Source organism: Cupressus sempervirens, chromosome 10 (genome assembly GCF_028749045.1).
Source record: "Cupressus sempervirens isolate cs-2001-9-10 chromosome 10, ASM2874904v1, whole genome shotgun sequence".
Lineage (NCBI taxonomy): Eukaryota > Viridiplantae > Streptophyta > Pinopsida > Cupressales > Cupressaceae > Cupressus > Cupressus sempervirens.
In genome coordinates this window covers 483894548-484038726 of record NC_143127.1, presented here as the reverse complement: position 1 = coordinate 484038726, position 144179 = coordinate 483894548, and the positions used below count along the sequence as shown (strand labels likewise).

At 36.9% G+C, this 144179-nt stretch overlaps 1 protein-coding gene across 3 annotated transcripts; it reads right to left on the bottom strand.

Moving 5' to 3' along the window:
* Window positions 1–40227: 40227 nt before the first annotated feature.
* On the bottom strand, window positions 40228–107108 carry EMB2739 (embryo defective 2739). 3 transcript variants are annotated; one of them, XM_089803115.1, is made up of 3 exons: window positions 102938–107106; window positions 44716–44893; window positions 40228–40746 (listed from the first exon to the last, which is right to left on the bottom strand). In XM_089803115.1, the coding sequence occupies exon 1, from the start codon at window positions 106493–106495 to the stop codon at window positions 103055–103057; it is 3441 nt and encodes a 1146-aa protein (XP_089659241.1). In that variant the 5' UTR covers window positions 106496–107106; the 3' UTR covers window positions 40228–40746; window positions 44716–44893; window positions 102938–103054. The 3 variants fall into 3 exon arrangements, with proteins under 3 accessions (XP_089659241.1, XP_089659240.1, XP_089659242.1); XM_089803114.1 differs by having other exon boundaries at window positions 44792–44893; XM_089803116.1 differs by lacking the exons at window positions 40228–40746; window positions 44716–44893 and having other exon boundaries at window positions 103544–103603; window positions 103699–107108.
* Between the last annotated feature and the right edge of the window lie 37071 nt (window positions 107109–144179).

Genomic DNA, 144179 nt, shown 5'->3' with positions numbered 1-144179 from the left:
CATGACACCCTTTTCATTTGAAAAGAATTGTTAGAGGACATCATATTATATTTCTCTTGGATACAGGTGCCTCACATAACTTCAAAAGATTATGATGGGTTACCAAGAGGAAGTTATAGATTGATGACATACTTGAGTTTGAGGTTAGGGTGGTAGGAGGTGAGAGATTGAGATGCGCAGGGAAGGTGTTAGGATTTTTGATTCATTTTGATGAATTCCTTGTTGAGGCAGATTTTTATGTGGTGGATTTAGATGGACTAGATACCATGTTGGGGAGATAGTGGTTAAAAACCATAGGTAGATATACGATTGATCACGAGAAGATGCAGTTGGAGTTTTTACAGGATAACCAACATGTGATCCTCAATGCTATGCTAGAGGGTGAACCCAGGTTGATTTCAACCCATAGGAGGGAGGCCATTATGAGGCATGATGACATGGAATGGGAAACACACTATTTTATTTCCTCCTTAGACTCAGGACAACAGCTTCATATTGACATTCACCCAGTGCTTCAAGAGGGTTTTTGAGGACATAGCTCTCAATATTCCCCTAGATAGAGGGTTTGAACATATCATAGAGTTAGAGGAGGGCACCAAACCCATCATCATGACACTGTATCATCAACCCAAGAATTATAAGGAGGAGATAGACAAGAGAATTAAGGAGCTTCTAGACATGGGACACATCAGGCCTAGCTCTAGTCCCTTTGCTTCTTTAGTTGTATTGGTAAAGAAGAAGGATGTATGCATGTGTATTGATTACCATGTTCTCAACAAGAGGACCATCAAGAATAGGTACCCAATCCCTCACATTGATGAGCTACTATATGAGTTACATGGAGCAGTTTACTTCTCAACGATAGATCTCAGATCGGGGTACCATCAGATACAAGTTTGTGAGGAGGATGTGCATAAGACAACCTTCCAATGTCACTATGGTCACTATGAGTTCTTGGTGATGCCATTTGGACCCACTAATGCACCAACTACATTACAGTTTTGCATGAACCACATTTTTAGGAAGTAGTTATGGAAGAACGTATTAGTATTTTTTGATGACATATTGATTTTCAGCATAACTTGGGAGGAGCACTTGTAACATCTAGATGAGGTACTCAGTATCATGGAGGATCACTTGTTGTTTTCTAAGGAATCCAAGTGTAAGTTTGGGTTGACCAAGATTCTTTAACTTGATCACGTAATTGGTGCAGATTGAGTGAAGGTACATCAAGAAAAGATTCAAACAATCCTAGATTGGCCACCACCAAGGAATGTATCAGACTTGAGAGGTTTCATGGATCTTTTCTCTTACTACAAGAGGTTTACTAGAAATCTCTCAAATAGTGGCTCCCCTCACTGACCTCACATAGAAAGTGGCTTTTAGATGGATAGTTGAGGTAGAGGAGACTTTTGATAGGCTCAAACGGGTGATGAGCACATGACCAATCTTGGCACTACCACATTTCTCTCGACCATTTGTTCTAAAGTGTGATGCTTTAGGGAGTGGTATTGGTGCAATGCTCATGCATGATAGGCATCTGATTTCTTATGAGAGAAGGAAGCTCAAGGATGGTGAGAGACTGTACTCCACTTATGATAAGGAGATGTTGGCTATTATGCATAGAGCTAAGTTCAAACAATACCTAGTGGGGGGGAAATTCGCAGTTAGGATAGATCACAATAGTTTGCGCTACTTCCTAGAACAAAAGGATCTTAATGAGAGACAACAAAAATGGGTCAGCAAGATTTAGGCCTATGATTTTGACATTGAGTACATCAAAGGTAAGAACAATGTAGTTGTTGATGCACTTTCTAAGAGGCCCTCAGTAGTGGAATGTTGCACTATGTCTGAGATTTCAGCAGATTGGAAGTCTCAGTTATTGGTTGACTATTCTAAGAATATTCAAGCGTGTTAGATTATGGATGGACAGCTTTAGGACAACAAGTATAAGGTAAAAGATGATGTGATTTTTCATAAGGATCATATTTATCTTGTAGTAGGATCTAAACTCAAAAGTAAGATTATGGAAACTCTACATGATGCACTATCAACAAGACACCAAGGATTCTTCAAAACCTATAGACATGTTAGGAAAAGATTCTCATGGAATGGCCTCAAGGATGATGTCCTCCAGCATGTTAGGGAGTGTCAAACTTGTCAACAAAAAAAGTTAGGGCATGATTTTCCAACTGGGTTATTATAGCCTCTCCCCATTCTGACACAGAAATGGGAGAGTATTTCCATGGATTTTATTATAGGGTTGCCTAGGGTACAGGGTAGGGATTCCATTTTTGTGGTGGTGGATAGGTTAACGAAGTTTTCTCACTTCTTCGCCATAGTAACAAATTAGTCAGCCTCTCAGGTAGTTGAGTCATTCTTTCAAGAGGATTTTTGCTTCCATGGTCTTCCTCACACTATTTTGAGCGACAGGTATAGCATGTTCCTTAGCACATTCTGGCAGGAATTGTTCAGATTGACAGGTAAAAAGTTGACAACAAGCACAAGTTATCACCCCCAGACTGATAGACGGATGGAAATAGTTAACAAATGGGTGGAAGGTTATTTTTGGAGCTATGTAGAAGGAAAATAGATAGCCTAGGTTAAGTGGTTGTACCTAGGAGAGTGTTATTACAACTCATCTTACCACATGTCCATTTAGATGTCTCTATTTTGTGATCTCTATGGCAGCAAGTCCCTATCATTCGTAGACCTAGCTTTGCAAGAAATCAAGGCATCTCTAGTAGGGGATTGGACATAGGATCAACAAGATATTCTCAAATCTCTTGAGAGAACATTCTATGGTCCCATAATTGACAAAAGATTTACACTTATCATCGTTGGACTGAGCAGTGTTTTAGAGTGGGTCTCAAAAACTTTAGCCCAATTTTTTTGGTCCATATCGCATTACTAGGAGGGTTGGTGAGGTCACCTATGAGCTAAATTTACCCAAGGACAACAAAATTCATAATGTGTTCCATGTTTCATGTCTCAAGGAAGTGATTGGCCAGCATACAGTACCCTCCATGGATTTTCCCCACTTGATGAGGAAGGGAAGCTTGTATTAGTTCCAGTAGAGGTGATAGAGATCAGAGAGAGAAAGTTGTGTAATAGGGCCATCAAGGAATATCTAATTTGTTGGAAGGATTTACCTTATGAGGATGCTACTTAGGAAAGCGAGTCTATCTTATAGCATCTGGCATTGAGATTTCTTAAGGGCAAGAAATCCCAGGAAGGGAGGACTGTAATGTCCCCTTCTCTGTGCTAGCCTTATTAGCACCTAGTTAGTCTTTCTTTCCATCCGGATAGGCTAATGACATATGATTTAGGATGCCAACTAGTCATAGGAGTTTGGGTTTCAGTTGAGGAGATTTGAATGGGAAATCCTAACCTTTGGTTTTAGTCACTTTATTTTATTGGATTGAAATATAAAGTACTTTATTACTTAAAGTCACTTTAGGAAAAAATGACTTAAGTGAATAAAAGACAAAATAGTCCTTTATCCCACATTGCTAAGATGTTTGTATCTCCCCACACTTCGAGGTTATTAAAGAAAGCTTTTTGCCTTGGGATTGGAAAAATGCATATATGTTATTTCTACAAATCATAAACGGTTGCTTAGATGGGACTGGATTTTCCAAAGGATGAAAACCCTTGAAGAAAAGTGTGAGACTAGACGTAAACCTAGTACCTCACAATTCATTAATAGATTGGAGTTCGATTTGGTATTTGGAGGTTAGGCAAGAATTTGGAATTACTAAATCACAAAAAGAGAATCTAGTCGATGGTGTTAGTTGCTACATAATATCATTTAGAAGACTGGATGACACTCAAAGAGGCAGGTATTCTCAAGCTAAAGATTTTGATAAAGTTTTATGTAAGTAAATATTTAGTCTCTTAGATTTGAAGTGTTAGTCTGCTTCTTATTTAGAGGAGTTCACAGCATAGTGTAACTCAAACAACTAGTGTGACACATCCTAGTAATGGATAACTTGCACGTGAATCCCACCACTTTTAGAGTTGGTTGAAGTGTAGTTTAATAGGACATTCATAGCATCACTTGATCTATAGAACCCATTGTAGTAATAAGGTGATTACCAGTCATATAAGAACAAGTCAGTGACTTGCAGAATTGCACACGAGATTGAGGAAGCCGACTTCACCATTCACAGGCCACGAGAAACTAGTAGGGTTGTAGTCGTATGAAATCTGGAAGATTTGAAGTGGAGTCTAGTTACAATAGGTTTAATGTAGGTTACACAGTGGTAGATGGCAACTTGGCAGAGTGTTTGGAAGTGAAGATGGGATGAGTTCTCATTGTATAATTAGACCTTCATACCGGCTCAGATTAGTAATCACAAGTATGTTCATTATTTGCTCCTTTTGCAATTTTGATTCTACATATCTGTTAATCTTTATAAGATTGGAACTCTATCACCAACATATTTCATGGTAATCATTGATCTAATGTCATGACTAAAAATGTTATCACCATTTTATGTGTTCAAGTTTTTGATTCAATGTTTACTTGAGTTTTCGGTATCATTGGTTAACATGTCCATTTCATAGCATTAGTTTCAATGAAACAATAAAGTGATGTTATAGTATTAATCTTTACTTAAGGATTTTGATTGCATGACAACTATTTGACGAAATTCCTGTTAGTACAACTTCAAGATTTCTGATCAAACCTAGCAAAGATCATTTCTTCACTCCACTTCTTGTCATTTTTTCATACATCAATTCACTCATCTTCTTTACTTCATATAATGATTAAACTACACATTATCTTGTTAATGACCAACTTATCAAATGCCTATTGTAATTTAATGATGCTAACTTCTCTTCTCAACAACTTGACTAGCTCACCTTGTTATCTCCTCCTTTCAAATCCTCTTCATCAATCAAATTATATGACACTCTACAATGTTAGTAAATGTCTCACCAATAGGTTTGACATCAATGACAACATAAAAATTGTTCCAATTGTAATTTCTAACATTAAACAACTGTTCTGATTAGGTAAAAATAGGTTTTGAAATGACCTGAAACTTTGTACATCAAATCAAAAGATATAACAATATAAGGCTCAAATACAATAGTGTGAGTCACCAAACAAATATAGGGAATAACCAACAAATTCCCACCACAACGGACATCAATCCTAAACAAGGGAGCTTAAGATTTAGATTTAGATTTAGAACATCCCTTGCAAGACCACAAATTCTTATCTAGAGGAGGGATGGAGTACTTAGATTTCTTTCCTTTTACCATTGTCCATCCATCCTCTAGCTTAGTTGTATCGTTCTGCCAATCCCCTAAAGAAATGAAGGAGTCCACATGGCAGACTAGAGAAGAAGTATCATCCAACAAAACACTCTCCCTAGGAGAGGCCAATTTGGGTGAACCCAAATCAAAAACATTCTGTACTGCAAGTCTAGAGACAACAACAAGTCCAGAGACAATAGACTAAAAAGGGTCAACATTGAGGACAATAGGACCAATAGTCTGGGAAGCAGGAATCTCCTCCAAAACAGGCTGATCCAAAACATCAGGAGTAGTATCCCCTAAAACATCATAAGCAATAGACCCTTTAGCAAATTGCTCCTGAACAGATGAAGATTTAGAAATAGTGTAATGCTTATCAGAAACACCCACCCACCAGGAAGGCATTCGCTTTGATCTTGCCTTATTAGAAGAACATCGAGCCACCACATGGCCAATCATGTGACATTTCTTGCATCGAAAGGGAAGACCTTCATAATCCAGGATCTGAGTCCAAATACCCCATGAAGAACCCAGGCAAATCTTCTTAGGGAGACCCTTAGAGACATCCATCTCAACTAGGATGCACACAAATTTCGAATGAAGAACATCAAAGGTTGTTGTATCCACAATCTGAAACTCCACAAGAGCCTCTCCAATAGATTCCAAAATAGAATCCAACCAAAGATGCATGGGAATATTCGGAAGCCTAACCCAAACAGGGATCTTATTGAAAGATTATGTAAGTGGGTCAAAATCCTTATGCCAAGGTTTGGCCATCAGGGGGAAGCATTCCTCCCAAGAGAAGTTGTAATCACACAAGATAGTCCTCCTATCTTCAGCATTTTCAAACTTGATAATAAAAAAACCTTTAGCAACAGGGTAAATCTGAGGATCTACAGATAAAATCAGCCTCCAAAACTTGGCAATCCAATCATGAAGGGCAAGAACGGAGGGCCAAAAACCCCTAAATTGGAAAATAGCAACATGGGAGGAAAAAAACCTCTAAAGTTTTGAAAATCTCATCTACTATATCAGAATCTAACAAAACCCGAATAGGTTTAGTCACACTCACAGGAGTAGCCTCACGTTGCTTTGAAGATCTTGAAGAATAATCAATACAAGGGACAGATCTATGAAGATCCGCCTCAAAAGTAGCAACATCCATGTACGTAGCAAGACCAGCAGACCTCGACCCCCTCCTAGCCCCAGACACACCAAGAACCCCTGAGGAAAACGTAACACTCACTGCAAGAGAAACACCTGCCCCAGCAAGAAACCCAACACTCACCATAAGAGAAGAACCAGACCCAGCAAGATGAGAGGGAAACACAACACCCCCCACTGCACCCTCCACAACCGGCACGACAACAGCATCCACGACCAAAGAGGAAACCATGATAGGAGCATTCACAGTTTGAAATTGCCCATGGGTGGGAACACGAGCAGGAGCGGGAGCCATTTAGAATCGTTAACTTGATGAGTTGTACTGTAACCAACATTAAACAACTGTTGGAATGTATGCAAGAAGAGATAACTGAGGTTGTTATGATTTATTGTGATAACACTAGTGTAATAAATATATCACAGAATCAGGTGAATCATGCAAAGACAAGAGATATATCAATCAAGCATCATTACTTAAGGGAGAAAGTACAATAGAAATAAGTGAAGCTTGAATACATGAAGTCTAAAGAGAAAATTGCTGACATAATTACTAAGTCATTGTGCAAGGATGCTTTTCAGTATCTAAGAGGTAAACTGGGGGTTCTACCCCTATCCAAAATTCACTAGGTAAAGATGCATGCTACATCAATTCATGGACAAACATAAATATCTTTGTGGATTTGATGCAAGAGTTCACACTTTTGGAACATTTTCAAAGTTGTGAAGATGATTGTGATGAAACTAATGTAAACTGTACATGCAAGGTACAAAGATAACTTCAAGGTTTTGTAAGTTTCACATTGGAACTTTTAATGACCTTTGACATTGTTGTCAAAGTGGGAGGAGATTCCAAGGAAATAATCTGTAAAAGAGGGAGAATATCAATAGCACAAAAGGGTAGAGAAACCATAGAAAAGAGAAATATATTGGTGAAGAGAATATGTAAGGGAGAATATGAGTAAAGAAGGAAATGACCCCAAGAGAGAAACACGATAAGTGAGAATTAAAGAATGCTATGCAAAGGAGGAACAATTATGAAAGAATCAAAGTGAAGTTGAACAAGAGATCATATCCTAAGGGGAAGAAATATTGATGAATATTATTCCTGAAGATACAAATTGAGTTAGAGAGAACCTGATGATGAAGACAAAAATTGAAAAGTTGTATTGTTGTCAATCCATACATTTGATTATCTTATGTAATGTAAAATCATATGTTATGTGTTTCCATCAATGCCAAAGGGGGAGATTGCTAGCCCTAACTAATAATCCTATAAAAGAGTCATATTAGTTGTTATGTTGTCATTGATATCAAGTCTTAGTTGATTAGACATTATGCTAACTCAGTAGAGTGTTATACCAATTTGATTGATGGAGAGGATTTGAAGAAACTATGTTGAAGACAAAGTCGATAAGTATGGTATTCAATGGGCACTTGAATGAGTTGGATAGTGATAATGTAATGTTGGTTTGATTGTTTTACAATCATGTAATATTGTAGTGTACTGTGTTATACATGCTACACTGAATGACAAGGTTAAAGAAGGAAAACAATATTCATCGAGTGACTATAGTGTTCATCGAACAATTGGCTAAACAAGTGAAAGTTCATTGTTACCCAAGTAAGTTTAGTATTGCCCGAGTGACATGTTAATTTCATCAAGTAATAGCATAAAGAACAATTTTGTAAAGATGGAATCTGAGGCCAACTTTTGATGAAAATAAAGAAAGTTTAAGAAGTTCAAAGCCACGAGTCAAAGTTTGTTACAAGATTAACGACTGGATGAATACAATGAAGATCTAATTATAGAAATTGAAGAAGGATAATGATGAGCACAAAGTCATCTAGAAGTTCTATTTTCTAAGTAGTTACATGCAATGAACTTGAGATCGACGATTATGATTAAACGACAATAATTTGAAGAGTTTGAAAGCATAGAGACTACTATTTAAGGAGTAGTTGAACTAGTTTTTTAACTGTTAATGTTGATGGTTGGATTTTGATCGAATGATAAGGAGATCAAAGTGTGAAGTTGTTAAAAAGAAAGAAGAGTGAGGTGAATCGAGCCAAGTGAAGGAGAAGGTTGAAGTAGAGTTATAGTGAAGGTGTGAATCAACTAAGTAAGAGGTCAATGGAAGGATATTAGAAAGAGAAAGCATAAAGGAGATATGATTAAGCAAGGTAGTTGTAAAACTAATAGAGCAATTTATATTACTATTTTCTAATCATTGTTGTAGAAGAAAAATCTCATTAACCGAATGGACCTAACAAGTCTATGAAATCCTATATGGTAACATCGATTAGTGATGTTTGTAATTCCTTGAAATCAGACCTTTCTTTGTACATGATCAAGGAGTAATAAAGTCTAGATGATCTTTTCGTGCAAATCCTCTAACAAGGTCATAGTAGCAATGTGAATGTAAACATTTAACAAGGTTGGCTCCTAGCAGGGCTCACTCCAGAAAAGTAAAATTTTTGGGTTGTTGGTCCCAAGTGATTTTTCCCTTTACAGGGTTTCCATGTTAACAATCTTGGTGTCAAATGTGTGATTGATTTTATATTGCAAGTTGATTTTTATGTTATTTACTTTTCACTGTAACTCGGTAACAACTAGGTTAATGGTTGGTAACAACTAAGTTATATTATTGATGTTTGGTAATAACAAATACAGTGAATGAAAATTTTTGAGTAATTGATTGTGTGAGTAAACTAAGAAGTTGAAAGAGAACATCTAGCATTTACTTATGATGTTTATGAAGTTTGTTTGGTATTAAAGTGTTTGAAGGGACTGTAGGATAACTGGACATAACTAATTCAACACACCACACCCCCCCCCCCCCAAAAAAAAAAATACTAATTAAGGAGGACCTTAAAAAACATTTATCATTTACAATATTTTTCATCAGTTACTACTAAGCATTAAAAGGTAAGGGTGGGGTCCTAATTGTAAGGTGTAGGAAATACCCAAATTATCCAACTTGTACAATTATACTTTGGAATGGTCCTAGTTAGTGACAAAATGCATTGTTGTTATCCAAGTTAATAATAGCATCCCTTTAATTTGAACACGTACACACCATTCTCTCTCTCTAGGCATCACTTGACATGCTCAACATTTGGCCAATGCCCTTGTACCATTTCAATATACATTCTTACATTCTCAATTGGCTACTATCAAAACTGTGAGGCCAATCTGTAAGCAAAACATCAAAAAAATGTAAGAATTTTTATTTTTTTAAATTCTCTTATTGGACTAATTACAAAATTTGAGAACAATGAAAGGAGACAAAAAACCATAATTTCATTTCAGAACCGTATGTGTGTCAAGCTTCTAAATTTCATCTTGATAAGACAAAAAAGTACCACTTTTTCTCATTTCTAGTGCTATAAGTAGGACTCAAAAGTGATCACTCACGCACAAGGGAATGAGAGATAAGATATAGATCTAATGCAATTGTAAGGCTTGAAAGAGAGATGCAATCCAAGAAAAGAAGATCTTTTATGATAGGCACATTTAACTATTAAATTCAAAGATGTGATGTAAGGCATACACAAGTAGATCTAGACACTAAATCAGATTCATAAAGAAATAAGTCTATAGGCCTAGATACATACAATATAAAACATGCATATAAAGGGAATCTAACACCAAAATTAAAATTAAAATGTAACTATTTTGTTTCACCAAAATGTAAAATAGGAAAAGATGAGGGCAATGTAACATATAATGTATTGAGTGAATTTCTTTCCCATTTAACAAACTGTACTTTAGGAAGGCAATAGTCTCAAGAGGTGACTCAAGCTCTAATTGGGGACAAGGTTTTTCCAATACTAAATAATGCAATTGAAATAAAATGAGAATTAATAAGTGATTAAATATATAATAGAGAAGTCAGTGAAAAGTGTTAAGCATACTGATACAAATTGATATTTAGCCAAAACTAATGTAGATGAAAATTAGAAGATAAAATGCACTTGCTCCTAAAATTTCAATAAAAAATGGTAGGGATGGGTTGAAACTCAACGATTCAACGTGTTCCCAACACTTTTGGAAGAAATTTTCATAGAATATGTGATTGTTCCTATATTGCCTAGATCTAATATTGTAGCTTTGTAGCATGTTCCTATACATAGGAAAAGGGAGAAAATCATTGGAAAAGGGGGTTTTCCTTGGTCAAACTCTTATTTAGGAATCAACCTTGATTTATGATAGAAATTGCATACTGGAAATAATATTTAAAGACAAATTGTTGATTTACTTTGCATAACCCTCATGAATGGATATAGAAAACACTCAAATTCATGAAGATGCTTGAATGAACATGGAATCTAAGGAGTTGACCTTGGAATGTGATGTAGAATCAAGGATGCCTTCACAAATGCATAGATCTATGATTGTCAGTCCAAGATCTAGAATGTAGATATGCTCGAGAACCGCATGTAAATGAGAGAGAAGGATGAATGAAAGGATCTTCTTGCTTTATTGAGAACATCATGGGAAATAATCTTGCATCAATTGAAGGAAATTGTCTCTGATTTACTAGATCTTGAAAAAATGGAGACTTACATAACTTCAATTGGATGTTTGCCTTCAAATCTTGAATCAAAATCCTCGATTGCATAAGTTGATTGCTTACTTGATTATAGATAGCTTGAACTTGTTTGGTCCATGCTAAAAGTGGGGAAATGAGGTCCTTTTATACTTTACTCCCTCTCTTTAGGATTCAAATTTGATCTAGGGACCACATTTGAAAACTTTAGAAGAAGACCCCAAGATCGAGCTTTGGGCTTTGAGAAAAATTTGGGATAGGTTGCCATTGACAATGTGTCCTTGGTAAACTAGGCTCAAATTTCACAAAAATATCAACGATAGTGAATATGTGTAGGAGAAGAAAAGTTAGGCCACTAGGATCGAGCACAATGGACATTTGAACCTTGAAATCGCCAAATTTTAAAGCATTCAATTATGGATGCTAATTTTTTAGGACAATAGATATGAATTGAGCCTTGACAAGCACTAAAAACTAAATCAATGCTTCCAACATAACATGATATATAACCTCAATTACTAGCACCAAAGGGTACAAAGGTGAAGCAATTAATACTATGCATTGAAAAGATTACTCGGTAAATCCTAACATCTCAATAACCCTAGGGATAGGGTCCACTACCAACTCATCATCCTCAAAATCAAAATCCTCAACAATCAAAGTGCTTATGAGTGTTCCTCCACCTACTCACCTCACCCTTCTTACTACAAGAGCACAAGCAATCCAAAGCAAGGTAGCAAAGCATCCCCTAAATGAAAGAGAAGAATTCCCTAACCAAGCATATTAGCCCATAATATATATGCAACAAACAACACATCCTCAAGTAGATACTTGGAGATGTTGATATCAACAATAAGACAAAGAAAAGTAGCATGGACAAAGTTTTTCATAAAATCACTCTTATTTAAAAAGAACCAAAAGCAATGCAAATAGAATTAATAATATAAACTTCCCAAAGGATATTGGTTACCCTTACCTAAATGGGCATAATACTTAAAGGATTAAAAGGCTTGAAGATAAAAAGCCATAGTTTGAGTGATTATTATCCTTACAACCAAATCCCATGCTCCAACACTTGTATACTATCATATTTTTATTGGAGCTAGGATGAAACAAAAAATCTCTCCTAGCATAAGGATATGTTTCAATCTTGTCATCAATCAAAGGCTACCATAAGTTAAAAGCCCATTTATTCAATTTCCAAAGAGAAGGGAAAAAACACTTGAACATACCAAAAAATAAATAATTTCTCACAATATAAAACGTTCATCATCCACCACTTGGGATGAGTGTGACTTGACAAATATTTGCCGAAGTATTCCCTCATTAGGCACATGGGAGGAGACACAAAAGCATAATCCACTAATGATGGCATCATAGTCTTGTCATACCCCAATAGTTTAAAAATCCACTTCTACTAGGCACCCAAGCCTCCAACAATTAATGATTTCAAAGTAGGAAAGGTATGCCCCAAAATAAGATATTTTTCATATCATGTTCTAATTTCATTACAATGCATGGAAAAATCAGCTATAATTGATTTTTTATTAAAGTTTAGAACAAGCATTTTATCTATATAAAGATAAGTGCTTATAGTTGATTTTTCTAATAATGCATCTTGGTGTTTTAAATCCATTGTGATTGGATTCTATAATTTTGAAGGAGAATTGTCTTAAGCTTGGAATGAGATTCATTTGACAACATTGTCATCTTAGAAGAGATTTAACATTTAGAGAAATCCTATTTATGAGATGGATAGTTTCAATTTGCATATAAATGAGCAGATGGAGCAAATAATATATGTTTGTGGTCGAGTTTTATATTAGCACTTTAATTGTTCTTCTATGTTTATCACGTTAGGTGTATGACACCAAATTTATCAAATGTATGCTATGATTTGAATATTAATACAATTGTGGACTATAATCATTAATTTATGGTTTGCATTCAATTCTTGTATGAGTCAAGACCAACCATGTATGTTTGTGTTGTCCATAAGATAAAAGGATATGCTAAGGAATAATTCACTTTCAATTAAAATGAATCCTTTGATTTATGTTAATTTTATGGATGAAATTGAGCCTAGAGTACGTCTCCCAATTGGCCTATCAGTTGAAAGGGTAATAATCTTGGATGTCGATGGTTTTATTTTGGGATGCAGAGTAAAGCAGTCTGTCACTCTCATTACGATCTTTGTGTCTCAAGAAAATAAGAATATGCAGACCAGCGTCTAATCCCTATCATGAAGGAAACTCTACCTTCTGCATGTGTGCCATGATGACTCTGTCGGAAAAACTTGCTTTAAGTCTTCTGTTTGTGTTGCCATGTTTGGTGCATTGACTTTGCATATCTTGACTATCGTTGCATTTCTATCACAACATCTAGAGTACATATGCATGTAGTATGACTTATTGATGATGCATTTTCATCGCTAAACACAAAAAATGAGTTTGTATTTTACCACTAATGTCTTAGATGAAAGCTTGATGCATCCAAATATATATGAGAAATACTTCTACTAGCACATAAAAGAGTGCAAAAAACTATCTGGGATTTCAATACATATTATACTCAGCAATTCCAGTACCATTTGACTAGATTGAATTTATTTGATCTGTAGCAATAATGAAATATACTTAACCGACTGTTATTTTATTTAGAATATCTTAGCTTGCTCTTAAGTGGCTAGCAATAATATGATATCATAACCTTGTTGTCGCTTTAGCAAATCATCAAGACATCGTCATGTGCTCTTTTTGTATTCAGATAGGTGCAGATGTACGAGCATATAATATGACGATGGAATAAGATCAAGAAATCCACTTTTTCTAACAGAACTTCAGAATGCAAGAAAAGTATTAGTTTCAACACTTGGTCAGATGCATCAATGGCTGGAAATTAACTTAACCAAAATCTTGCCATATGTTCAAGCCTTATCTGATGGTTCCCTAGTGTGGAAAAAATGAGCACAAGGGCATGTGCAGAAATCTAAGGTTGCGGACATAAACAACAGGCATCTTCAGTTATGTTTCACTCCTCTGGTTCCTACTAATATATTACAGAACTAATGAATCAATAACATCCTTATACAATTTGTGTTACCTTCAAATTGAATTTCCTTCAGTGCAGTAAGGAATTGCACCTTCTACAATTGAAATTTTTTGTCTCATAGAACTGCAAACACTGTAACCAAAACAACATAGCATAGGTTATATCAGACTTTAGGTATTAATTATAGATTTAGCTAGAGAAAAATAATCATTATTTACGGCTCATAGCTTCTTAAGTGATATGAGTACTACATTCCACATTTACTGAGAATATTTCGGTAGTTCACATTGAGAAAAGGTTCATAGTCAACGATTTGAAATAAATTGAAATCACAGCTTAAAAATAGGTAATGGATAAGAACGTCCAACAAAGAATAACAAAATTGCAAAGTTGTTTGGTATACAGACTTCTTCAATTATCCACAATCATCCTAACAATCTTCAAAGAGTCATCACAGAAGATACTGAAATCAGCGGTATTGGTGTCATTGTCCATCATATTTGATTGAGGATATAATATCTATCACGTCATGTATTTATTTATTGATGTTCAAATTTACTCAATAGATTATGTATACTACAATATCACTAAGGTCATGCTTAATATTATAGTAGTTTTACAAATTGAATAAATAAATGCGTTTTTCCAGAAAACTGTTGGAAGTGGCAATGCAGACAACTGGTCTGGATGGAGTCTTCTCCAATGGTCTAGTTTTTACAAACTTTACCAATAATCCATGCAAATCTCATTTTGCATGTGATTGGCAGATAGTTCTCCCCATACTCGAAAAACTTGGACTCATAATAACTCATGGGGCCAAAAAATTTGAAAACTGAGCAGGCCCATAAATTTTAATAACTACTGATTCTGGGAAAAAATAATCAATTTTGTTGAACATTTTATGTACATAATTTGAAAATATTCTTCAAATACACAAGTTACTAAATTTGTTGAGCATATTACTAATTTCCATCGTATAACCAAAAACAAGTTCAACTCTAAACTGAGATTCAGCTGCTTGTGATAGGGATATATTTTTTAGTTTAGGGATCGATAACCAGCCATGTCATATTTAGAAGTTGTCCCATCTAAAGAGGAGATTTATGGCAAGTTATGCAATAATCACAACTAAGAAGGCACACTCAATAGTTATATTTTGATTCCCATCACCCCCTCATTGCAATCAAGTCTTTTATTTGACCAAGTGGGGATTTCAGAGTGGAGACTGTTAGAAATGTTAGAGCTAACATAATATGATCAAACCATTGCTGCAGATTAAAAAACAGAGAAATTGATATTGAATAATTCAAGCGAAATGATCTGTATTACAACCTCATTGTCTTTTTAAACCTTTTGACTTTCCTGTGAATAATGAACTTCTAAGGAAAAGCAACTAACATTTATAATAACTACCATTAATTTATTTATTACTAACTATACTAACTAAAACTAACCTGTAAACGTAATATTCACCAATATTCTCCCCCTTATTACATTAATTTGAACAAGAGTGCAACATTGTAGGGGTTTTGAACTCAACCCTTCTAGAAATTATGATGACACCAATCATCCTTGCTCACCCAGGGAACACTGGACTAACTACATCAGTGGATCTCTTGACCATAAAACCTGCAACCATGCATGTTCCCAACCTCCATGAACAATGAGACTCATTTCCTCTAAAATTCCTTAATCTCCTTCGAGTGTGTGTAATGTCTCATCTAGTGTTGCACATAAGAAGCCTTTCCATTGGAAGTCCACATCTCCTCCGAGTGTATCTAACACCTCAAGTGTTGTGGAAACAATCCCTCTCCTACACAAATCACTTTGCATCTCCTCCAAGTGTGTTGTGGAGAAATTTCCTTTCTCTCCTACACAAATCACAAATCAAACATCTGCATGTGAGACCCCTTTCCTCTGAAATCCCGTATCTACTCCAAACATGTCGAAAGTCACCTAAAGTGTTCAAAATCATCAACCAAATATGAAAACACCAATTGCACCCACAAGAGATCTTGCCCCCATTGCTCCTTAAAGGAACACATATATGCCAAGCACCCTCTTTTCTTTAGGGATGCAAATAGGGTGTTCTTATGCAATAAATCAACCTTTAGCACAGAGTTTGTTCCAGATGATAAAAAGCCTCCTACCTTTGTTGCCTCCAATCTCCAATATCAAATCAGTAACCAGTTACAAAGCAGCTATAAATTTCAATAGCCATTTATGAGCTGCATATTGAACTCCTAAAGCATCTGCTAAAACCTAGATTGTTTGAGCCTGCTCTGGACATGTGTGTCCTTTAGTTTCTCAGTATGTTTGTTTCTTTCTGGAAGTCCCATATCGTAAAGTGCAATAGTACTATGGAAATCCAGTTGACCCATTATCGGCTTTCTATGTAAAACTACTTCCCATACAGCCGAAACCAGATCTTGAAGGTAGACTTTTTTAACGGGCAACAAACTCCTTGCCAAGATAAATGCTTAGCCCTTCAAACAGTTTTGGTTCTTGTTTTTGAACACGCACTTGGCCGCACTATGGTCCGCCATAGGTGTCATGAATATTATGAGTTATTTCAAATCTCTCTTTGCAAACTACGGCCCTCTTTGAGGCATGATATGATCCAATCTATATTCAGTATCTGTTTCCCTTTGATGATTGCCATCAGGAATTTCAGCAAATTTCTACAAGTACTATTGTAGTAGATGCAATTACATGGGTTACTCCATGCCTTATAGATAGTTGCACCAACAAGTTTTGGAAAATTGTTTAGACTTTCCTTCTGGATAGTATCAAGTTCATAACCATATGAAACCCACTTGCAAGTTAGAGTTGAAGGCCATGTCAATCTCTGCCATAGTTTGGAACCTGCAAGAATACTGGCAGAGCTTTGGGTACCTCTGAAAATGTTGAGTAGATGATGAGACGGTATTGGTTCAATCAATAAACATTTTCTTAAAACGTGAAAATGGGCATAACCTTTTCTGCAATTGCCAATACCCTTCAAGCCTCTTATCAAGAAACTGCAAGCCTGAGATATTCAATAAGCCAGCACTTATGGAATTGATAAAATATCAAACATTATATATCCATAATGTTATTTAGTATCTATGTTTTTACGGAAAGTACAGTGACAGATGCAAAGTTTGAACTGGGTCATGTACGACAACAATCTAAAATGCAGCAGAGGCTGCCTAGAGGCCTCTAATCATCCATATCAACTTGAGGCTCAGGCTCAACAAATCATCCTCCGAACTCTCGGCCTCTTCAAGGGTGAGAGCCGCGAGAGGAATACCAACCAACCCCGCATCAGAAGTATCTGCATCCTCATCAACCTATGAGGGCTCCTCTGGCTCTACATCCCATCATGCTGCAAGGCTCTCCTTGTACACACGTGTCTTGAGATCTTTAATGCGCAAGGCACAATGTACAGCCACTAGCTTCTCTGCTTTATCAGAAGTAAGTCTGTTCCTCTTAAGAGAGTGGATGAAGCTATAAGTAGACCAATTCCTCTCGGAAGCTGAAGAACTAGATACCTAAGATAGCATCATAACAATCAAATGACTAGTATGAGAATCAGAAAATTGAAATTGAAATACATGACTAAAAGACTAAAGTAAAAGTGAAATTGGAATTTCAAAGTGAAGAGTAAAGGTTTTGAAGTAGGAGAACATGAAACCTCGGATAGGAGACAAAGGACTAGTGTGGTAGTTGTTGATTTGGGTCCATGACAATTCCACCACAAAATAGGATCCTCTTGTGCCATTGTTTTTATGTCAGCCTTAGCTCTACCTGGATAGCCCTTAAGAGTAGCAAATTTGGTCCACTCAATGTGAACCTTCTCTATTGTCTCAATGTCATACATCTTATCAATGCACTTGAAGAATCCTTCCTTCACTTGAAATTCAAATTTTAAAATCAGCAAATTAACAAATTAAATATTTGTAAGTGCAAGTGTAAAAACTTCTAACTTTCAAGTGCAACTGTACTAAATTTTAAATTGATATTAGATTACCTCTTTATCATTCAGTGGTGTAACTCTTCCAAGCCTAGGCATGTACCACTTTGGATTCAATGCATAAGCAGCCATATGTAAGGGAGCGTTGAGGTTGTCCCATCTATGCTGAATAATAGGCCGCATGTCCTCAGTGTAAAATGCTAATCTCGGGTCCCTCTCCCACACAACTGCCCTCATCTAGCCAAACATAGCATGAATGCACTCGTACACCTCTCCAAGAGTAGCTGCATCCACATCCCCATATTTGATAACCTGGAAAACTAGAGTGATGAAAGAGACAACGTATTTTGCATCACTCCAAAATACATCACTCTTTACCATCTCCTTCACCCTCAACCCCTACTCCATCCTGGATCCATCCCACCTATTTCACTCATTCATCATAACCATGAGTTGCAATGGCTTCTGCAACTCAATCATTCTCTCCAAAAGAATGAAGTAGGATGCATATCGGGTCTCAACTGGTTTTAGGAACTCCTTCCTTGCAAAGCTCCTGAAAAAGGGCATGCAATGTGTGGTGATTGTAGATAAACATCTGCACATCTCTAGCATCGCTCACTACTCCCTTAATCCATGGAATCTTCCCCGTGTCTTTTAGTGCATTGTTCATGGCATGCACACAACATGGAGTCCACCAAATATGTCTGTAAGTTGTCTCAACAAGTCTCCCTCCAGCTTGGTGCCACATCTATCACTACTTGGACCACATTTTGTGGTCTTACCTCCTCAATAGCATCCCGAAGTATATGAAACTGAAAATCAGCATCCTTTCGATGCCCTAAACAATCAATAGCCTACGAAAAAATGGCCCCTCTGTGCATGTAATGATGATATTGATGAGTGGATGGTTCCTAATGTCCGTCCACCCATCCATATGTTGCAACCATACTCCTCCCAGACATGCCTCAAGTTCTCCTTCTCTAAAGCATTCTTGGTGTACTCTTTATCCAAGATTGTAGTCCACAATTTGTACTCACTTGATGGCACAAATGATGGTCCTCCTCCCCTTGCCACCAACTGCATCATCTCCTTATAATAAGGAGACCGTGTCACATGAAGCGGTATACCATTGAAAAAAAGAAATCTACCAATGCCCTCCTCTATCTCATCTCTCAAGCGAGCATTAAATAAATCAGCGATGGGGTCACTTTCAGATGACACCTTTCTTTTCCCCTTGTTGGATTGTGCTTCAACCATAGGACTAGATGTAGAAGAACGACCCGAGGCTGCCCCTACAAATGATGTAGTTGTAGGTCTCTGATGTGGTCTACCCCTAGGACTAGGAGTAGAATAATGCGGCTGCCCCTGCTCATAAGCCTGCTGAAGACTGTAAACCTATCGCCTGCCACTCAAGGCGGTAGGTACCTCAACTCCCAAGTCATCTAGAACACCCCAAAGATCGGTGAACTCAATTCTATAATGCAAATTTTGGACCCACACCTTTTCCTATCCAAAAGAGGAAATGTGCATTCACTCTAGTGATGCTCCCAAACCATTCTGTCTAACAAATGTTACATTTCCACTTCCTTGTACCACCACCTGTAGCTATTTGTGCAGTTATCCTTGTTGCAAAATGTCTGAGAGGAGATTTAGGGTCATAACTACCCCTAGCCCACTTTGCCTAAAGATTGGAGGGGCAATCTATAGCTGGGGAACCGGGTGGCCAATTATTTGTTGAATTTGAATCAGTTTCTTCATTCTCTTCATCATGCCCAAACTCAAGGTTAGCCTTCTTGGATGTTATCATTATGAGAATGGGCCTCTAAATCCATCTCATCGTCACTGTGATTTGACCCACTTGAGTCATGACTATGGGAGCTCATTTTGACACTGCATTTCACAACATGAAAAAAATATAAAATAAATATATGCTTTCAGCCTATGCCTTTCTTCAAAATCATAATTTTTTGAAGTAAAATTAAAGCAACAAAAATTTGAAAATGAAACAAGAAACATCTACTAAAATCTAGAAATGAAATTCAACTAAGAACAAAAGCTACAAACCAGAAACAAAAAAAAATGATCTTGACTTGCACAATAATTTTTTATATAAAAACCAACAAAAACCCTACCTTTTGTTTCACAAATCTCTTGAAAAAGCTGAAAAATCTTGTTTTTCCACTTCTTTCTCCTTATTACTCCTCTTTGCCTTCCACACACTCTCTTCACTCAAAAAATACCCTACTATGAGCTCTTAACTCTTCTTCTTGCTGCTGTTCCAAAAATTAGAAAACCATGAGATGAATAGTAATGAGAAAACACAAAGATTTAATGGGCTTTCAACCTCTAAATGGGCCGCACATACCCTAGGGTTAACAACAACAACAAAAAAATATAAAAAACATTTTAAAACAATTTTTCTTTTTGATGTCGTAAAGGGGGACAGTCGACCATCCCCTGCTTGGTCAAGGGACACATCCTCGTCACCAAGTCCCCAAACATGGACGTCCCCCTCCCGAAGGTGACATGGTGGAGCCGCTGGGTGCATCCTTGTCTCAAGTGTGGCACCCAACAACAGCGGGGACACGTCCCCATGTTACTATGATATTGTTGTAAGTGAGGGGGTGATGTCAAGGATAACAAGCCAATGAAATCAGAGTCAAAAGTATCTCAAGAGGGATAGTGATTAAAATAAGATAGCATCTCAAGTGTCCTCCCATTCAAGGGGCAAACATGTTTGCCCAAAAGAAAAAAGAAAGGGAAAGAAACAAATTGAAACCCCCTCTATTAGAAAGAATAAACTTTGATGGTGCAACAAGGGCTAATCCAATTGTCTCTAATGAAGGTTGTGTAATTAACGACAATGAAGGTAATATAAAGAGCACCACATCCAAGAAGCTCCCACAAGGTACAAACAATAAAATTGAACTTCTAACACTCTTACTTGGTTGTAATCTATGCATAATTAAAAATATCAAACATTCACATAGAAGGTAATTCCGTGATAGTTACAAGTACAGTTCCAGTTAATATCAACATTTTGTGAAATTTTATTACAATGATTTTGTCAAAAATGGAAATATCTTAACTCTGTTTTGCTTCAATGTTGTTATAGAGTGTTGTGAGGTTTTCACACCATCACCCCATTGCAAATGGGGACCCCTTTTTTTTGCTCAAAATTGTTAGGTCAGTTAGGTTTTGGCAATAAATTTGGTAGTTTAGAACTTTAAAAGACTGAGGGGTGATGCAAAAAAAACCAAGTGGTCAAGTTGTGATTTTAAAGTGGGATCATTGAAATTAAAGTCTGTTGGGATCATGTTATAATGGGTTGAGCGTAATAACCAAAGTGCATTTAATTTTTGGCTAGTCAATTAGTCTGAAATTTCATATAAAGGCATATTCCATACATAGGGGCCTTAAAATCCTTATAGAAATTAATTTTTTGCATTCAATTGGCTAAAATCCTAAGGAAAATCAATTTTTCTTTGTAAAAATACACAAAATCCAAACTGTACATGAATTTCACTTCATATTTTGATCAAAATCCAGAATGTACATGAATTTCCCTTTATATTTTGATCAAAATCCGAACTATACATGAATTTCCCTTCATACTTTGATCAAAATCTAGACTATACATGAATTTCCCTTCATATTTTGATAAAAATCTGAACTATACATGAATTTCCCTTCATATTTTGACCAAAATCTAGACTATACATGAATTTCCCTTCATATTTAGATCGAAATCCAGACTATGTAATGTCCCCATTTTTTGCAAGTTTGTGCGTTTGGCCAGGTCATATTGCGACCCTCATAAATTAACAAGGTAATTTGGGGGTCTCAGTGGTGAACTTGCAATTTTTAGTAAGTCTAATTTGGGTGGTTGCCATATTTGACAGTGCAGATGGTGGTGCATGCAGTTGGTCATCACCTGTAGTGGATTGGGCTATTAATTGCATGGGTTCCTATTTATTAATTATTTATTATAAGTTTCATTATTATAATAGCACTTCAGTATAATATGTTATAAAATGATGTTGTATTAGTAAAGCTTTTTAAGTGAAGTTGCATTTGGGAAATTTCGTGCCGATGGGGATTATAAATATGAGCTCACTTTGATGGAAAAGCATCCGCATATTTATTTGCTTTTGTTGATTTGGTGAGATTATCTGAGATTGTTGATTTTTGTGCCCTTGCTGAAGTATAAGGGTTCTAAAACTGAGAAGTGCTTTTTGGATCACTGTTGAGGTAAGGTGATTCAATTATATTTTGGTTATTATATCTTATCTGTCTTATGTATTGACTGTAGCTGGAAGACGGTGTTGTGTGGGATTTAATTTCATTTCAATTTGCGAATTGGGAAGAGTTTGTGGTGATTATTGGTGTGAGGATAATTCAGGAAATTGAATCACACATAATCCCTGCCTGTGGTGCAATTTTAATTGCTGCAATTAAGTATTCATAGCTGGGCAATTTAATAAATATCTGGGCGCCTTGTATCAGTGCATTGGTATCATTACTGCTTGCACATGTGGCATCTTCTGTATCTGATTTCAAACGCCTAAGTTACTGTTATTTCTGGGCGTAATTTTTTTGAAGAGGAGGGGGTATTTGCATCTATCTTTGGCGTGAGGAGGCCTGCAAATTTGGTATCACATTACCTTTGATTGAGCACCAAATTGATTCTGATTTAGGGTGTTGATTTGGCTGCATACTGAGCAGCACTACTACTGTAATGAGCTCCTGATTGGTGGCATGAGGGGTTGCTGAAAACTAGTGCCAATTACACAGGCATTTGGAGCTGGGACTGCCGAGCCTTATTGCTGGTATTCGTGAATGATTGTTGCACGTCTATGGTGCACACAGGGATCTCATTCAAGTCACCTTTCTGCAAATTAGTTGGTCGCTGGTATACACAGGTTCATGTTCGGTTATTTGTAAATATTCTTTGGCTTAATAAGATACAAGCTGTGATTGAAATTCCCAATCAGAAATAGTTTCATTGTTTCAGTAATGTTGCAGTAGTATGTTGCCCCACTTTTCATCTTGTACCCATTATGCAAAGTGGAAAATGATCTTGTGTCTCAATTAGGTTTAGGTATGTCTAAGTCTATTTCTTTTCCCAAGTGCAAAGTCTCTCCATTGGGTTTTCATCTTCCTTCTTCTCCCGCATTACATAATCGGGTGGGTTTCCCTTGTTGTCGTGATAGGATCCTTCCGATGGAGATTCTTGGGACATATCATGATCTTCACAAAGTCATTTCCAAGAACGAACTTGCTCAACAACTTATTATAGTTTGCATATAAAGAAAATGAAGTTTGCGGAAAACAGTTTTACCCCAGCGCACAGGTGCGGCGGTGCGGGGGGACGTCGAGATGAGTTTCGGGTGCGGGAAAAAAATAGCCTCAATTTGGGGACGGCAAGGGGACGGCGGGGGTGCGGCGGTGGGGGAGCGGAGGGGTGGTTGGTGGGCGGGGGAGGAGGAGGAGTGGGGGGAGGGGGTTGCATAGTATATATATAATATATATGACTGAAAATGCTAATTATGAAATGATACTTCAATATATTATATAACATTAACATACCAAATATAGTTGAATACAATGAATAGAGAAAATTGAAATGTGATTCACAAACCATAAGTTCAAACTTGAAACTTGAAACTTCATAACCATTACTAATGACCATTTAACAAATTAACTTAATTCAAGAAGCAAGATTCAAAATTCATTGTTCAAATATGATTCTATGAATATCATTCATCATAAATATGCTCATGATGACAATGAGCCGAATAGCATGAAACAGTGAAATAATAATAATGTATCATAGCCATATCAAAGTGAGTACCTAGGAAGCACCCCGCAAGCACCCGAGAAGCACCCAGGAAACACCCCGCGAGCACCCAGGAAGCACCCTGCGAGCACCTGAGAAGCACCCTACGAGCACCCGCACACCTGAGCACCCTGGAAGCACCCAAGCACTGCATCCCCCCCGGGTGCGCTAAGGTTTTGACCCGGGTGCGCGCGAAAAATCTAGCATTGGCTTCTCCTTGGCGGAGTTTCGAAATATGAAAGTGATTTTCCACAGAGGTCAACAAACAAGGTATACAAGCTAAAGCAAGGAAGAAATGAGTTGTTTTATGGATGGATTGTTCCTACATTGCAGTATTCTACCTTGGGAATCACTCAGAATTCATCATAATGATCAAAATAGCATCTGGAGGATAACTCTGAAGTAGCTTCTTCGTGGCGGGTTTTCGACCCAAGAAGTCAGTTTTCCGACAAAGGCTTTTGTAAGGGAGAAAAGCAAGTGGATTCCTTTTTCACTTTTGCAGCCCTTTTTAGATTTTCCGAAGCTTGGAGACCCATTGACTTAAACAGTTAAGTAAAAATAAAGATAAAGGCAGAAAAATAGAAGTTGTCTTCTCCTCAGCGGGTTTTCAACCTTGTGAAGTGATTTTCCGCATCTATTGAAAAATCACTTCTGCAAGCATGTTGGGCTCATAGATCAATCGTAGGATGCTTAAAAAGGATAATGGAAGCCATTTAATCACATTTGGGAAGGTATTTTGAGCAAAATTTGACTGAGCGGATTTTTCCCCACGAAGTACTCCGTTCTTAATTTTTTGCAACTTGGTGAAAAACGGGAAAGTAAGTCTATAATAAAGGAAAGTTACCATTGGGCCAACAAGAACAGTGAAAAGACATGGAAAAATCCGTTAGGAACCCCCGCATTTACTAATCTAACGGATTTATCCTTTAATTCACTCGTGTGGCACGGATCTTGAAGATTAATGGGTGGATTGGGATTGCTATATAGAGATGAACATAACAGATTTTCAAACTACCGCTTTCTTATTTGAACTATTATACTGTTGAATTGAATAGTGATTTCAGAATTCTCACAGTTGCAAAGCTCTACTCTCTGTGCTATTTTCAGTTTTAAGATTTTCAATTCATCTCTATCTCAGTTAAGATGGCAACAAGATTCGCTGGATTCGATGGATTGAATGGGATTAAGTCAACATTGCAGAATGTTATAGATACCTCACTCCGTTTCTTCGACATGTAAGATTTCCAAATAAGGTTGAAGACAAAGCTAATCCACCCAATAACAGAGAAACTCCGAGGAAGCGGGCTAGTGGAAGTAGCCGAGTTTCCAATGGCAATTCAAGCCCCTGAACTGATCAATGAATGTATTAACCATTACAATCTGGACGCTAAACAAATTTTGTTGCCGGATCATACAGTTTTGATCTCAATTGACCGGCAAACTGTAGTCAATTGCCTCCGGATTCCAGAGCGGGAAGAATTTTCCAAGTTGACCATAGGAGGAGCCATGTCCGAGTTCTCTTTGAAGAAGATGGTGTGGCAGAAGGAAATCATGAGGTCTTGGTTCCAAAAGCCATGGTAAGCTAAGAGTAAGGTTCTTAAGACCCTTTTTGGCACCGATCTCAAGCCTGAAATCGTGGACATTTTGGTTCTTTTGCATCAGTTGAAAGGTGAGGTAAAAGCACTTAATTTCGTAGAACAATATTTCTTTTTAGTGCAAACCATCTGTTTAGACACACATTATGTTGATTGGGCATATCAGGTAAGTGAACATCTATCCAAAGCTCTCAGTGCTGCAAAGTTCTACAATACCTTCTACATGTCTTCTTTCCTGATTTATATGTTGGCTTCTCTACAAGTGTGGCTCTACAATTGTGGCCGAACCTTCCCAGAATAGAGGATTTTCCTGATGATGTAAAAAGTTATGAATTTTATCCATGCTTGCAGTTACAGAATAGCTATGCAGAGTATGTCAGAGTTAATGACTCTTTTACAATAAGGATTTGCAGGGAACTACAAGGATGCTCGGAGAGGAGGTTAAGCCTAGAAGCGATGGCGGCCATTAGTCAGTTTGGTAGTTACTTTATTGAATTCTCATCCTTCTCGTATTTGCGTCTTGCAGCCTTCGACGGATTTCCTTTGAAGCTGCCCAGATACCCAAGTGACATGATCGTGCTCATAGAGATCGTGAGGCAAGCTATCCAAGTGAATGTGCTGAGCACTAGTTTAAGGAAGAAAGGGTATGAGTTCCTCATGAAGGTCAGGGCTTATAGTTGTGATTCTCGGTCTGATGCCAAAAACATGCTCAAGGCATTCGAGAATAAGTACAAATTGGAGGAATATGAGGTTGTGAGGCCCATGTTCGACCCAAATGGATATGCAAGAGAGGTGCTTTAAATCGGGAGTATGATCAAGCATGTCACCACTCTAGAGGATTATTGGGCAGATTGCAAGGATGAGTTGGAGAGCCGAGATCGTGCTTTCGCCAGACTCACTGTGGAACAAATAAAGACATATGGCATTGATCTCAATGTAGAAGGATTAGAGGATGATGGTCAAAATATGTATAGCAATACATATTTGACTAAATTAAGGGGGATTCCTATCAGTTTCGAGCCATATGTAGATGTGGAGGATAATTTTGATATCATGATGGCTAGGATTATCAAGAGAACCGGGAAATGGGTTGAGTGGACAACCAGAAAGAGCCAGAGTAAGGGTGCAGCCACTCAAGCTTCTCCAGCAGTTGCAACGTCAACTTCATCCTAGAGTGCTACACCAGGTGTGACCATAGCTTCCACTCAAGGGCCAGCTCAACCTGCAGGTGGAGGTGATCAACCCCCAGACAAGAATGTTCCTATAGCCCCAACATGTCATGAGAGTTCCTTGCCAATTATAGGAACCCAGACTGGCACTGAAGAGAAGAAAGTGGAAGAACAAAAGGATAGTGCTTCTACTCCAGCACCTTCCCCACATATTACTCCCGTTCCATCTCCTCACACTACCCCTGTTCCTTCAACGCATACCACTCCAATCCCATCCCCTCATCATAGCCTTGTGCCATCAGCAAGTGCTTCACTTTTGAGGCCAGGTAGTTCCCCCATACAGATAGTAGACCTAGGGGATGGAAAAAGTAGCAGTAGCGAGTCAACTGAATCAGATGAAGAGATGAAGACTCCGAAGATAGAGAAGGGCTAGGCTTCTTCTAGACTCATCTCAAAGGACTCAAAGAATCCTTTCTCTTCAGCTGCTGTAGCCACGACTCCAGTGAAGAAGAAAATGTTCAGCATTGAATCACTCGGAACAACTTCCAAGGTGATAGGAACTGACTCTTGGCTAGAAGATACTTTGGAAGGAAAAGAAAGAGAAAGGTTGAAAGTGTTTTTGTGAAAGACATTGTATCCCTCGTGGTTCATTCTGGGACTACATTGGCAAAGGTCAAGAAGCAAAAGACTTTGTTCATACTTGGGCAAGATCCAGAAATAGGGCACTTGACAATGGAAATAGCTAAGCCAAACAAAGGAGGGAGAATTGAAGATATGACGCCTGATGATTTTACTCTGCATTCGATTGATCTTGGAGAAGCCAAACATGATACAAAGGTTGGCTTACAGAAGGACAATTGGAGAGTCTCAAATTGTCAAAGATCAAGATGAAAGCAGAAATAGAAGAATTGAATAAATTCATCAGGCAACTAGTCACTCCACTAGCAACTATTTCTGGCATGTTTGTGACCCAAACTCCTAGTGCAACTGAAGTGGAAGCTCTCATTTCCCAGCTACAGGAAGATAGGCGTTATGGCCAAATTGGTAGAGAATGGATCGAGAGACTTAAATCAGAAGGAGTTTCTCTCATAGATCAAATTGGAAATGTTATCCTCAGACTGGAAACATAAAAGGATAACATATTGTCTAATAGTAATACTCTAGCCGGAGAAAGAGTCAAATGTGATGAATGCATCTCCCTTTTAAAGATGATCATCCAGATGAAAGCAAAGGAAGCAATCAAAGCAAAGATTCTAAAGAAAGGTAATGAGCCTTTGTTCGAATGGCTCCAAAGTATGCAGTTCAAGCTAGAGATGATCCAAGAAGCCAAGAAGGGACTCAAAGAAACAGAGAGTAAAATAAAGAAGACTCAAGATAGAGGATTTGAGCTTATGAGAGGGCTACACACTGATTCTCAGACCAGTGGTCAGGGAAAAGCTCTCATTGGAGTAGATGTAATGATGAGTAAATTCTCTACATTCCTAGATAATCTGTCCGGAGTAGCCTATAGTAGTCAAGACAGAATCGCAGAACTCCAAACACTCAATGGGTGGATACACGTGGCTGTAGAAGAGTTGTCGAGTCAGCTGAACGCTGTAAAGGAGTTGGCGCAGGAACACTCAAACTGACTTTTGAGATTCACTAATATACACGTGCCCAATCATGAGGAGCTGATCCCAATAATGGTTGTTGCCAAGTCACATAGAGCGAAAACAAAAAAGGGGAAGAAGCCTAAATGATTCATATTATGCCCTCTTTTCATTTTTATTTTGTAATTTTGTAATACGACAAACTGGCATCTTGCCATTTGTCATTTTTCAGAAGATGAACTGATTAAGCTTCCAATGTAACGATCATCTCAAAAACTCTATATGTATGAATTGAAAAGATTAGTAGAAAGTCGGCAAATTTTTGGTGTAAAGTACTTTTTGTTGCAGAGACAATCGAATGGTATTTTATGTCAATCATTTTCTATTCCAGTTAGTATTGTTTTTGGTTCATGTTTTCTCTTTTGTTTGCATTGGAACAAGGGAAGAATAGAGTTTTACCTCCCTTGTCTTGAGGCAATGGATGAATGTGATAAGTGTTGTTATAGTTCATTCAAAGAGGAAATCCTTCCAGCATTTCCAGTTTATTAGTCACAGTTCAGATTTGAATTAGCTTAGTTCAGCATTAGTTGATTGTGTGAATGAATTTGTGGATTCATAAGATGTGTGGATGCATAAATCTGTTTTAGTGTTGAGAAACTTTACTCTGCCTGAGTTAGATTTTATTTAGGTCTAGCTCAGTTATCCATCTACTGTTCTTGGGTTAAGAACATACCCCAAAGTAGTTTAAGAAAAAAACAAAATTCATTGCAAATCTATTTCAGGGAGCTGTACCTACCAATTCAAAGGAAAGCTAAAACATCCATAAGGAGCTTTCCAACTGTTTGTGATTAGATATTGTTCTGAATTGGGCATTAAAGAGTAATAAATTTAAAGAACAAATCTGTTTACCAACACAGTAGAAAGCATATTTTAAATATATATTAAGAGTTGCATGTAGGGTTTCAAAAACTATTACTATTAATGTTAGTGCACTAATTGGCAATTTAATATTCACTCTTCAAGTTTGCCCTGCAAGTTCAATAATTGTCTCTTAATCTGATAGAGTTAGCACTGTATAAGTGAAGTACACTAAGTATATATATATTATTATATATATATATATATATATTGATATCTTAAATAATATCAAAATCGTATGTATCGGGCAAGATATATATTCCATATAAACAAACGATAGTTTGGAGATTAGTCAGTCCACATAGGGACTTAGACTCATAAATATAAGTAATCTTGCCGCTGAGATACATATCAATACAAGTGGAAATACAGTATCTCCAGCGGCAATCTGCATTCTTATATATATAGTATTCTCCAGCGAAATCTGCAATCTTGTTTATGTTATTAAATACATCAGTTTACTATACACAAACAGTTCAAAGGTAATAAACAAACAAGTTTCAGTTATACTGAGATTTATAAGAATCAAATTTATAATCAGAACTCAATTATAATTTATCAGGAAAGACAAGTTCAATATATCTATTCTCTCTATAAGAGATCCATAAATTTTTACAAGCATTGATATCAAGTTGGTCTGTGAAGTGTTTGACAAAATGGCAACGCCTTGATTATTGATTAAAATTAGCATTCATCATATTTATAGCTAGGTAAGGGTTATTACAGTGATAACAGAGCGAGGTTTCCTGCCAGTCTGTAGGAATTGGGTTCAAAATTATTTCGCTTAGTGCCAGTAGTTGATTTAGTGATTGGTATTTAGTGACATGGATGGTGACAAGAGATTCATTCTGGGTAGGCACCATACCCATAGGTCTTGTACTTCAGCACTTGGGGATGAAGAATATGAGATACATTTCAGTATTGTGAAACAGTTGAATGTGTTAGCAAATGAGATGAATCAAAACCACAAACAGATGATAAACTGATTTCAAATCCAGAATTTGAGCAGAGCATGATGTCATCTCTTCAAGGGAAGAGATTTGTTGGTACAGTGGACACTATTAGAGAGGAAGGAAATGTTTTCAGCCCAAACTCTAAGTTTAATTTTAATATCAGCAGTGGCCCACGTGAGATTGCAACTAATGTCATGGCAAAGTCCGGAAATGTTGTGTAATGGATGATAATGTGCATGTTATTGTTGATACTAAGGGAAATAACATGGATGTAGACAAGCACATTTGTTCTGATTTACATGACAACAGTAGGAATTTTTGGCATTATGATTATATTGTTGTAGCTACAGATGTGCACGGCATTCCTTCGGAGTCATCATATAATAGTGTTTAGGTGTTTGGCACATTAGATGTGGAGTGTTATTGGAATTCATGCCAGGTTGAGTTAGATGATGCAGTTTTCGGCATGAGTTTCGAAGATCATGCATTTGATGGCGATTTAGTGATAGTGGGAGCGAGAGCGTGTGATGATACTATCATATCAGCAACTACTTCCTTTGGGATCCAGGTGGAGGTTGGAGTTCAGCGTGTTGTCAGATTGCTTGAGAACAAGCAATCATGGGGAGGACTATAATGTCCCCATTTTTAGCAAGTGTCTAAATTTGGCCAAATCAATTTATCATTGCGACCCTTGTGAGCTTACAGGGTGATTTGGGGGTCTCGGTGGTGAACTTACTATTTTTAGTAAGTCTAATTCGAGCAGTTGTCATGTTTGGCAGTGCAAATGGTGACACTGGCAAGTGATCATCGCCTATCGTGGATTGGGCTATTATTGCATGGGTTCATATTTATTATTAATTACTTATTAAAAGTTTCATTATTATAATAGCACTTTATTATAATAATGTTATGAAATGATAATGGGTTGGTGAAGCTTCTTAAGTGAAGTTGCATTTGGGAAACTTTGTGCTAATGGGGGTTATAAATATGAGCTCATTTTGATGGAAAAACATCTGAATACTTATTTTATTTTGTTGATTTGGTGAGATTATTGATTTATGTGCCCTTTCTGAAGTATAAGGGTTTTAAAACTGAGAAGTGTTTTTTATATCACTTCTGAGGTAAGGTGATTCCATTATATTCTGGTTGTTATATCTGATCTTCCTTCTGTATTGATTGTAGTTGGAAGACATTGTTGTGTGAGGATTTAATTTCAATTCAATTTGCGAATTGGGAAGATTTTGTGGGGAGTATTGGTGTGAGGATAATTCTGGAAATCGAATCACACGTGATTCCTGCCTATGGTGCGATTTTAATTGCTGCAATTACATATTCATAGCTGGGTGATTTAATAAATATATGGGCACCTTGTATCATTGCATTGGTATCAATATTGCTTGCAAATGTGGCATCTTCTGCATCTGATTTAAACACCTAAGTTACTATTATTTTTGGGCATAATTTCCTTGAAGAAGATCAGAGGAATTTGCATCTATCTTTGGCATGAGGAGGCCTGCAAATTCGGCACCTGCAAATTCGGCATCAGATTACCTTTGATTGAGTGCCCAATTGCATCACATTTAGGGCATTGATTTGGCTGCCTACTGGGCAACGTTATTACTATCATAAGTGCCTAATTGGTGGCGCGAGGGGTTCTGAAAACTAATGCCAATTACACAGGCGTTTGGAGCTGGGACTGCTGAGCCTTATTGCTGGCGTTAGTGATTGATCGTTGCAGGTCTGTGGGGCACGCAGGGATCTCGTTCAAGTCGCCACTCTGCAAATTAGTTGGTCGCTGGTATATACACCTTCATGTTTGATTATTTGTAAATATTCTTTGACTTAATAAGATACAAACTACAATTGAAAATCCCAATCAGAAATAGTTTCATTGTTGTATGTGATTGTTTCAGTAATGTTGCAGCAATAGAGCACATATTTTAAATATATATATTAAGAGTTGAGTGTAGGGTTTCAGAAAGCTATTAATATTAACGTTAGTGTATTAATTGGCAATATAATATCCCATCTTCAAATTTGCCTTGCAAGTTCAATAATTGTCTCTTAATCTCATAATAGAGTTAGCATTGATATCAAGTTGGTCTGTGAAGTGTTTGGTGAAATGGCAAAGCCTTGATTATTGATTTAAATTAGCATTCATCATAAATATAGCCAGGTTAGGGTTATTGCACTGATGTCAGAGCAAGGTTTCCTGCCAACCTGCAGGAATTGAACTCAGAATTATTCTTTTTAGTGCCAACAGTTGATTCAGTGAAAGGTATTCAATGCAATGGTTAGTGATAGAAGGTTCATTCCGGGTAGGCACTCTACTCGTAGGCATTGTACTTCACCACTTGGAAATGAAGAATCTGAAATACATTTCAGTATTGTGAAACAGTTGAATACATTGGTGTTGAGGGATATAACAAGGATGTAGACAGGCACATTTGTTCTAATTTGCATGACAGCAGTAGGGATTTTCAGCATCATGCTAATACTTTTGTAGCTAAAATCTGCAAGGCATTCCTTTGGATTTATCATATAACAGTGCTCAAGTGTTGGACACATTAGATGTGGAGTGTGATTGGAATTCATGTTAGGTTGAGTTGGATGATGTAGTTTTTGGCACGAGTTTCCAGGATCGTGTATTTGATGGTGATACATTGACAATGGGAGTGAGAGTGTATGACGATACTAACACATCAGCAGCTACTTCCATGCCAAATGTGTCATCTAGTGAGGTACTTAGCAGCAGTATATTAGATGTTTAGGTGAGCGAAATAGCACACACAATGTTGTACTTCATGAGGTGAGTGATGTAGTGACACTATTATGTTATAGTATACATCATCAGATTCACTTTACAAACAATCCTATGTTTTGTATGGATTCAACATTGTCTTATGACAATTCACTTTATGAGGTACTGAGCACAATTTGCAGACATAGTGCAGTTTCCTACAGTGCCACTTGGTGATGATCAGGATTTCAGTGAGATATTTAGGGAGGTATATGTTGTGGGGAGTATGTACAACTTCACATTTGATCATCATGTGCAGGATTTGTATCAGGTGCAGAGATTGTTTGTACCTACCTCTATTGATTGACAGGACAACTAGGTTGCCACAGAGGACATACTGAGACCTTCTATGGTTTTGCCTTCTGGATACACTTTGGCTTCTACATCATCAGCACAAGCATTGGGTGCTATCCTACTGATTATGCTGTGGGTACCTGATGGTGTTGTTGGTTTGGAGATGGTTCGATGATGACATGGATGTCACATGCTTCTTCCTTTGGGATCCAAGTTGAGGTTGGAGTTTAGTGTGTTGTCAGATTGCTTGAGGACAAGCAAATCATGGGGAGGACTCTAATGTCCCCATCTTTAGCAGGTCTCTGCATTTGGCCATGTCAGTTCATCATGGTGACCCTTGTGAGCTGACAGGGTGATTTGGGGGTCTCAGTGGTGAACTTACTATTTTAAGGTAGTCTAGTGTGGACGGTTGCCATGTTTGGCAATGCAGATGGTGGCGCTAGTAGTTGGCCATCACCTAAAGTGGATTGGGCTATTAATTGCACAAGTTCATATTTATTAATTATTTATTAAAAGTTCAATTATTATAATAGCGCTTTATAATAATGTTATAAAATGATGATGGGTTGGTGAAGCTTCTTAAGTGAAGAAGCATTTGGCAAACTTTGTGCTAATGGGGGCTATAAATATAAGCCCATTTTGATGGAAAAGCATTTGAATATTTATTTTCTTTTGTTGATTTGGTGACATTATCTGAGGTTATTGACTTCTCTATCCTAGCTGACGTATATGGGTTTTAAAGATGAGAAGTGTTTATCACTTTTGAGGTAAGGTGATTCCATTATATTTTGGTAATTATATTTGATCTTCCTTCTGTATTCGTTGTAGTTAGAAGACATTGTTGTGTGGGGACTTAATTTGATTTCAATTTGCGAATTGAGAAGATTTTGTGATGAGTATTGGTGTGAGGATAATTCTGGAAGTTGAATCACACATGATCCCTACCTATGGTGCGATTTAAAATTTAAATTGCTACGATTAAGTATTCATAGTTGAGCAATTTAATAAATATCTGGGTGTCTTGTATCACTGTGTTGGTATCAATATCAAAGTAATGAGACTTGCTGTGAGTCGGGTGAGTCATCCAATTCGGCAAATCGAATTACCTTAGCCAAGTCAAAATGACCTCTGACCTTAACTCGGTGGGTCAACTGGGTTGACTTGCTCGACTCAGCTAACTCGCCTAGTTGACTCGGCTAACTCATCCTATTTTTAATTTTTTATTTCAAAATTTTCTTAATACATCTAAAGTTTACCTTTGTACTTATGTAATCAATGTATGTTATGCTAAGTTGCCAGATTCGTCTCTTTCTAGGCAAATTCGACATTCGATTCACAAGAAAGTGAAAGTTGATCCGGATTTTGTTCACATTCGTTGTTTGCCTGATGAATTCGCTATGGATTCTTCATATCGCACCCTGGACGAATGGTGGAGGATGTACACCGAATTTAGAAGTCGTCGGAAGAGCACAGGCGGAATGACACCGAATTTGGGCAGATGAAAAAACGCTTTGACTTTTTAGTGTTTTAAAAAGGCGTTTGCTATTTTATATTAATCTATTTCATCTCCAAAATGATGCCAACCCTAAAACGACAGCCGCACTTTCTCATTCGGTGACATTTTCTTATATTGGCACCCGTATTCACACTTCCTCATTACGCATAATATTCTTTGTGTTTACAGTTGTTTATGTTTGCAGGAGCTTTGCGGTTATAGTTGTTTGTGTTTGTGTTGGAGCTTTGCGTTTGCATTTTGTAGTTGTTTGTGTTCACTTATTCACCTTCATTCCAGACTCAGAGGCACCGATTATTCTTGAGTGACGTCTTGAGGCTAAGGAAGCAGTTTGAGTGTGATTGGAGGCACCGAGAACTTTTGAGATTAAGGAAGCAGTTTGTGTGTGATAGCATCATGATTCATAGCTAACAATAGAGGCAACGGTTTCTTCTGCAACTCTAGAGATAAAAAAAAGGTAGGAAAAATTGCATTCATCTTATTATTGTTATTAGTTATTAAAACATCAAAGTTTGAGAGTTCGATAGTCGATACCACTCTTAGATTCTAATGGTAATTTCTTTAATCTTATAGCTTGATAGCAATCTAATTTCTTTAATCAAACTGAGATCAAATTGGTAATCAAATTTGAGATCATTTTGAACTTACTGATAAATTCTAAGTATCTATTATAGACTATTACAGTTTGATCGTTTATGTACATATTCAGCTTTATTCATTTTTTATTTTATGATTTATTTGTTGTGTATTTTTTTGTAGATTCTATCATGGCTGCAAGTGCATCTGTTGTCAATAACCCCAACTTCAAAATCGACATATGTTCCCCACTTTGGAGACATGTGCAAATGATTTGATCGATGCCAGGTGGGAGAGGTTATGTGTGGATTTGTAGCCACTGCAGAGAGGAATTTAGTAGCTCTTAAAGTAGAGTAAAAGCACATTTGTGCTTTATTCCTCAAAAAGGCATCAAATTTTGTACCAGGAAGCCAAGAGTAAATGGAGTGCTACCTAAAACTTTCCTTCCAAATCACATGATAAACAAATATATTCATGAACAGAAGCAAGCAGAGGAAGCTGTTGGGAGAGCAGATTCTTTACATCCATTGGAAAGTGGTAGGCCTCTAAAGAAAGGAAAAATATCATCTATGTCTTCAACTACTACTCCTAGTGAACCACCTGAAAAAGGGCCATCCACTCTTGCGTCCTCCTCAACAAAATATTGTAAGTAAAAGAGTAGTGGGACCCTTGGAATCATCATTCCAAAATGAAGCTAGAGACATTGTTGATCAAGCCATAGCCAGATGCGTTTATGCAAATGGATTGTCATTTAATGTTGTTCACTCACTATATTCGCAATACATGGTGAGGGCAGTTAATGAGGCTCCAAAAGGGTTCAAGGGCCCTAGGTATGAGAAGGTACGCAACACTTTATTGGATGATGAGGTGGCCCATGTAGAGAATGCCATGTTGCCCATCAAGGATGCATGGGTCGAAACAGGTGTGACAATAGTATCAAATGGATGAAAAGATGCAAGGAACCGTCCTTTGGTGAATGTTCTTGTAGTGTCTACAAGAGGTGCAATGTTTCTAAAAGCAGTGGATTGTGATGGAGAGGTAAAGGATGGTCATTTCATTGCAAACATTCTCATCCAAGCTATCAAGCAAGTTGGCCCTCATAATGTTGTTCAAGTAATAACCGACAATGTGAAGAATTGTAGGGCTGCCGGCTTATTGGTTGAGGAGTGATATGAACACATTTTTTGGACACCTTGTGCGGTGCACTCACTCAATCTAATGCTGAAAAAAAATAGCAATAAGGTTGAGTGGATAAAAAAAATGTATGAAGAGGCACAAGAGATCCAAATGTTTGTCACGAACCACCATATGATGCAAGCCATATTTAGACAATTCTCGAAATTGGAGCTCTTGAAGGTAAGTTGAATTGTTTAAAATTTAAACATGTTTTAGAAGTCTAGCCACTTTAGTAAACTTTCTATGTTTTCAAATTTTTAATTTATTACTGTTGTGATTTTAAAATGGGCTGCTAAGACCCGCTTTGCTTCCAACACCATTGTTTTGAGGCGCCTTATTAAGGTTAAAGACGCATTGACTAGAATGGTAACTAGTGCTAATTGGAGCATATGGAGGCAATCTAATACTGATAAAGCAACTGCCATAAGGGGATTGATACTAAATGAATCTTGGTGGGATCATGTTGAGTACCTTCTAAAGATCACCGGGCCTCTATTGAGCATGATCCGATACACTAACATAGATAGGCCTTGCTTGGGTGAGGTATATGATGGCATTGACTCCATGATTGAGGACATTAGAAATATCATAAATGAGAAAGAGCAAGATCCTGATGAAATATTCTTCAAGGAGCTATAGTTAATCATTATAGAGAGATGGAACAAAATGACTACCCTTTTGCATCTACTTGCATTTGCATTGAGCCCCAAGTTCTATAGCCAATCGGTCCTCAAGGGGAGTACCACTAGAGTTCCCCCATACAAAGATCCTTAAGTTGCTCAAGGGTACAAGACAGCCCTTCGAAGACTCTTTCCTGAGTACTTACGACTTGCAGTGAGGTCTGAATTTATGGGTTTTACGAGCACTGATGATTTTGGTATTGACGCTCTTGAAGACAAGAACAATGCTGATGCTCATAAATGGTGGTACTTCCATGGACAAAAATACCAACACTTGCAGCCCGTTGCCATCAAAATTTTATCACAGGTTAGTTTTTTAATCTAAAGATTCTAATTACTAGTTTCTTCTTGGTAAATATTTACAAATCTCTAATTTCTAGTTTCTTGTTGGTAAGTTTGCAAATCTTGATAGGTTACTAGTTCATCATCATTTGAGAGGAATTAGAGCACATACTCCTTCATCCACTCGATAAAACGCAACCATCTAAACTCCAAGAAAGCAAATAACTTGGTGTTTGTGCATTCAAACTTGAGGCTCACAACTCACAAAGAGAATACATACAAAAAGGGGGAAGCAAAACAATGGGATGTCGAACCAGAGGCTGTGGAGTTGGAAGTCCACTTTGATGCACTTGCGATTGAAGATGGTGATCCTGAGACACATAGTACTAATGGAGCTGATCCTGAGACTACAGTTGAGACTGCTGACGCTAGTGGCACTAATTGTGCTTCTAATCAGCAACTGCCTAATGACGATGAATTCTTTGATGATTTTTGATGATACATTGATATTTGATCAAATATGAGTCTATGACTGATTACTGACTACTGATTATTTATGTTGACATTGTTGTTTTAAAGAGTAAAGTTTTGAACTAAAACATTCATATGGTGGTATATTTTGACATTTTCTCATGCCATTCAAACAAATCATTAATATATGTGGTGGTTGAATTTGCTAAATTGCTTTAGATTAGAATAGTGGTGTATGAACTGGTATGCTGCAGCATATATTTATACACATTTTTTATTAAAAAAAATATTTCTTGTACGGACAAACCCAAAATGAACCCAAACCCACCCCAAAAAAATTTTGATCGAATTTCGAACTTGAATGTCAAACCCGCATCTGAACCAAAATCCGAACCAGCAACTTGGATGTTATGTATGTGATCAAATTAGCTTCTATTTCATGATTTTATTGCGTCTTTAAGCTTTACTCAATAATGGGTGCATGAAATTTCTTTAAATCCTAAAAAATCTCTAAAATTCAAGGGTTTTGTCACTTTGCTGAGTCACTACCGAGTCACTGCCGAGTCCAAGCCGGGTCACGAGTCGAGTTACCCTTGCCGAGTCCAGGCCGGGTCCGAGTCTCATTACTTTGATCAATATTGCTTGCCCATGTGGCATCTTCTGTATCTGATTTTAAACACCTAAGTTATTGTTATTCTTGGGCATAATTTCCTTGAAGAGGATCGGGAGTATTTGCATCTATCTTTGGCATGAGGAAGCCTACAAATTCAGCATCAGATTACCTTTGATTGAGTGCCTAATTGCATCACATTTTGGGCATCAATTTGGCTGCATACTGGGCAACATTACTACTGTCATTAGCGCCTGATTGACGGCGTGAGGGGCTCTGAAAACTATCGCCAATTACAGAGGCATTTGGAGCTGGGACTGCCTAGACTTATTGCTGGCGTTGGAAATTGACTGCTGCAGGTCTGTGGTGCATGCAAGATCTCATTCAAGTCGCCATTCGGCAAATTAGTTGGTCGCTGGTATATACAGGTTAATCTTTGATTATTTGTAATTATTCTTTAGCTTAATAAGATGTGGGTTGGGATTGAAATTCCCAATCAGAAAATATTTCATTGTTGTATGTGATTGTCTCAGTAATGTTGCAGCAGTATAATGCATATTTTAAATATATATTACGAGTTTGAATCTAGGGTTTCAAAAGGCTTTTAATATATATGTTAGTGCATTAATTGGCAATATAATATCCACTCTTCAAGTTTGCCCTGCAAGTTCAATTATTGTCTCTTAATCTAATGATAGAGTTAGGTTAGCATTGATATCAAGTTAGCTTGTGGAGTGTTTGATGAAATGGCAAAGCCTTCATTATTGATTAAAATTAGCATTCATCATAGTTATAGCTAGGTCAGGGTTATTACACTATACATGAATTTCCCTTCATATTTTGATCTAAATCTAGACTCAACATGAACTTCCCTCCTTATTTTGGCATTTTCAGAAAAAAATGTGTTCGAGGTCAAAATCCAAGCATACCATGAATTTCCACCACTTTGGATGATCTAGGCTTGAATATTTTCTAGATGTTTGAAAAATCCGTACAAGGGGTGATTTTCCCCCAAATGCAAGCTTGAGAATTTTACTAAAGTGTTTGCATTTCATTTTGCCCAAAAGAGGAGGTGGGGAAAATTCTGAAGATGAGAAAGTTCTGAAGCTAAAGTTACAAAATTTCTCCAAGAAGAAAAATTGCGAAGTTGCAAAATTTCCCCAAGAGGGAAAATTCCGAAGCTGCGAAATTTCCACGAGGGAAATTCCAAAGTTGCAAAATTCCCCAAGAGGGAAAATTACTAAGTTGCGAAATTTCCCCAGGAGGGAAAATTCTAAAGTTCTGAAATTTCCCCAAGGCCTAGTTCTCTCACAAACTTCGTCAAACATGCAAAACCTTCTTTCCTGAACAAAAATTCCACTCTCCACTTAGACTTAGGCTACAAAAATCTCTCTAAGTGGTACCAAAGTGCCCGCACAAACTTGAGACAAAAATTGCTTCCGGATGAGGCAAAAATGCTCAAGCTTTACCCTTGGACTTCTAGACTTGAAAAAAATGTTGCCAACCAAAACCACCTAAGACAAAGACTCCTACTTGCTAAAACGAAAAGAGGGGGTCCCCATTTGCAATAGGGAGATGGTGTGAAAACCACACAATAGGTACCAGCTTCACCATTTAACAATATCTTTCATTAAAACCTGCTATTTCTACTTCTACTTATCACAAAATGAAATCATAGTCTAAGTGAGAGATGCAAAGAACCATGCAATACTCCAAAATGATTATATATATAGATCCACCATGAAGACCAACAAAGTATAAAGAACAATCTTGGTAGTACTTTAACAATAATTCTCTAACAAATAATGTGAGCAAGCCCTTATATAGGGGCTTCAACAAAAAGAAATTACAAGATTAATTTGAAATCAAGGGCCAAGATTAAATCACGTAAACATTAATTAGGGTTTCCATAACCATAGCTACAAATATTATATTCCCACCCAATTACAATTAAGCACCACCATGTGGGCGAATTAGAAAATTACATTATCTTCAAAGACCAATGAGAAACTAGAACAGGCATAACTGATAAGATGCACCATCAAATGTGCAGTGAAAAAATAACAATATTTCGTAGGCCAATGAGAAGAGAGGTTATGTAGAAGCTTGTAGAAGACGCTACCAATGTAACTTGTATTTACACCTAGCCATCTTTGAGAATATTCTTTTTTATCCCTTTTCTATCTTGACAGATTCAATGAATCTAGACACAATATAGTGAATCTCTTCCACTAGGATATTTGGCACGTTGTCATTAGTTGAGGATATGTTTGTCATCCCATCATTCCTTAACCTGCAAGGCAACCAGCACTTGTAAATAATTCTGAAATTTGAAAGAATAATTTCAAAATGTCAAGTTAGTGAAACTTAGAAAATAATCATAAACTTGCTATTTTTTTACTTTCCAATGAAATTTTTTAATTGGGTAATGCAAATTGGAATTTCGTCTCTCATCTTCAAATTGATTTACAACCAATAATAATCAGCATCATTAAAAAAATTGTTATTTTCCTTGTTTAAAATTGATGCAGATATTTAATTTGATGACTCCTTGAATAAATCATTTCAAATTGGCCCCCTTTAGCTGAAATTGATTGATATTTTTGCAAAATCGCTGACCTTGGAATAACTCATTCAATGCATGGCTCTTTACAACTTCAAGTTCATTGAAATATATCTAATTTATTGTCAATTATAATTTATTTTCCATTAATTTCAATTGACTGTTTGTTAAAATAGAGTCCACTTGGATAAATTTAATGTCACAATGGATGAATTAATTAATTCATATTTAAATCAATCCATATTTTGCAAAATTGAGGTAAATTTAATCTCATCTTAATTTAAAACCTATTTTAATTTTCATTTGCAAAATCGAGGTAAATTTTATCTCATCTCTATTTAAAACCCATTTTCATTTTGCAAAATTGAGGAAAATTTAATCTCATCACAATCTAAAATTCATTTTCATTTTTGCAAAATCAAGGTAAATTTAATCTAATCATAAAACTGGTCTTCGTTTTGCAAAATCAAGTTAAATTGGGTCTTATCTTAATTTGGAATTAGTTTCCATCTCAATTATAAAATCGATATCCCCTTAGGTTAATTCATTGAAATGAAGGTGCTTCCTTCATCCAATAAGACTTAATTCCTTCCTTTTGCATTATCTCTTACTTCCTTTATCCAACTTGAGATGAAGAGACGCTTCCTCTACCCCCAACTTGAGATGAAGAGATGCTTCCTATCACTCAATTTGACATGAAGAGATGCTTCCTCTCACTCGAACTTCGGCAAATTTACACATCCTCGGCTCACAATTGTAATTGTACTTTAATTTCTCACTTCTAGACTTGGCCAAATTTTAAAAATATTCATACTTGGCCAAACCTTGTCATTTTTGCTCAACTTCCATGTTTGATGTTCTAAGAAGGCTTTCTAAATCCTAGATTGTTGCCAAAATCACCCTACCACATAAACTTATTAGCAAAAGAGGGGGTCTCCATTTGTCATCGTGAAATGGTGTGAAAACCTCACAACATGAGGGTCATAAGTTAGGACCAACTGAATATTGATGTAGAGATCTATACTCATCATGAAACCACTAGTTCATAGGGAAAGATCTATGTAAGTGAGATAATCTAAAGTAACATATCGTCTAGGGACAAGAATAAAGAATCGTGTCACAAAGGGCTTCATATAAGAACTCGTGCATGAAATTGATGATGGGAAGGAGGAAGTAGAACTCAAGCAAAAGAAGAGAAAGAGAAATCAAAATAATCAAGGGTGCAATAATTATCAAAGTGGATTGTGGTGTTTTGGAGTGTTGGGGGATGTGGTAGGAGAGGCTAGGTGAAATGGGTGGTAATCAGCGTGAGGGTTGAATGTCAAGGCAACATGGTCAACAAGTGAGGGTAAAAGGGGAATAAGGAAACTAAAAATATGAGGGATGAGGGACTTGGTGAAAAAATGGTCCACAATACTCACACCACCACCATGAGGAAAGAAAAGAAAACCTACCAAAGTTGGAGAAGTAAGGGAGTCCGTTAAGAATGTGGAGGTTATGAGATTCTTCTAACTAGAACTAATGCCTATAATCCATAAAAACAATAATTGTCAATGTAAACTCTACATAATCCAAATTCCTGTAGGTCTACCTTAAAATCTTATATAGACATAAGTTATCTTTTGCAAGATCATAAATGGTGTATGGTAGGTATCAATATAGCATTAAAATTTCCCAAAAGAATGATATCACCAACTATGAAATATTGGACATAACTATACAAGTCTCCATCATTGTTAATGACAGATGGAGATGAAGGAACGCAAAGTAGCACACAACAATGAAGACACCTCAAACAAGAGGAGGCCTTTTGTGACCTTGGAGCCACAAATATTTGGAGTGGACATCATAAGCTATCGATGATACTCTAGCCTTGAAATTGTCACAAACGAGGTAGCAACTCCTAAATAGCAAACAACACCTGATCTATGAATCTTGCAACTAAAGGCCAAAACCCACAAGTAACCTATGGCAAGGAATAACCCATTAGGAAGCTCATGGATCTTAGAGAAGAAGATAAGATGTCAAAAAATAAAAACATCCTTAAAAGGAACTAAAACAATACCATGTAGTACTATTATGATTTCAACAATTTAGTTGCCATCACCACGTATTAAATCCTGAGGACTCTATCATGTTGACGATCTAGAATGTACCATAGGGTGAGAAGAGTTAAACATAATGGCTCTACAATCTCAATAACAACCCACTTGCTTTCTTTCCTAGCAGCTATAACTTGGATAGAAGATTTCTCCTCCAAATGCAATTATAGAATGGATATGTTCAACGTATTGTGCAGAGCTACTAATACCACAAAGGATACAACAATATCATATTGTTTGTTGACAACGAATTATGCAAGAAATTAAATAATATCAATTTGTTAGACTTCCATGTGAACTCTATTGTTTTGCATTAAGGATTCTATGATGTATATGGCAATATGATGAATACATTCTCATTGTTGTCAAATTTACAATATATATATTTGAAATTTCCGGTTTTTTTAAAAACAAGTTTTCCATATATCCATCTGCTCTGGCATTCCCAAAAATGGCCTCAAAAAATTCTATCTGCGAAATGCATCTCCTCCCCCCCCCCAGCCCGCCACCACCCACACCCACCGAAAAAAATAGCCGAAAACTTGGCAGAACATAGTTTTCCAGGTATTAAACATTGCTAATCACAAGGTTATGAACAGGCGTGGGAGTCTTCTAGCTCCCAAACTCTAAGTTCACGCCCCTCTTGAGGGCGCCGAGAGAAGATATCACAAAGGCACAAGAATTAAACAGGTCACTGACTTTTCATCCACCAGGGTTGCATAAATATATCACTAGTAGGCCATATGATAACCTAGTCGCTGGGAAAAATTTCCAGGGCAAGATCTAGTAAGGGCACCAAGGAGGGACTGTCAATAAACCATCCACATCCCATCAGCACCAGGAAAGTCGCCAAAGAATATTTTAGAAGGTCAAGGAAGGAATTTCAAACTATTTCAAAAATGAAATGGGTTCACTAATTCTGAATCTGAGCATTGGAGGAAACTCTAGAGACCTGCACCCTGATCTGGGAAACATAATCAAATCTACCAATGGAAAATTCCATCATTTCATGTCTTTAACACCCCCCAGGAGGCACAGCAGATCAAATTGTGAGTTCACTCTATCATTAATTGTGTAGAATCTTAATCTGAATGTATTTCAAATACTGGTGCATAATGAATTTGACACCCACCTCAAGAAACTAGTTAGATCTTCACATCTGCTGACTGCAATCAAACTTTCAAGTATTTGAAATAGCATTTGTATCTTTACACCAGTTTGCTCCAAACCTGTTTGTGGCTGTAAATGGATTTATCTGTGAATATTGGTCTGCTATACCCTAACTGAGCACAAGGTAACTGAATTTACTCTGGCAGTAATATTTAAAACAGACAGGTCAATAAGGGAGCATTTCATATTGTATGCATCATTTTTCTCTACATCACTAATGCATGATGTACTGGAATCTCAAGAATACTGTAGAAAGAAAAAATTAATATATTTGGTCAGAACAAGGAAAGCACAGCAGGATTACTTCCCAGATCCCTCAAAGAGTAAGCAGCGTGTCCAAAGCAACATCAATTATTTCATAAAAACTCTATATTTGCATTTAAAGATAAAAGACTTTGATGGCACCTAAATAATTGCTTGCACCAACCTGAATTATTTTGTTCCAGGCAAATGATTAATAGTCCTGAAGCAGAGGGTCAAAAACAGCCCAAGCACGTATTTACCTCAAAATTTCCTGATCAAACTGTCTGCATGTGTATCTTTGTATCCTGGACTGGATGAGGTAGTCTTTTTGAGAGAATTCTATTGTGGTAAGCTTCAAATACCTGGGAAATGTACAAAAAAACTGATTGTAAGCCTGGTAAATAAGTCAAATGTGATATATAATACATGAAGAATTAGTCAACAGATTACACAGCAATGGTTTTTGCACTGTAAGCAACTTAGCATATGCTTGATATATCACCATTCTGTAGTATTATGTTTGTGTCAGCATTAGGAATAAACTATAAGAAATCATACAAAGGAAAACTATAATCAAAAGATTAAAAGAATATTTAGAATCAAACAAGTGATTTAATAATTAAGGTAGTACGTACATCCCATAATAAAGAGACTAACATGATGTTCATCTGGCATCTCTACGCTGCAAATAAAACTACAAATACAGAACCCACAAGGGATCTAATATTAAAACATTGTCAGGAACTGGAAGTGGCAAGAAGCTTCTAACCGGATTCAAACAAATGTTACAAAAATAAAACTAACATTTTGGGATCAAAATCATTTTTGGTGTATATTATGACAGAATGAAGGCCAAAGAATAGAATCTACCAATCGCTGGACAAAGCGAGTGTACCAGGAAATCAAAACTAAAACATTATGCAAGTATATTATAGTTGACCTATAGATGAGGCTCAAAATAAGAGAAAAGGAATGGAATTGGCAATACACCGATCAAATACTTAGCATTTTAGCAGTTGGCTATTTGTCAGGGCCAGGATGATTATATCTTGGTATATAGAAGTTTGCATGTGCATATGCATTTGCAGTTGATGAAATGACAATGTTATCATCTACCATGCAAATTTGTGTAAATATATGAATGCCAACCATATTTGCTTACATTCAATGTAGTTCGGGCCTTTACCTCTCTAAAGGAAAAAAATTGCAACAGGACGTAAGTGTTGTATGTCCCTAATAAAGATTGTGAATACCCTTAAGCAGTAAGCTATTACATACTTTATCTAATTATAAAATTGAAGAATTATATCTACCTTCTACACATTTCCATTCCCTGGAAAAATATTTAAGAATTCTCAAGTTACAGTTTTGAGGGATTATATTAGTCCTCTAAGCATTTCCATTTGCTGGAAAAATATTTGAGAATCCTATTGAGTCAGGGATTGTACTTATATGAATTCAGAGATCTCGAAAGCTACATTACCCACAAAAGCGTTTCCAGCAACCATCCATAGGTACCGGAAATGGAAATGGTTTCAGGGACTTGAGAACAGCAAAAAATGTTTCCAAGTCATCCTTGGACAAACAAGAAAATCGGAAATGGTTTCTAAAACTTGTGGACAGTCAACAAAGGTACTGGAAACTTTTGACCATCCCTGGTACAGCTGGGGATGTCCAAGATGTCCCCCTATCATCCTGGGGACTGACATCCATCCCCAGCAACAGAAACATTGCAAAGAAAGGTTTCATTGTCAACTAAAGTCCAAAAACAGAGGTTAACTTCTGAGTTGCAGCAGACTGTATGATGCCCTGGCAGATTATAGTATGCAGAAAGGGTTGCATACAACCTGTTGCAGCTCAGAAGTTAAGATATGGCATCAGATTATTTTGCAATTTGCAGAGAAAAGAAAGCTTTACTTCTGAGTTGCATATCAAATCTGAACCTTTCAGAAGGTGGAAAATCTCAAGGGAGCCACTCAAAATAATGTATGTTAGTGTTTATCTCTCAAGTGAGCCACTCATAATAATGTATATTTAAGTGTTTTGTAAAGAAAAAACATAGAGAAATGCATAAAGGAAATATTCTCACTCTTAAATACAGATTCCTCAGAAAAAACTATCCTTCTTATATATGCTCCTGAAGCAATCCTTTTAAGACTGTCTATGCCTTGGAAAATTTCCTATTTCTTTCAATATAATTAAACTTGTCTTCTACGGTGCTCCTGTTGCTCCCCATTTTGCAACCTGCGCGTTGACCTCCCTGTGCTTTGCTCCTGCATGGATAAACTCCATCCATGGTGCTCGTAGTTGTTCCTGTGCATCATGACTGTATTGGTGGGCTTCCCATCACATCTTCTCTGCTTCATTGTGTGTTTTCACAACTTGTTCCTGTTATTTTTGTTTTGCTTCATGGGTTCTCTGCACAGTAGGCTCTCAGTGCTTGCTTGCTTGTCCTTCGTCTGTCACCTCCTACGTGTTGCTTGCCTTCCTCCTACATTGGCCTGGCAACCTTCTTCTGTTAAACCTACTTCACAGCTTTGCTTTCTCCAGTGTCATCCCAGCTTCTTGTCTCCTGCTTCGACCTTGCTTCACTGACCTGTCTCGAGCCTTCGGTGGTCTGCAGTCTGAGGGTTGACTCTCCCATGCTCTTGTTTGTCAGGCTTCCTCCTGCAGTTATCATCGCATGTGAATGGGTGACTTCCAGTGTGTTTTCCCCTGCTTCAAGCATTGCCTGCAATCCCCCTCAGGTTCCTGGCTCCAGGTTTCTCTGTTGGTCCAAACTCTTCTTGGTCAGGCTTCATTCTCTATCGGGTTCCTTCCTTTGTTGGGAACTGTGACCATCGTTCTGCTCTTAGCTTCTCCCTGTCTCACTTACTGTCCTAGACACACCTTTAGTGTTTGTATTGGTCGTTGTGCTCACTCTTTTCTGTCACGCTCACACTCTGCAACAAGATTGACCTGAAGCCCTGGGTCTGATGGAAACTGCTTCCCACATCACATACCAAAGGCTTATTGACCACATGGATAGAGTAGAGCAGAGAATCTAAGTCAACGGGATGCCATGCACTCCCTATCTACGACATTAGCAGATCAGAAACAACACATTGACTAACACCCAGTGGTTAAAGGATTTCTTCATGACACTAACTTTCAAAACAACAGACCTTAAAAAGCAAGTGAACACCAATAAAGAACAGGTCCAGGAAATCCATTTTATCAAAGAAAAACAAATTGAACCTCAATAATAAGCAAAATTCTCTGGTGACGGAAACAAAGCAGCAACTCAAGTCTTGGGCCTCCATTTGCAGCACCACTGGCTCTACACCCCTCTAGTGTGGAAAAGCTAGTTCAAGCTAGGCTGATGGATGAGCGGGCTAGGTGGGATAATGAGAACAATCAGAGAGTTTGGGGCCTTCCCCACTCTTTTGTTGATCCTATCTCAATAACTCACTCTTTCCTCAGCGATCAACTAGACACTATAAACATAAAACTCTGGTTCCTTTCTTTGGTTGTCCATCTTCGAGTTCTAGGATAAGGAGGAAGTTTTTCCCTCATCCCACTAAGATTTATCTTGATGAGGATCTCATGAAATCATAGGAGACAAAGTTGAAACATTCTTGGGGACTTTTTGTGGAACTTAGACAAAACAGGAAGTGGGTTGTCGTCAAGAACCTTGGAATTCTTATTCGGGATTCTCCTCCTTTTGGATGGGAATTGGGGTTAGAGACCAAGGCCAAATGAAAGTCACGACATTAGTTGAGCATGAAAGAGCCTCAAATGGGTCTCTACCTATGCTCCATGGGGACGTGTCCCCTGCCTCTGTACCCTAGTACCCGTACCGGGTACGAAACGGGGATGCGGGTACGGATTTTGGTCGTACCCTGCGACGTCCCTTTCTGAGGGAAAAGGGGACGGTCCCCGAAACGCTAAAACAAGTTTCATAGGAAACTTGGGTACGGATTTCCGTACCAGGGACGGCTTTCCCGTCCCTCGCCCGTACCCTTTTTGCCCACACCGTCCCCTATTTTCCAGCCGGCTGCAGGTGAGTTAAAAAGTTAAAAAAAAAAGGTTTTTTGAAAAAAAATTGAGTCTTTTCTATTCTGCCCAGGGCCCACATGGATGTTAACCCTAATGTGTCTTCTTCAATAGTTAAAGTTGGAGTTCATTGCTCATTTGGAGTTGTTTGCAAGTTGGGAAGAGGAAGAGGAAAACATTCAACAACAACAAAAGAGGAGTGTGTTTTGGAGGTGGAAGAGGAGGTTTTGCCTTCATTTCTACTTCATTCTAGGTATGTTTTTTATTTTCTTTTTGTTCGATTCAAACTTCATTGTTGTTTGTTGTCATTTTTCATTTTTTTCAATGACATAGAGAGGGCATGTTAATGGAACATTGAAATATTTTATTTTTCTATAACTTGCAGCAGTATACTATAAATCATTGTAAAATCCAAAGGCAAAAACATGAGCAGCAGTGAGAGTGAGGGAAGTAGTGATAGCATGGAAGTTGCCATGCAAGAAACTCAAGTGTCACAATTACAAAGACCAAGAAAAAGACCTAGGGCAGTCATTGATGAGCCTAATGTAGATGTCCCTATGGAAGATGCAATGCCTAATCTATTTGAGTGCCCTTCCAAAGCCCTAAAACAATATGCCAAAGGCCCATTCAATCCTAAGAAACCTCTCTACAATTTGCCACAAAAGTAGACAAGAATAAGAAGAAAAATTCGAGGGGTAGTAGGGAATGGGAGTGTCATATATGTAAGAAGCATTATTTTGGGAGCTACACAAGAGTGTATTGCCATCTTTTATGGATAGGTGGGCAAGGGGTGAAAGGTTGCAACAAAATTACGGAGGAAGAAAAACTTGAGGCCAACGGGTTGTATGTGGAGGGGGAGTTATTGAAATCCGGGGGGGGTCCTACGAGTAGCACACCCACACCCTCATTGACTCCCACTAGCACTGTTAGTAAAGGGAAGGGAAAGGCCAAGACTAAGAGAGATACCAATGTGGCTGATTTATTTAACATAGAAGCAAAAGAGAGAGCTGAAGAGTCCATTGGCAGATTTCTTGTTGCTCATGGCATACCATACCATGTTTCTCGTTCCTCATTCTATAAACAAATGTGCAAAGATATTTATGTTGTTGGTCCCTCATTTGTACCACCAGGAGAGACTAAATTACGCACCACTATCCTTGACAAAGAGTACTCAAAAGTAAACATTTTGATGGAGGATATGAGACAAACATGGATGAGTGATGGATGTTCTATTATCATGGATGGTTGGACCGATATCAAACATCGGCCACTCATCAATCTTATTGTCACTAGTACAGCAGGGGCCTATTTTCTTAGAGCCATTGATTGTTCGGGAAAAAAGAAGGATGCATCCTTCCAATTTCAGATTTTGAAAGATGCTATAGAAGAGGTAGGGGCTTCAAATGTTGTGCAAGTAGTCACTAATTTAGCCCGGGTGTGTAAATCAGCTAGATTGATAGTAGAGAGCACCTACAGACACATTTTTTGGACCCCATGTTGTGTACATGCATTGAATAACACCTTGAAGGACTTTGGGAAAATTGATTGGATAAAGACTATGGTGTTTGAGGCTAGAGACGTGCAAATGTTTATTTGCAATCATCACACATCTCTTGCATTATTTAGGACATTTTCCAAAAAAGAATTCCTCGAGCCTGTGGAGACTCAATATGCTAGCTACTTCATTTTGTTGGAGAGGATGCTTGAGGTCCAAGAGGCCTTACAATCCATGGTGGTCAATGCAGAGTGGAATAGATGGCATGAATCAAGCACCCTAGAGGGAAGACTTGTCAAACGAAGAATCCTGGATGAAAATTGGTGGACCACAATGAGGTAAGAAACTTAAGAATTGGTGGACATCATAATTGTTATTATTGCTGATTTAATAAAAAAAAAATTCTGATTTAAGCACTTGCTGATTTTTTTAACATATTATGTTTCTCACTTGCAATTTTCTTTCATTTGCAGATACATTTGCTCCTTCATTGACCCTATTGTGCAGGTCATTAGATATGTTGATACTGACTCTCCTAGCCTTGGAGAGATTTATGAGACCTTTAATAGCATGCTTGGGCAAATCAAGCAAGCTGTTAAAGATAAGGAACCTACTTTGGAGTTCTATGAGGAGCATCTTAAGCCCATTGTAATGAAAAGGAGGAACACTATGAACACGCCACTTCATATGGCAGCCTATGCAGTCAATCCAAAATGGTATGCACCAAGGCCTGGGAGAGTGCCTCCATTTAATGATGAGGAGGTGAGTTTAATTTATTAAAGATTTCTGATTTTATAATACATTTTTTTAAAAATTATTTTATTTGTTAAGTTTATAAACTCTAAGTTCTCACTTCTTAATTTTTGTTTGTTCAATATAGGTGAAGGAGGGCTTCTTCAAGGCCCTTTCAAAAATGTATAGTGCAGAGGATGCTGCAAAAATTCGAGGGCAATGGCTTGACTTTGCCAATCTTTGTGGTCCAACATTTAGTAGACCAGAGGCGAGGACTGATATAGCTACATTAGCTCAAAAGGACCCGATTGGATGGTGGACATGGCATTGTAGAGATGCACCTGAGCTGAAAGTCCTTGCCACCCGTCTTCTCTCACAAGTTGCGAGTTCCTCTGCTGCAGAGAGGAATTGGTCTACATATAACTTCATTCAATCAGTCAAGAGGAACAACCTTACCTCTAGACGATCGGAGAAGCTTGTGGCTGTTCATAGTGTATTGCAACTACAGGAGCGACAGAGTCTTGAGTATCGACAGACTCCAGCACTACATTGGGATGTTAATCCTGAGGATGCATTGCAGATTGATGAGGATAACACACCCCCAAGGCTGCTTGGTGTTCCATTGGATGAGGACCCTCTACCTACCCCTGCCAATGATTTAGAGGATGAGATTGATGATGATCTTGATTTAGATAGAGATTTAGATTCCTAGAGGACAACCATATATTTGGCTTTATGCTTTTCAGATACTCAGATACATTATTGCTTTTAATTATTATGGAGTTGGACAACTCATTTACACTTCTAGTATTTACTTTCATTATGTCATTTTGATTTTCATTTCATGCATGATGATGATAGATTGATACTTGGAGCCTTTGGGCATTTTTGCTAATTGTATGTGATATTCGGATATATCATCATATCATATTCTCATTTTGATTCTAATCTTAATAGTTTTCAATTTCCATGTATTCTATGGTGAATGGTTTATCAATGTTATGATTTATCATTGTTATGGTATGCATATCAGAAATATATCTCTAAAGAAGTCTAATTCTCCATATATAAAAAATTTAAAATCCCCTATATTTTATAGCCGTCCCCTGAGGTCTCGTCCTCTAAATTTTGGCTTCGACCCGTACCCATACCGGAAACACGTTCCCGTCCCCTAAAACGTCCCCGTCCCGAAAACTCCATGGAGCATAGGTCTCTGCATGTCAATTGTTGGAACAACAATGGTACCTTATGGTCCTTGTCGGATCTCTTTTAGGAAGCTCTTGGTTCTCCAAATGTTCTCTTAGTTGCAAAGACCAATGAGAGCCTCATCCATCCTATCCCTACCATCTTTGGCTCCTAGTGGTTGTTTTCTTTTAGAGATGAGGTCAGCTATTTTAGTGGTATCAAGGGGTTAGTGGGGTTGCTTGTTTGGTCAGAGACTGTCTCTTTAGCATGACTTTCAGGGTTTATTCTAATAATTCAGCCAAATTCATGTGGATCCATATTGTTTGGATGACATCACATTACAAAGACATCTTCATTGCGGTGTGCTATTTTCCGCCAACTTCCTCGTCCTATGTTGTACACAATATGGAGATCAATGATCCTTACGAGGACCTACATGAGTACATTACTAGGTTTTCGGACATTGGAGACATCATCTTTCTAGGAGACTTTAATGCACGGACCAAAGACCTTTAGTGTTCCTTAGGAAGCTTACTAGCTATGGTTGCCATTTGCTCCAACTATGCGACTCCTAGCACTTGGTGATCCTAAATGGGCTCTCCATTTTCCTGGGTCTGATGTTTTCACCTATTGGCCTCATTGCAACGATGTGAGTATGGTGGACTATGCTCTCTCTTGTGCTTCCTTTATTCTCTTCATTAGGTGCTTCCTAGTCTCCCTCTTTCCCCTGGCTAACTACACCCTCCTCAGCCTTACCCTCAGTGTCTCCCACCCCCTCCCCACCTCTCGGTTGCCTCCCACCCCTTGAGACGAGCCTCGCCTGCACTTCCTTTTTCTTTGTCAATGGCAAGCACAACCTCTTTGTCCTCCACCTTAGGTGGCTTCTTCCTCAAGATCCCCTCATCATGCCCAGGACTGCCTCCAAATTGTTTGACCTACTTGTGCCCACAATCTAGGAGTCCACCCTCCTCTCTATTCCCCACTGCACCACCTTTGTTTTCGATAGCGCCAAATGCAGGAATACTTGTCCTATGAATTGATGGTTCGATGAGGAGTGTAAGTCTTTCCACCGTTCAGTTCGCTCGGCCTTCTCCAACCATCCTCCCTTGTCCATAGGAAGCGCTTGTTCTTCATGATGTGGTGTAGATCCCTTAGTACCTCCCTTCTGTAGTCCTCCAAGCTCTTCTAGAACACTTCATTCCCCTGCCAACCTCCCCTCTTTCCATCTTTGACCACAATTCCCTAGCCTCACACACCTCCACTCTCCATGATATCCCCGACTAGCCTCCCCCCCACCTCAATTCCTTGCTCTAGTGCCATCTCTTCACCTTCTCCAACATCTGTAAGGCAGTCAAATTCATGAACAACGCGACAGTGAATGAGAAAGGGCTCCAAGAAAAACTCTTCAAACTTGGTATCACAACTTTGAGCTCCTTCCTCACAATGCTCTTTAACAAGGTGGTTTGCACTGGCATCCTTGACTCTTGGTCACAGCATATTATCTATCTGATTCATAAGACCAAGCCAGTTTTAGACCTCGACAACTATAGGACCATCATAATTGGGCACACTTTTGCTAAGCGTTATGCCACTGTGTTGAACAATCTTTTATCTATGGTGCTTGACCAGTGCTAGACAAGCTGGCCTTCGGACAAATTTTCAAGCCATGGACCACATTTTGACCTTATGGACTATTATTGAGGAGACTTGGCACTGTTCATCAAAAGTCTACTACTACTTTGTGGATTTTCGCAAGGCATTTGATTCCATCCCGAGCAGCTCTCTTCCAGAGACTTAGAGATATTGGGATACCAAAAATTCTCTTGACAACAATCATGAGATTATATGAGTGTGGTGGCCAGATTCAGGACTGCTTAGGGTTTCTCAGATCCTATACAGAGCACCATTGGGATGAAGTAGGGCTACCCTTTGTCTCATTTGCATCGACAAGCTTGAGGTCATCCTTTGAGATTTCTCGCTCTCGGGTCATGATCTCCATTTTACTTTTTGTCGATGATGTGGTTCTTATGGCCTTCTCTCTGAAGATTCTCCAACGAGTTCCTCTCAGTACAGCTACCTTTTGTGACTTGTGCAATTTGGTTGTGAACCTAGGCAAGACCTGAGTAATGATCTTCAATTGCTGGAAGACCTTGCATTTCTACTTCTTTTTCTAGGTTGAGGAGATCAAGATTACTTTGTCTAACACTTATTTTGGGGTCAAGTTCTTTGGTCCCCATTTTTGTATGAAACTTGCCACACAACCATGTGCTAATAAGGGGCTTGGTTCCCTTGCTATGTTGGAGAGTCTTCTATACTACATCTAAGATGTCCCTCTTGGACTCCTCAGTCAAATTGATTGTGCTTTATAACTTTGTGGTGCGGGGACCCTCACTCCTAAAGTTGGATTGGGCTTCAGATATTACTCCTTTGGCGCATCATTAGGTGCCATTAATCCACTCCCCACAATATCATTTTGGCCGATTTTAGGGCACTTCATTTCAGGCTTAGGGATATCTTTGATCTAGTTTGGTTCCTTCATAGGCTTTGGGGCTTTGTTGACTCCACCAAAGGTCACCACAAACACTCCTATCTGGCATATTGCTCTTCTAACGTGATCGCAAGTACTAATTTTACTAGTAGGGCCTGTTGTTGGTACACCAAAGCCTTCGCGTTCTTGAGATTTATGGGGATTGATATGGATCATCTTACCCCTTTCTAGTACTCATTGGAGGCCCTCGCTTACATCCTTCCTTTACAACAAGAGCTGAATGAGCATGTCAAAATCGACATCTATAGACAGTATATTATTATGACATGGAGTAACCCTCGGGAGGACTTTGTTCGAGGATGGGTTGTTATTACTCATTCTTGGTACCTCCTTGCGTAATGCCCCACTCCTTAGGACAACTTTACCTACAGAAATTATTAGCAACATTTATTATTAAATTCAATTCTAATGATTTATATCTAGGAATGTCATTATTACTACACCTCCTTAAGGATTCCTTCGATCAAGCTTCCTAATCCTTTGGGAGGATCCCTTATGTTATGAGGAACAACCCTCGATTATTCAACATTCCTCCTTGAAACTACCTTCCAAGTTAGGCCTCATAATCCTTTGTGAAGACCCACTGTGTTCCTCAGAACAACCCTTGATTAGTTAGCCATCATCTTTGAAGATCATCCTAAGGATCTACAAGATTTCTTTAACAATCTCCTATATTTCCTTTGAATAGATTCATACTATAAATATAAATCAATGCTACAGTTGAAATGTTATACATTTATTATTATTTCCATTTATTTCTACTATAGATCCTAATTAGTATTATATCCATTTATCTCTACTATAGATCCTAATTGGAGTCCTTAAGAATCCTCATATAAATCATATAAACTAAATTTAAAATACTATTATTTCATAATAAGTATGATTATCCTTATATTAAGGTACTTGCACAAATCAAATAAACTAAAAATACCATGACCTTTCAATATTTAGATTTACCTTTATAATTTTTACTTGCTTGTTGATGGCGTGGGCCTTGGTCTTGTTGTTTGGCTCATTTTGTCTGGCTCATTTTCTATGGCCGATCTCTTCTTACCCTATCGTGACTAGTCCATTCTCGATGACATGGCTATAGGGTACGTGGATTGGTGCACAAATACTATTGTTATTATCCTCCTCGATAACTATGTGCAGACTTTGACTCTTGTGCCTTATCACATGAACTCCTCTTCCCATAAAAGTTTAATTATTGTGCTCTTCCCAATCGAATGATTGTGTACCTTCCAGTTCATTTATTTCTTATGAGTCAGGATTCTCCTTTCCCACCACGTTAGAGACTGTTCATTAATGGATTTGTCCTTTTTCAAATTTTCTGAATGTCTTCTTACAAAGTGGTTCATGTCCCTCCCCTCCATTGGTCCACATCTATTTATAAGGGAAGATGGTGATTGGATCGGTGTGACCCTTTGTACATGCCCTGTCCTCTCTTGTATAATTATTAGTCGCTATTTTGTATTTTTATTAGTAGTTAAGTACTATGCATAATATATTTTAATATATTTGATATTTATAAACTTTTTGGTATTATTATTAATATCTTACTATGTTTCAAAATAAATAATTACATCATATTACTTTAGCTATCATAATATATTTTAATTGGTTAATATATGAAATATTTTATCAACTTGGGCTCATGACACCTTGGTACCTCGCTCGTCGTTGGGCTCACGCCCCCTACATCTCCTTGGGCTCTTTCAGGGTTGGCTCACACAAGCTCCATATTCAAACAGACTGGAATATCCCTTTCCGAATATTTTACTAAAACCCCTTGATATAAACTTGCAAATTTAAAACCGAACAGTAAACCAATATTTGATATAAATTCCAGAAAAGTGTGTTTATTTCCTCCAATATTCAGAAGTACATAGTTAAACCAGCAATTAACACAAATAGTTGCCAAATAACGTTACTATATTATACAACAGCAATACAATAACATGCAACAATTCAAAAAATCCAATCTTATAAACAGAATTAACAGTCAGATTGGCAATATAGATAAAACCTGTAAGAAGGCTAGGTTTGCGTCCAACCTCCAAAAGCTTCTTCAAGGGTTTGCATCCTTGAAGAGATAACCAATAACTGTTTCCAGCTCCCAAATTAATATTTTTTTAAATGTTATAGACTTCATAACTTCCCATGTGGAGCCTGTTGTACCTTTATCACTTTTCCCAATGTGATGCACGTTTTTTTAAGCAATGTGGAATAAAGCACCTCTTTTGTCCTTTAGTCACTTAAGTGAACATAGTACCTTTTTAAATAAAGTGACAAGTTAAATGAACTTTAAAAGTCACTTAGTTATGTCAACCATATAATCATTAGGCATCCAAATTATTGACCAAATGAACTCGGATAAGCACGTGCAATAGCTCGTTGGAAAGCTCTCGGCAAGAGGCTTCCAAACCAACATTGAGATGCCAAGAATTCTCAACTTTGTTTACTTACTAAAAATAGTAAGTATCCGAACAACCTGCCCAAACTGCTTTGATGGGTCTGAAACTAGAAATGTCTAGGCCGAATCTCAAACTGAACCCCGTAAAGAACTTTTTCGCCCCTGAAACCAAGGTCAAGTGAGCCGGCAACACCACATTATAATGTCCCAGAAAAAAGGGGAACATTACACAGACCATTAGATTGAAAGACAGAATAGGAACTACTACCTTTGTTCCTTGGGTGTGGCGGAAGATGAGGCACACTTTATTTTCCGCTGCCCAATATACTGTAAGATTAGAGGGAGGTTTTACTGCATGTTCAAGGAGTGCAAGTCCCTTTCCTTTTTCTTTAGATACACTGATCAGTGGTGCCTTACAAGTTCAAAACCACACATTGCAGCTTATGTTCCAATTGAGATAGGTTTCACATCAACTCATCACCCCCTTTACGCCCGTGTCTCCGAGCTAAGAATCTGTCACTTTGACTAATAATCCATCTTACACCTACGATCATTACATGCAAGAACTGATGCCCAAATCTGACCTATGTTTTCTTCTCAAACATTAACTCTCAAAATCACATGACTATCTTAGCATCAACAACTCATATTTCTCCATAGATGAAGCTTGGGTGGACATCCAAGTTAACCAATTTCCAAAGTTTTCATCCTGGAAGTCTAAAAATAAGAAAACATAGACAATAGAATACCAAATAATCCTCAGTAATGCTTTGTGAAGAAGTCACAATCCAAAAAGGATTATGTTGGTTCCCAAAACCACAAATTGGAAATCCACGAGCTTGTCAATTCTCTAATAGGATTCCACAATCAATTCTGGCTAACGAATGGGAATGACTTCAATTCCCCTGCACTTTAGGCTTCACTACACCCACACGGATAGATCTTCACCTCAAACATTGAATGCTTGGTTCAAGGCTTTTCTATAGCGAAATTAAGCTTTGGTGAGTTCTCTGATTGGCAAGGTCCTCGAACTCTATCAAAATAAAGTTGAATGTTGAATGTTTGAACTAAATGAATGTTTTGTATAATATTTGCAAGTAATGGATTTGATGCTTGTAAGAAGGAAGATATAGATTTTCTGACTTCAATAATAAAAAGACCAATGCCTCTGCTCATCCAAGCAACAGAGTCAACTGCAATGAAGATTATTATGTACAACTTTATAAAGTTCTATGCACTTAAATTATAAACAATTTAATGATCAAGACCTGACACATCAAGTATATCTATGCAATTTTAAACTAGTCCAGATTGCACTTTAGCTCCTGAGGTAGGGAGACAAACTGGATATAGAAGCGGAAACAATTCAATATTTCACTATATCTATAATGATCAAGTTTAGAATGCCATAAACGACCCTATCCACTTATCTAACATTTAAATTGTTTATGGAATTTCAAAAATGATTATAAAGGACGAATCAACTGCAATTTAAATCTCCATGCCTTAAATAAAAATAAACAAAGGACCTTTTATTTTATTATTAAAATAAAATATTTGAATTCATATTAAAAAGCCATAATTTTGCTCTTTATTCCTCCTTACAAGTGAATGTAAAATACTTTATCTTCAAACTGTGTTTTTCAGTTATGTCTTGTATTCTTCTGGAATGTCTGCCTATTTATATTTTTATAACATTAGGATGTGACTTTTCAAAGTGAAAAGTCATATTATTAAAAATAAATAATCAAACCTTTTTGATAATAGATCCTTTTAGTTTAATCGCAGATTAGGTATGGTGTCTTTATTGGGCCTCATAATTTTTTTTATCCAACATCCTATGTAACCACACATTATTTTGTAATGGTATATTGTTTGTCTTTAGATTATTTTCATTGCTAAGCTTTATATTTTGCAAAGGCATGGGAAACCTTGTGATTCATATCTATACAAGCCTTGGCTTTCCCATGTATATTTCGTAACTCTTGTAGCTTTGATCATAATTGTTCTCGCCATAAATGTGCCATTACAAACATAGCAATGTTATTGGCTTCATGAATTCCCTATGGTGTGGCATTAGGGATGGCTAGTGTCTGTCGACGACCATGTGGTATTTTGAGAGTTTATCCCGTGTCGTCTTCAAATTCAATTCACTCCATGTGTGCTTCATCGGGATTTCAACAAGCCTATCTTCTGTCTATGCATCTACAAATTCGTTTTCACTTTCATCAATATCTGAGGGGCGACTCCTCTATGTGAAGAACTACACATGTATGTCATCAGTCTTTTGCCATCTATGAAGTGGCGTCTTTCATATTGTCGCTCCATTTCAATGTTTCCTCCTTCATACTGCTAATCCAACCCTTTCTATGATATTATTCACATTTCCTTGTATTTGGTGGGCATCATACGTTTATCTAACATTCAAATACTTCATCGGCGAACTCCAAAAGCTATTCGCTTATCTATCCATTGAATTTGAGGCTTCTACACATCTCTACACGGAGTTTGCCATCATCCTTCGAACCACGAGCCTTATGCTTGAATTGAACATATTGTGACTTGTCCATTTTGCTGTTGTGGTTACATTTTGGAAATAGGGCTCTCTTGATGGTATTGACATATATTGGGAAACAACGTGGTTTGTTCAAGTAACTCCAGAATTGACAACATGAGATATTTACTGGTTCTGATGTGTGATCATTATTCCCAACTGCATACGCTTTTGCCAGTTATATGGCTTTCACACATACATATTATAAATGCCTATAGTCGCATCACAATCATTGATAGTATTTATACGATCTTCATTCTATCCGTTCCTTCTTAATTGTTTTGGTGCTCCCTCTCATGCGTTTGCCTTATTCTATGCTTTTCCATGCTAACTTGTCTATAGAATTTGTCTCTGACATACATGGCTGGAGCAGATATCCATCGGGTTCCATATAAATTTAATACTCTGTTTTCCAAACTCAACATAATGACTCTTCTCATTATCACGGTGAAGCCCAGACATGTCTATTACTAGCATCATTTTCATTGAATCATTGGACATACCAACTACTTCTAACTTCCTGTTGCACTTCCAGATTCTACTTTAACAAACTTTTATGTTTCTTGGATAGATTCACAATACTGAGTATATTATTTATTTGATGCCTGTAGTAAGATATGTATCAGATTTTTTATCTATTGATTTCATTATTTTTTGTTGTATTTCTTCTGTTTAATCAAAAATTACTGCTTAAACTCAGTTACTATCATTAAAATTAGTCCAGGTATACTGATTGTATCTACATAACATGTTTTTGAAGCTTGACCTCTTTACTTGTATTCTGAAAATTAAAATAGGAGCCTGTATCGGCAAAGTATTGGGATAGCTTATATTCAACATTCAGAACCAGTCCTCTTCTTCACATTCTTCTTGTCACAGCTCTCGGTGTTTTGAAGCATATTGCTTAAATATAAGTACTGGGTAAGATCTGAAGGTTCTCTCTTTAGCAAGCTATTTGGGACTCCCAAAATTTAGAGTTCCATCAGATTGAACAACTGCAAAATCCTAGATTTTAAGTGATTTTCCCAATAGATGAGCATGGCACATAAGTTAGAAGATTGCATTGCCTTAAAATCATTAATTCGCCCATCAATTAGAGGATACCCAAAAGCCCACTCAAAATGACTGAACAGTAGGAATCACGTAAGTGACTCAAGTGAAAATGGCCCCATACACTCGTCTCCTTTTATTTCATAAAATTTACTAAGTCGAGGAGAAGAACAACTAAAACAAACTTAGCAAAAAGTTTATTGCAGTTTGACTCTTCAATTGCGGGGGCGGGGGTGGATATTGTCCTCCCTTGCCGAGATTGTTGGTCCACTGTAATCGTTAATTAGCATGTTATAATATCTCCTTATCTCCCCATGAAGCATCATCAATAGGCAGTCCCGTCCACTTTATGAGATACAAACGATCTTATTCCTTACCTTCTTTTCCCTCCTATCTACAATACCATCAAGTTCTAGAATCAATTTTCCCTCTTCATTCAATGGTGGCAACTCATCAGAGGCAATTGTCTGTTTTAGGCAAGAGACATGAAATAGATTGTGAGTCCTAATTCTCGTTGGTAGTTCAAGTTTATAAGAAACTTCTCCAAATCTTTGTAAGTACCTTGGTTTCAACTTTTCTGCTATGCTGCTCTTCAGAGAAAACTGTGTGATTGTGTGCTATCATGTTTGTGTCCCCCTTCCTTTCTGATCTTCCCTTTTTTCCTCCCCTTCCTAGTTCGGTGATTGTCCCTATATATCTTCTCAATGATCATGGCCCTTGCATATATGTTTATGAATATAATATATTTCCTATTAATTATATTGCTATTAACTAACAAATTTACAAATCAATGATTATAGTAGTCTATACAAGTTTCATAATGTAAATTAATTATTAATATTTATTCTTTAGTTCAACTATTTACCATTACTATTATATTAATAATATCATTATTGTTTACATTATATATCATTATTACTTTATTATATATCTTGTTATTATATCTATTATATCTGATATATGTCGTATATCATATATTATTTATTTATTTATATTTGAGATATTATTATTTATTATTATCATTTAAAATACTATATATGTTAATATTTGTATACAAATTTGTCAGCCGAATGGATGGTCCCGACAGTGTTCCTATAGCCGACGGATTGACTATCGTTGGTGTTTTGTATTTTGTAGCCGACGGGTAAATAGTTTGTAGCGGACATAATGTTTGTGGCCAACGGACTCCTCCGAGAAGGTTCGGCGGATAGTATTTATATCCCGTCTGGGATCATTGTAAATGATATTATATCTTCTATTACAGATATTATGAAGCATAATGTATGTCTGGCATGTGTGAATAATCTAAAGAATTCTACTGTTCGTGTTCATTGTCTGTATGCATTGTTTTAATTTACCTGTATGGTAAACATTTGGCGTCGTTGCCTTATGAATCTGGAAGGTGGGAGGAATGAAGATTAATGCCAAATCAGCTTAACAAGGATCGAAATAAGGCGAAGGGAAAAGATGGAATCCGTACTGCACAAGAACATTTAATTCTGGCACAGCAGGCAGACTGCCGAAGGAGATTCCAGAAGATTGCCGACGAAAACAAGAGTGCGGAGGAATTGTTGGAGACTCGGCAGCAGGTGGAATTGGTGGAAGAAGCACGGGAGGAGTTCTTGAATTTGTGTTCGCCGAGGGAAGAAAATTCAGACGAAAGAGCATCAACTCGCACGGCTCGCTGTGTCGAGGGAGCACGAGCGTCGAGTGACCTCTTCGTCCAGGATAGACTTCCACGAGAAACAACTTCAAAAGATCCTTCTTCTTCACCAAGCTTCGCAGCTGTCGACACCTCCAGTGTGGGAGTGCATACCTCCGGTGTGGGAGTGTAGACCTCCGATGTGGGAGAGCAGTTCGCCGATGTGGGAGAGCAGTCCGCCGATGTGGGAGTGCAGATCGCCGATGTGGGAGTGCAAACCTCCGGTGTGGGAGTTCAAACCTCCGGTGTGGGAGTGCAGACCTCCGATGTTGGAGTAAACAGCGCCAGTGTTGCAGGACCTAGTAACGCCTCTCTACCAAATTCAGTTGTGATGGCGGGACCCAAAGAAAAGCTGCCGAAATTTGAGGGCGATGGTACAGCCGACCCTATCCGACATTGTAAGACATGTGAGACGATTTGGCAGGCAAATGGAATCACAAATGCCAACGAATGGGTCAAGCAATTTCCGGCAACCCTACGGGGTGTGGCGATTGATTGGTTTTCAGATACGGATCCACAAAAGCTAAATAGCTAGGATAACATTAAAAAGGAGTTCCTGGCGGAATTTAAACTCTTGCAGGATGATAATGAAATCGTAGTAGAGATTTTCAATACCAAACAGGGGAAGCACGAAACTGTCTGCGTCTACACCAGGAGATTAAAAGATTTAATAAACAAAATGGAAAGCAAGCTGGCAGACGGATTGCAGAGAAGATGGTTCGTGGACGGCCTACGCTCGAAGTTGCAGAGGAAAATGAAAATTGTGCCACCGTCGTCATATGTGGACGCATATAACAGAGCCCTGGACCTTGAAAGTGAGCAGAAGACAAAGAAGAAAACTAGCTCCTCTGATTCTGATGACAACGAGCCTGCCGGAGATGATAGCAGCGACGACGAAGGCAGCAGCAAGAAGGTCCATGCCCTACAGAAGGATATGGTTCGCATGATGGAGTTTAAAAACATGCAGAGAGAGCCAAAAGGCAGTGAACTGTGGTGCACGGAGTGTAAGACTAACAGTCATACTAAAGGATCGTGTCCAAAGAACCAATTTTGTAACATTTGTCAGAGCATGGGCCATTTGACAAAAGACTGCCCCTTTAACATGAAGACAAGAGGATCTCCGTAGGTGCTTCTCACATAGGAGGCTTCCCCGTTGGGTAGTAGCGGAAACACGAATACCGCTGGTGCTACATCCGGAGGATACAGGAATAATAGCAGAGGGCAAAATAACAATATAAATAATAACAATAATAATGGGAGCCGAAGTTGAACTCAGTATGATGCAAATGGACGGCCGATTGTTCAATGCCGAGCATGTAATTTGTGGGGTCATTTTGCGCGGGATTGTACAATGACAAACACACCAAAATTATTATGCAGATGGTGCGAACCCGACGATCACGAAGATTCCAAGTGTCCAAAGTCTGGAGTAAACTTGATCACTGTCGGCACAGATGTAGAGGAGGTTTTGGCAATTACACGGAGGCAAGCGGAGGAAAAAAGAAAATTGGGAGAAATGCAGGTGGAAATTGGAAAGGCATCGTCGGTAGGGACATCTCAGTTGAAGGACATCACCGGCACCTTGGCAAAGAACTTCGCAAAATAAAACATTGTACAGCAGATCTTACAAACGGAGATACCGGTAAAAATAAGTGACCTCCTTCTCACAATGCCCCAGTTACGGATGACCATTCTGAATCATACACCGTTTTCGAAAGCAACGAAGGACACAGGAAGGGACAGTAGGGAAGTGATGACAACAAACCCAATGCTGCTGGCACTCACATCCGGACGGCATCCGGCGGTCGTCAAGATGGGGATTTTGGGAAATGTTTTGACAGAGACAATTGTTGACGGAGGGTCCAGCGTAAATGTCTTACCGGAGGATACTTGGAAGAAGTTGGGAAAGCCGACGCTGTGGCCACCTACATTCCAATTGCTCACGGCGGACCAGCACGGGATCAAACCGTTAGGAACCTTGAGGGCGCAACCGGTAACCATTGGTACGCAACCATTTTTATTGGATTTCGTAGTCATTCCATTGAAAAGAAAAGGATATGATGCTATTCTGGGACGAGATTGGTTGGTGCAGGCAAAAGTAAAACATGATTGGAAACAAAATACCCTATCAATGGAGGGCGGAGGCACAAGATTCACAATTGACCTGCACACACAAATGGTCGGCAAGAAGGCAGCATTGTCAAATTCAGAAAGTGATGATGAAGGAAAGAAGAGAATGGAACTAGACGAAGAAGGAATATTGAGACTAGACGGAGAATCGAATGACGATGACCTAGACTCGGTGAATGGCCTTTACCATTGGCAAATAGAAGACTATGAACTCTTTCCGAGTTGTAATATGCTAAGGGTCGACGAAGGTGAGGAAAAGGAGGAAAATGAGTGTCCGGAGGAATACAGAGAAGCAGATGACACAAAGGAGGTTACGGCTGAAGAAGGGAAGGACATACAATACAAACCCAGAAAAAAGAAAGATCCCATCCTTCGGTATACGGTGAATGGACTGCACAGGAGGAAAAGAACGCATTGCACCATAAAATTACTTGAAGGGTACCGACAGCAAGGAAATAAGTTAGATGCGCGACGACCGCAGGCACAGTGGGCGACGAAGGTAACACAGAACAGACATAAGGCGTGGCATGACAAACTCGGTAGGTTTCAGCCAGGGCAGTTGGTACTCAAGTACGATGGTCGGGATGAAATGAAATAGGAAAGGTTTAAGGCAAGATGGGTAGGACCAGATCAGACCCGAGAGGTCGGCGACAATTGGGTGATAAAATTGGAGACATTGGACGAGCAAGAGGTGCCTCCGGTAGTCAACGGATTTAAATTGCAACTATATGATGCCAGGAAGACTCCGTCGCTGTCACAAAATGGCCAACTGACTCTGTCGTTGTTGCACAATGACGACGCCTAGAGACAAAATTGAGGTGCTGTCTTTCTATTTTTATTTTTATTTTGTCAAATAAAAAACAAATTTTTTTTTTCTTTTTTTTTTAAATTGAAAAAAAAAAAAGAGAGAGACCTTCCCGGGAGGTGCTCGCGGGGCACCTGGCCGCGGGAGGTGTTCCGCGGACCTCCTCCATGGGAGGTGCCCCCATGGGCACCTGTGCGCGGGAAGTGTTCTGCGGACCTCTTCCGCGGGAGGTGCCCCACGGGTGGTGTTCCGCGGACCTCCTCCGCGGGAGGTGCCCAGCCTTGTTGCGACCCCGCGGGTTTCTCATTTCCGCGGGCTTCTTTTTCAATGATTTTTGCCGCCCATAAAACAGTCTCCCACCAGTGTTAAGCAATCTCCCGCGGTGTTATGGTTTATGTTTTTTTTTTTTTTGTGGCACCAGATGGCAGTTTGTAATGGGGGGTTGAGATAAGCAACTGTATTTTTTGGGAAGGAGGTTTTTTTTGGAGGTTGAAGGATTGGCGTTTATTATTCCAATAGATTTTTCGACTCAGGCGACGGTTGATCTGGATACGGAACGCACGCTAGAAGGGAGCATGTGCATGTTGTCAATCTAGCAAGCGGCAGCTTTGGCTTTGGGTGAAGGTTTGAGTCAGCAGTGGGAAAGGTGTGTGGCGGACTGGAAAATTTTAGTTGGAGGATTGGAATACAGGAGGGGGAAAGAGGTGTGCGTAAGCCTGGAAGCCATGGAAGCAGTCAGAAGTGAGGAGCTATTAAAAAAATTTTAAAAAAAACGACGACAGATTCAAGTTGTTCGGAATGAGTAGCAGACGATGCCGAACGGAAGGGGAAGCAGCAGTGGTTACCAGAAAGAGTGCAGAATCGACAGAAAATGACAGAAATGGTGTGTTCCGTGCAGTTTTGTGTGGGTTTCGAAGTGCTAATTTGATCTTGGTGGCGAGGGACGCTACCCCTCGACCCCTCCCTGTACTGCGATAGGGAGTGCACCTAGGGCAAGACCCCGCGGGGGCGCTACCCCTCGACCCCGCCAGGGGCGTTGCCCCCTAGACCCCCAGTCGTTGCTAATATCAGTCGTGGGAGTTTGACCAGTTGAGAAGAGTTGAAGTTGCTGCAAGGATGGACTTTCAGTGTACCAGAGGCACTGGGAGTAGGTGTTGGCCGGGAGGTTGTCTTGGTGGATGCGTAGAGAGCTCAGGAGGAGCTAATCATCCAATTGGAGGCAGTGCAGTGACACTTAGCTCAATGGACTCAGTGTTGAAAGCAGAGAAAGCAGCACGGGTGGCTATCAAGGTCAACTTGAGGAGACAGTATTGTGTTAGCAAAGGCTACAGATGTAACGGGATGAATGTGGAAGTAATGTGACAGAAGCAGATTTTTTGTTGTAGTCACTTTGTTAATGTATTTTGTTTGTTAATTTGTTTCAGATATTTTGTAATAGTCGTCAGGAGACGACTGTTCTTTTGGAGGGGATGGTGTCAGCCGACTAGATGGTCCCGGCGGTGTTTCTGTAGCCGACGGATTGACTGTCGTCGATGTTTTGTATTTTGTAGCCGACGGGTAAATAGTATGTAGCGGACATAATGTTTGTGGTCGACGAATTCCTCCGGGAAGGTTCGGCGGATAGTATTTATATCCTGTCTGGGATCATTGTAAATGATATTCTATCTTCTATTACGGATATTATGAAGCATAATGTATATCTGGCATGTGCGAATAATCTAAGGAATTTTGTTGTTCGTGTTCATTGTCTGTATGCATTGTTTTAATTTACCTGTACGGTAAACAATATTATCATATTTATATTTTAATTAAAATTATTACTATTTATGTATTAAATAATATTATTATTTATTTATAGTGTGATTACTTATTATTAAATATTTATTTCAAAAGGAGGTGTCATAATTAAGGTTCTTAAACGAGGGGACATGACAAACTGTCTGTAGAGCTGCAAACATAGAAAATCCAAGTCTCCCACCTGAAAGGTCTGCTCGACTCTATGCCTATCTACATACATCTTTTGTTGATTTTGTGCTTGTAAGATACTCTTTCAACACTTTAAGACCATCTTGGTAAGTCTATATGGTTTCCTTTATTTGAGGAGTCTTGCTATCATCAAAAGCTAAGTCGATGAATGATAAAACTTCATATCTGTACAATGTCTTAAATGGAGACATCTCAATAGTCATATGATATGTAGCATTGTGGCAATACCAACCTAAATGTAGCCATTTGACCCAAGCACGTTGCTGCTCTAAAACATAGTGTTTGAGCTAGCCTTCGACCCATTTCTTCACAAATAGAATTTGCCCATTTGTCGGAGGATGGTAACTAGTACTAGGTGTTAGAATTGTCCCTACTAGAACATGCTAATAAACATAATGTTCCTGTTACTAACAATGGTCTTAAGTAAATCATTTAATCTGAACACTGCTTGGAAAAATAAATCAGCAACTTGTAAAGCTAAGTAGTACATAGCAATGGCAAAGAAAAGGGAATATTTAGTCAACATGTCCACCACAAATTACAATCTTTCCCTTGCACTCATTGAAGTCTTGTGATGAAATGCATTGATATACCTTCCCATTTCAGTTCTGAAATGGTTAGTGATTGCAGAAGCCCTACAAGAAAGGTGAGTTTTGATTTGTTTTGTTGGCATCTCAAACATTCAAGAACATATTGCAGCACATCGTCCTCAAGTCCCTTCTAGAAAAATCTCTCCCTTACCGACCTTTAGGTTTTGGGGAAGGCTAAGTGTCCATCAAGACGAGTGTCATGTAATGCTCTCATAATATCGTGCTTCAACTCAAACTCGGGCACCAAGTAGATTCTGTCGGTGTAACATATCACATCCCCTATCACAAAATATCTATTATCCTTTATTCTTCCATCCACTAAATCACAAGCATAGGATTCTTAGCATATTAGGACAACAATTGAGATTTCCGCTCAATTGAAATCTTTGTGAGTGAGCAAAGGGTAGATCTCCTAGAAAGTGCATTAGCAACCACACTCCTTTTCCTTCGATATATTCTACATCAAAGTCCTACACCTGGATTTTGCTTACACAATTCTATTGACATTCATTGAGATTCTTCTATTCAAGAAGTACTTCAAACCAAATTTTGCACTCACTAAGTATTGTCTAAAGCTAAAGCATGCAAGTAGAATAATTTTTTTTGGATCTCTGAGCTTTTTGCTCTCGAATATAATGAGGTGTCTATCCTAAATTAACACTATTCCAATAACTTGTCCAGAAGCATCAACTCTCTAATAAAAGGCTTTGGGAAATTAGGAAGTGCTAATACTAAACATGGACCCTGTTTAGAAGCATCACAATCTACAATAAAAGTCTTTGGGAAATCAAGAAGTGTTAATACTAGACATGTGCACATGTCGTCCTTAAGCTTATCAAATGTCACATGTGCTTCTAGAGACCATTAGAAAGCCCCTTTCTCAGTAGGATTGGTCAATGAGAAGCTAACTAGGAAAAAACAAAAAACCTTGCACAAACCTTCAATAATAATAGCATAAACCAAAGAAAAATATATGTTTTTGGGAGGCATCCAATCCATGATTGCATAGATTTTCTGTTAATGAACTATTACATCCTAAGTAAAAAGTCTCAAACATCTTGAATTCACACTTGGAAGCTTTTGCAAGTAAAGATTGCTTCTCCACCCACGTTCTATTGTAGACTATCATCAAAGAATACTAAGACAAACTTTCTCAATTGTTCACAAAAGATATGATTTGTACAAGATTTAAAAGTTGGTACGATTGTGAGTCCAAAGGGCATAACAAGAAATTCAAAGTGTCCATAGTGACAACAAAATGTTGTTCCCTAAATATCTTCTTCCTTTATTTATTTGATGACAACCAAACTGTAAATCAATCCTAGAAAAGAAAACTGAACCATGCAACTCATCTAGAAGTTCATCTATCCGGGGAATGGGATATATATTCTTTATATGTAATGTGTCATCTTTCTTCTTGACCAGCACTAGAGAAGAAGCAAAAGGGCTGGAACTTGGGTGTATGTGTCCCACTTTTAACAATTCTTTCATTATTTTTTTCAATTTCCTCTTTGAAATGACCAGGATGTTTATAAGGTGTTGTGATCATTGGTTTTGAGCGTTCTTCTAACTCAATTACACGTTCAAATCCTCTACCAAGTGGTCATCCTGGATGAATATCCCCAAACACTACACCATGTTTATCTAGCAGTGATTGGATATCCGTAGATTTGTTGGAAACAAAGCAATGGGTTACCCATTCTACATCATTATGTTTGAAGAAGGCTTCCATTCTTCTAACTAGAACTACCCTCGATCCACCGTCTTCCATAGCCTTTAGTATCATTTTCTTACCCTCGACCATAAACTCCAGCTGCATTTGCTTGAAGACCTAAACAACTTATGACTCAAGCCATTGAAGTCCCAAAACAATGTCTAGATTCGTGAGACCAAGAACATAGAAATCAGCTATCCCCCAATTGAATTTTCAGTCGTGGACTAACATGTTTACAACTCAAGGGAAAACCATCTGTGACAATGACATTAAATTAAATATACCCTCATCAATGAAATTATGGGTAGCACAGTTGTCCTCTAAACATACCATTTGCTGCCCCTTAAGAACTCCTTTTATATGGAAAGGTCTACCTCGAGGAATTCCAAATAAAGTGGCAATATGCGGATTCTCTCCAACAGTAGTGTCTTCTAGTTCTATCTATTGAGGGTCAATTTCTTAAGCATCCTCTACCTCATCACCATCCTCTGGCTCATCTTGATCCTCCTCTTTTGGATGTACTTCAATCAGATGTAGCTTGCCTTTTCGAAGGCAATGATGTCTTTCCCATAGTTCTTTACAATAGAAACGCAATTTCTTCCTTCTAAGTTCATTTTGTGTCTCTCAGTCAGCTTTTGAAGATATATTTCTTATCTGATTGAAACTTGTGTTTCTTTGCTGACTTGGCCCCATTTTTATCAGATTTCCGTAGCCATCTTTCTTCCAAGGCTAGTAAGCTGTTGCAATCTCCAAATCCATTGCTAGTTCAATAGCATCATCTAAATAATTAAGCCTATGAGCTTTAACCAATTCGTTAATCTGTCACTTAGATTTAAACAATGACATTGTGACTCTTTTTTAAGGCATATCAAGAACCATCATAGAAATTGTTTGGAATTCATTGATATATGATTCCATCTGTCCTATTTGATTCAATTAAGCTAATCCTTTGTAGTAGACCTCTATGTCCTTTCTGTTAAAAAGGTGTAATTAGTCGATAGACAAATTCTTGATAAGATTGAACCATCGCATGATCCTAGGAAACAAGTTTGTGATGCCACCAATCACATGCTACTCCTTCTAGGTGCATGGTAGCAAACTCAATTGCCATTTCCTCTTCCATGGGTTTGAGTGCCAAAAAGGTATCCAACTTATGAACCTATGATCTAGCTGATAATTCTCCAGTTCCATTGAAAGGGAATTGTAATTTTGCTCAAGGCATCCTTGTCCTCTATCGACTGGAAGCCCTGTCTAGCTTGTTCTCTAGGCCTCTTGTCTTGCCCTTCTAGAGGATTCCTAACTTTGTCGATACTTTGGTTCATGAACTGATTTAAATTTATCTGTTGCCTTACATCAGATGGAAATTGCAGATATTCATCTCGAGCCACCATGATATCATTTGTGGTGTGTGTTTCTTCTACCTGAAACTGTGGAATTGGTTCTCTCTCAACGGGACAAGGTAAAAAAATGGGACACAATGGTCTATTAGACCTTGTATATGTTGTTCTCACAATGTTAGAAGTTGTTTTGTCTGGGTTCTCATGCCCTTTTATTTCTGTTGTGGCGACTACTGGACCTTCCTGACCTCTCATGCCCTGCTTCATTTCTGTTGTGGCGACTACTGGACCAACCTGTCCTTGTACATCCATCTCTCAATTGTCCCATTGTCATGATCATTTGTTCTTGACATTGCCGCATCATTTGTTGTTGTTGTTGTGCAAACACTGTCAAAAAAATCATTCAATTCACGAGGAGGGTTTTCATTCTCTCTCTCCCATTTCTATTTCAGCTGGATCTATTTCCTCTTCTTCTTGTTGCCCAGACCTACTCCTTGTATTGAATCTGTGTGATTGAAACTCTCTAGACTGCATAGAAACCTGTTATAAGGACATACAACAAAAAGCACGAAAAAGAAGACTAAACCCCACAAGCTAGCAGAGTTTCTGGCCCTGACACCACTGAAATATCTTTTCTAATGCTTTCAAGGTACAGGCATGAAAAAACAAAAAACTATCACAGATTTTATTATGCATTCATATCAATAATAGAATCTATAAATTTATTTAATCGCTCATTATGGAAAACTTCACATTCATTCTAGGATCAACTTGTAAACAAGACAAAATATTGCTGACAGAAAAGGTGTTGATAGAGAAATACAAGAATAGACAATCCCAGTTTACTTTATTTCCTTACAATAAGGATGCTTCAATAATCTGATTGTGATTCACAACCCAATAGGCTAGCAAATGATAAGCTGAATCTTCATCACTTCAACTACAACTAATAATCCATCCTATACCTGCAATCATTTCATAAAAGAACTGATGCCCAAATCTGACTTGTGTTTTCTTCTCAAACACTAACTTTCAGAACTACGTGACTATCTCAGCATCAACAGATCATATTTCTCCATAGATGAAGCTTGCGTAGACATCCAAGTTCACCAATTTCCAAGGGTTTCATCCAGGAAATCTGTATTCTTGTTGCAGAAGAAGAAAATAAGAAAACATAGACAATAGGATACCAAATAATCCTCAGTGATGCCTTACGAAGACTTCACAATCCAAAAAGGATAGAGCAGTTGCAAAAGCCTAGATTTTAGGCATTTTTTTCTAGAAAATGAGCACACCACTTTCGTTGGAAGACTATGTTGCCTTAAAATCATTAATTCACTCATCAATAAGGGAAAATCCAAAGGCCCCACTCAAACGACTAAAAGTGGGAGTCACTTAAGTGACTTAAGTGAAACTGGTCCCACGCACTTGTCTCCTTTTATTTCATATAATTTACTAGGTCTGGGAGACACACAACAAAAACAGACTTGATAAGTAGGAGATAATTTCCACAGCAAGTCAAATTGTGATACTGCTATCAAGATTTTACTGTGTGATTTTAAGTCAAACTCATTGACCCATGTTACATGAGTAGTGATTCAACAAGAATCCATCTCTCATGAGAATAAATGGAACACTTAGCACTCATTGGATCTAGGTTATGCACCAGGACTTCCCGGGAGGTCACCCATCCCAGTACTACTCCAGCCTGAGCGCGCTTAACAAAGATATCACTGTAATTTGATTCTTAGCAAAGATATCATTGTAATCTGATTCTTCAATTGACTGAGGGCATTACACGTGGGCATTTTGATTCTAGATTAAATGAATTATATCTATGAATTCTACTATGAATGTATAAAATTGAAATTTGAACTCTGATTTGGTTCTTTGAACTCTCGGTTCAAGTTTCAACTCAATTGCTATGTTCTAAGATGAATGATTTTAGATTTATCAATGTTATATTATATGAAGAAATTTGAAATTTCAGATTTCCTTTAATATTTAGATTTTTCCCTTTATTGTTTAGTCTCCACTGTCGTCCCTACATTGGCGAAAAAAATGTCTCAGAAACCTGTTTCCTCATCCCCCATCGCAGAAACTTGTTTTCCCATCCCCTCGTCTCGGAAGCCTAGGGTAACTTAGCCGGAAGATGATTTTAAAAATAGTATTTCAACAGATCAATTATTTGAAATAAGGCTTAAGGCATAGAAAATTTCTAAGGTGAGGCATTTGTCGAATCTTGTATTGTTGCATTGCACTAATAATATTTGTCCCTCAATAGTTAATCTTGTCACCAATCCTTCTTATTCTCTTCATTTTTGTTATAGATGCCCTTGAATCATAGGGAAGAAAAAAAGGGAACAACATGGCTTCAAGGAGCATTTGGAGGCGTCGGAGCATTGAAGGTAAGTCAATGCTTTCATATTTGGTTTTGCTTTTCATTTTTTTCATAGTTTCATGAATAAGAAGTCTGATTTTTTATTCTTTCCTTTATAATTTCACTACTTTCAGCTTGCATTACACATTAAACATGAGCAGCAGCAATAAGAGTGATGGCAATGATGAAGAATGACAAGGGGAAGAAGTTGCAATCAGGGGTGGTAGTGGAAGTGTTGGTGATGATGCAAAACACAAAACTAACAAATTTGAACAAGGCCCTTTTAGCCCCAAAAAATCTCTAGTTTTCCTTGTTCATCCAATAGTAAAAAAGAAAATTTGAGTGGAGGTAGAGTGTAATAGTGTATATTGTCATGTATGCAAAAGTGAAATTAGAGGGAGCTACAGAAGAGTGTAGTTTCATTAGAGGGAGCTACAGAAGAGTATAGTGTATATTGTTATGTATGCCTCAAGTCTCACACCCATCTGCTCATCACCTTATGTCATCTAGTAGTAGTGCCATTCATAGTATGGAAGCCAAAAAAATGAAAAAGGAAAGAGGAAGGCTAGTGATAGTAAGCAACCAGGGTCACTTGCAAATTTGTTTATATTGCAATTACAGAAATTGATAGAGATATCCGTTGCTGATTTTTTTATACCCATGTCATCCCATTTCATGTGGCCCATTCTCTTTACTTCATGAAAATGATCAAAGACGTAGCTATTATTGGTCCCTCTTTTGTACAACCTAGAAATCATAAACCACACACTACCCTCATTGACAAAGAATATTCAAAAGCGAGTTTAGCGATGGAGGATATGAGGTGTACTTGGATGAACATAAGTTGTTTCATTGTAATGGATGGGTAGACAGATATTAGTCATCAGCCACTCATCAGTACCATGGTCACATGCACAACTAGCTCTTATTTTCTTAGAGTAGTTGATTGTCCTGGGAAATACAAGGATGCAGATTTTCAATCTAGTATACTGTATTTTGAGAGAGGCCATAGAGGAGGTTAAGCCCTTAAATGTTGGTCAGGTTATCAATAATTAAGCACGTGTGTGCAAAATGGCAAGTTTGATGGTGGAGGGTGCTTACAAGCACATCTTTTGGACTCCATTTTGTGTTCATGCATTGAAGGCAATGGGGAAATTGGATTGGGTAAAGGAAGTGGTGACAAAAGGTAAAGTTATTCAAATGTTCATTTGCAACCACTACATCTCAATTGCTCTCTTTAGGACACTTTCAATGGAGTTTATCAAACCTCTAGAGACAAGATACGCTAGTTATTAAATTCTGTTAGAGAGTATGGTTGATCTGCATGATGCTCTATAGATGATGGTAGTACACTCCAAGTGGAATGGATGGCCTACTGAGAACACTCTTGAAGGAAAAGCCATAAAAAAGAATCCTTGATGACAATTAGTGGTCCATTGTGAGGTAAAAGCCTGTTCATTCTCATATTTAATAAAACTTTGAAATTTCTTTCAATTTTCAAATTTTTAAATTTCTGATTTTAATTTAAAAAAATCTGGTTTTCAGTCATTAACTTAAAAAAATCTGACTTTGTTCTTATTTGTATTGCAGATATGTCTTCTCCATCAACTCTTCTATTGTATATGTAATTAGATTTGTTGATACAAACTCTTCTAGCCTTAGAGAGATATATGAGGCTGTTGACACTATGATTTAGAAGATGAAAGAGATTATTTTGGCTAAGGATAATCAATTGGAGTTATATGAGGAGTACATTGAGCCAATTTTCAAGCAGAGGTGGAACACTACAAACACTCCATTCCACCCAAAAAATGCTATGAGCCTAAGCCTAGAAGGTACACTCGATGAGGATACCAAGGTGAGACATGGGTTTATGAAGGCCCTTCAAAAGATGTATTCAGCTGATGATTCCAATAGACTTCGTGGTGCAGGAGCACCTCCTATGGCCTCCAAGGATGATCTAAAGGGATCATTAGTCATTTGTTTGATTTTGCTCTTCCATTGTGATAAGGCCTCAATGGCCTCTTCATGTTTCGTAAAAAGGTCACGAGACCAGTTTTGATGTAATATCCTAGTTGGACCCTACTTTGGTCAATATTGGTCAATAGGGGTCAAAACCCTCCATAACATGTCAAAAGGAGGATGAAAGTGTATTTAGGTCCTAGAGGGTCTGTTTTGGTGTTTGTAAGGACGTTTGGTCACTTTCATGTGACAAATGCAAAAAATGCACAAAGATGTAAAATTTGCTCAAAATTGCAAAAGTGTTGTCATGCAACTTTGACAACTTTCAATTAATTAGTTGCACAGCAACGGCCAACTAATTCAAATTTCAGTTGGACAAGCTAGGGAAGAAGTTTTTAAGGCCTCTTGGATCGATATGACATGTAATGAAGAAATTTGGCACGAATGAGAAGGAATTGCTTTGCTGAACTATGAGTTTTCTGTAAATTCCATTGTTCCTAGTGGTTGTATGGACTTCTATTGATTGGGCCATTCGATCTATGACCATGGATTTGTAGGTTGATAAGTTAGCTTTCCATTACACTTGATTAGAGGACATTTGATGCAAGTAGGAGGAAGATCCATCAAATTTGGTGAAAACTACTTCAAAAAACTTGAAACACTAAGGATTTGGATACTTATGGCACTAACCTAAAATTTCACCATAGGATCTTGCCAATCTTTTGGGGAATGTAAGACCCTCCATTGTAATGTCCCCTTCTCCGCACTAGCCCTAATGGCACCTAGTTTGTCTATCTTTCCATCTGGATAGGCTAACAAGATTTGTTTTAGGATGCCAACCAGTCATAAGAGTTTAGGTTTCAGTAGAGGAGATTTTAAGTGGGAGATTCTAAGGTTAAAGTCACATTGTTTTATAAAGCACTTTATTATTTAAAGTCACTTTATGACAAAAGGACTTAAGTGACTAAAGGATGAATTTAGCTTTATCCCACATTGCTAAGTTGTTTGCAGCTCCCCTCTTTTTGAGGTTATAAAAGAAAGCAGTTGCATTGGGATTGTCACCATGAATATATGTTATTTTCTCAAATCCTAAAGGTTGCTTTAATGTGACTGGATTTTTCCTAAGGACAAAACTGTTAGAAAGAACAAGTTTACCATTGCATCAAAAGATCAACCTGTCAATGCTCGATACAACCAATGGTCTTATAGAACCACAAAAGCCCTGCGAGGGATGCTGGCCCATTGCCAACACCCCCTCCTAGCATCACTCGTCGTGGCCTGCGAGATTTGAAACTGTGACCAAGCTCTAATACCAATTGCTAGAAAGGACAAGGTTGTAGTTGCACCAAAAGATCGACCTGTCAATGCTCAATACAACCAATAGTCTTATAGAACCACACGAGGTGATTAAGCCATGTCACGAATCCTGCGAGGGATGCTGGCCCACTGCCAACAGAAACCCCTTAAGGAAAACAGTGAGGCTGGACGTAAACCTGGCACTCACATTGCACTTCAGAATTAAGAGTTGAAGTCACTGATTTTACAAGAGGCTGAGCTCCATGACTAAGAGAGATTGGGCATGTATAAGTTATCTGGCAGATTTTGGTGTTTGGCGGCAGACAAGGTTGGCGAACATTTCCATAGCAGAAGAGAAGCATTGGCATGAATATCTTCCTTCCAGTCGTATCAGGACAAGGCCATTAACAAGAACAGTACACAATGATTGGGAAATTGCCAAACATCTAAGAATCTAGATAGTGATTCACGAGTAGCACACGGCATTAAAGAAGACAGCCTCACCACTCCGCAAGCCACGTGCGGCCAGTATGGTTGTAATTACATGAATTTTGGAGGTTTGCGAAGGAAGTTTAGTTGCAGTCGGGCCGAGCAGACTTCATAGTGGCAAATGACATAGTGAGGAAGTGTCTGGAAGTGAACGTTGGGCAAGTTCTTACAGCCAATGAGATTTCCCATATCGGCACTCATCAGTAATAACAGATCTGTTCATTATTCACTCATTCCACATATTAGAAACTACATTTTTGTTAAGCTTTATAAGGAATTTGAACTCTGTCATCAGCATATTGCAGAGCAGTCATTGGTTCATTGTCATGTATGTAAAACGTTATCATCATTTTATGTATTCAAGCTACTAATCCTGCATTTACTTGAAGTCTCAATATCGTTGGTTAACATAGCCATTTCATAGCACTAGTATCAGTAAGCAATAAGTGACAGTACAGTATGTATCTTTGCTTAAGGACTTGATTGCATGACAACCATTTGACAAAATTCCTGCCAGTTAAAGTACACATTCTCTGATTAAATCAAGTAGAGAACATTACATCCGTATACTACATGATGCAGTTGGTTTTAGACCAAGCAAAGCAATCTATGAATTATGTTGTGATACCCTAGGCTTGACATTTAGATGTGACAAGCTAGGAAAGTGAAGAAATTGTGTTGCAGAGAAGGAGAATAGGAGTGTTGGTGTGATCTGATGATAGTTTTGGTGTTCCTAAGCATAGGTAGGCTTGGAACAATAGGCGTGAAGTAAATGAGATTAGACTAGTGAAGGGTTGTTGTAAGCTAATTCCTCTGAATTAGCCCTATTAGGCCTAATAGGCTCAGAGTTGGTTGAGTAGGTTTAACCCCAAACCCAAATCCAAGTTTGGGATTTTTATTGAGAGAGCCAAAAGGGTATTAGAATCAATGATTTGTTTAAGCCTTGTTAAGGAAGCTTGAGAGATAAGGACCAAAAAGTTGATTTGGAGGCCCGATTGATAATAGGTCACCTAGTTGGCCTAGTTAAGCAAAACACTTTGGGAAACTTTGTCAGTATTTCCAAGTGGACAACTTGAACTTGTCAATGTGTATAAGCGTGGAGAAACACCAACATGTGTACTATGTGGCTTTGGTGACAAGATCCTAAGTTGCAAGTAGAGAGGGAATTACTGTTGGAAGTATTAGAGTTCTGAGAGAAGGGGTGAATCAGAACTATATGAATTTAATTCAAAAACTAATTACAATCCTTTAACAATTCATAACTAAATGTAAAGTTGTGCTGAAAATATAAACATTCACCATGAATAGAAAGAAATATCAACTCACAAAATATAGACACGTATTTTGCCGAGTGGGAAACCCTCAAAATTCCTCAAAAGGATTCGTCATAGGGAGAAAAACCACTCCATGAACCTGTAATCTTTATTGAGTTTCAACTCCTTTACAATCAGCAGCAATAACTGCTCAGGGTGTTCAACCCTTTATGTCTTTTGCTATTCTTACAATCTCATATACACATACAAATGTATATGCTACACCAATACATGTACATAAGCTTATAATATAGCTTACAAATTTCAACACTTTACAAGTTTTTCTCAAATGTATTTGTGTCTCCTTTTCAATGACTTTTTCACACACATACATTTCAGAATTTACAAATGATCTCTATAAATTGAGATAAAATTCAAAATAGATCAGTTACACAAAACCAATTGAACCAGTTAGGGTTGTTTAACAAAACCCCTTTGTGAAATGTTGTTTTTAAAACCAACTTATATCAGTTAAGCCTCGGATTTGTCCATGTTCTTTAAAGTATCAGCAATATAAATCTTCAAACTGTGCAAGTAGAACTCCACATTTTCTTTTCAAGTTTCTTTTTTTAAAATTGCCATTTGAAACAGATAAAACCCTCAAAAATTTGCCTTTGAAAATAAATGAAAGCTTTTCAAAGTCTACCATTTAGGGTTCGAAAAGTAACCCTTCATAAATCTGAACTTTTATTTAAAACCACTAGGGTTTTAATCAATACTTCTGTAGTATAAAATTTGCCTTTGAAAAATCATAAAAGAAATTTATTTTGAAACCAGATTTGAAACCATTTTTTTTAAATGATGCTGGATTTGAAAGACATATATATTTTCACAGCAGAAAACAAAAAATTTGTCTTTAAAAAACCCTTATCCTTTTTCATTTCATTTGTCGAAAACTGACTGAATTTCCTTTTCAAAACTGAAATAGAAAAAATATTCACCTTCCTTTAAGAAACTGAAACTGGATTTCAAAACAAAACTTCCATATTTCATGCAAACTTTGCTACGGAAGAAACCTTTATCTCTGTAAAAAAGTTTCAAACTTTGCCAAATGAACATACCTGAGACAGATTTTTTTTTGCCTCTGCTGTTTTTGGTTACCAAAATCATTGTTCACATAGAAACCCTTATCGAAGACTCTTTTTATGCCATTTCCTCGGTCATGCATTCATGACAAAACCAGGAAAAGTGAGTATTTTTACCAGATAAAGAGCTGATCGAAAAACCCAGCAAGATACTTTAAATTTGAAACATTTCTTCTCAAACCGTAAGTCCCAAAACATTGCAATGCCGTGATTAACAAACCTTCTTCAAAAGCTTTTTGCACAGATCGTTTTCAAGCCTTTACATAATGACCAATATGCCAAAGACCAACTGAAACCTTTTCGATAACCATCAAATTTCCAGAGTAAAAAGAGATCATGACTTTGCTGATAAAAATTTGACTTCACAAAAAAAAATTGCATTCGCTGTCAAAGAGTATTTCCAGTTCACTGAGATCAAAATAAGATCAAAAGAACATTCGCATAATTGAAATGAAACACCCACAAAGAAAACCAAAACATAATTCCCGTTCAAGTCCGCTGTAGTATTTTGCCACTTGGCGAATTCTTCTTAACATGCAGGCTGCAATTTATTTTCATGTACTTGCTGCATTTACTATGCACCAGTACTATGCCACATTTTATTTTGCCTTTATTTGCCTTGCTGTTTTTACGTTTACCATCTTTTCAAAAATATCCTCGTTTTTATATGCCATGTATTATGTGCCATATTTGCCGCTCTTACACAATGTCCACATGTTTATGCCACACCACCTTGCATTTTGCCAACTTTGTCGTCATGGTCAACAATTACTTGAGAAGGTCTTTGTTACATCCCAATTTTTGACCTAATTTAAAATATAGCCGTTGAGGTTCACATGAAGTCAATTGGCAGTTTAATTTGTTATAATATTGCAAAATGGTAAAGATGGTTAGTCGTTATAATTTCAAGTGAAGATAACAAGTTAGTTGATCATTTATCACGAATTCATGGAATTGAGAAGATGGTCAACCGTTATGATTATTTATAATTAAATAATTTATTATGATAATATAATTTAATTGCAGAGAATTTCATTGCAAGAAACATGTCGAAGAGGTGGAAGCATTGTCAAAAAAGAATTAGGCACAGGAGCATCACCATCACTGGGCTGATGGGTTGAGAACATAGCGACTTGAAACAGGATATATCTGTGGGACCCGCATGAGCTATTTAAATAAATAATTTGAGAACCATAAATAATTGAGTTAAAATATAAAACATACCTTAGAGGATTTAATTTGATCTTTCACCTTATTATTATAATAAATATATTTATATACGTGCATATAAATATAAAAATGATATGGCACCATTTTATTATAATAATTTAATAAAGTGATGTCACCCTGTTAATATATTTACATGTACAAATATAAAGATAAGATTATAATAATATTCAAAATATAATAACATTTGAATTATAATATTCAAATTATGATCTTCCAACTCTATTCTTTTCTTTTTAATATTCTTTGCTTTTAATTGATTAAAACACTTGGCATGATAAATTGGCAATAATCAAACTTTAATCTTTCCAACTTCTCTTCCAACCTTTTTATTTTCTTTTCCTTGTCTTTTTGCAATCAATTTAATGCTGGGAATTCGAATGGGCAAATAATCTTTTTGTAACTGATGGGAGCCAAGGAATCATATTTCGCTCTCCATTTAAGGAAGCCGTGAGAGGAGCCGGACTTATTATTAATTCCATTTGTTTTACAGATTTTTGAATTCCTTCTACTGTTTTATTTCCAAATTTCTTTAACACCCAACTTCATGTTAGTATTCAGTATTTTTTACTCCTGTCGATACCCTGCATTTATCGATGAGTAACTTTGATCAATCAGAACAATGTCTTCCCTTTGCCGTGCAAGTAATCCGGCTAAGAATCTGAGATTGTATGCTTTGTAGGTGATGTCTCAAGCAACTGGAGCAAACTGATTAGATTCAAGATTTTCAAAGCATTACCGAAATTCTTATCAGCTAAGTTATCATTCCAATATGTTTTATTTTCTAAGGCAGCCGGCTAGGCACAAGAATCTCTTGTCTTTTGTTTAAGATCACGTTATTAAATTTACTGTATAATCCCTATGATTTATAGTGAACTTTCTTCTTACTTTCATTATATCAAGTTGAACAGTATCTCCTATGGGAGAGTTTTTTCCAAATGCAATAAAACCTAAAAATGAAAAGGTATAATAACATCAAATTTCATAGCAGCAATTTTCAACATTTATCATGATGATATCTTGTTTGAATTTACAGATTGACCTCCTTTAAATTTAACCTTGTTCATGGCAAGTGAAAGCCAAGTAACCATGTTATGGATCCATAAAATTATTATGCCACTAGAAATTAGAATCAATTCTGGAATCTTTAAAGAACATAACCATGTCTTCACGAATTGTGAAATGGTGAAGAGGTGTAAATAAAACAGAATGATCATAATCTTTCAGGCACCTAGGATTCACCGGCAAATAAACCATGAAATGGTGAAGAGGTGGAGTGAATCAACAAGAACGCAGAAGAGAAATCAGATATGATTAAATTAATTAATTAAACAATTAATTATGCAATCTTTAAAAATGTCTTTTTCAAATCACAAATCGTGATAAGCTAGAACATATATGTTATTCATGAATTTGTTGGGAATCAACAGAAAGAACCGGTTGTTCTGAGAATTCAAAACACCTGGGACTCACCGGGTTGTGTAACCAAGGAAATGGGTGATGAGGTGAGAGAAAGGAATCTGCAATAACATGAAACAGTATCAATTATGACATAACAATGTTTATCATTTTTATTTGAATTATTTAATAGTTCATGAATGATCCTATTAATTGTATCCTCCTGCTGTCAAGTCAAATGGAGTGTTTAAATACCAAGATGCTCAATAGATGACAGATGTTCCAAGTCCAATTCCAGGTAGGGAGGGCCTTTCTCATTGGAGATTGTGTGAGTAAATAAGTTAAGGTCTAAGGTTGGGTGGTTAAGCCCCTGACAATGTTTCACCTCTCCCCAAGTTGTCAGACGTACAACAAACAAAGATAATCTATACATTCAATTGTTGTCGAAAATAGGTATTATCACTTTTATGATGTGTATGCAAGAAGGTAAGATTAATTGAGTTATTTCATCCTCACAATTATTTTACACTTATAAGCGAGAGATAGATTTATGGATTGTCTTTCATTTATATGAATATCAAATATGAGCATATCTTCTAATCTTATGTTATTGCCATAGTTACGAAATTGGAAGGAAAGGAATGATACAGTGGTATCTGGAGCCCTAATTAATTTAGTGGTATCTAGAACCCTAAATGATACAATGGTAACTGAAGCCCTAATTGATTCGGATGTATTTGTAGCCCTAATTGATACAGTGGTATCTGATGCCCTAAATGATCTAGTGGTAATAGAAGCCCTAAGTGATACAATGGTATCTGAAGCCCTAAACAATCCAATGGCAATCGATGCCCTAAGTGATACAATGGTATCTGAAGCCCTAAACTATCCAATGGCAATCGATGCCCTAATTGATACAATGGTATGTGATGCCCTAATTTTATATAGTGGTATTTAATAGTAATTCATCATTTGATTTTGATATAGCAGTATTAGATGGAAATCATTATACGATATTGTTATAGTAGTATTTGTGCACTAATTTGGGTTATTGCAGAAGCATCCCTACAATGATTTATCGATTCAAATTCTAAGGTACATGGATATTATTTTCTATATTAAATTCATTGATGGTGTTTTAAGTTCTTAGTTAAAAAATTTTGTTTAACTAATTTTAACCGTCCATCCCCTTCACATGAACATGACTAATATAACTGTCTTCCTATGAAATTAAAGTAGTAATTGTATTCCTTTGAGTATGTTAGTTGTTAATTAAGACCCGCGAAAACTGGTTGTTACAGTCTTAGAGAGATGGGGCTTGATGAGAGAAGTTGTATCTCCTTGTGAATTAACTTGCTCTTTGTAGAGGGTTACAAGGGAGGACCAAGAGCAAGTTCTGAGTGTGGATCATAATTTTGGAATGCTATAGAAAAGGAGCATTATTTGGTGACTAGTTGGAGCCAATTAGGAATTAGACCCTAAAGGATTCTAGTAGTACATTTCCCTTTGCATCATGCTGGTATCAAAGCCAATAGTTGGTGTTTGGTTGTAGTGTGTTTCAAAGGAAGAGAGTAAACTAGAGGCTAACATCATGCCTCCTAAGGTAATAACTCACTATGCCATCAAGAAGATGGTAGAAGAGTTGCTTGAAGCAATGTTTGGTGAATTGAAACAATCCAAGAGTAAGGACAAGAAATGTGAGTGTGACACAAAAGGAGAAGAAGATGAGGGTGAAGAGGAAACCCCAAGATAAGTAGTGGAATTGCCCACAGACCAAAAGGCATTGTAACTTGTAGATGACCTAAAGTCAATAAGTAGAGAAACTACAGAAAGCTTCCCCATGTATGGTGGAAGTATGGATGCAGAAGAAGTGGTAGAGTGGATTAAGTCACTCAATAATTGTTTTGAGCACAAAGAAATTCTGGATGACAAGAAGGTCAAGTTAGCCAAGTCAAGACTAGAAGGATCCACTCTTGGTGGAATTGTGTGCAAAAGAAGAGAGTGAAGGGAGGAAGAAGCATGATAACTTCATGGGAGAGAATGAAAGCTAGGATCAAGATGCAATTCATGCCTATGGATCATGAAGTGCAAATGAACGAGAAATTACAAAATCTCAAACACAGATATCTAGATGTCAGTGCATACACTAAGAAGTTTCCTAAATTGAGTCCTAGATCTAAGAGAGTGGAAAAAGAATTAGAGAAAGTATCTAGATACTTGAATGGCCTAAGGATGAACGTTCAAAAAGAGATAAATAATATGTTGTACTAGAGTGATGCAGGAGCATCCTTGGTTGTTGGTAATCTTGCATCACCCAAAAATGTATTTGTTGTTTTTATATTTTACAGTTATCTGTCTGATAGTTTGTATTGGCACTCTTGTTTTTTATTTCCAGATTTTGCAGTCTTGGCCTCATATGGTGTACATATCATGGATCATTACCCAAAGTGCACATAATCCTATGTGACGACTGGCAGAAGTTATGCTTCATCTTCTCGGGAACTGATTTCCTGTGTTGCTCTTCATGCGTTGTCTGGTATTTAATTAAGTGTGATTCTTCTATATTTAAGAGTTAGCTTACGCGCTCTTGGATCTAAGCAGATGGTTAACGTGTGGACCTATATGTAATGACCCTTCTTGGGGTTCACATTTAATTCACTTTTAATTCTAAACTTAGGAGTTGGAAAGGTCTTATTTGTTTAAATATTATGGATAACTTATTAGAACCTCAATTACACTTCACTATTAGAAATATAAAACCTTATTTCTCACATAATATGTTCCCCAAAAATATACAAGCTCTTTGAATTATATATATTATATATAAGATAATTATTTCCTATGCAAGAATAAATTATATTTAGTACTATACTCTTTCTACAATAATATTAATATGACTTGAATTAATGCATCTATTTTCGTCTACTATTTTCCTTCCTTGCACTTTATTTTGCTCCTTAATAACTTCAATGATCCTTTACCAATTTTATTTGCTGCTAATTATTTATGCAGTCTTTATACCAACCTTCTTCATTATCTAGTATTATTATTTTATGCAACAGTATATCTCTCCATCCTATGAATTTGACTTGGCTTTAACATAATAAATTCCCTTTTTGTCCTTGTGTTGCTAGTCTCATTTTCTATACTTTTATATTATACTCAACATTCTTTGTTGCCCTTTTGTATGTGGAAATTTCTTATTATCTTCTCTTAACAATAATTCACAGGTGCTTATCTATGTATTAATGAAGTCTATCCTTTATTCTCCTTATCTCCATATACTCACTCGATGCCTTGTAAATCAATTAATCTTATATGACTTGATATTCTGTATTTACTTATTATCAATTATAAATATCCCAACTGTCATATATGATGATTCAGATGGTGGTCACTTATTTTAATATTCCTTATACTCCATCTGCTGCCATATTCACTTTATCTCCTTCCTTTATGTTTTATTGTTGACCTTACATCTCTATTGCTTACTTGTTATTTTATACATAGATCATTGTTTTTCCTTACCAATTGTTATTAAAGCCCTTTATGTGTCTTCCTTTCGATGTACTCCAAGTCGCATGGATTTAGATTTTTAATCTGCTTTATTCCTTTTATCTTTGCCTTCAATTCTCCCTAAGTTTCCCTTATCCAAGGCACTTCTTCATTTTTATTTTTCAATTTATTCGTTGGCTTCCTTCTATTTGCATGTATATATTAAACTCCATCCATCACTTCACCTCTACATGTCTTCTTCCTACTCCTTCGCTTATTACTTGCCTTGTCTTTCCACAACCTTTCTCCGATGATCATGGCCCACCCTACTCAGCAAATTTAAATATATTGTTTTCATTGAGGGACTTGCCTTTTCGTAGCTTGGTGCTTTAGGTAGAAAATTAATTTATTAAGATTGTTCATTAATTTTATATTTATCATTCAATAATGGCATTCTTGATTGTTTTAAATGTTATTTAATATCTTTCTCATTTCTCCTTAAAAATAATTATTATTAACTTAAAAATGATTAGTCACTTGATTTAATAATATCAACATTTGAAGTATAACTAAATCTATTACTATATGAATTTAAAATATAGAGTAAAAATAATTATTATAGTTAAATTCATTATTATAAATGGTTTTCACTATTATAAGTAAAATAATTATATGTATTATTGGATTTAATATATTTGTGTGTACATGCACATCGATATTAATGTCATATTAGTTTATATCTTATAGTCATCATCTATTATTTATTAGCATTAAAGCTCATGAGCTATACCTAAGGTCGCGTAATGTAATATCATGTATTATGTATTTGGTCGTTAATTTTTTGACAGTCAGTCCTATAATGTAATGCACGTTTCCTATTATTGGAGATTGTGAACTCTAGCCAACCTATAAGTCCTAATGGCTATATATGTAATGTTCTTGTGTTTTAGGAGATATCATTTAGGTAGTATCATTCAAGAGGATATTTATAGGAAGCTTGGATAGTGAACTTTGGTCTATAATCTATAGTGTATTTGGTCGTAACCAGGAAGGCCTTATAGCCTCACATATAGTATATTTTATCATGCAAGTTGTCTTATGAATCAATGGAATGTATGGTGAACACTTGATGTAATTGATATGTTGATAATAAAGTGTTTCTTATAATTATATCTTGTGTACTTTTGTTGTATTGTATTTGCTAGGGGCTTGGTCATCTCCTTTAGGAACACACTGCCTTGTACGGCATTAGAATGGTATCAGAGCCAAAGGTTGATCTTGTTGGCGACTTGTCAAAGACTGAGTGGACCTAATAGCTGTTGATATGAACTTGGTTAAGCTTGGAGAGCTTGTGAAGACTTGAATCCTTGATTGTAAGGTGGCAAATTGAAGTTTTGGCTCATAATTGCAAAGGACTTGTTCAAGTTTTGTGGAATCTTGTTACAAACCTGTTGATCCTTGTTGGTGTACAGATCGCCAAAGTTTGAGGAAGTTGCACCTTGTTGAAAGTCAGTATGTCGCTTGGAAGAATGAACCCTAGGAGGTTAGAAAATACATTTAAAGAATTCAAAGCTGAGATGAGAAATGAGATCCAAAATGTCTTGAATGGCTTGAGAAGAAACCTTGAATTCGAAGAAGACTATGTTGAAGCTAGTGAAGATCTTGAAGTCCCTAAAGTAGAAATCCATGCAGAAGAAGAAAGATTATTGAAGGCTATGGCACAAGTTGGCAAGAGTCGTATAGAATGGAAGTTTCACATTATTCTAGTACTTTAGATCCTAAGGAATTGATAGATTGGATTAATGAACTTGAGGGTTGTTTTGAGCTTGAAAATATTGTAGATCCACAGAATAAGTTAAAAGGTCGCGTTGCCTTATAGTGGAAGGAATTGCAAAAGGATAGAGAAGATAACGATGAACCAAAGATTAGTAGTTGCCTTATAGTGGAAGGAATTGCAAAAGGATAGAGAAGATAATAATGAACCGAAGATTAGTAGATGAAAATCTATGGTTTCTAGATTGAAGGGTAAATTCATCCCTGAAGACTATGAACTTGGACTAGAAATTGCAAAACCTAAAGTAGAAAGATATGTCTATGAAAGCTTATACTGAAAACTTTTACAAGCTACAAATTAGATCTAGATATAGTGAATCTCCTAAGGAGGAAGTTGCAAGGCATGTTAATGGTCTGAAATTCAATGTTCAAGATGAATTGAGTATGTTGAAACTTAGCTTAGTTGAAGATGCTTATTAGTATGCATTGAAAGTTGAAGAAAAGTTGGGAAGAAAGCAAGGTAAGCAAGTTACTAAAGTGGATAAGGGTAAGCAACTTGTTTCTAAAAAGAAGTTTATTTTCAAAGGTACTTGTTTTAAATGTGGTAAGGATGGACACTGAGCTTATGAATGCCCTAATGTGAAAGTTGACAAACAAAACTTGGTAGTATAGGAAGAACAAAAAGTGGAATCTTCTGATGTTGATTCAGCTTCATCAGAAGTTAGAGAATCTCTTTTGATGAGGAGAAACATGTTGGCTAGGCATTATGTTGAACCAGTGCAAAGAAGGAACTTATTCCAAACCATTTGTAAGTCTAGAGGCAAACGTTGTAAAGTTATTATACATGAAGGTAGTACTGAGAATCTAGTTTATGAAGAAATGGTTAGGAAACTTTGTTTGCGAAAATTGACACATCCTACTCATCATGGTATTAGTTGGTTTCAAGATGATCATTGGGTGCAAGTTAGAGAACAATGTCTTGTTAATTTCAATATTGGACCTTTTAAGGATGAAGTCTTATGTGGTAGAGTAGACATGAGTGCTTATCATGTTTTACTTTGTAGACCATGGCAATTTGATAGAGGAGCTATACATGATTGCAGAAAGAATATTGTTTCTGTTATAACGGATGGTAAGAGATTTGTTTTAATTCCTTTAAAGGATGAAGAAGTCATCAAAGCAAACAACCTAAGTGTATTTAAGACTTTCAATTTGAAGATAGCAGAACTTGTAGTTCAGATTAATCTCGATATTGGACCTTTTAAGGATGAAGTCTTATGTGATGTAGCTAACATGAGTGCTTGTCATGTTTTACTTGGTAAACTTTGGCAATTTGATAGAGGAGCTATACATGATTGCAAAAAGAATATTGTTACAATTGAAAAGGATGGTAAGAGATTTGTTTTGATTCCTTTAAAGGATGAAGAAGTTATCAAAGCAAAGAAACTAAGTGTTTTAAGACTTTCAATTTGAAGATGGGAGAACCTATGGTTGAGGTTCCTCCTGGTGAAAGACAATTATATGAATCTGTGGTTAAGAATAGAGGTAGAAGAAAGAAAATTTCTAATTAGATGAAGGAATGCAACAAGTATCATTCAATTGATCCTAATAGTTGCAATAGCAGTAGCAGATCTGAGGATTCTGATGACACAGTTGGTTGTAGCAGTAAATTTGGACAAACTTCTATGCTGATTAATGAAGAAGATTTGTGGATTAAGAATGATTTATGTTTTGAATCCTTTCATATGTTCATAAGTCCTTATGGAACATCTTTTAGTCACCTTGGGTGTCTGATCTAGGAGCATCCTTGGGTTGTTGGCAATCTTGCATCACCCAGAAATATATTTGCTGTTTTTTGTTTTACAGTTATCTATCTGATAGTTTGTATTGGCAAACTCTTGTTTGTTATTTCCAGATTCCACAGGCTTAGCCTCATATGGTGGAAATATCATGGATCATTACCCTAAGTGTGCATAATCCTAATGTGACAGCTGATAGAAGTTCTCAGGTGTTGATTTCTTGTGTTGCACTTCATGCGATGCCTAGTATTTAATTTGATGTGGTTCTATACTTAAAGAGTTACCTTACGCGCTCTTGGATCTAAGCAGATGATTAACATGTGGACCTACATCTAAGGCTACATAATGTAATATCATATATTATGTATTTGGTCATTAATTATTTGAGGATCACTCCTATAATGTAATGCACGTTTCCTATTATTGGAGATTGTGAACTCTAGCCGACCTGTGTGTCCTGATGGCTATTTATGTAATGTTCTTGTGTTTTAGGAATTAACATTCAGGTAGTATCATTCAAGAGGATACTTAGAGGAAGCTTGGATAGCGAATTTTGGTTTGTAATCTAGAGTGTATTTGGCTGTAACCAGGAAAGCCTTACAGCCTGATGGAGCCCTATTTTTTTGCGAAAAATCAGGGCCTCCATTTATGATATTGGAGGTTTGAAAATGGATAATAATTGATTGTCAAAAAATCTCATAACCAAATACTGGTCGGTGAAAATGATAAAATCAAATATATACACGGTACAGTTAACATCTGTCTTTTAATTCTAGTCACTTTGAAGTTGTGGTGTAACTCCGTGTTAATTAAGGGTTGTGAATGGACTTATAATGCTTCTCTAATCAGCAAGGTGACCTGCTGAAGTATCCAAAGTCTGTGACAGTCATACTCATGTTTTCATACTGTCATTTGAAATCTACTTTATCATAATCATTTCTAAAAGATTGATCCTTTTTCAAACATTATTCCCCACCATTGGACAGGGATTCCATATCCTTGGCTTATGTCTGACCATCAGAACATTGTTATAACTGTCATGAAAGTAACAGTCAGGAGTTGTTCATTCCTTGGAATTTGTTTATCCCTTACAACAAACCCAAGGACATATTGCTCCCTTTAGAAAGATGTAATCATGGCTATTAAGTGAGCAGAATTCTTTTGCAAAATCATTCATCCAATGGCTGATGAAAGACAAAATGAACAGCTTGACAGATTTTATGGTATAGTCTGAAGAAGCAATACAAGATATAGAAGTAATCATGAAAGTTGTTTTCAAATTAGAATATTTGTGCAGAGATATTTGTTGTGGGAGAGCATAAGACTTCCGATGAAGAGGATAACTAAATAAGCATCCATCATCTGAAGCCATGATGGAGACGGTAGTGTGCCAGAAATAAGCGTGCCTCATAAAAAATTTAATTCTCAAACCAGTGATATATATAAAGCAAAAATCATTAACCTATTAGCAAGAAAGAAACCCGATGGTAAAGGAAGTGAATTGGTTTTCCAATCACGTCAATATCAATGTTGTGTTCATCAACGAACAGTACTGATTAGTATTGGCAATCATTATTAAACGTACAATATCCAGTAAATGAAAAGGAATCTCCAAATGTTTAAAGCTAACTGGCAACAATGAATATTCTGGAATTTACAGCATGCCATCAAGAATATGTTATTATCTGAACAGAGCCCTGTCATCCTTTGCACAAGTGTATGAATCAAGAGTACAAAATACAGCAGAAGATAAAATAACAAATGGAGTGTTGAAATTACCCATGCCTCTATCTTTGAAACATCCAGCGTGTGAAGGGTATCATCCATACGTAGCGGCAATATCATACCTTCAAGGAGGAATATATTTATAGCAAAGAACGAGTACAAGTTCAACTCATACAAGTGATCGAATCAATAGGAAATTTGAAGACAATGATACGAATGGAGGCAACTCAACTATTGGGAGAAGCTTTGAACGAATCAATAATAAAATGCATAGTTCCAATACATATGATATGGAAGGGAAAGATATATTAAAGAAGATTAGAGTCGATGATTAAAATAATTATGTTATGAGAAACTGTGATTTATATTTGAGAGACACAACCTTTGAAATTTGAAAAGTCATGTTGCATTTATTCTTCAATATTCTTAAGAAAAAGTATTTTATATTTACTTACGGAGGGATAAGGGCTACATTATGACTTTGTAATATAAATTCTATTATTTTATTTTAATAATAAAATAAAAAGTTCTTTGTTTATTATTAAAGGTGTGGAGATTTAAACTACAGGCAAATCGTCCTTTGTAATTATTTTCTAGAATTTTGTATACAATTTAAATACCGGATAAGTGAACATGATCATTTAGCATTTTAAATTTGATCATCATAGATATTGTGAAATATTAAATCATTTCCATATCTGTGTCCAGTTTGTCTCCCTACCAAAGGAGTTAAAATTTAATCTGGACTAATTTAAGATTGTATAAATATTTGATCTGCCGCATCTTGATTATTTAATTGTTGGTAGTATAAGTACATAGAATATTATAAAGTTGTATGTTAAAATTCACTGAAGTTGACTCTATTGTCTAGATGAGCAAAGGCAACTGGTTTTTTTTATTATTGAAGTGAGAAAATCTATATATTCCTTCTATAAGCATCAAACTAATTATTATTTAATCATACAAAACATTTAACCATTATCCAGCATCCAGTTTTCGTTTTGATTGAGTTCAAGGACCTTGCCAGTCGGAGAACTCGAGAAGTTTAAATTCGCTATAGAAAAGCCTTGAACCAAATAGTCAACATCTAAGGAGAAGGTCTATCCACCTAGGTGCAGCAGAGCCTAAAGTGCTGGCCAGAACTGATTGAGAAGTCCTATCGAAGAAGTGGCAAGCTCTTGGATTTCCAATCTACGATTTTGGGAACCAACACAGCCTGGCATATAGTATAATTTATCATGTGAGTTGTCTTATGAATCAGTGGGATGTATGGTGAACATTTGATGTAATTAAAAAACTGTTGATAATAAAGTGTTTCTTGCAATTATATCTTGAGTGCTTCTGATGAGTTGTATTTGTCTGGCATATAGCATAATTTATCATGCAAGTTGTCTTATGAACCAGCGGAATGTATAGTGGACATTTGATGTAATCAAAGATCTGTTGATAATAAAGTGTTTCTTGCAATTATATCTTGAGTGCTTCTGATGTGTTGTATTTGATGGGGGCTTGGTCATCTCCTTTGGGGACACACCTGCCTTGTACTGCATCATAGAGACAATGAGCAAATGTTTTCAACTAGCCTTGAAGCTACAAAGGAAAGGAGAGCATAATAACATAGGTAGAAGAAACTTTTGAGGAAGGAACCCATCATGTAGAAATCGTGAGTCAAGTAGTCAAGACTCAAGTGGGGAATCAAGGAACGGAGGTGGTGGATTTAGAGGTTGAAGAAGACCCAATAGAAGGGGTCGGAATGGAGGATCCGAAAAGGAGACCAAGTGTGTTCATTGGTAGATGTTTCAATTACAATCAAGTTGGACATACAATGAGCCAATATTCAAAGAAAGCTTCAAGTTCCCAAGGTGGAGAAAGGAGAAACCTGTTGGTACAAGAGGCTGACTGCTAAAGTATATGCTCACCAATAGGAAGTGTTGCTCGAAATCTTTAAGGAGAAAGCCTAATGATCAAGAGGATCATGCTAAAGGTACCAATGAAGCAAGAACCTCCACAAAGGAAGACCTTGTTCAAGACAAAAGGTAAGGTTCAAGGTAAACTTTGTAAAATTATTGTAGATTCTAGTTCTACTGAGAATGTGATTTAAACTGAGATGGAAGAGAAACTTAAACTAAAGAAAGTGCCTCATGTTAGTCCTCATAAGATGTCCTAGTTAAATAAAAGTCAAAATTTTATGGTAGATAATAAGCGGGTTTGGGTGGGCTTTGAAATAGGAGACAGCAAAGATAGGATATTGTGTGAGATCATACCCATGGATGCTTGTCATCTCCTATTTGGTTGTTCTTGGCAATTTGATGTCAAAGCACAACATGATGGGGAGAAAAATACCTCTCATAACAAAGACTGGGAAAAGATATAGAATGGATCCTCAGCCAAAACATAAAGGGGAGAAAGATAGTGGATCAAATGTGATGTTCGATAGTGGTAAACAGTTTCTAGATCTAATGAAAGCGAAGAAGAGTCATGGGTATGCTTTGATAGTAAAACCAAAAGATGGTCCTAATTTGCAGCCTGATGAAAAGTAGGAAGTGCACAAGAAGTGCAGAAGTTGTTGAAGTATCAAGGTATAGTGTATAGTGGTGGAGGACACCCCTAATTCCTTGCCCCCTGTGAGGGACATAAGTCACCAAATAGATCTAATCCTTGGGCTACTTTTCCTAATAAACCGACATATAAGATGACACCTTTGCAAAATGAAGAGATAGCTATGCAAGTTCAAGAACTCTTTGATCAAGGTTTGATTAGAAAGAGCTTAAGCCCGTGTGTAGTCCCAATTGTGCTCTCCCCAAAGAAGGAATGGGAGACTCAAGGAATATAAACAAGCTTACTGTAAGATACAAATTTCCAATGCCACGAACACAGGATCTCATGGACTATCTTGAAGGGTCATGTTATTTTCAAAATTTTGATTTAATGTCAATGGAAAATTGTCTTTAAAACCAATGAAGATCTCTATGAATGGCTTGTAATGCCATTTGGTCTTAGCAATGTTCCAAGCACATTTATGTGCCTAATGAATGAGGTATTGGTTGAGTTTAATGGGAAATTTGTAGGTGTCTATCTTGATGACATTCTTGTTTTTAGCAAGACTAAGGAAGAGCATCTAAAGAACCTTGAGCAGGTATTGAGAAAGCCGCATAAGGAGAAGACAATGATCAATCTAGACAAATGTGAGTTCATGAAAATTGAATTGGTGTATTTGTGTTTTGTTATTTCCAAGTATTGTCTAAAAATGGACCCCTCTAAGGTATAAGCAACCCTTAATAGGCCCACACCTAAATCTGTTGGGGATGATAGGAGTTTTCATGGGCTAGCTACCTTCTATAGGAAGTTTATAAGAGGATTTAGTTATATTTGTACCCCTATCCTAATGATGGGGACACAACCCAAGAACAGAATGGAAACAACAGAAAAGGGAAATTATATTAACTGAGAAAATAAGCTAGTACAACCAGTACAGGAAAATAAACTTCAAAACATGCCCTAAGGGCTTACAATAGCATAAATCTGGAGATAATTTCTCCTTATGGTACCTCCTCTCAAACTCCACTCCGAACTGCCTTTTACAATGCCAGAAATCTCCTTAAATAGACCCCGGAGGGTTACGGACTAGGAGTACATTCTAGGAAGTGCTAGTAGGCATCCACCGACAAAATAGAATGTTCCAGAAGCTACGTTAGAAGTCGGTGCAAATCTAGAAGAATCCAAAAACGGTAACCGAACTTTCGGGAGGCATAACTTTTGAACCGTAGCTCCGATTGACGAACCGTTTACATTTTCGGAAAGCTCTCGAAGTGCTCTATAGCCCTATGGACCAGCTTCGCTCGTCCCCCATTTTTCGACCCTTTTCGAGGTCATTTAATGCCCCAAACCTGACTTTGAAGCATTCTTAGGAGGTCTCCAAAACCCGAAAAACTGCAATAACTTTCAGACCGTGGGGCCTTTTGACCTGATTCTTTTTCTGGAATGCTCTAAATCACATTTATATTCATCGGGCCAATTCACACCTTCTAGGTCACCAAAATGATGGCCAAATTGCATGCTCCTATTTTTTCGGGATTTTCAAACACACTGATAGTTGAACTGTGAGAGTTGGAACCTTTATTTGACCCAAATGGGTATCCAAAAATGTAAAGACATGAAACAGAAACTAAGTCTAAGTACATTTTTTTGGGTGACACAGGATTGCCCTTATACCTCTGGATGCTCCTGCATCAGACACCCAGGGTAGATTGAAAAGTGACCCTGTCACTTTATGGATGGTAGAGGAAATCCCAAATGGGAAACCTCAGCTGCTGAAATCCAAGTTGAGTCCTCGATCGACCATCCTTTCCATTTGACCAAATACTCTTCATACTGCCTATTTCTGGTACTCCTACCCACACGATGATCTAGAATGTCTTCTATCTCCTCCTTCTTAGAAGCAGGAATTGGACATGGCTCTAAAACCAGCTCCTCATCTGCACCATCATCATGATACTCTGTTAAATCTGCAATGTTGAAGATGGGAGAAATGTGAATACCATCTGGCAGCTCCACCTCATATGCATTTCCTGAGTCATGTTTCTTCAAAAATTTGCAGGGGCCAAATTTCTTCATTTTCAGCTTGTTGTAAATACCGGCTGGAAATCTTTCTTTTCGTAAGTGCACCATGACTAGATCCCCTACTTGGAATTCCTTATGTCTTCTCCTTTGATCAGCCCTAGCTTTATATTCTTGATTCATCTTGGTAATGTGTGCTTGAACCTCCTCATGTAGACGCTTGATATGTTCAGCAAATTCTTCTGCTTCAGCACTTCTCCTCTCCCCTTGTTCTATCTTCCTCAGCTCTGGTGCAGTCCTTGGGCTACTCCCATATACAATTTAGAATGGTGATTTTCCAGTACTCCTATTTACGGAGTTATTATAAGCAAACTCTGCCTGTGGTAGAATCAAATCCCATCCCTTGGGCTTATCCCCAACTAAACATCTCAGCAAATTGCCCAAACTTCTATTTACCACTTCTGTTTGACCATCAGTCTGTGGGTGATGCGTGGAACTGAATTTTAGGTCTGTTCTCAACTTCTTCCACAATGTCCTCCAGAAATACCCCACAAATTTAGTATCTCTGTCAGAAACTATACTCCTTGGAAGACCATGTAGTCTTACCACCTCTTTGAAAAACAAGTCTGCAATATGGACAGCATCATAAGTTTTGTGGCATGGAATGAAATGTGCCATTTTGGAGAACCTATCAACCACCACGAATACTGAGTCATTACCCCTTTGTGTCCTTGGCAATCCAAGAACAAAATCCATACTTATGTCCTCCCATGGCCTTGATGGAACAGGCAACGGCTGATATAGACCAGTATTGTGACTAAACCCCTTGGCAACTTGACAAACCCGGCAACTTTGTACGAACTTCTTCACATCCTGTGAAATTTGAGGCCAAAAATAATGTTCTCTAAGAATGGAAATGGTCTTATCTCGACCAAAATGTCCTGCCATTCCTCCACTATGTTTCTCCTTAATCAGATTTTCCCTCATGGAACTCCTTGGAATGCACAATTGACTACCTTTGAACAACATGCCATCCTGAATCAAATAGTCTAACCACTTGATTCTATCTACAGCAACAGGTTCTTTACAAGCTTTCCATGCTTCAGCAAAATCAGGATCCTCGGGGTACAAATTCTTGAGTTCATCAAACCCAACTACTTCAACCTGCATTACTGTAAGCAGTGACTGTCTCCTACTTAGTGCATCTGCAACCCTGTTAGATTTTCCACTTCTATGCTTCAACACAAATGTATAACTCTGCAAGAATTCTACCCACTTCATATGCCTCTGATTCAATTTACCTTGGCTATTTAGGTACTGTAATGCCTGATGATCAGTATACAAAACAAATTCCTTTGGCAATAAATAATGCCTCCATTTCTTTAAGGCCTGAACTATTGCATAGAATTCTTGACCATAAACAGAATACTTCTTCTTTGCATCATTCAATTTTTCACTAAAATATGCAATAGGCTTACCTTCTTGGCTTAATACAGCCCCAATAGCGCTACCACTAGCATCACAATCCACCTGGAACACTTTTCTAAAATCTGGAAGTGCCAACACAGGCTGTTCAGTCACCTTCTTCTTCAGCAATTCAAAACTTCTCGCAGCTGCTGTAGTCCATTTGAACTCTTTTCTATCCCCTCTTATTGTATCAGTTAGGGGTGCACATATGCCACTGAAATTCTTAATAAACTTCCTGTAAAAACTAACCAGACCATGAAATGATCTTACCTCAGTAGCAGTCTTTGGAGTAGGCCATTCCAAGATGGCTTTTACCTTCTCTGGATCCATTTTGAGACCTTCAGGTGATATAACAAATCCCAAATAGACTAACTCCCTTTTTGCAAAGACACACTTCTTTAGATTAATTAACAGTTTCTCTTCCCTTAGCCTTTCAAGGACACTACGAATATGCAGTAAATGTTCTTCCAAAGTCTTGCTGAAAATTAAAATATCATCCAAATAGACAATAACAAATTTTCCCAAGAACTTCTTAAGTACCTCATACATGAGCTGCATGAAGGTGCTTGGGGCGTTCGTCAATCCAAAGGGCATGACTAACCACTCATAAAGACCCTCCTTGGTCTTGAAGGTTGTTTTCCACTCATCTCCTTCTCGAATCCATATCTGATGATAGCCACTCTTCAGATCTATCTTTGTGAAGTACTGAGCTCCACTCAAGCAGTCCATAAGATCATCCATCCTTGGCAAAGGAAACCGGTACTTGATGGTTATCCTATTTATAGCTCAGGAATCTGTACACATCCTCCACTCTCCATCCTTCTTTGGTGCGAGTACTGCAGGTACTGCACATGGACTCAGGCTCTCTCGAATCAAGCCCTTCCTCAACAGCTCCTGAACCTGTCTATTTAGCTCCTCTGTTTCAGTAGGAGTCATCCTGTGAGCAGCCTTGTTAGGCAAACTAGCTCCTGGAATCAGATCTATCTGATGACTGATTTGCCTTACTGGTGGCAATCCATCTGGAACATTATCAGAGATAATATCTCCAAATTCCCCTAATAAATTTGAAACTTCAAATGGTATTTCACTACTACCTTCTTTATCTTTCCTAGGAATCAAAGCATAGCACATATGTTGATGTTTCATGCCATCTAAAAACTTCCTTCCATCAACAAGACAAATCCTAGCACTGCTACATACCTTTTCACCTTCCTTTTTCATGGGCTTCAATTTGTGGCGAACTCCATCCTTTGTCAGAGAGTATGTGTTTGCATGTCCATCATGTATTGCATGTCTATCAAACTGCCATGGTCTACCCAACAATAGATGGCAAACATCCATCGAAATAACATCACAGAGAACTTCATCATGGTAACTCCCAATTTTGAATTTTACTAAACATTGTTCACTTACCAGGACCTTATGATCATCTTTTACCCAATAAATCCGATAGGGCTGGGGATGTTTCTCCCTCTTGAGCTTCAGCTTAGAGACCATCTCTTCTGATACCAAGTTATCAGTGCTACCACCATCAATGATCACATCACAACATTTATCCTCACACTTGCATCTGGTACGGAACAAACTCCTCCGTTGTCCTGGTTCATTCTCACCACTTAGTAGGACTCTTTCATTTACCAAGGTCTCTCCTCTTTCTGCATCCTCTGAATGTGATGATTGTGCATCCTCATCCACATGAGCAACCCTAGCTTGGCCCTCAGCTCTCCTATCTGTCCTTCCTTGTTGTTGAGGGCATTCAAAGGCACGATGACCTTCTTCATTGCAATGGAAACAGGTACCACGGAAGCCTCCTCTTCCTTGTCCACGTCCTCTACGTCTTCCTCTCTGATTTCCAAAGTCTTGGTCACGAAAGCGGTTGAAACCCTCATTCCTCTGGTTCCTGCTAGTACCCTCATCTTCATTTTTCTTTTGTGTTTCATTGCGGCCTCCAGATGATCTACCGCTTCCCCTTCCTCCTTGACCATGCCCTCTTTGTCTTCCTTCAAACCTTTTATTCAGCTTCTCTTCAACTCGTAGGGCAAACTGGTATGCCTCTTCAACGCTGATCATTCTTACTAGACTTAATTCCTCCTGGATGCTTGGTCGCAACCCACTGATATAACGAACAACCTTCTCCTTATTTGCTTCTGCATGCCCTGCTCTAATCAAGAGTCGGTAAAACTCCTCTGTATAGTCTTGGACTGATCTTCCTGCTTGCTTTAACGCATGCATCTTCTTAAACAGATCCAGCTCCTAGTCCACAGGAATGAACTGCTTCTTCAATTTGTCCACCATGTGATCCCATCTTGTGATCTTCTCCTTTCCTCTTCTATTTCTTTCCAATTGAAACTCTTGCCACCAGATTTTGGCATGGCCTTTCAGTTTGGCCTTTGCAAACTTAACCCTATCTGGGTCCCTGATATCCTCATACTCAAAGTATTCTTCCAATTCACTGATCCAATCGATCAACTCATCTGGTTTCAGATTTCCTGAAAATACACCCACTTCAATTGTAGGTCTTTTCCCAAACTTAGTAATGGCCCTAAAAAGCCTTTCCTCTACAGGATTCAGAACTTCCCCGTCAACTTCCTCTTCTGGTCCCATTACTTCTTCTTCATTGTCATCCTCACTGTTGTCACCTATGGCAATATTTGCTCCTCTACAAAGCTCCTCTTGCAATGCCTGCACCTGCCTTTGGAGGGCTCTAACCTCCTCAGGATTAATAGCTCTGGCCCTTCCACCACGCTCTCTTCGTGGAGGCATCTTCTAACTCGAACCCACAACCACACAGTTCTGGTGCAAACTGCCTCACAGTCAGCGCTCTGTCTACACACTCAGGAAAATCAGCTCTAATACCACTTGATGGGGACACAATCCAAGAATAGAATGGAAACAACAGAAAAGGGAAATTATATTAACTGAGAAAATAAGCTAGTACAACCAGTACAGGAAAATAAACTTCAAAACATGCCCTAAGGGCTTACAATAGCATAAATCTGGAGATAATTTCTCCTTATGGTACCTCCTCTCAAACTCCACTCCGAACTGCCTTTTACAATGCCAGAAATCTCTTTAAATAGACCCCGGAGGGTTAAGGACTAGGAGTACATTCTAGAAGGTGCTAGTAGGCATCCATCGACAAAATAGAATGTTCCAGAAGCTACGTTAGAAGTCGGTGCATATCTAGAAGAATCCAGAAACGGTAACCGAACTTCTGGGAGGCATAACTTTTAAACCGTAGCTCCGATTGACGAACCGTTTACATTTTCGGAAAGCTCTCGAATCGCTCTATAGCCCTATGGTCAAGCTTAGCTTGTCCCCCATTTTCCGACCCTTTTCGAAGTCATTTAATGCCCCAAACCTGACTTTGAAGCATTCTTAGGAGGTCTCCAAAACCCGAAAACTGCAATAACTTTCAAACCGTGGGGCCTTTTGACCTGATTCTTTTTCTGGAATGCTCTAAATCACATTTATATTCATCTGGCCAATTCACACCTTCTAGGTCACCAAAATGATGGCCAAATTGCATGCTCCTATTTTTTCGGGATTTTCAAACACACTGATAGTTGAACTGTGAGAGTTGGAACCTTTATTTGACCCAAATGGGTATCCAAAAATGTAAAGACATGAAACAGAAACTAAGTCTAAGTACATTTTTTTGGGTGACACAAGATTGCCCTTATACCTCTGGATGCTCCTGCATCACCTAAACACCATCAAAGGGGGAATGAAATGTAAGTTTTCTTGGACTGATAAGGTGCATGAGAGATTCCAATTTTTTAAGCAAAAAGTCAAAGAATTGCCTACCCTGGTGCTTCCTGATTTTCAGAAGCTTTTCACAGTGGAGGGTGATACTAGTAAGCAAGCCATTGATGCAGAACTGAGTCAGCCAGTAGCCTTCTTCTCAAAAAAGTTGAATGAAGCCAAGCAAAGGTATTCTATTTATGATCTGGAGCTATATGCAATGGTGCAAGATCTTAAAAAGTGGAGACATTATTTTCTTCCAAAGGAATTCATAGATTTATAAATGTTATTCATGATTATAGATATATAATATATATATATATATAGATAGAGAGAGAGAGAGAGAGAGATGATGCTATGTTCTATGATGATTCGATGAACGATCACTGATTTTAGATTTATAAATGTTATTATGTAGCTATGATGAATGTTACACAATGTTATATAATTCATGACTATTTTTGAAATTTCAGATTTTCATATATATATATATAGAGAGAGAGAGAGAGGGCGGGGGGGGATGGGGGGAGGTGTATGCATCCCCTGCTCAGGGCAAAAAATCTCAGAACTCCATTCCCCATCCCCCAGTCCAAGAAACACAGGATAACATAGTTTTAAACACATAATTAAAAAAGGTGCAATAGGCCCACCCCAAGCCATCCCCACGCTACACCCAAAAGTGGAACTTTGGCCCTGGGTGGCAAGCAGCATGGACACCCAATTGGAGACCCTACCTACTGTAGTGTTTGTACCTTCTTTCCTTGTTTGTGCTTCATCTCCTAAGATTTAATAGTCATCATTATAGAGTTGGAGAGGAGATAGTAATGGAGGTTCCTTGATTGTCCTATATAAGCCCAAGAGTCGAGCTTTGGCCCTCTTGGCCCAAGTAGTAGGCAACATGGACATCCACCCAAGGTCCCTGCCTAGATGGCAATCCTCCTCCCGTTACACCTCCTTCCTTCTATAATGATGGAAGTTTACAACTAATTATGGATACATGCATTCTATATCAAATCATAAATATATATTCTTATATATATATATATATATATATATATAGAGAGAGAGAGAGAGAGAGAGAATCGACCATTAATGCAAAGACAATGGTAATGCCACAGGAGTTATTAATGGATCAATCTAAATGTTGTAGTAACAGCTCTGAAATACAAGGGTTTGTTATGCCCAATGTGGATGCTCCTTCTAATAGCAATGGATGCTACTGCATAATATAATTTGGATTTCTGTATTGAGTCTATCTGATGTATGACACTGAATGATGATGGTAATCTCTACCCTTTAATGCCTAAGAGCCAATATAACAAAGTAATCTATATATTTATATGCATGAGTAACTTGCTGTTTACTGTTTTATTTAATGTGCATGCACTCTGTATTAGAGGCTGATTGATCTTCTTTGCTTATCTTCCATTGCTACCTTTGAGTGTCAGCCTTACTATATAAATCCTTCAATTAGTAATGGAGAATTGTGTCTTTTCGATGGTCACAACCCTCTCAAGAATAGCATCTCATGTAAACGACTGTTGCCCCTTAACAAATTGCTGTTGTTTTAATTTATTACAATTGCTCCCTTTATGATTAAAAATCATGTGTTAGATTGATGTTCTTAGCATTTAGATTGCTGGAACGATGCTGACTTAGGCTGCTGACCTTAGATCATCCACAGTGTGTAGTGTCGCTTAAGGATGATCTCTATTCCCAATACTGGTCGCTCCTAATACAACTAATGATTCCAATTGTCTTCCTCTTGAAAAACAAAATTAATATCTGAAGGCAATTTATATTTACTGTTCATGTGGGGGCATTACATTGTGGCTGTAATTGAGTTTTAGGGGCATTACATCTACCTACTTTGTTCAGTTCTGTTAGATGAATAACATAAATGGTGTTTCTATAACCCTTTTGCCTCATTTGGGGCTCCAGTAGATTTCTAGTCATTGGGATATGGCATTTGTGTTAGAAATTTGACAAGAATATGTAATTTTTCTCACAAATAATCTGTATTTTCTCTCTCCCCTTCTTTTTGAACAAAACAAGGAGGGCCGTTCTAACGTTTTCCCTTTATTGGTTAAAAGCTCCCAAATAAAGCGCAATGCATACACTACATTATGATCATTTTGTCTAAGCTGCCAGGGTTGATGGATTTATGTTATGCAATAACCAATGAGAAAGTGAATAAAAAAAGCCCTTTACTGCAAACATTTGTTAATGTTTGAGATTTCAAAAATAAAATGAAAATAAGTATGAATTATAATCTATTGAAAATATGAAATTATAAACAATGTAAGCAACGTTATCAAATAAAAAGTCTACTTTAACAAAGAACCCCAATAGTCACTTTTTAATTTTTCAAAGGCCCGAAGGAAAAAGAGACTTCTTTTAATAACTTAGAATATTACCTTGAAGTCCTGACGATGCTTTTATAACACAAAGCTGAATAGAATATAGTTTAATCAGCAAGCTGGATGTTTCCAAACAAAATTCATACATCAAGCTCAGTAATTTGTAGCAACCATTTATCTGAAGGAAGCATTGCTGATCACTTTTAATAGGCAGGCCTTAATTTCTGGAAAGCTTGAAATTGTTGGGCTTTTGGAACACATGTTCTCATCCACATCATGACTGTCGAGAAAATTTATTAAGGTTTTAATTGCAGCCAAATTCAATTTCTCTGTACAAGATTCATTCCCAACATTTGTAGTCCGAATGTCATCCATGCAAGCATTTGTCCACTCTGTTAGGCATGGGATGAGTGCTGACCTTTTGGCCACCAACCAACTTGCTATTACAGAAGCTGCAAAATTTGCATATCTTTTAGGTAGGCATAGTATGGCATTTAAAAGCTCAGATGATGGATTCTGGGACCTTAAGAATGTGAGAAGACCGGAAACTGTGCCCGCATGCACCAAAGGATTAAAAGTGTCGGCACAAAATCTCAGAAGTGTCACCATAAATGGAACCTCACAGACTTGTAACTCAGATATCAGTAAATGCCAAAAACACTGTTGTTCGCTAAAATCCCAGTCAACTGAACTTTTTATTAAACTGCAAAGATTTTGTGGATCCTGTCCAAAAACAGAAAATTCCTTCAGACTTAGTTTGATTTCAAATCTCAAGAGTTCTGAAGGAACCATAAAGCACACAAGCAACTGAATGACACCTTCTTCTCCAGTGGATAAATCTGACAGGTAATGGAAAATGCATCTAAAAACCTGATGTGACCTTCTGACACTCCATAAGCACAATATTCTTAGATCTTTTGAGAATGAATGACTTGCATTTTGGTTGATGTTTTGTTCATGATTTGCTAAGCATCCATCTGATTTTTCTAGCAGTAGCATCCTGTTTTGGTCTGAATTGAACAATTGAGGCATGGGTGTAGATGAATTCGTCAATACAAGGAACTGTTTATATGCTCTAAAAGCTTCCTCCACCATGATGGAAAACTGTTCGATCCCAATATTCTCTGTATGTTGTACACAACTGAAAGAAGCTTTCTTTGCATGAGCGTAAAGGGAGTACTTTTGAGCTTGCCACTTCAATAGAGACTGTGATCTCTGTGATCTGTCATTTTCTAAAACCTTGTACATGTCGGTTAATCCATGCTCCTCTTGTATAGCATTTGTCAATAAGGCATCCAGTCCATCCAAATTTTGGTTTAAATAACACTTGTCCAAAATCGGTTTCATACCTGATATCTGCTCTAGTTCATTGGCAAGAGTAGATGCATAACAGAGTAATCGTGGACGAACAGCTAAACCAGTTTTATGCCAAAAGAAAAGCATTTCTTGCAATTTTGGGTGCTGATACAAAGTATAGATGCGAAGAACAACAGAAGTTGCAGACATTATTTCATCTCTTTCCAACCCATCTGCCATTTGAGTAAGTGGTGAAAACATCTCATGTCCCCCAACCTTCAATGCATTTTCTATCCGCAGAGCTAAATCTTCAGTCATTTCTTGAGAAGAATCTGCAGAAAGATTGAAAAGATTATATCCTCTAGCTGGAACATCAACATCTTGCCCAGAAATGCCCAAAAACAACATTAGTATTTTATCAAGCAATTCAATGGCAGACTCATCTGACCTCTTCACAATTTCAAGAAGATTATTTATAGAAATTATTTTTGAATCGTCAGTAGGTATTTTCTTCTGCTGCACCGGAGTAACTCCATCATCACTACATTTTATCTGCTGCTGCACAGTACTTTCCAGATCATTTAAACACAATCTCTTCTGTCGTACACTACCATCTACATTATCATCACGTGATCTCTTTATTTTCTCGGTACTAGCCATATCCAATTTCTTATCGCATGAATCATTTTTCCTAGGTTCTGGAACATGACACTGATTCCCTTCGTGGCACTTAGTAGATGCTGAATTTTGACCTGTCAATTGCAACCCGAACACGCCTTGCTCTCTACTATTTACCATGGGCACTTCCGTGCTCTTCTTTCCAGAACTGTCTCCAATGCTACGATCAATTTTGGACTTGGGGGCCATCTCTGTCATCTTTGTTTGAGGCATTTCTGCAATACTGTTGTCAATCTTCGCATTTACCATGGAGTAGGAGACAAGTTTCTCTCTAAGGGAAGGGGCAATAAGGTTGCATGACAATAAGGGATCCAATGACTGGACAACACCCTTTCTGATCAATTTCTCGAAGGAAGAAGAAACACCTAGACGAATAAACTCCCTCCTATCAGGATCAAAATTCTCCATCAGAAGAAACAAGAACTCCAAAAGTGATTGTGTCATATCTACATACTTGGGAATCGAATGGACGATCAGCAGAATGGCAGGCTCAATATTCATGATATTATCAATCTGATTTCTGAAAAAAAGCCAGTCATAAAATAATGACAATTTAGCATTTGCCGCGACAAAATTACTCCTACAGCATTTCAAAAGCCACCCAATGACAGCCCACCTGGAAATAACATCAGATTGAAGTATCTCGTTTGGCGGATGATGTGCACAACAAATAAACCTAATGAGATCACAAATTAGGGTTTCACTTTCAGGGGCAACAAGAAACCGATTGGCAAACCATGCCTGGTACCTTCTCTGGTAACCCCATTTAACATGGGTCAACATAAACCGAATCTGGATTTCCATTTCTGGCGTCACCCTGGACACCAGGTACCTTGTTGGTGTCCTAGTCAAATACAATCGCGAAACAACCTCAGGCTTAGCCAACAAATCCTTCAAAATCAAGTTAAACTCGGCAACACATGCCACATCTTTCAAAAGCCTCACAAGTTCCCTCCCAATACAAGTACAATCCTCAAACCTCTCCCTCAAAACCCTAACGCAAAATTCAGTTTCAGTTTTCTTCAGAACACTAAAAGATGCATCTCTAAACTTCAAGTGATCTCGAAGTAAACACAAGTAAGTGAAGACCGCGCCTGCAAGCACTCCCTGATTGCTCGTAACCCAAACCCAGTGGCCCTGCAATATGCGAACCAACTCGAGCGCTAGCCAGAGGTTAGGTGGGGTAAAGTCCCCTCCGGCAATTCTTCTGAGCAAAGTAAGGCATAGGAGTTGCACATCCGTGGCCTGTAATTCAACCAGCTGTTTAAAAATCCAAATGAGTTGGCGCTTTGCATGCTCCAGCAGCTTGGGGTAGCATTCATTCACCAGCCTAATAAGAAGGTGGACCAATGAGGCATATCCATCTGTGACTATGGCTTTCAGGTAGGTAAGTTCCATTTGAGCTTGCTGCTGCTGTTGGGTCAAGATGGCATACAGAAGGGCTTGGATTAGGCGTTGATATTCGTGAGGAGACTGTGGCAATGTACATCTTAAATGCCACTGTCCCTTTTTCTCCCTCTCCCTCCATGCTTCCAGCATCACCCTCTCCAGTCCATTTTCTGCTTCGTAAGCACCCCGTACCATCATCTCTCCTTCTCCCTCTCCCATTTTCTCCAACTTCTGTCCCTCTTCTCCTCTCATCTGCCTAAAATACAAGTAACTGTTATCACACTGATCATCCCCACCAACACTTGATGTTTGACTTTTATACAACTCCTCCTAGTTTAACACCAAATCTGAACCGGTATAAGTTCCAGCGAGCCAGTTAAAAATTACAGACCCTGTCATAGTGTCATGCATTCAACCCTGCAACAGTATGAGTAAGGTTCCGATAAAAACTATATGTTCGTTTTCATTAAAAAGTGTAACTGCGCAGAAGTTTTAACTAATATAGAATTCTTTTTCTCCGAAGCGGAAAGCCCTTGTATATGTAATGTTGGTCGGTCCATCCATGAAAGACCCTGGCAATTAAGCCCCTCACTGGATTCTGAATAAAGTTGTTTTCCCTTTCTCATTTGTATTTGGGTTTGTTTGCCTCGGAGGAAGACATTCGTTCGTACTCCATATATTCTGAGAAAACATTTCTACGACAGTTTCTCTGCTTGAACAAGGAAAAGAACGTAGTTATATCATTGGCGAGAGAACTTCCCAAACGGACTCTGAGCTGAAGCACATGAGCTAACGATTATCGCTCGGGAAGTCGACTGCCATTAAATTTTCTTCCGGAACGAGGTCTTCAATATTTAGGCGGTCCATGAATTCATAGGTATTTGGAAAGTTTCAGCTTCTTTATTGGTCTAATAATATATTGTTGTTGAGATTTTTATTTTATTTTTTTAAATAATGATTTCTTGGATATAACTAATTCTCAAACGAACTTATTGAAATTGAATATGAAGGGGGCGCCCTTTATCATAGGAAGGTAGTTGTGGCGTGAGAGACCCCTATTATTTTATGGACTTGCAACTGCTCCTACTATTGTAGTCTATGCATGGCCCATAGAATAGTAGCAACCTCCCACCCTGCAGGAGTTCTACTATGGCAAAGGATGACCCCCCTCTGATTCAATTTCAATGGGCTCATTTGACAATCAGTCATGTGCGGGGAATGACTATTTAAAAATAAATAAATTACAATCTTAGCAAAAATACATTAGACCAATAAAGAAGCTAAAATTTTCTAAAACATTACCTCTAACAAATAATTGAATTGCAAATTATAGTAAATTTACTTTAATTTATTGCAGGTTTCAAGACTAACCAATTGTAAATAGCTCACTTTGTCTATATAAGCATCATTAACTAAATTACCTATAAATTCATGAAACCGCCTAGCAAGGCAAACATATAGGAAACGTAGAAACATTAGAAGTATGAAACCACATGAAACATTTAGAAGCGTGAAATAATTTGATTCTTTTCTAGGTCTCATTTTCATCAATATTTATATGGTTTTTGCAAAGGTAGGTTGGGTTTCTATATATTTTTCTCAATCCACATTAGTCCAAGGGTTGTAGGTCATAAGGGACTTCATTAAGATTGTGAGACCCAATTTGTATTGCCAAGAAGTTGTTCATGCATTAAAATTTGTATCTACCTTGGTAATGGTTCAGTCTAAAAGCCCTCAGGCTTATATTGTTTTTTTCACTCATATTAGTGTAGTCATTTATTTCAAAGGCTCTGCCATGTCCTTCACTTAAAATTCCAATTGTAAGCTATAAGCATTTGCTAGAAAGGAGGGTTTGTCCATGACCATCTTGGTATGTAAAGAATACAAGACTAGACGAATGTAGAGACAAAGTGCAAAAGTTCAAGAATTGTGCACATTTTCATGCCAATGAGTTTGTAAAATAGAGAAAGTTTGTAGTGATTAAAATTGGCAATCTAAACTTGTGTAAGATGCTTCACAGAGAGTTGACTATGCAGTGTGGGGTTTTAATGAGACTGAGAGGGATGAAAAAGTGATTTTAATTAAAAAGGTTATCATTATTGTTTGTACTTAATAGATAGGTCACCTTTTTTGTTATCTTTAAACAAAATATAATGAATTAGAGGATCCTAAAAAGGAAAAAAAAAATCTAAAAGGAAACAAAATTTGGTTCCCGATAAGAAGCTAGAAGACAAGGAAGTTAATTTGTTGAAGAAGACGTATAATTACTCAAACATTTATTCATATTAAGTGTATTTGGGATCAAAAATACAAAAGCATAATCAATATCAAGAAAAAGTTTTGAAATATTGTTGAAAATTTTTTAATTTTCAAAAGTAGAAAATAGTTTATTTTAATTGAATCGGTGTCTTCATCTTAGTGATCACTTGTTAATGAGGAGTGACAAGCCCTATCAAAATTGTCACCCTTTCTTCCATCATCTCTGCTTTGACTTCATCTTCACAATCCTGTCATATTGTAACGCAATTCTCTCTTCATATTTTCTTGTGTAATTGGGGATTCGTGTTTGCCAAATCCATTGTGAAAATGGCTTGCTTCTGACAAAGTTATTATCTTCCACAAAGGAATCGCAAGCCTCTTTCCTTGCATCTCTATAAGAAATACCTTGTATTTCTAGTGTAGAAAAAAAAATTAGGTGCTTTAGGTGTTGGAGGAATAGAAACTTGAATCTCCTTATCAATGATTGTTATAATACTATCCCTATCAATCCCATTGAAATCAATAACATTCTTTACTTTTATTCTCACTAGTGAATTTGGTGCATTAAGAAGAGAGTCATCATATTCTATAATCCTTAGTCTGATTGGTGGCATAGAATTAGGAGCATGTTGTAATTTATTTCCCCTTTCTTCTAGTGTCTCATACTTCTTTGCAATCTTGTTATGTATAGTGCTAGGCCTTGAACAAAATGTAGGTCTACCTTCTACTTTACCTACCTTAGGTCTGAGAGTCACATATGGTATAATCAAAGTTTCAACTCTACTTTCTCCTTTTGCAACAGGAGTGATGAGTGATGAGTGTTGTAACCTAGTAGTTGGTTTGTAACTTTTTTCTAACATGGAATTCTTATCCCTAATAACCTCCATAATCTCCTAAAAATTATGCATCAAAACTATTATCTTATTTGAGAAGGGAGTAAACTCCACCAAATGATCATAAGCGGCATCCATCTTTTCAACTACACACAATAACTTATTTTAAGCTATCTACTTCTCTTTATACTCTTCTTGAAATTTCAAATCAAATTGATTTGCAATAACATCCTCAAGATAATAAAAGATATGATCTCTTTAAGGCATTCAAATGCTCAATTTAAACATGTCAAAGATGTTTTCCCAGACATTGTCTATTGTACTACTAGTGCCCAAATGATAGGGTTCAAAAAACTTATCAAAGTGCACCCAACCACCTCTTGCTATAAAAAAAATAGGATGGTTGTGTAATTGGGAAATAAAGTCCCCTTTGAATTCCCTACCAATTCCACTTCTTGTGATTGGCCAATCTTCCATATCACATCTACAAAACCTAACCTTAAAAGCACCTTTGAATGCAATACACGAGGTGTTCCCACAAATCCATATACTCTTAGAATTATTTTGATGGTGTATGGTATCGCATCTCCCCAATTATGTGGGATGTTTAGCTTTGGCCTCTTCTCTTTAGGTCTAAAAAATGCATGTAGGTCTATAGAAATCTTGGTTACATTTACCATCAATCTAGACCTAAACCTTGATGCCAACACATTAACAAAACTTATAAATGTAGCCTCCTTTATGTCCCATGAAAAATTCATTATCTGAATTTGAACTCGCATGTCTCCTCCTCCATTTTTTCTCATCAAGTTCATGCTTTGAGACAAGAAATATGCCTACTTATACAATACCATATGCATTAACAATGAACAATGGTATAAATTACACCATCCCTTCTCCTTCTTCACCAATTGAAACCCTTCATGTATCTTATGTGCTAAATAGGGTGTAATATTATACACAATGGTGAAACCTAGATGTTGTATCTGGATAACCATATGCATGTAATTAGGTGGAATCACTTTGCTTGGATGATAGGGATACACTAGGCGTTGGCTCTCGGTATGCCTACCTTGGTCATTTTCTTGATCTTGGTTTGTTCAAGGTCCTTACAAAACTTAATTCCCCTGGATGAGAGCATTGAGTTCAAAATCAAGTCTCACCTCTAGAGTACCCTATCAATTCAAGGGATTGCTTATTGTTGCTTACAAACTCATCCATACTATCTCAACGTCCAAACTCTCATTTATTCAATATTGACTTGTAGGGGGTAAAATCTATACTTTCCACCTAGAAACCTTGGAAACAATCCAAAGTCACTTGGGTTCTTCAACTTTTTCTTACCAATATCTAATTAGTTTCCCTAATTAGGCCTGCTAACCTTTTAGGCCTCCAATCAACCCTCTATTTTGGGCTTTTTGGTTTTTGTGTAAAATTGTGCCAAATGACCCTATAGACAAATCACTATTCATGATACCCATTTTATGTTCTACAAGATTTATTTGGTTTTGTCACACCATCCCTTTGTATAGTGCCAAACCCTAAAATGTGTCTTTTTAAGGTTAATTAAGCTAGAAGCCAATTAATACTTTCAAAGACCCCTAAAATGGATTCAATTGACCTTTGATCTTTCTCCCATTTCTTATCTTGATTTTATCACACACCACTATGCCATTAGATTTCAATTTTCAATCCATCCAAGTTGCAAGGAACTTTAAATTGATACTCAACTTCGTAGTTGGGCTATCATAGAGCTTGCCTAAGATATGAGCTTAAGAATCCATGATTGGAATTTTTGGTTTGAAACCAATGCAAAAATATGTTGGCAATATGACTAAGTAAATTAAGTTGGTATAATGATTGAGTTCTTATTTATGGCAACATTTGTCCTATGTGAAGAAAGAAATTTGTACAGATGAAGTTTATACAGTTAGACATGGAAAATTGTCTAAGTATCAGATAGTTATCTAGTAGAACAAGAACAATTTTGATGTGTACGGATGACAGATAATAATTGGCACATGCATGGTTAAGGACAGATAGTATAGTATGCCAGGATGATGTGTTTAAGTGCTCAAGTTAGTGCAAACAATACAGAAGGAGTTATGGAATAAACACCAGTAAAGGCAGTGGACAGAGCAGAACATAGCATATCAATAACTAGGTAATTACAAGTTAAATAATTATTTTGTGTAAAAAATAATTATTTAACTTATTAGGGATGATTTCCTAGATGTTAACCTTAAGAGAGCAAGAGTTAGTTTTATATTTTGCCAAGCGTGTGAAAGCTTGAAGGTCGACTGGGCAAATTTTGTAAAATGTAAAGGTATAAAGGAAATATTGTATTATGCGAAGTAATGAGGAATTTGTATGATATATGTGAACTCGTATGCAAATTGTATTGATGTGAATTATGATGTATGATCAGAGGTATGTAAAGAGCATCAAAGGAAAGAACAGATATTGAAGGTATCAACAATATAGAGGTTTTTGTATCTATCTGTTTTGTATCGAGAAACTATATTGTATAGTTACATGTTTGGTAGTGGGTTCATCTTGCATAAATTTTGTATTTATATATACTAACTCCTAATAGAGTTGAAGCAACTCTTAATAGGGTTAAGGATTTTAACAGGACCTAGTCCTCTAACAAGGATTGAGACACTATATGTATGTAATAGACTCCTAACAAGATCAACATCCTTAACAAGATGATTTTGTTTAGTGGACCATCTTGTGGGCACCTTCCCCACTAGGGTTTTCCCTTGGCCAAGGTTGCCCTAGTTAACAAAATATGGTGCTATCAGTTCTCTTTGTGTATGTTTATTTTTACTATTTATCATTGTTATTTTACTTCCATATGCATGTTATAAAATAATTAACAATATTCATTTTAGGGAAAAAGTTTGTACAATACTGATTCACCCCCCTCTTAGTATTTTCTATTTGTAATAATTGATATTAGAGCACAATTACTATGAAGGGGCATAACAACTTGAGTAAGATCCCTGTGAATATGGAATAATTATAGACGAATCTTGAAGAAGCCCTTGAGAAGATTGATCTTCTCATTGAAGAAAGAAATAACCTAAAAGAAATATATGAAGATGCAAAAGACTACATTAGGCAATCGAAAGATAAGATTAATCATCTCAAATCTAGAAAGGAACCTAGAGAGGAGACAAAAGATAGTGATGAGGTAGCAACGTTAAAGAAGGAAAATGAGATTTTGAAACATGAGTTAAAGATTGTTGAACTAAAGCTAAGGCTGAAGAAAGATGATAGTAAGGTTGAGTCAGATCTGAAATCTGAAAATGCAAATCTAAGGTCTCATCTTACAAAAGTAACATCTGAACTTGAATCCATCAAGATAGAACATTTAGAACTTGAGAAGTACAATACTATTGTGAAAGGAGAGTTAACCCAGGCTAAGAAACAATTAGAAAAATTATATTCCAGTAGTGAGAAAATTGATGAGCAACTATACTAGCAGAGACCTTCCTATGATAAGACTGGTCTTGGATATTTCATTGGAGAAAAAATAGTAAAGAAATCTGAAGCAAGAAAGGAACCAGATCTAGTTGTTGAAACTCCTGAACCTAAGAAGAATGACTAGACTAAGACTGAACCAAGTCAATCCAAAGATGTAAGAAAAGAAGTTAAGCAAGCAAGTCAACCTAAGAAACTTGATGCACATAAGAAAATAGAGCAAGTTGAATCACCTAAAGAGGTAAGGTGTGTATTCAAAGTTAGATGCTTTCTCTGTAATGAAGTTGGTTGTATGAAGAGAGACTATACAGGTAAGTCTTTTAAACCTATTACTAATTTTTATTGTTATAATTGTCATGGTTTTGGTCATAAATTAGTTGATTGTAAGAAACCTGAGTTTGATAGTTATAATTGCAATAGTGGAATGTTTAGAGATACTAACCCTATAAGTAATAAAAGAAAAAGATCCTCTAGTAGATCCAATGAAAGGAAAAAGATCTAATGGAACAAGGAGTAACATTGTGTGTTACAAGTGTAACAATTTTGGACACATCGCCAGAAATTATAGAGTATCAATTAATCTGAATGGACCTAATCAAAGAAGTACACTAGTATGTTAGCTATGCAGTAACTTTGGTCACTATTGTCACAAAAGTTTGCACCCTTGTCCAAAGTTTTTACCTAAGGACAACCTTGTGAAACATGGAAACAACCTCCAAGCTATGGGACTCGAACTGTGAGGTTGAGTCTCCGGAGAAGGCTGGCTTCCTTTACTATCAGGGTGCACCTAACTACTCTTGGAGAAGAAAAGGGAGAAGGAATGCATGAAAAGCAAATTTACCTACTCTAATCTAAGGGGGTGATGCACCAAAATAGAGTGTTCGAACCAATCTCTGCCCATACATGCACTATTGAACCATCATAACACCAAAATATAGACACATCCAGACTTTCTTTAATCTAACAATCACATGCAGATCAGGAAACCCAAAATGAATGACACAAGGAAAGAGAAGATTCACTTATATATCATTCACAGGCCAAAAGAGATATAGTCATACAGATTGCAGATCTCTGTAAAACACCAATGAGAGGCAAATAGCTCTTGCACTTTCACATTAATAGCTAAAGGAGATAAGGCAGAATGTCATACAGTTCAGAGGCAAAGGGGATTTACACATGAAATTGCAGAGCAATATCAGAGAAGTCAGAGAAGAGTCAACCTTTACAAAATCTACCAAAATTGCCTTTATAGCTCAGGCATAACTGAGATATTTTCCAACTGAAATTACTCTACAACTACTGCCATTAAGTCCTACCAAGAACAATCATGCAGATCTGAAGGAAATCTAATCTAAGTACAGATCCAGATGCAATGATATCTAATCTTGGTTGGAATAGGGCCTTGAGAAGACAGAAACGACGCCATTAAATTGTCTGACCAAGTAGATGGGTCGGATCAAAGGTGATGGAGTTCTTTCCTGCATTCACTGAGTTTAACGTTCATTCGAGGGTGGTTGGCATTGATCACAAGGATCAGATCGCGCAACAAAACTCAAATTCCCCTGTTCCTAGCTCATGAATTAGCGAAGATCAGTAGTCAACCTAACTCTACAAGAAAAATAGGTCACATGGACCAATTAGTTTATTTCATTTCGCCACCCTGCAAGTCTTTTCGAGTTCAACCATGTCCTTGCATCTCCATGCGCCACCTCCTCAAAACCCTAACCGCGATGTCACATAACTACCATCCTTAACTGTGCTACCTTCACTGTTAATACATTGGTCGAGCCCACAAGGGCACGTGTTGTTTTGACGCTTCCCTACAATGTTTAATCTTCATGCACTTTCATATTGCGAGCAAGCATTGATCGTCGATCTACAGAAGATCAATAATCGAGAAAGATTCTCTGTATGTTGCGTTTGCTCCATAGAATTTTGGGCCCATGAAACACTTGGCATCTGACTCAACTTGACAACTGCCACCGAGGACGAGCTATCAATACCTCTAAGAAAAGTGGGCCCATGACATCACACCAACCACGTATCGCAAGGGCACATACCCGCATTGCTTAAAATCCTTGCAACTCCTTGTTGCGAGTATGCGCTAGCCATTAATTTTGGGAGATTCGACGGTGCTTGTAACATGTGCCCACTGAACTTGCACAACTATCTTCTGTGACGTCACATGGACACGTGTCACCAGGGCACTTACCCGCATTGTTTAATGTTCTTGGAACTTTATCTTGCAGGGAAGCGCCAACCCTCGATCAGCTTGCATCAGACGGTGGATCTTGCTTTGGGAAGAAAGGATGCATGATGTCATTATTAGCTACGTGTCATGAAGGGGCATGCCCTCATTGTCAGAAGGCTTGATAAATGACAAAATGCAGGAATGCAGGCACCAATTGAACTGCCAACTCACCCTGCCACCCTGTCTGTGGTAGCCTAAAGAAGGTGGACCCACCTGCCACGCAGCCAAAATGCGCTTCCCCGCATTGTCAGGAAATCTGACAGAACTCAAAATGCGAGAAAGTGGGTGCCAATAGAATCGCTAGCTGGATTGAGACTTCCTCCCTCTGTGGCTCATAGAAAGAAAATAGACCCACTGATCCACGTGTCGCAAAGGGGCTTCCCCGCATTACATAAAGGTCGTGCATTTGGAGAATGCAGGAGTGCACCCATCATAGATCGCCAGAGATTTGACAGTGCGGAAAGTTGCAGAAAAGAAGAAGGTTCGTTTGATAGTTTTATTTAATTTTTTGCATTTTAAATTCTTGGGCATTAAAATAGTATAAAAGATGGGAAATAGCCATCGGGCGGGGCAACATTCAAATTCAAATTTCGGTGGGAGGCAAAATGGGTAACAGTCACATAGCAAGATTTTGTAGAATGGATATGAGGAACATCAAAAGGAATCCAAAATTCAAAACAAACAATAACAGAAATGTCAAAATGAATGATAGCAGCAACAACAATTAGAAAGATGAACTAAAAGAGCATGTGGAAGAACTCAAAGAGCTATTTGTCAAAGTAAAAGATCCATCAAGTTCACATATAGTATTAGAAGAGCAGTGTTTTGATGCACCCGATGAAAGATTAAGGTCAGTTATTGTATGTGATTCATCTTATTTTAATTAAGCACATTTCATTTAAAGATCAAGTACCAGAAAGGTATAACTAAGGTTAGAGATCAAGTTAAGAGTTGTGAAGTTAATATGAGATAGAAAATGATTAATAGATGCTCTGGTTAAAAGCACATGTCATTTGGAGATTGAATGAAGTTTTTGTTGGAAACAATTCTTCAATTGTATATTTTCATTGATGTTACAAACATGTCAGTATTAACTGACCAATGATGAGTTTGCAGTATTAACCTTGTATATCTCAGTATTAACCAAGCAGTCGAGTAAATAATACTTTTCCAGTATTAACCAAGCAGTTCAAGGTTAATGAAGGGTATCCTGCTTGTACTATTGACCAAGTAATCGAGCATCAAAGGACTCACAATATTGACTGAGCATTCAATCCCAGTATTGATCAAGTGACAACAAAATGCATTTGTCTAATATTTAATTGATTGAGGCTGACTATTTGGATGTTTTGGAAGGGTGTTCAAGCCTACTTGTCCTAGCTTATGATATATAAGATAGTTAAAGTTGTGAGGATACAATGTACAAGTGGAATATGGAATATGAAATAAGATGAATATGTGAATGAAGAAAAAGGTAGAGTAGGAAAGTGTTGAAGATAAGTTGCAAGGAACATCTGATTAGTTAGGGTCCAAAGATCAAGCTAGAACAAAGATCTAAATTTACAAATATAATTGCTTCACAAATCAGATCAAATTATTGTTGCCTTCTAACTATTGTAGTAGTAAAAAAAATCTCTTAATAGAGTTGGCTTAATAGTCATTTTGTAAATCCTCTAACAAGGTGGCATTTCAAGGTTGAAGTGTTTGAAGACCTCTAACTAGGCCACTCCTAATAGGGTGATCTAAATTCTCTAACAAGGTCATACTTAACAATATGTATTGTAACTTTTAACAGGGTTGGCTCCTAACAAGGCTCACTTCAGAAGTGTGAAACATATTATAACTAGTTGCATGGTGGTTTTCCCAAATTAAATTTTCACGTTAAATCGTGGTGTCATCTATGCTCATGTTATTTTCTTATGCTTTATGTTTCTGCAACTAAGTTACTAAAGGTTATAATAGTTTAATAATCATGAGATTGCTTTGTTAACTAGGTGATAGTAATATTCTAGTGTTAATGAGTTGGACAATATTGCATGATCAGTAGAAAGTTTGAATTGACATCTAGGGATAGGGATTTATTTTTGTGGTAGCTAATTCACCCTTCCCCTCTTAGTTATACTCTTACATTTCCAAAAATTGGTATCAAAGCATTTGGTGCTTGTAGGAAAGTTTTTAAGGACCTGAGCTAAAGATGAAGATGTCTTACAAAGGGAAATTAATAAGCTTAACATAGACAACTTCTCAACATGGCATAAGTTGATGAAGCTACATCTATCAAGCATTAGTGATATTGGTTTGTTCTACTTGGAAAAAAAATATGTGCCACCACCTAAACCTATGACTATGGATTAGATCAAAGAGGCAAAGGATCACAATTTGATGATTCATATAGCTTCCTCTCTGAACTATTATGAATTTGATGAGGTTAAAGATTGTCCTACTGCAATTGAGATGTGGGAAAAGTTGTAAAAAGTCTACAGAGGTGATAAAAATGTGCAAAGAGCCAAAGTAGAAAGCTTGAGAGGCAAGTTTGATCGAATGAAAATGAAAGATGGTGAGAACATTGTGCAATACAATGAAAGAATCAAAGAAAGCGTGAGTGCAATCAGAGCTATAGGAGGAGATATAACTAATGATATAGTGGTCAAAAGTGTTCAGCAAGGTACTAAGAACTCTTCTTCCTATTTATGCAATTAGAGTCTTAGCAATTCAAGAGATGAGATGCAATCCCAACAATGATATAGCATTGGATGGACTTGTGGGAAGGTTGACTACTTTTAGGTTGGATAACTTTGATAACTATGCTCCTACTTCTAGAAATATTGAATCTACATTCATAGCGAAACTAACCCTTGGTATAAAATGAGGAAACCCAAAAATAAAATAGGTTGACAGTAATGAAGAAGATGAATCAAATGAAGACCTTGAAGTCATTGAAGCCTTACTTGCAAAAAGAGTATCAAAAGGGAAAAAATTTCAGAGGCAAAATCCCATTGATTTGTTTCTAATGTGAAGAGGTTAGTCATTTTACTGTAAGATGTCCAAACAAAGAAGATAAATATGAGGAAAGGAATAACGTGTTCAAAGGCAAGAAAGACTTCAAGAGCTACAAGGACTACAAAGACAAAGGTAAGATATCTTGTTATATTGCTAAAGATTCTGATAGTGATGATAATGAAGAAGAAGAAGTTTACATTGTTGTAAAAGATGAATCTGATAATGAGGAAAATGAAAAGATGGCACTCATCTCTCATGTTAGCAAAAATGATACATGGATCATAGATATTGGTTTCTCCCATCACATGATTGGTGAAAAAACTAAGTTTGAACATTTAGAACACTGTAGTGGTGGAAGTGTTAGATTTGGAAATAATGAACCATATTATGTAAAAGGAAAAGGAATCATAGCATTAACTAAATGTATCAAATGTGAAAATGCCTATTGGGTTGAAGGACTAAGACATAATCTACTCAGTGTAGCTCAACTGAACAATATAGGATACAAGGTAGAATCCATGAATGACAAAGCTAAAATTTTGGATGGTAAAGGAAACATGGTTGGAACTGGAAATCAGATAAAAGGTAATCTATTTTACCTAGATCTCATAGAAAGTACATGTTTGCTAGCTCATATAGAGGAAAGTTGGCTATGGCATAAAAGGTTGTGTCATGTTAACTTTCATAACCTAGTTACCATAATAGATAACAAGAGAGCTAGAGGCATACCTTACTTGAAGAAACCTAAAATGGGCATCTGCAAACAATGTCAAATTGAAAAATGAGTAAAAGAAGTCTCAAAAGTAAGTTCTTTAATTCTGAAGAAGTTTTGGAACTAGTTCATATCTAGATCTTGGTGAGCCAATAGGTGTGGAAAGCTACTATGGAGACATATATTTTGTTCTATTTGTTGATGATAATTCTAGGATGATGACTATAATGTTTTTGAAAGATAAATATGATGCTTTTCAAAAGTTCAAATGGTATTTGGCTAGAGTTGAGAAAGAAATAGGGAAGAATATGAAATACCTGAGATCAGATAGAGGAGGAGAGTTCATCTCAAATGAATTCAATAAGTATTACCATGAAAGAGAAATTAAAAGATAGGTATCAATACCTAGAACTCTAGAGCAAAATGGAATAGTAGAAAGAAGAAACAGATCCATCGTGGAGTGTGCAATAACACTAATGACTAATAAGAATCTTGTACCAAAATACTGGAGAGAAGCAATCAGCACAATAGTTTATACACTTAACCAAGTTCAACTAAAGACAGGTACAAACAAAACACCTTTTGAATTATGGTATGGGTACAAGCCCAATATTTTTTATCTCAAAGTATTTAAAAGTAAATGCTATATCTTGAAAGATGTAAGGAAAGGGAAGCTTGATGCAAAAAGTGATGAAGGTATGTTCCTAGGATACTCTAATAAAATTAAGGCATACAAAGGTTTGAATCTTTCTATTCAAAAGTCATTGAAAATGAACATGTGAAGATTGATGAGTTTGTAGAAAGAAGTGAAGAACAAAACATCAATGAGCCTGAAGACTACAAAAAGTTTATTTACTATAAGGAAGAACTTGAGACTTTACCTTAATCAGTTGTAGTAAATGAGAAGTTGGTTAATCAGTTGTAGTAAATGAGAAGTTGGTAGTACAACCCAAGTCACAAACAAAGGCACCCAAGTTGTAGTCATAGACAGTGCAACCCAAGTCATAGGTAGTACAACCCGAGTCACAGGCTGTGCAACTTGAGTCATAGATAGAGGAACCCAAGTTACAGCTAGATCAGCTAGAGGAGCCCGAGAAAAACATAGAAGATCATGGAGAACCAAGTGAACCAAGTTTAGCATCAAGAAAGAAAGATCCAATACTTGCAAAATATGTCAGAAGACATCATGCACCTAATCAAATAGTTGGAGGAGAGATAGAACGCATACTGACAAGGAACAAATTAAAAGGCACATGTTTGCTTAGTGAATTTGAGCCTAGATCTATACAAGATGCATTAGAAAATGAAGGTTGGATAGAGGCAATGAATGAAGAAGTTGATCAAATAGAAAAGAACAAAACCTAGTCTCTTGTACCTAGGCCTAAGGATAAGAATGTGATTGGTACAAAATCGATATTCAAAAATAAGTTGAATGAAAAAGGAGAAGTAACAAGCAACAAGGAAAGGATAATATGCAAAGGTTATGCTTAAGAAGAAGGTATTGATTATGGGGAAACATTTTCCCCTATTGCAAGACTTAAAGGAGTTAGAATATTTCTAGCATATGCAACACAAAAGGGATTCAAAGTATATCAGATGGATGTTAAATCCGCTTTCTTAAATGGAGTTTTGGAAGAAGTCTACATTGAATAGCCTAAAGGTTTAATTGCTCCATGCAAAAGGCAAATGGTATGTAAACTTCACAAAGCTTTACATGGATTGAAGCAAGCTCATAGAGCATGGTATGAAAGACTACATGGATATATGGTAAGAATTGGTTTTCAAAAGACAACTGATAATAGCAATTTATATATTAAGGAAGGACTACAGGACAAGATATTGCTTGTAGAAATATTTGTAGATGATATCATATTTCAAGGATAGGAGATGTTATGCAAGTAATTTGCTGAAGAAATGAGGAAAGAATTTGAAATGCCTATGTTTGGAGAGATTAAATTCTTTGTGGGTCTACAAGTTCATTAGATGAAGGATGGAATATTCATGACTCAATCAAAGTACATCAGGGAAACATTGAAAGTATTTGGAATGAAAGATTCCAAGCTAGTTGAAACACCTATAATAAACTCTCAAAGAATGATGATTCAAAGGAGGTAAACCAGACTACTTATAGATCAATGTTTGGAAAAATTTAGTATGTGGCACACACCAGACCTAATATTGCATTGGTAGTTTGTATAGTTGTAAGGTTTTCTGCTAATCCAAAAGAAAATCACAAGATGATAGTAAAAATAATTATGAGGTATCTAAAAGGAACTAAAAAATTTGGTTTATGGTATAGGAAAGTAGAAAATCTTGATTTGAGAGCCTTTATTGATGCAGATTGGGCCAAAAGAATTGATGATAGAAAAAGCACTAGTGGAGGAGCATTCTTTCTTGGAAAGAGGTTAGTATCTTGGACAAGCAATGAGCAAAATTGTATTTATCAATCTACAACAGAGGTAGAGTATGTTGTTGTAGTAGTCAATTCTTCAAACATAATATGGATCAAGCAACTAATGCCAATAATGAAGGAAGAAATCAAGGAACCAATGGTTATCTATTCTGATAATACAAGTGCAATCAATATATCCAAAAAAATTGTGATGCACACAAAGAAAAACACATTGCAATCAAATATCATTTCTTAAGGGAATTGGTTCAAGACAAAGAGGTGAGATTGGAATATGTGAACACTAAGGAGCAAATAGTAGATATATTTAGTAAGGCTTTACCTAAGGATGAATTTATGTATATAAGAGGTAAACTAAGGGTCATTCCCCTATCTAATGCTCACTAAAGGAAAAGATAGTGAGGCATCAACCAGGTTCCATTGAAGATCTAACAAGTTGATGCAAATTGTCACACTTCAGGTGTGAAATGCATAACATATTGCATATGAATTAGTACATGAGGTACTTAGTAACTTCAAAGTTTGTATCCTTTGGCAGTTGATGTCAAAGAGGGAGAGTTTAGTGTCAACATGGAAGAGTAAGGGAGAGCTCAGTATCAAAGAGAAAGAGGGAGAGTTTTTGTTTATTAGAAGGAAGTTATTCAGATGATGGAATGTACAACATAGATAGTTTCTTCACAAATCAAGTCAAATTATTGTTACTTTCTAAACATTGTAGCAGTAAAGAAATATCATAACAGAGTTGACTTAACAATAATTTTGTAAATCCTAATAAGGTGACATTTCAAGATTAAAGTGTTTGAAGACCTCTAACCAGGCCACTCCTAACAGGGTGATCTAAATCCTCTAACAAGGTCATACTTAACGGTATGTATTGTAACCTTTAATAGGGTTTTCTCCTAACAGGGCTCACTTCAGAAGAGTAAAAAATATTGTAACTAGTTGCATGTTGGTTTTCCCAAATTAGGTTTCCATGTTAAATCTTGGTGGCATCTAGTTTCATGTTTTTTTCTTATGCTTTATGCTTCTGCAACTATAACAGTTTAATAATCATAAGATTGCTTTGTTAACTAAGTGACAATAATGTTCTAGTGCTAACTGAGTTGGACAACATTCCATGATCAATGGAAAGTTGGAATTGACATCTAGGGACATGGATTTATTTTTGTGGTGATTGATTCACCCCTCCCCTCTCAATTACACTCTTATAGTTCCAATAATTGTATGAATGAAAACAAGTTGACTGGTATATATAAAAAACTTTTTACAGATTGAACAATTGCATAACTAATGTGAAGATCATTTTGATGAGATATAAGTTGCGTGATAAAAGATTGCAATTATCATTCAATTGTTTGAAGAGTTATGGAGCAATCAATTGTGACAATAATGAAAACAAGTATGGAGCAATCAATTGTATGAATGAAAACAAGTTGACTGGTATATATAAACAACTTTTTACAGATTGAACAATTGCATAACTAATGTGAAGATCATTTTGATGAGATATAAGTTGTGTGATAAAAGATTGCAAGTATCATTCAACTGTTTGATTGGTATATATAAACAACTTTTTATAGATTGAACAATTGCGTAACTAATGTGAAGATCATTTTGATGAGATATAAGTTGTGTGATAAAAGATTGCAATTATCATTCAACTATTTGAAGAGTTATGGAGCAATCAAGAGCAATTTGACAATGAAATTGAAGGAGAATTTAAGTGTTTCAAGCACAAAGTTCAAAAAGCCCTAAGTTATGCATCAAAGCAAGGTATTTCACTCTTAAGGAAGGATTTGATTTGTGAATTGTGTTAAGAATTCAAGTGTAGAAATGGATAAATCTTTGTTACATAATGTGGAGGATGAAGCAAGACCTAAGGTGAAGATAAACACTATTAGATATGTGACTAACGATCCTAGCACTGTGTTGTCAAAAACACCCAAGAATGTCATTCACCTAGTAGATGTGGGTACTTACCTAAGAAGAAAATTTGAATATGTATGAGAAGAACACATCTCTGAGGAATTTAACCATATCTACAATCAAGACATGAGTTATCAACAAGGATATGAGTACTTGAAGGATAATGACCTAGTTAAGTTTCTATTTTAATATGAGTTTGATAATGAAGAGTGGACCAAGATAATATTAAGAAGAATTCATGATGGTAAGTTTTGGTTAGGGGATAATTTGGTTGAGATCTCAGCTGACCTTATTCATGAGGTCATTAGACTATGCAATGAAGGCAATATACAAGTGAATGAAAAGAATATCAAGAAGTTAGTACTTGACAACACTTAGTCTATTTACAATGGCAAAGGGATAGTAATAAGTAAGATTAAACAAGATGATGTCAGATTCTTGAGCAAAATCATAGCAACAAGGTTGTGCTACAACTCCAGAGAAGATGATATGGCAGATGACTTTATTCAAGTAGTTTATAAGATCTGTGTTGATAGAGAGAAAGTCAAATTGTGTGAAATTCTAAGAGGATAGTTGATAGAGAACCTGGAGAAGATAAAGAAGGATAAGAATAGTCAATTCAAATTCCAATCCTTGATCACTCATATATTTTTCTATATGATCAAGAGATTTCCATTCATGCAAGCATCAACCATAATGAGAAGTGATAGGAGCACAATGGAAAATATTTCTGAAGTTTAAAACAGATACCTTATTGAGAAGGTAAATGGCAGTAGAAATAAGATTGTCAAGACATACTAGACTGAGATGAGGGAGAGATTCAAAATTCCACCCTCCATGACAAAAAACTACAAGGAATATATTTGCTTCATGATAGACATAGATTTCACATACATTGAGGGAGTAAAGAATAGGAAGTTGTATGTTAAACCCTTGGGATATGAGATTATTGCAGAAAAAATAGAAGGATATGCCAAGGCTATCCTTGAATCACATAAAGATGAATAATTTGATAGATTGGGAACCTATGAAGAGCTGATCCAATCAAATAGCCAAGCTCAATTGGAGAAGTCAACAAAGAAGAAAGTTGAATCTATTATGAAGAAGACTATGGAACAAGTATGAATGACAACTGAGGAAGAAAGAGCAGTGAGGTAGACCATAATTGAGATGAAACAAATTGGTCAACAAGAGATGATATACATTCCACCCTTGGCATCTATTGGACCATTAGGAGTAACCGTGGCAATAGTTGCTACTACAACACTCATTGCCCCTTATGCAACAATATCATAATAGTAGGCACCCATCACACCTGCTATTTCTCTAACAAAGGAATCAAAAGAAAAAGAAGTAGAAGTTGTAGAAGCAAAAAGGAAATCAATTAGATTATTAGAGGTGAAGCAAGATTCACCTGATTCTCCTAGGAAGAAGAGAATGAAGGAGATGGCAATAAGACTAGGAAAGAGATAGAAGGAACTAATTCCTAGCTTGCCTAGCAAGAAGATGTGAGGTCAAGTAGAGCCTCAGAAGACAGTGTAAAAGCAACTAGAATGTGTGCCCTCAGGGAGAAAGGAATGGAAGCCTAAAATTGAGAAGGTAAATAGCACAACCATCAATGAAGGGATCTTTTTTCAATTAAATAAGTTTTATCATTTATATATAGGGATTGGCAAATTAGAGTTAGAAAATGTTGTTATTAGACATATTATTTTGTCTAGTAAGAAATTTGAAAATATGAAGAATGAAATCCCAAAACACCTCTATGAGAGGCTAACAGAAGGAAGAGAGTGGCTAATGAAGATAGGAACATCAGACAAAACCAAATCAGTAAACAATGTCAAGTTGACAGTGATGAACATATGACTAGTTCAATGAATAATCTAGAACCATATTTGATAACCAAGAGAAAGGCCATACTAATAATGGGAGGAAATTATCAGGAAGTTAATGAGGAGATTGAAAAGGCTACTATATAGATGATGGCATACCTAAACAAATTAACAATAACAACTCCACATATATCAATTGGAACTAATATAATGCAGATTGGTGGCACAAAAATCACAATTGGTACAAATGAGAATCCTTTCAAGGATTATGGTAAAAGAATTGTTAGCAATATCTCCAACTACACTAGTTCAAAAGAATAAGGAGATGAAGAAGAGAAGAAAAAGATAAAAGGAGAGAAATGAAAGGAAGAAGAAAGAAAAAGATAAAAGGAGAGAAATGAAAGGAAGAAGAAAGAAAAAGAAAGAAGGAAGAGGAGAAAAGAAAAGTAGAAGAAGAAAGGAAGGGGAAAGAGAGTGAAGAAAATAAAAATATGGACAAAAAAAAAGAAAGAAGAAGAGGAAGCATAGAACAAAAAAGGGGATGAGAAGAAGAAGAAGGAAGAACAAGCGAAAAAAAAGGAGGAAGAAGAGAAGATGAAGAAAGAGGTAGAAGAATAGAAAAGAAGAGAAGGGAAAGAAAAGAAGAAAAAGGAGGAAGAAGATAAGAAGACAAGTGCACCAAGAACATCTCTTACCCTTGTAACTCTAATAGGCTCAGATGATGATGATCATACATAGATGATATCATCTCTAAATAAGATAATCAACAAGAATAAATAGGTGAAGAGTTTGTAGAAAACTCTTATGGATGTAACTGAAAAGTTGCAGGTTACACTTGTAGTAAGATTATCAAATCCTGATCCAGAGGATAAAGCTGAGGTAGTGATTAAAGAATTTGATGTTGAATTCACCAAATTTTTAGATGTGGAAACAATTCAAGCACAAGTAAAACATGCAGCTCAAATATTTGACACAGTGTGCCAAAACATTAGGAATGATCTAGGAGCTCTCGATGCATGAGTCAAGGAGCTAAGGAGATGTGAGCAAGAAGGAAAGATAGTGTATGCCAAATGTGTTATGCCTTTTATGTTCATAAAGGTCAATGATGATGAGATGAGAAGGAAGCATGATGAAGTAAAGACATTAATTGATCAACTTTTATAGCCTAGAATAAAGATTGAAGATGTTGAAGGGCAGATTAGAAAAACTTATGATGAAATAAGTTTGATAGAACTAAATAGAGAAAGAATTGCAAAGAGGTTCTCATTTTTGAGGGAAAACCTATCATTGAAGATTAATACACTTGAATAACAAGTGGAGGAGTGTTTGAAAACAAAGACATGCTTTGAAAATTTTGTATACTTGGACTTGAATGTAGTAGAAATTCCATCCTATGGGTTATAAGCTTAGCTCAGCATATCAGAGGGAGTAAAGGATACATGGGAGAAAAAATTGAAAAGTCTAAAAGAAAGTTTTGATGACTTGTTTTCATGTTTATCCATATGAGTGCAGAGGTAAAGTTCTACAATTTTGACATGTATACAACCTTTTGACACCTTTGTCATTGATGTCAAAGGGGGAGAAGTATATAAGGAAAATTGTGTAAAGTATAATGTAAGGGGGAGTAAAAGTAATATACTAAGGGGGAGTAGTGTTAAATAATATTATAATGGGAGTAATAAGGAAATATGGTTATAAATTGAATTGATCCACAATTTTGCGATTTTGCAAAGGGCGAATTTGTAAAAGTTTTTTATCAACATTTTGGGACTTAGCCAATTTTCCCATATGTTTTATCAATGCCAAAGGGGGAGCTTGTTGGAATTATGGCTAAGTAAAATAAGTTGGTATAATGATGGAGTTTTCATTTATGGAAACATACATCCTCTATGAAGATGAAGTTTATACAATTAGACGTGGAAAATTGTCCAAGTATCAGATAGTTATCCAATAGAACACGAATAGTTTTGATGTGTAAAAATGATAGAGTAATAATTGGAATGTGAACAATCAAGGACATATATTATAGTATGTTAGGATGATGTGTATAAGTGCTCAAGTCAGTACAAACAATGCAGAAGGAGTTATGGAATAAACACCAATAAAGGTAGTGAACATAGTAGAAGATAACATATCAGTAATTGGGTAACTAGAGGTTAAAGAATTATTATGTGTACAAAATAATTATTTAACTAATTAGGTATGACATCCTAGATGTTGACCCTAAGAGAGCAAGAGTTATTTTTATATTTTACCAAGCGTGTGAAAGCTTAAAGGCAGACTGGGCATATTTTGTAACATGTAAAGGTATAAAGGAAATATTGTATTATGCAAAGTAATGAGGAAGTTGTATGATATATGCAAAATAATATACACATTTTATTGATGTGAATTCTAATGTATGATTAGAGGTATGCGAAAAGCAACAAAAGAAAGATCAAATATTGAAGATATTAGTAGTAAAGAGGTTTATGTATCTATCTCTTTTATATTAAGAAACTATATTGTATAATTGCATCTTTGGGAAGTGGGCTCATCTTGCTTACATTCTATATTTATATATACCAACTCCTAATAGGGTTGAGTCTTTTAACAAGGACTAAGACACTATATGTATGTAATAGACTCCTAACAAGGTCAACATCCTTAACATGATGCTTTTGTTTAGTGGATCATCTTGTGGGAACCATCCCCACTAGGGTTTTCCCTTGGTTAGGGTCTCCCTAGTTTAAAAAAATGGTGTTATGAGTTCTCTTTGTGTATGGTTACTTTTATTGTTCAACATTGTTAGTTTACTTTCATATATAAAGCAATTAACAATATTCAATTTTGGGCAAAAGTTTGTAGAATACTGACTCACCCCCCTCTCAATATTCCCTATTTCTAACAATATATTTTAAATTTACTATACTCAAGGACCTCCAATGTTCATGAAAATCCCACAGTGGTGTTTTATGTTAGAGGCATTATTTGGTTCAAAACCCTAGTTTTGCCAATGAACAACAACCTTGAGTTTTGATTTTATTTAACTACGTAAAATTGTACAAAACCTACCACCAAAGGATACAATGGAAGAAAAATATATATTATACCTATTTACATAAAAAATAATCCATTTTTTAATCAATGGCATGTGAGTTGCTCATGTTGAAAACTAATTGTGGAAGATAAACTAGAAAATTATCAATTGTTTGATATTCCAAATTGCTCAACATAGTAACCAACCCTCTTAAAATGTCTTTGGAGGTCTTAAATATTTATAATCAAAATGATTCAATCAATGATGGGCGCCCATAACTAATTAGGAATGAAATGCAACTTCTTGCCAAAAATTATCAATTTAATTTTGTAAAGTCACAAAAGTTGTCATGACAACTTCTTGCAACTTATGTGACTTTTGCCTTATCAATGCATCTATTCAACTTAAGGATATAGAATTTTTTTTTTATCCACCCTAGACATATACAACCTCTAAACATGACCCCATAACCACTATTACACCATTTTGCATTTCATGCCCATATTTGGCATACTTAACAACATTTTCCCAATCTTGGAACAACTTAGCTCCTAACATTTTAAACTCAAACCCAATTGCCTACTAGTCTCTCTTGTAGTCCTTATCCACACCATGACATACCTAAGGTCTTAAAAGCCCAATAAATTATGGCTTAATGTCTAAACCATTAGGTGCTCATGGACTATTTTCCCCCAGTATACAAGAAATCAAGTCACATTAGGTGATAGGAGGGCCAGATGAATACCCATATTCTTGAAGTTTGTTTTAGGTACCCAAGTAGCTTCAACATTAGATGTGTTCTTCCACTTGATCAAATTCTTGATGTGATCTGATGCCTAGTCTTGTTGGAAACCCTTGATCCTACTACCTTTTTAGCTTGACACTCGAGTTGGATAGGTAGTTGTTCTATTTTAGAGAATACATATGCAATTGTAGTATCATTCTAGTCCATTTTAAACTAGGAGCCTTGTATGACACTAAATCCATTGCATTGAAAATAGGTGATAGTGCTATATCTTTTGGAAAGTCTATCTTCTAGGCATTGCTGCCATACTTTTCCAATATCTGACATGGGCCAATCTTCCTCATTTGAATCTTGCTAGAGACTCTCTTAGTTAACCTTTCTTTGTTTATATGCACCATGACTAAGTCACCTATCTAATATTGGACATCCTTCTTCCTCACATCTTCCTTATCCTTGATATTTTGGGTATTTAATGCCAGAGTTTGTTTGACTTGTTCATGAACTTCTTTCATGGAGTGGGCAAATTCTTTTCAATATCCATTTCTTTTCTCCAAGCCTCCAAATTCTCTAAGCTCTAACAACCCTCCCCCACCCAACCCCACAAGATGTGGACCATAAACCACCACAAAAGGATTCGTCCATGTTATTCTATTCACAATATTATTGTAGGTAAATTCATCTTATGGGTCAACTAATCCCATGTTTGAATATACTCCTTGGTTAAGCACCTGAAAAAGATTTTGTAAGATTCTATTAACAACTTATGTCTATCTATCTATTTGGAGATGGTATGTATCCAAATGAAAAGTTAGTGCTTAGTCTCTTCCACAATATTTTCCAAAACTAACCTATTAATTTAGAGTCCTTTTTAGATACTATACCAATTAACACATCATGAATCATTGAAAAATAAGTTAGCTAGTTGGAAGCATCATGAGTTACCTTGAAAGGGATGAAATGGGCCATCTTACTGAATATTTCCACTACTACATAGATGCTATCATAGCCACTTTTTTTTCCTTAGGTAGGCCAACCACAAAATCCATACTTACACACTCCCATGGCCCATTGGGAATGGATAAAGGCTACTAAAGATCTACATTGGAGGATGTTCCCTTAGTCCTTTAACAAATAGTGCAACATTATATCCTTATGCATATTTAGTCAATTATAAAACCTTTGTACCAACTATAGTGTCTTGTTAAGTCAAAAATGGCCTCCTAAATTGCTATTGTGCTTCTCTTGAATCAAGTTCTTCCTCATGGATCCTTTTGGAACACAAAGTTTCCCTCCTTTGAACAATAGGAACTCTAGCAAAGTGTAATATGCATAGTCACTATGAAAATGATTTCCAAAGTCTTGAAATGCCTTGTAAGTTGCAAAAAAATCTTCATATCTTTGTAAAGTTCCTTGAGGTTATCAATACCAATGCTCTTTAACTAAACTTATTGAACTGTCAATAGTCTCATGCTCAATGCATCAACAATCTTGATAGTTTTACCTTTGTTGTGTTTAATAGTGTGTAAGGGGAAAATGGAATCAACCACCTTAACACATTTGAAAAGGGAAAGACCAAGATCCAACCTCTTGATTAGATTAGATTATTACACAAGGAAGTACCAATGTGTAACCTAATGTGAAATGAATGAATAACTTGGATTTATTTCCCTCTCACTTCCACCTTAAGAGGGCTTAAGCAAGAAGCTATGCAATATAGAGCTGATATATAAAGATATGATAAGATGATAAAGTATATTGAAATGGAAAAGAGGAAGATGATATACCTTGTGAAATAAAAACCTAAAAATGGGCTATCAAATTACCTTAAAAGGGTTGTTTCTTGCAACGTGGACTAAAAACTGCAATATAGACAAAACCCAAAAATCATGCAATGATCTATCAAGGCAAAATTGGATGATCATGGGTGACTCAACCACCATTGTGTTGGAATATTCAAATAGGAATAATGCTTCTGAGAGGGGTGGGGGGGGGGGGGGGGGGGGGTGAATCAGAAGTATTGTATTTTGACCATTAAAACTTTTTAACTGAAAATAGATTGCATGTATTTAAACATATCAACCAATTATGAGAAACACATAAGCATCACCATATAACAGTACAAAATTTGGTAACCCAAAAACCCTCTAGGAATAAGAAGGTAAAACTAGGGTGGGGATGATACCCACAAAATCACTACAGTAATAATCTTTAACCACTTCTGATGGTCTGCCCTGTTAAAGGCTTTACACTGTATCAATAGTGACCTGATTAAAGGATTTCAAACACTTTAATTGAAGTCTTAGCCTGTTAAAGGATTTAATCACCTATTTAAAGGATCTACAAAATAGCTATTAAGCTAACCTATCACCATAGGGTTTTCTTTCTAATACAATTGCTAGAGAGTATTAGGTATAATAAACCTGATAGCTTACAATCCTTCGATTGCTGAATACAGGCACTTGATCTGCTTTCTCTGATCTTGATCCTCTGTGATCTGATACTCTTCACTCTGAAAAATTTTCCTTACACACCCTCATCCATTTTTTTAAAATTTATACAATGAGATTTAGTCTTCCTTATAAAGACATTTGAAGACTTAGGGTTAGGTATAGATCTACGATCCATATTGAATCTCTGTTTCCCACTCATTCCTTTCACATTTACTATTGGTTGCATGCCTTCTCCATTTTTCTTATTGGTTGCATATAGATTGCATAGGAAAGACAAAAGATTCATTCTTATCTTTTTAATCCTTTGAGATTCATCATATGTCGGCCATGAAAATGGTTTACATTTGCATTTGTAAAGTTACAAACTCATATGTGCGTTCTGTGTTGCTCGACACTTACTGATTCCTGATGCTCAACACTTATATTAAATTAGCTTACTTGGCTCCTGTTGTATTTCTGTATTGCTCGGCATTGTCTATGACTCCCCACTTGATCTTCACTCGGCACCTGAAGGCTGCTCGTCACCTGAAGATCACTCGGCACCTGAAGGCTTTCCTGACTCGGCTCATGTTGTGGCTCAACATACATGGTGTAATCGGCTCCAATGTATAAAGTGTTCAAGTGTGTTGGCACTCAAGTGTCAAAACCATTCTAAGACTAACAATCTCCCCCTTTGACATGAGTGACAAAAACACTTAACTAACCTTATGAGTACATTTACTAATCTGCTCGATGTAAATATAGAGGTTTTAAGACCTTAATCAAAATTTTGTAATGTACAATATATATACCTCAAAATTATTTTAACTCCCCCTGTTGACTTGTCTCTCTATTTCCTCATTCATCTTGTCTCACCCTTTATCTTTTCTCCCCCTTTTTGACACTTATGTCAAATGATTTTAAGGGTTAAGACCATATTTCACCAAAAATGTGTTGTTTACCTCCATAATCACCCTAAGAGCTGCATCCCAATTATGCAAAGCAATTTCCAATGATTTATGCTAGATGGCAATCTCTGCAACAAGGTGAATAAATCCATCTGAATTAGAAAGATTTGGATCTTTCTTGAGAACAGTTTCTACATAGACTTGTTCTTTATGGAGGACTTCCAAATGTGGGGTCATGGAGGATTGGAGCTGTAATAGTTTTGCCTTGATGGTGGCCTCTTCTTTTGTTAATACAACTATTTCTTTCTGAGTATGAAGCGTTTGAACAAAATGTTTCTCACTTTGAGCTAGATCTTTTGGTAGCTGCATGCTTGAGATATTCAAATTCCTTTCTAGGCTCATTATCTTTTGGCTAGTTTCCTGTGTGAAGTATGAAAAGTCACACAACTTTGTGTACAATGAGAATATATTCTCAAGTACCTTTTTCACTTGGTCTATTACCTTTGCCAATTCAATCTGTGAAAGTGCTATTTCACTAGCTGATATTTTCTCATTAACTTTCCCTTGAAATTTTCTTTCAGACCATTCCATAAGTTTTGCATTTGTCTCTTGGTCTGCATTTGTCACCTAGTCAACAATATCTGATAATTGTTCCATGATATGCTTGGACTCATCTCGTGACTGAATACTGAATGCATCCATAAATATGTCTTTAATTTCATGTAAAGTTTGTTTTTGTTGATACTCCTTCCTGAGTATCTCTTGCCTCTTTCTTCTTTTTAATGCTTCCTGCACCTCATTAATTTGATCAATGTTTATTCCTTTTGAGTCATAACTTGGTATGGCTATCTCCTCATCTAGTTCAAGGTCTCCATACTGAAGTACCCTTACAACTTTTGTAGAGCTTGATCTTGGTGCTGATATTTGTAATGGCTTTTGTGGAGTCCCCGAGGTAGGAAAATTTATCAATGTTTGTATTGCCTCCTACTCTTTAGGGGTTTCTTCTATTTTCTCCTCCTGCTGTCTACTTTGATAAATTATTGTAATCTTAGGAAGTGCACCTTAAGTTTGTGTTGTAGGATCAGATGTAATAGTTTGTCCTGTTTGTTCTATTTCTTTGTCTGCTGCTACACTCAGCTTTTGTATTGTTGTGTCAACTATGCCTGATGAAACAACTATTGGCATTTGAAGTTGACTACTGGTAGCTGTAGAGATGATGGAAGGTGGTTCTTGTGGATTCACCTTATCTCTAATTGTTTTTTCTACTAGTTTTTGTAATTCATCCATACTGACCAATACTGGATCTACAGATAATCTTTCTTGTTGCACGAATTGGTCAAGGATTCTTTTGAGATCTTCTGTAGTTAATGGATTGATGTTCTGAGCAGAAGTGTTAGGAACATCTTGTACTGTTACATTTTCTACAGGTGTGATGGGTACATGAGGAGGACTCGAGGGTGGCAATTGTGTGTCTTGCACACTCTGATCTTGTTGTTGCTCTTGCTTAGTTGTTTCCATTTCATCTTGCTTTTGTGTCTCCTCCTCTGTTTCTTTCTCCTTTTCTTCCTTCTTTTCTTCTTCTTGTTTCTCTTCTTCTTCCTTCTTTTCCTCTTCTTGTTTCTCTTCTTCTTCCTTCTTTTCCTCTTCTTGTTTCTCTTCTTCTTCCTTCTTTTCCTCTTTTCGTTGCTCTATTTCTGTCTTCTCTTCTCTCCTTTTTCTTCTTTCTTCTGGTGGAGCGGTAGCTTCTTCCTTGTATTCTTCTTCAAGAAAATCTTCAATCTTTTTGTACAATTTCTTCCATGATTTTGTTGTTCTTTGTACAATTTCTTCCATTTTATTTTGGAGAATGAAGAATGCCCTGCATTTAGGTGTAAACCTAGTATTGTGCCTTTTAACTGCTTTCTCTATTTGCTCCTTAGTCAAATTAGGTAGTATGCTTGCTAGGGTTGATTCTCTCATCTCCTTCTCCATTCTCAAACAAAAATGCCACCTATCTTCTACAATTTTAGACAGTTCATCTGGCGATTGTCCATCTAGTTCAAGAGGAGTGTACTTGAACTGTGCCATCATTCCATAAACTAATTCTTCTATTCTATCTTGTTATTTTTTAGTAAACTTATTGAAATCAACTTTATTTATGTTTCTTAAGTCTCCACTTCCAATCTTTTTGCATAATGTATCAACTGAAAAATGGCTTACCTTTTCAGATTGATCTTCTTCATCAGTATTAGGTTGAGCTACATATTTTCTTCTTTTCCTTGGCTCTTCCTGTGCCTTCTTGGTTGGTTTCTTCTTTGTAGTATCCTCTTTAGCTTTTTGTGTGGAGGCCCTTGTTGCAGCTCTGGTTATTGGCTTTTGAGGTGATGGCATGGCAATTTTCTTTGGTTTGGGCTGAGCTGGAGGTTGATCTGTTGCCTTTCTCTTCTTTGGCTCAGCTTGGTTGGTGCTTCCTTGGCTTCTTCTTCCTCAACACCTTCCTCATTGTCTTCACCTAGGCCTTGAGTTAATTCCATTGGGCCTTGCTCTTGTTCATCCTCTTCATCATCATTGTCATCATCATCTTCTTCAGCTTCAGCCTCTACCCCTTTACCAAATTTCTTCTTAATTTTCTTCATCAATTTATCTTTCTTTTTCAATGCGGAGGTAGTTTTTAATTCCATATTTATCTTTGACCTTACCACATCATAAGTGCCAAAGTGTGGGGCACTCTTATCTGTCTCTTCTGCCAATAATGCAATTATTGTTGCAGATGCTTCATCTATGTTGATCTCATAACCAAATGGCCTTAGCCATCTCACCCTTGGAATTTCTGCTTGAATATAGGTGAAGTCAATATTGTAATCACCTAAAAATGGTCATTTAGACTATTAGCCCCCTTTTCAACATTTTGGCTAATTAATTTAATCATTTACCTAGACCAAATTGCTAATAATCAATTTATTTGATTATAACCTATAGTTTGACTATGCTATCCTAAGTTCATTATTTGATTAAAAGAACATGTCCCCTTTTAATTAAATAAAAGACCCCATTCTTCTAACCCACTTAAAGTGCACACATAAAGTCTTTTTTCTATTTTGCAATTAAAAGAAAAGGCTTTGTGACTTTTGTCTTATATGACAAGTCAACTTATATTCTATTGGTTGATTTGTGTGTGCACATGGATCACTCCTATTTTCGAATTCCACCGTTGATCATCCACCATCTTCATCTTGATCTCTACCGTCCATACATCTTTAAAAGGGAGAGAGCTTTCCCCCTCAATCCATCCTCATTTGAATATTGTTATGCTGCAGGTTTTCTAACAGGTTTCTTTGGAGCTTTGTGGAGAACTTCTATTTCTTGTCTACATTCTCTCATACCATAGCATCTTAGCTTAGCTTTCATTTTTACATGTAGCTTAATCTCACATAGCTTAATAATGGTATTGTAACACTCTCATCCATGCTTAGAATAGCTGCACTTTGCATTTCATTCTAGCTTAATCTTCATTTGCATTGCATTCTTGAGGAACTCCTTGAGACATTTGCATTCTTGCATCTTGTCTTTGGAACCTCCCATTGCATGGTTTACTAGCAAGAAGAGTATCTCTAAGGCTCATCTGAGAGCTTTCTTATTCTTGAAATATACTCTCTTGCACTCCATGGATAGGGAGCTCTAAGCCGGCATCCGAACATTCCAACTCATGGAATCGTTTGGATAGAAGGGTTTAGAGTGGGACACTTTCGAGTGTACATTTTTGGCGCCCACCGTGGGGCTAAATTAAACTTAGGGAATCTAATCGAGTAGTTATCTTGCTAAATTAAACTTAGGGAATCTAATCGAGTAGTTATCTTGACTTACATATCTCCAATGCTTAGATTGGATTTCCACATACCTATCTGATATCGATCATATTCATATCCTCATAGTTATACTAGTGATGGTTGTATGATCTCATGATGTCCCTAATAAATGCTCAATGATGAAATTAAGAGTCTAAATGTTATGCACTTCTTGCTGGTAAACCACTTTGCATGTTAGCTTGCATTTTAGGTTCATTTTCTAGCTTAGTCTTGCATTCTTGCATATGGGGAGAGCTCTCTCTTCATCTTTCTGTGGACATATCAGCTAACTTCTTTCATATATTTCTTTACTTTCTTCTTGTTCATGTCTTTTCACCTTCTTAATCTTTCACTTCATCTCTTTTCTATCTTATCATCACATTATATAAATTTTTGACCTCTTAAATAATTTTGACATCCTAGATTCATTTTCGGGATCGAAATCCAAATTCGAGTTCATCTTGATGGTCAAAATTGTCTTTTAAAATTCTACTTTCTTCTGAGCAGTTAGCTGACCTTTTGAGGTCTAATCTCTGAATCATCACTGGGGCATCTTCATTTCTTCATGTCTTCATCATTTCCATACTTCATATCTACTTAAATTCACTATTTCATGTCTAAAATCACCTTTCTACTCATTTCGACCTTATTTTTATGCTATATCCTTCAAGGTCAACTCTAGTCAAACTGGGGCATTTTATCAATTTTTTTATATAGTCATTCTTGGGTTCTAATCATCTATCTGTCATCTTGGACATTGCTATATTCTAATTTTCTCATTTCTAGCCAGTTTTTGCATCCCCTTACCTCATTTCAATTTCGATCCCGAGGGGGCATAAATACTCTATCACTACTTAGGAGCATTTGTTTGATCTTCTCACTTGCTCTCACTCTATCTGCTTTTCTAAGTGTTAGTATTCTTCTTGAATTCTAACATCATCTCTTCCTAGTGTTCAGTACTACTGCTATCAGGCTGTGCATTTAGGACTTGCTATCTATTTCTGCATTACATTCTTTGGAATCAGACGTCTATATCTATCACCGCCTACTTGGCTTTCTATTTTCTTTGACATAATGTGTACCCAGATCGATCACACATTAGTCAAAGAGGGGCAAATGTAATCACCTAAAAATGGTCATTTAGACTATTAGCCCCCTTTTCAACATTTTGGCTAAATTAATTTAATCATTTACCTAGACCAAATTGCTAATAATCAATTTATTTGATTATAACCTATAGTTTGACTATGCTATCCTAAGTTCATTATTTGATTAAAAGAACATGTCCCCTTTTAATTAAATAAAAGACCCCATTCTTCTAACCCACTTAAAGTGCACACATAAAGTCTTTTTTCTATTTTGCAATTAAAAGAAAAGGCTTTGTGACTTTTGTCTTATATGACAAGTCAACTTATATTCTATTGGTTGATTTGTGTGTGCACATGGATCACTCCTATTTTCGAATTCCACCGTTGATCATCCACCATCTTCATCTTGATCTCTACCGTCCATACATCTTTAAAAGGGAGAGAGCTTTCCCCCTCAATCCATCCTCATTTGAATATTGTTATGCTGCAGGTTTTCTAACAGGTTTCTTTGGAGCTTTGTGGAGAACTTCTATTTCTTGTCTACATTCTCTCATACCATAGCATCTTAGCTTAGCTTTCATTTTTACATGTAGCTTAATCTCACATAGCTTAATAATGGTATTGTAACACTCTCATCCATGCTTAGAATAGCTGCACTTTGCATTTCATTCTAGCTTAATCTTCATTTGCATTGCATTCTTGAGGAACTCCTTGAGACATTTGCATTCTTGCATCTTGTCTTTGGAACCTCCCATTGCATGGTTTACTAGCAAGAAGAGTATCTCTAAGGCTCATCTGAGAGCTTTCTTATTCTTGAAATATACTCTCTTGCACTCCATGGATAGGGAGCTCTAAGCCGGCATCCGAACATTCCAACTCATGGAATCGTTTGGATAGAAGGGTTTAGAGTGGGACACTTTCGAGTGTACAAATATCAACTAAGAAGCATATATCATTAATATGTTTTTCCACTAAGGAAAATAGTATTCTCACCCTTTGCTTCATGGATTTCTTGAAATCCTGAAAATAACTTGTCATCAGGGTATCAAAATTGTCTCCCATTTGTTCTATATATTCATTAATTTGGAATATGATAGTCCTATCACTTCTCCATGTAACTTTTCCAAAAGAGGGAAATTCATTCTAAACATAAAAGAATACACAAACTAGAATTGCTCCAAATTTACATTAAGCACCCTTTGTCCTTCTTATGGCTGCTAGGTTTTCATTTATTTGTTGTAGTTGCAGTTTTGCAAGATCATAAGTATGATCCTTTTTCACCAGTTTGTAGCCTACATCCACTGCAATACATCACACAGTGTTGAGTCTACTGGATTGGTAATATTTGTGGGCAATAACTCTAACAGCAAACTCAACTAGAGGATCCTGAATGGTATGAATAGTCATTCCTCTTTTGTTCTACTGAGCACCTATGTTCTTTTCTATAACCTCCTTGGATTCACTTCTCAAGGTCTTGTGCCGATCTAGGGTAGGATATCCAGTTACCCTATGAATTATTCTTTTTGTGATTTTGACAGGGACATCTTCTAACCACAGACTACCATCATGAATTTTGCTCAATACAAGTTTGATCCACTCTGTCTTGAACATGGTGGGGAAACTCAAAACTTGTGTTAAACCCTTCCTTTCAAAAATTTTGTATTCATCTTTTAATACTCCATCGACACATAGCTTCACAAAGGCTTCTCGTATTTCCATATCTCCTAGGGCTCCTATCTTGCAATTGTAGCATCTTCTTACATCCTGGACCATAACAACGTTTGGGGGTATGCAAGAAAGGGCTTCGACTGGGTTGTTCTTGTATGCAACTTCAGGAATAGGGTGAAAATCGGGCTGCCTAACCTCATTAGATACTAGCTAGACTTCAAACAATTCTTTTTCCTAGGTTTTCTTAGAACTCGAAGCCATTTATGCAAACTAGGGTTTCCTTTACACAAAAATATGAAACTGTGTAGCTCGGCACAAATAAAAATACCTCAAGATTGATGAAAATGCATTGTAGGAGGTTGCAATCTACTTGGAATGCTGGATTCTCTATTGTGAAGTCACTCGACTCTCTTTATCTTCTTTGCTTCTTGATCGCGATGAAGAAAAAAAAAGATTGAAATCGTGATAATATACCCTATTTTCATCACATTAAATGCTCAACTTATGAAGGATTTTAACATCACTCAGCTTGCACTACATTTTCATTTTACTCAACTTCCATAGGAGTCACTCAACTTGGCATCAGTTATCAGCTCAGTCACTGTTAGGAACTCGACATCCACTAAAGTTTTACTCGACATCCAAAGATAGCTCGGCATCATCATTTAAAATTTTGTCTTGGCATCTTGTTTATACTTTGCATTGCTTCTCCATGGTTTAGGGTTGATGTATGATACTTCCTTATATGTATCAACCCCATAGGCTCATCTTGAGATTAATTGGATGAGAAATGATCACTTGATCTTGTGGGTGAAGTGACCCTTTCATTGGATGTACTTGATTCATTCTTTTTCTGCCATGTCTTCTTCATGTCTGTTCTGATGTGTTCCACATCAATCTTTTCTTTGCCCTTGTTTACTTCAACCTTTGGTGCCTTTGACCTTGTAGGACAGTTTTTGCTGATATGACCAATTTTTAGGCAATTGAAACATGTGGTTTGGCTAAGCCACCTGCTATAATTCCCTCTGAAATGTGTTCTTATGCAATTCTGGGTTATATGTCCATATTCTTGACAATAATGATAGCTATACCTAGTGTTGTAATCCCAATGGTACTGAATTTCATTCCCTTTTGTTTTTGCTGGTTGATTTGATGTCCACATAGGCTTTGATCTACATTCAAATGCTCTATGTCCATACTTCTTACAATTATGACAATGTCCATCAAATCTTTGTGTCCTTGTAACTCTAGATCTACAATCTTGTGCCATATGTCCTTGCATGTTGCACTTGTGACAATAACTCTTGTTCTTGGGTGTGTTTTGTTGATTGAATCTTCTACTCCTGCAAATATTAGCAGTATGCCCCTTTTTATTACAGTAATGACAAATGGGTTTAGAATCCTTACTCTTTGATGATTCTCCTACTTCAGTGTTGTTGTATCCAAGTCCTGATATATCATGGGTGGATCTTGGGGATTTTAGCAACTGTTCAAAGTACTTTATGGCTTCACTTGACTTGTTGAGATTCTCTGACATTTCTTTTTCTCTGTTCAATTCATTCTGTAGTTGTTCATTCTGTATCCTCAAAGTAGAGATTTCAATATCTTTCATATTAAGTTCATGATGAAGGTTCATCATTTGGGCAAGTGTATCCATTTGCATGTTTGAGATCCTTGTTAATTCAGTACATTTTTCTTCTAGTCTGTTTGCAAGATTCCTTTTTTCATCCTCTATCATGACTCTGTCCTCAACTGCTTTTTTCTTTTGGTCAGTGATTTCACATAACATTATGGCCTGTGAGTCATGTTCCATCTTGAGAGATCTTATCTCATCTGTTTGAATTTTGTTTTTCTCCATCAGTTCTACTTTTGGTGCATCAAACTCTTTAGTGTCTCCATTGGCAAATAGTTTTGTGGTATCTATCTCCTTGTAGTTTGTATCATTTTCAGCTATGGCTATATCCTTTCTTCTTTTCAAGGATTTTCTTAGCTCTTCCCTTGCTTCCTCTACTTTGTGTAGAGCCAGTTGCACATCAATCACTTAATTGTCAATAATCTTTCCAAGTTTGAAGACTTCCATATTCAGACCTTTTTCTCCAAGCTGTTAGACTTCTTCTTGTGAGAACCTTGCAGCTCTGATACCAATTGTTGGAATATTCAAATAGGAATAATGCTTTTGAGAGGGGGGGTGGTGAATAAGAAGTATTGTATTTTGACCATTAAAACTTTTTAACTGAAAATAGATTGCATGTATTTAAACATATCAACCAATTATGAGAAACACATAAGCATCACCATATAACACTAGAAATTTTGGTAACCCAGAAACCTTCCAGGAATAAGAAGGTAAAACTGGGGTGGGGATGATACCCACAAAATCATTGCAGGAATAATGTTTAACCACTTCTGATGGTCTGCCCTGTTAAAGGCTTTGCACTGTATCAATAGTGACCTGATTAAAAGATTTTAAACACTTTACATGAAGTGTTACCCTGTTAAACGATTTAATCACCTATTTAAAGGATCTACAAAATAGTTGTTAAGCTCACCTATCACCATAGGGTTTTCTTTCTAATACAATTGCTAGAGAGTATTAGGTATATAAAAATGATAGCTTACAATCCTTCGATTGCTGAATATAGGCACTTGATCTGCTTTCTCTGATCTTGATCCTCTGTGATCTGATACTCTTCACTCTGAAAATTTTTCCTTACACACCCTCATCCATTTTTTTTTTAATACAATGAGATTTAGTCTTCCTTATAAAGACATTCGAAGACTTAGGGTTAGGTATGGATCTACGATCCATATTGAATCTCTGTTTCCCACTCATTCCTTTCACATTTACTATTGGTTGCATGCCTTCTCCATTTTTCTTATTGGCTGCATGTAGATTGCATAGGAAAGACAAAAGATTCGTTCTTATCTTTTTAACCCTTCGAGATTCGTCATATGTCGACCATGAAAATAGTTTACATCTGCATTTGTAAAGTTACAAACTCATATGTGCATTCTGTGTTGCATGACACTTACTGATTCCTGATGCTTGGCACTTATATTAAACTGGCTTATTTGGCTCTTGTCGTATTTCTATATTGCTCGACATCGTCTATGAATCAGCACTTGTATCATGCTCGACACCTAAAGTCATTCGACACTTGATCTTTACTTGACACATGATCTTCACTTAGTACCTGAAGGCTTTCCTGACTTGGCTCATGTTGTGGCTCGGCATACATGGTGTACTCGGCTCCAATGTAGAAAGCATTTAAGTGTGTTGGCACTCAAGTGTCAAAACCATTCCGAGACTAACACATTGATGTGTTTGGGGAGACGTGGTTGCCTTGATGGAATAAGTGCGATGCTGATTTTGATTTTGTAGTATTGAAGGAAACCAAAAAAGGTATCTAGATATGTAACTTTTTTGCCAATTTGACATTTGAAACCTGCAAACTAAAGGTTTTTTTTGTTGTTGAGGTGGGGGGGTTTGCCTCAATCAAACCCTAGTTTAGGAATTAAGTTTGAATTAAAATAGAAATAGAATGATAACAAGTAGTAGTGATAGATCTAACATAAAACGATGTAAATATATGAATATACTCTTCAATTTGGAATGTAATCAATTATTTAGATGCAATGGATTTGACTCAACTTCAAAAACCCTAGAAATGAAATCAAAGTGAAACCAAAACCTTAATGTATGAACGTGCTTGAAATCCACCATAGGAATGAATGTAGACCTTGAGAGGATGGATGTAGAAGATGTAACAAATGATCTTGAATGTATGAAGGGAAATCTTGAACTTTGAAATGCTATGGAAGATCTAGCACAAACCCCTTCAATAGCTTAAATGCATGAATCCTTGATCTTTAATGGAGAGATTTCTTGAATGCCTTGAATACTTGAGAAGTGCTTGATCATCGAATGCTTGAATGAGAAGTGAAGAAAATGAAGGGGTTCATATAAATCTTGGAATTGACTAATTCTCATAGGAAAACATACTTAAGAATTAGCACCTCAAAGGTATTTGAACATGGGACCTAAATAGAGGACCCAAAATAAGGGCCAATCAAGGGTGCACTACAGCCTTAATTTTCCCATTAGGGGTGCACTGTGACCCTAATTGACTAGGGGAAGACTACAGCCCTGACAACTAGTGTCCAAAACCTCTAGGATCCCTTCGAGATCCCAAAAGAGGTCATGAATCCCTGAAATCAATCACATGGTCTGATATATAATCGTTTCGGTACAAAGAACAAATTTTAAGTGGTGAAATGAAAGGAAGGGATGACCTAGATGAATATTTCCTATCTCAAGATTAAAACCATGAAAATAGGATCTTTAGAGAGGATCTATTAAGTTTTGCCCCAATTCCACCTAGGGAAAAGGACAAAAAGGGAGGAAAGAGGGAAACGTGCAAGGAGATTGATGATCTCTCCTTAAATGGGTGTTAAATCATCATTAAATTGAGATGCTTCTAATTTAAAACTATGTACATAAAAGTGTAGGCTTTCATGTATTCCACCGACTTAGTGTTCTTATGGTTCAACTTATCTTGGGAGTTGAGAAAGCTTAAACCTTGGTTATTAGTATAGACAACAATTTTTTTGGGTAGGAGACAATGTCTCCATTTTCTTAAGGTTTGAACTAATGCATATAGTTCCAAAACATAGGAATAATATCTCTTCTTAGTTCTATTTAGTTTTTCATATAAAATGCCAGAGGTTTTCCCTCTTGGCTCAACACTACCCCTACTACAACGTTACTAGTATCAAATTCCACTTTGAATAGTTTATCAAAGTTAGGTAGTACTAGGATTGGTTGGGTAGCTACTTTCCTTTTCAAAATTTTAAACCCTTTCTATGTCCATTGAAGTTTGTCTTTCATACCTCATTTAGCAGTGTCTAGTGGACATATTTCACTAAAATGTGTGATAAGTTTCCTATAAAAATGAGCCAATCCATGGAAACTTGTTACCTCACTAGTTTTCTTAGGAGTGGGCCAATTGAGGATTGCTTCCACCTTTGAAGGATACATCTTTAGGTCACCTTTTTAGATCACAAAAATAAGATAAAATAGTTCTTTCTTCATAAATTCACATTTTTCCAATTTGAAGGATATCTTTTCATCATGTAAGTTCCTCAAGAAAAATTCTAGATACTTAAGATGTTCATCCTTGGTCTTACTAAAGATTAATATGTCATCCAAGTAGACAACTAAAAACTTACCTATGAATTCTATGAATTCCTTCAACACCTCATTCTTTAGCCTCATTAAAGTTCTAGAGGCATTGGTTAGCCCAAATGGCATAACAAGCCACTCATATAGCCTCTTTGATGTAGAAGCATCGAGCATGATTTTGAGTGGACCCTATGTCTGCAAGCTTATGGTTATGTTTGGGGCATCCTTGTGGACTATTTCCTATTTTCAAATAACTATTAACTTGTTCTTATTGGAGATAGAGATCTTTTGGTGGTTGCTGGTAGCATGTTCTTCCTTTGTTGGATATACTTTGGAGATTATTTCTGTGATCTTCGAT

What these genes read in the sequence shown, in the direction of transcription:
- EMB2739 (XM_089803115.1), bottom strand. Translation starts at nt 106,495, where the DNA reads ATGAGAGGAGAAGAGGGACAGAAGTTGGAGAAAATGGGAGAGGGAGAA.